We start from the raw sequence: 144,179 nt of genomic DNA on the forward strand, positions 1-144,179 counted from the left end.
CCTGCTGAGCAGAGAGCCCGATGCGGGACTCGATCCCAGGACCCTGAGATCATGACCTGAGCCGAAGGCAGCAGCTTAAACCACTGAGCCACCCAGGCGCCCCTAATGTCCCTTTTTAAAATTAGATTGTCGGGGCGCCTGGGTGGCTCAGTGGTTTGGGCTGCTGCCTTCAGCTCAGGTCATGATCTCAGGGTCCTGTGATCGAGTCCCGCATCGGGCTCTCTGCTTGGCAGGGAGCCTGCTTCCTCCTCTCTCTCTCTCTCTGCCTGCCTCTCTCCCTGCTTGTGATCTCTATCTGTCAAATAAATAAATAAAATCTTTAAAAAAAAAATAAAATAAAATAAAATTAGATTGTCACGGGGATGCCTGGGTGGCTCAGTTGGTTTAGTGACTGCCTTTGGCTCAGGTCATGATCCCAGGGTCTTTGGATCGAGCTCCTTATTGGTCTCCCTGCTCAGCGCAGAGCCTGCTTCTCCCTCTGCCCCTGCTCATGCGCTTGCTTGCTCGCTCTCAAATAAATAAAATCTTTTTAAAAAACAAAAATAAAATTATTTTAAAAATAAGATTGTCGTACTTAAAGGCTTAAAGTTACACAATGTGATAACATACTTACTGAACAACAAGGTTGTACAGTAAGTGGTCATATATCCCAGTTTGCCTGGAACAGTTCTGGTTTCTGTTGTCCAGGTATAATTATTAGTACCCTCCTTGAATTCCCATTCTCCTGGTTTTGAGGATGAATTATATGGCTATCCTAAGTATAACAAAAAGTAATTCAAGTGAAGATTTTCTGTATTTGTTTCCTGAGATACAAACTCATCCTAAAGAACACATTTTAGGGGCGCCTGGGTGGCTCAGTGGATTAAGCCGCTGCCTTCGGCTCGGGTCATGATCTCGGGGTCCTGGGATCGAGCCCCGCATTGGGCTCTCTGCTCTGCGGGGAGCCTGCTTCCTCCTCTCTCTCTCTGCCTGCCTCTCTGCCTACTTGTGATCGCTCTCTCTGTCAAATAAATAAAAATCTTAGAAAAAAAAAAAACACATTTTAGCATAGAGGTTAACCTTTGACTCACGTGTCATTTAGGCTGCCACTTACACTGCATCTTATAATGGTGAAGAAAAACATCCAACTCACTTGATTGTAGCCACGTCGTCTTCAGCAAATCCCAAAAGCGTGAAGAGCACACATTCTAGTTCTAGAATAGGAAGCCATGCCTTTTTTAGGCTAGAAAAGATGGATAGAGAAGGAGTAATGGGAATACTCCTTTTCTGGGCCTCTCTCCAAGGGTTTCTAGAACCTCATGGCCTCAAACATGTCCCCCCCCCACCCCCCTGCCATGTCCTGAAAGCAGTTTCTCTTAAAGCTTCAAGTTTGTTTGTTTTGTTGTTGTTGTTGTTGTTGTTGTTGTTGTTGTTGAACTTAGTCTTCTCACACACTGAATAGCACTGAAAATTATGTCCAATTTTGGGGGTCTTTCAGCTGCTGCGTACAAACATCACCAGATCTGTGGTAAAACTGCATTACATTTCTCCAGCCCTGGACTGACATGAGTGTTTCTGATTCACAGTAATGGTGGGAAGAAGCAGACAGTGAAATTTTTTCAAAGGGGGTCCATTAGTGGCAGGGAATAAACGATGAAACCTCGTCAAACCACGTCAGAAATAATCTGCCGGCTGGTGTATTGGTTTTCACTTTTTTGGTGTTGGAGACACATTTCTGAACACCGGACCTTGCAGCTCTCCCGTAAAGAGTGAATGCTTCAGAGGTCAGCACACTAATATTCCCCCAGTATTCCTGCTGGAGTAGAACATCTGCAGCCACGACCAAGTTCTCTCGCACGTTCTCTCACATAGTTTCACAGCAAAGTTCTTGCATGTCAGAAACAATTTTTCTTGCTGCTGGCTTCACGGTACACACCCTCTTTCCCCTGCAGTTGGAATCCCGCTCTTCAACTTCTACAACGGCGCTCAGCCTGTCTTCTGACAGCCACTGCCATAAAAGTACGGGTCCCCAACTGCGGCCCAAATTAATTCTGCACATTGACCACAATTTGCTGACACATTGGTTCTCAGCACACTGTCACACTGCTGTGGTCATGAAGTTAGAAACAGCTCACCGAAAACATCAGTGTGACTAGGATGTGAAACCTCAAAATACCAGTATCCATTCGCTGCTAGCACCTTCTATGACAAAGCACCTGGGAATCACGTCTGACTTACCCGGCCAAAACACAGTGCTCTCAGACACCCACACTCTTTGTACATTGAAAAGCATGTTGGGGGGTTGGGAGAGGGATGCTGCTGGGGAGGCGGTGCATGGGAGACTTGGTACAATGTGATACTACTGTACTGAGTGGGGCGATGGCTATACATGAGCATTCTGTTTAACTCCAAAGACATGTAATACCCTCTTGTATGTGTAATTTACATGCTTTTTTTAAAAAGTATAGGGGCCTAATAAAAGTATAGGTGCATCCAATCTTGAAAGGAACCCCGGTTTCACCTAGAGTCTTCCTGAGAAAGGTAGACAGGCCTAACTTCAGTGGTAGCTGATTCCCCAGGCATGTAGCAGCGGTGTGGAGCTCTGCCTAGAGTCAATGTTCTTCCTTTATGCTAACAACTGAATATTTCAATTGCTTTAGGAAACAGATGGTGTCATTAAGGACACAAAAACATAAAGGGTCTGCCCAGTGATCCACTCAGTCTAGTGTCCAGCGTGACAATGGAACCAAGAGACGTTTTGTGAGAGAGCACAATGGGTACATAAACCTAGTGTGCCACAGCCAGCCCTGGACAAATAGAAGCAATGGTAAAACAGGCGAGTACATCAGGCATTGTGTGGGCCTAGCACAACGAGAATCACAGAGTAATTAGAGCCCCCAAAACACAGGAGATAATAGGGATGACATGTTCCACAGTGATAATTAGTGTAGCTGGAGAAAAATGAGGACAATCATACTGAGAGCAAAGACTGAGGCAGCGCATTGCCTGGTAAAGAGCCCAGGTTCTGGAACCCGACCAGCTGTATTTAAATACTCTCTCCACCACTTACTAGATACATCACATCGGGAGAGTTACATAACCTTCTGGTGCCTCCATATCTTCAGCTATAAATGCAGAAAACAGTAGTTCCCAACCTCCCGGGGTTTTGAGAATTAAATGAAGTAATCCAGGTAAAGCATTTAGTGCTTGACATCATAAGCACTCAACCAGTGGGAGCTTAGCATGGGACCTGGAAAGCATTTTCCTAGGTTTGGGGCCTACAAGGATGTTGCCATCTAGTAGAAGAAAGAAAAGTAAATGAACCATTTCCATCCAGTGTGATGTTGCTGAAGCAGAAGGCACAGATTCCTCTGACATACCCAGTGAGCTCAGGCGGTTGAACGGCTACCATGTCCTGAGCACTAACCATGTGCGATCTGGTCTTCAAAGGGCTTTAATCACATTATCTCCTTAAGTCCTCACACCAACTTCCAAGCCAGGGTAAAAGCCAGCTCTGTCCAGTGTAGAGCTAGGTTCCTTCCACTTCATGATGCAGGTCTTCGTGAGTGTGTCAAGGAAACTTGCACTGCAGAATAATAATCCTGTCTCAAGAGAAAGCACAAGAGGGAGACTGTCCTCACCTCCAGCCACTTCACCCGCGGCCATATTTGCTGGGGTGTGCGAGTGAGTTTCAGGGCAAGAGGAGCAGCAGGCCAGGATGCTGGGGAGGAACTGATCGAAGTAGGTCAAGTGTAACTGGTACCTCCAAGGAGCCATGTTCCCAGCATTCCAGAGAATGTCCCCACACTGAAACAGCTTTCCTTGCATTTGTCCTAGTGACATCAGCAGCATAACGGCAAACACGACTGGCTTCATGCCTGCCCACAACTACACTGTTCCTTAATGCTGGACTTGGGGAGAACACACAAGCTATTGAGGCAGAGTCTCAAGCCCCTGGAAACTCTGAACACTTCATGCTTAAAAGGAAAACTATTACTTTTCTGCGGCTCCTTTGCTCCAGATTACATGAGAGACTTAGCCTTTGTACACTGATGTCAACCACTACTCTGATCAGGGAGTCGATAGGAGAGGCACTCCTTGGAATGAGTATCTAAGAAGAATCTTAGGAGAATCCAAGCCTTGGACAAAGGGAATTGAGAAGCCTTTGACCAAGAACAAAGGAAAACAGAACAGCCCTAAGTTAACTGCAAAACATACCAGCACCTAGATCGTTTTCAATCATTGAACCGGACTTATTAACCACTTACCCTCTGCCATGTCCAGTAATTCAAGAGAGGGCTCGTGGAAACAATTTCTGCCTTCATTCAGCTCACAACCTGGTGGGAGAGACAATCATTAAATAATGTTAACTTGCTTGAGATAAGTGACGGGGAAAAAAGTATGATTTAGTAGGTAAGAGTCGAGTAGAGCTCAGCAGAGGAAACCCTTGAGCTGCAACGTGAAGGATGAGCAGGATTCAGGCAGGCGATAAATCAGGAGAGGGGTGCCAGGAAGAGAACCCAAGAGCAGTAATCCAAGAAGGCAACCCTTGTGTGGAGGAAGGGAGGGAGGGGCCAGCAGTGGGGGGGTCTCTACCTGCCCGTTGATGGTGTTGAGGCAGAGGATGTGAAATGGAGCAAAATAGGGAAGGAGACCTATGATCGGCTCTACGTTTCCTCTGTGCTGCCTACTAAATGAAGCAAACTATCTTCCCCATGATAAATGCTCCAATAAACTCAGTTTCAAGTCTTAAGAATCCCTTGACCATCCAGGATAATCACACCATGAGATCCTCTACATAGAGATCTGGGGTCCCTGAAGTCCCATGAGGCATATTTTTCCAGCCTGGTGGAAGAGGAAGTCTCGTTTTTTATAATCTTAGTATCTTTCAAAGCCCCTGCCTATGCCAAAGCCCCACGCTATAAGCCATTTGTGAAAGAATATTGTTATCACTGTGCTGATTGGGGGAAGGGAAATCATCCCTGGATTTATTCCAAAGGGAAAATTAGAGAAATGCTTGATTGAATAATTTGGTCAGCTCATATCCCCAAGTAACTGCCATTTCCTTAACATGCTTTTTTTTTTTTTTTAAGATTTTTATGTATTTATTTGACAGAGATAGACTCAGCGAGAGAGGGAACACAAGCAGGGAGAGAGGGAAAGGGAGAAACAGGCCTCCCACCGAGCAGAGAGCCCGATGCAGAGAGCCCAATGCAGGGCTGGATCCCAAACTCTGGAATCATGACAGGAGCCGAAGGCAGATGCTTAACAACTAAGCCACCCAGGCGCCCCACTTTATGCTTCTTGTCATAGTTTTCTTTCTAATCCAGAAAAACAGAGTGGTGTTTGTTTGTTTGTTTGTTTGTTTTTAAGATTTTATTTATTTATTTGACAGAGAGATCACAAGTAGGCAGAGAGGCAGGCAGAGAGAGGAGGAAGCAGGCTCCCGGACAAGCAGAGAGCCCGATGCGGGGCTTGATCCCAGGACCCTGAAATCATGACCTGAGCCAAAGGCAGAGGCTTTAACCCACTGAGCCACCCAGGCGCCCCCAAACAGAATGTTTATAGAGGACACAAGGTAATTTCAGACCAGCTGCTTGGCCTACACCTGCTGTAGTAAGTATCTACATTTTCCAGCTTCTTTAAGGCCTTGCATAGATCAATTCCCAAGGCAGCATTTCCCAAGATCTGTATTTATGGCATTGTATGCTTTAAACACATATGTGTATATTGCATGTTAATTACCTCAACAAAAAAGCTAAAAAGATCAGAGAATAGGGTTTTCTGAAGTAAATGGAATACCTATTTCAAGAATAATATACATTATTGTCGAATGTTTTTATATGCCAAACTCTGTACCAGGGGCGCCTGGGTGGCTCAGTGGATTGGGCCGCTGCCTTCGGCTCAGGTCATGATCTCAGGGTTCTGGGATTGAGTCCCGCATCGGGCTCTCTGCTCTGCAGGGAGCCTGCTTCCTCCTCTCTCTCTGCCTGCCTCTCTGCCTACTTGTGATCTCTCTCTCTGTCAAATAAATAAATAAAATCTTAAAAAAAAAAAAAGAGTTATTACTTCCTTTTGTCTTCCCAATAACCTAATGAAGGAGGAACTATTATTTCCATTAAGTCACTCATGCAAATCACACAAACCAGGGAGATGATAAGCCACAATTCAAACCCTGAACCATTTGACTTCACCACCCACAATCATAACCACCACTTTACCAGGTTTGAGGAGGCCCCCAAGGAATGTGCAGGGCGGTGGAGAGATAGACATCCTCCTCCAACCTACAGTAAATGAGGGAGAGAGGGGGAAATTTGGTGAAGAGGAAACTAATGTCTTGCTACCTTCCAAACTAGACCTTTGACCCAGTGGCTAGGTTCTGGATGCAGAGACCTGGTGCTTCTATCAGGCCACTGGACAAGGGAAGTGTTGGGGAAGGATAGGACGCCTGTGTAGACTGAAGGCGATTAGACCATGCACACTCGGTTCAGGCGGCCCCACCAGTCAGGGCTCCTCCAGTTTCTGCCCGGGGTTAAAGACAAGCAGAAGCAACTGAACAGACATTGCCTTGTCCCATTGCAGGAGTTCCGAGAGAGGTTGATAATGGAAAGTTCTAAGGTTTAGAACCTTGGATGAGTCCTCTCATTGCTCAGTATTTCCACTTTCTCATCTCTAAGGTTGGGAAGTTGAACCAGGTGTCGCTGTGGTTCCCTCTGTGTCTCACATGCTTTGTCCTGGCCTGTCTTTATGATTTTCCCAAAGAGCCTGAAAGCTCTGATGGACATCCATGAAGTGTCTAGTGGGGTGACTTGACGTCTCTCAGCAGCTCTGCTAAACCAATGTCCTAAGATTATAAAACATCATTAACTAAAAAGGAAAATCATTAACTTTGGGTCCCTTTATATTCATAACTACTTTTCGCATTATAGAAGTAAAAGAGATTAATTATAGACATTCTAGAAAATACAGACTATGAGGAAAGAGTTAACACAACAGGTCTGGTTGCTCTTTACCCATCTTTGAGGGACCCATGATTAACCCTTGGCAGCCCTTAGAGTGTCCTTTATGTTAGTGGTTGATGGGTTTGTTACATACGCCTGGACCAATGGATCATACCACATGTCCTCCTCAGGTTCCTTCGCACAGACTTCAAGATCAACAACCTACACCTAGGTTCATTGCTAGGGTTGAGTTTGGTTGCCATAGTTGGTTGCATACACAGCAGGATCTACCTATGCGACCCCATAAGAGCCCCCCATAAAAGCCTTGAACTCTGAGAGAAATGGGCTTCCCCAGGCAGATATTCTACACATGTCCTCAAAGTTAATGGTGAGAGAAAGAGTACTCCTATATGGCCTCAGAAAAGGAGTATTTGGACCAGGAAAGACATTGGAAGTCTGTGTTGAATGTCTATGGACCCCACACGTGCGTATTGTTTTCCTGCTACTTTTGCTCTGTATCCTTTGCTGTAATAAATCTCAGTGAGTATATAACCTGCTATTGAATCCTGTGGGTCCTTCTGGTGAATCACTGAATAACACACAGACAAATATAAATATATATATATATAAATATATGACAATATATATAAATTAACCAAATCCTTGGACCTGGAGATAACACTTTGCTAACTTTAAAAACAAGGTTTTGACCAACCAAATCATCTCACAGAAGTCCCTCTAAATTGTGAGAAGGCAAACAAAACTGCTAATTAAATCAATGCATTGGGGGTGCCTGGATGGCTTAGTCAATTAAGTGACTGCCTTTTCAGGTCATGATCCTGGGGTCCTGGGATCGAGCTCTGTATCAGGCTCTGTGCTCAGTGGGGAGCCTGCTTCCCTCTCTCTCTCTGCCCTTCTTCCAGCTCATGCTCTCTCTCTCTCTCACTCGCTTGCTCACTCTCTGTGCCTCATATAAATACAATCTTTTTAAAAAGTACTTAAAAATAATAAATTGGTAAATTGTATCATGGAGTGAAGACTGAATTTTATGGAAGGCCCAGGTTTGGACTTAGAATAAGTGTAATTTTTTTTTTAAGATTTTATTTATTTATTTGACAGAGAGAGAGATCACAAGTATGCAGAGAGGCAGGCAGAGAGAGAGGGGGAAGCAGGCTCCATGCTGAGATCCCAATGTGGGGCTCGATCCCAGGACCCTGAGATTGTAACCTGAGCCAAAGGCAGAGGCTTAACTCACTGAGCCATCCAGGCACCCCCAACTTTTAATCTTAATTGGGTTCCTATGGGAAGAGATAGGACACCTTATAAGAAATGACTTTATAATATCATCCAGGAACAGGCAGTGAAAAGCAGAGACTGCCTATGCATGAGGGTCTGGGGGAACCAAGGGTGGGGAAGTGAGTGAAACTAGCTGCCCTTCCATGTACCCCTCATCCTATAAGTCACCTTTCTTTGACAATTTCCTTCTATGACCTTAATAATAACAATTAAAAATAATTACTAACATTTATTTAATACTTACTGTGAGCCGGGGTGCCTGGGTGGCTCAGTGGGTTAAAGCCTCTGCTCAGGTCATGATCCCAGAGTCCTGGGATCGAGCCCCACATCGGGCTCTCTGCTCCGCAGGGAGCCTGCTTCCTCCCTCTCTCTCTCTGCCTGCCTCTCTGCCTAGTTGTGATTTCTCTCTGTCAAATAAATAAAAAATATTAAAAAAAAAATACTGTGAGCCAATCACTATTCTAAGCACGTGCTTTCTCTTAATCTTCACAACGGCCTATCCAATAAGTGTTATTATTTCCTCCTTTATACAAATGAAGATACCAATGGTAAGTATAATTAAGGAGCGAGTTTATGAAACTAGTAAATGAGATGGTACTGGGACTTGACCCTGAACTCCGAAGGTCAACTGCTATACTTCATGTCCTCTTATATTTGCGCAAACAAGATGTCAGTGATACAAATGGGTTTTGGAGTTATATTTTGCATTAGGTTTCCCAAGGAAAAACAAAACCAACAGGATACACACACACAGATTTATTTTAAGGAATTGGCTCGCACGATTGTGGGGGCTGACAAGTCTGGAATTTGCAGAGCAGGCTGGTAAGCTAGAAATTCAGGGAAGAGTTGATATTGCAGTCTTGTATTCAAAATCTGAAGGCTGGGAACTCAGCCAGGTTTCTATTTTGCAGTCTTGAAGCAGAATTTTTTTTTTCTTCAGGAAACCTCAGGTTTTGCTTTTAAGGATAACCACCCGCATTATGAAAAGTAGAAAAGTTTACCGATTTAAATGTTAATCACACATTCAATGTAACTGTCACAATTTTGATTTTTCTCTTTTGAAGAAGAAAGGGAAGGTGGATCCCCAAATGTGATTTGCTCAAGACTGACCCCAGGATGAGCCAGTTGCCTCCCAAGCACCAGACCCACGAGTTGGCAATTCCCTTAGCCATAGCCATGCAAGTGTGACATTGGCCAGAAGAGGGCACTGCCTTCTACTTGTGTAACCATCTGCAAGGGAACCAGTAGGATGGAAAAAAATGTTGACACTACTTTCAACTAATTACAGTTTTTACAGCCCTGATGTAGCTTATTTAGCAGTCTTTGGTAGAATGAATACCTGTGAGCTTTTAGTTGTACTATGAGACCAAAGAACCTCATTGACAATACACCCACTTTACGTTCAATAATGCAGGAAGGGGCGCCTGGGTGGCTCTGTGGGTTAAAGCCTCTACCTTCGGCTCAGGCTCTCTGCTCAGCGGGGAGCCTGCTTCCTCCTCTCTCTCTCTCTCTCTCTCTGCCTACTTGCGATCTCTCTCTCTGTCAAATAAATAAATAAAATCTTTAAAAAAAAAATAATGCAGGAAGACATGGAAAGATTGTGTCCTTTGGCCTTCCTGGTGCATTATAACTGGTCCAGTCAGGGAGAGCCAAACCAGTTTTTCCCAGAGTAGGCCAACTCAGTCTGATGCAGAAGGAAGGAAAAAGCTGGGGCATTTGGCGCCTGAGAGAAAGACGGCGGGGTTGGGGAGGGAAGGGGGAAGGACCCCTGGGGCTCCAGGCCCCTGAAGAATCTTCTAGCAAAAAACAGGGGCTGGATTTGGAAGCTACTTCCTGTGTCTCGGTTTGAGAGAATAATAGCACAGACCCCTTTGGCAATACAGCTCTGTCCAGCTGAGCAGTTAATCTAATCTCTGGATTCTGAATGGGGAATGGAAATCCACATAAGTATAGTTATTCTTTAGTTCTCATTAATAATTAAAAATCTCCCTTCCCTGCTTCCATTTTAATGACAGCTTCCATTTGTGCAGCTTGAAGTTTTGCGGAGGGCTTTTCCAGCCCACAGCAAATACTAGAGCAGGTTCTAATTATTTCCTATTTACAGCTGAGGAAACACAGAGGGTAAAGGCTTTGCACTGGCTCCCCCGTGGTCCCAGCCTGGGAGGAGACCAGGAACCTGGCGCCTGATCTTAGCTGCGTGCTTTGTCCCCTATCAAAAATACATTCCGAACTCTCACCTACTGCTATTTCCGGGGGCCATGACAGCTGAATGCCCGCACACGCTGTAAGCCAGGATTCCACCTGCAGGACCGTGTGCAACCGAAATGCATGCACACGGACACCAACAGAAGGTGCAAAACTACTCCCACTAGCATAGTTCGAAGCTGCTGAAGCAGAAGACAACCCTGAGTCCCATCGACATAGAATGGATAAAAAACCGTAGCATATTAGCAAAATAAGTCAATCGGAGAAAGACAACTATCATATCATCTCCCTGATATGAGGAAGTTGAGAGGCAACGTGGGAGGTTTGGAGGGGGTAGGAAAAGAATAAATGAAACAAGATGGGTTCGGGAGGGAGACAAACCATAAGTAACTCTTAATCTCACAAAACTGAGGGTTGCTGGGGGAGTGGGGGTAAGGAGAGGTTGGTGGGGTTATGGACATTGGGGAGGGTATGTGCTATGGTGAGTGCTGTGAAGTGTGTAAACCTGGCGATTCACAGACCTGTACCCCTGGGGCTAACAACACACTATATGTTAATAAAAATAAAATAAAAAAACTGTGGCATATCTCTATCATGGAATACCATATAGTAATGAGAATAAGTAATAAGTAATAGTAATAAGAACAAGATCTACACAAAACGTGAGTAAATTTCACAAGTGTATATAAAGGTCTGCCTGTGCTCTCTCTCTCTGACTAATAAATAAAATCTTAAAAACCAGGCAAAAACATAAAGTGTTGAAAGTCAGGTTACCTCAAAGGACTAGTTACTGGGGGGTCAGGGGACAGGGGTCCTCTAGGGGCCTCTAACATTTTACTTTTCGACCTCGTCATGGTTACTAGGGTAACATAGGTGTGTTCACTTGGCAAAAATTCACCAGGCTGGGCATCTACAGTGCATGCACTTTTCTGTATCTGTTACACTTCAAGAAAAATAAATTTAAAGTCCGGATTTGTCTAAGTAGATCACTTTTCCATGAGCAAACTTTAGTACTGCCCCAATGTAGCCTATCCCTGATTACAGATTTGTTTGCTGCTCTAACAGTGACCACATCACCATTTCCCAAAGGGTTTCCGAAGCCCTGTGAGAGCAGGTCAACAGCTGCCTTTGCATTTCTACACGCAGGAATGCATTTCAGGAGAGAAACTCGTCCCCTGCCTCCAAGACTACGAACATGTATTCTTTCCACATGTCCAGAAAGTAAGGAAGAAGGAAACATCCAAGCAGGATAAGCCAAACACAGAAAACATCTCATCCGAATGAAAAAGCGCCCTTGTCTGTCCCTTTTTTTAATTTTATTTTTTTTATGGGATATGCTTCACAAATGTGTGCGTCGTCCTTGCGCAGGGGACACACTAATCTCTGCACCGTTCCAGTTTTTTAAATATATGTGCTGCCAAAACAAGCCTGCCTGTCCCATTCTTTAACACTGGCACTACTTTCCAGGAAAAACAAGAACCCTAACCCCTGTATCCCAGAGGTGCAGATGGCACCTCTAAACACGAGGGCACGGGGCAGCAAAACAGCGCTGCTCAAAACCCCATGGCAGGCCCTGGTGGGCCGATAAATGGAACCAGATTTCCTGTTTCGCAGGGCGCTGTCTGCTTCTCATTAGCCCTTACTGCTTCCTGCAGGACGATGTTGCTTGAAAATCTTAAAGGACAAGAGTACAACAACATATTAGATCAAGGGTTGGCAATGTCTCTCCACGAGCCAAGGACACTTGGTTCGGGGTTACACACACACACACGCAAGCATGCACACTCACACCACACGTCCTCAGTCCCTCTGCTGCTTCGGAGAGCTTCTACCAGCGCTGTAGCTCTTGGATCTTCTACCCCACTGCTGACTCATTGCTGTTTCAGTCCCACACTCTATCCCAGGGGCGAAAGACTGAGAATCTTGAAAAACATTCTAAGAGTGCCTGGGTGGCGCAGTCATTAAACGTCGGCCTTGGTTCAGGTCACCATCTGGGTCCTGGGATCGAGCCCCACATGGGGCTGTCTGATCAGGGGGGAGCCTGCTTCTCCCTCTTCCTCTGCCCGCCACTCCCCCTGCTTGTGCTCACACTCTCTCTCTTTCTGTCAAATAAGGAAAGGAAGGGAGGGAGGGAAGGAGGGGAAAAAGAAAGAAAACCATTCTGATAGATAACCACGTTCATACTTCCCCCAACCAGATTGTGTTTGAAGGATCTGGCCCTCTTTCTTTCTTCCCAGTGGCTTGGAGGGACACCAGCTATGCTTTTTATTCCCTTCCATGATATGGTGGGGTTATCAGAATTCTGGAGGTTGGTCCAGACGCATGCTGCGGACACACCCGCAGAACAACACGGCAAGAGCAGAAGCCGCGACTGAACCAGGGCGGTGTTCTTCCAGGGTCTCAATGAGTCCCAGAGGTAGCAGAGATACTCGGGGTGTGCATCCTTGGAGCCCAACACCAGCACTTTTCTGGCTGTGACGAGACTCAAAGCCACATAGATGACACAAAGACATATATACAAAGGAGCTAATCGTGGCACAGTTGTTATAGAGAAAAATGAAAGGCAACTGAAGCAACCAGCAACAAAATGTGTTCAATCATATGATAGCGTCACATACCATGGAGTACCATGCAGCCATGGAAAAGAAGGCTGATGTATATTAACTAACAGAAGGTGGTCTACACTTTAAAGTTAAACGATAAAGGCAGGTTGGGGAAAACTACATATACCATAATTCCATTTATGTATTTTTAAAATCCTGTGTGCTTGCACACAGACTCACACCTGCTACAAAAAAGACCTAGAAAGAGACACCAAACTATTCTCAAGTTACCTCTGGGGAAGAGAATGGAAATCGGGACGTAAGGGAGAACTTTCCAATTTAGCCATATTCATTTCTGTATTACGGTTTATGGTTAAAATAGCCCTTTTGTATTTAGAAAAGCGACCCGAGCGTCTGGGTGGCTCAGCCGATTAAGTGACTCTTGATTTTGGCTCAGCTAATTATCTCAGGGCTGTGAGATGGAGTTCCGAGTCAGGCTCTGTGCTGGGCATGGCCCCTGCTTAAGGATTCTCTCTCTTCCTCTGTCCCACCCCTCTCCACGCTCTCCCTCTCTCTCAGTTAATTAATTAATTTTAAAAATAAAAAAGCAATTTGAAAAATCAAGACCTTGGGGAAACTGGAGGCGGTACATTTGATGGGGGTGGTCAGCACAGACAGAGGCTTCTGTGACTCAGGCCCAAGGGCAGGGAAGTAGATTCTCTGAGAGTTGAGGGAGAGGATCCTCGTTCCCGAGGGTGCAGAACAGTTCCTTTTTTTGTCCTGTTCTCCCTCTTTGGGATCATGTGCTCTTGGTTGCCGTTGGGTCACTGCCAACCCTCGGCAGCCAGAGGAGTCAGGCCCCTCCCTAGGAAGAGCCAGGGAAGATGACTTGAGCCTACTGGGCCCAAGGCCTTGGAAAGGAACCTCCTCTTTACCTTGGTACCCATTCCTGGGTTTTTGTATCAAAGGATCTCCAGAGGCTGAGGAAAAGGGGCCACAGCACTTGGTAACTTTCAGTCCAGCCTGCTATCCCTCTGCACCCAGTCTCCACCTTAGGATTGCCAGGGGAGCTTTGAAAAAATATAAGCCTCAAGTATAGATATATACATTGAAATAGAAAATAAATGTTTTGGGGCGCCTGGGTGGCTCAGTGGATTAAGCCGCTGCCTTCGGCTCAGGTCATGATCTCAGGGTCCTGGGATCGAGCCCCGCATCGGGCTCTCTGTTCTGCGGGGAGCCTGCTTCCTCTTCTCTCTCTGCCTGCCTCTCTGCCTACTTGTGATCTCTCTCTCTGTCAAATAAATAAATAAAAAAAAAAAAAAGAAAGAAAATAAATGTTTTGTTGCGTTAGCAAATGACCAATGTTGGATAAAATAGAAAATTTCATCCATTTTGGAAGGAGTGTAAATTGGTTAAGAGCCTTTTGAAGAGCAGTTAGACAATATTAAGAGTCTAAAATACTTTCATATTACTGTGTCCAGTAATAAAACTTCTGGAAATTTCTCCAGGTGAAAAAGCAAAATGCCTCAAATAAGGAAAATTCCTGTGAAGAATGCTCTCATTATGTCTCCTTTTGTAATAGCTAAAAATCAGAAACAAACTAAATGTTCAACAAATGGCAGATGAATGGTTAAATAGGAGTACTCCTTGAAACACTTTGTGACAGTTGAAACTGTAATGAAAATTTGTAATAATAGGTTAAAATGCACTAATGATGAATTTGTAACATTTCTTCGGACAAAAGTACTTGCGTACCTACACAAAAGTTCATTCCAGCATAAAGAAGAGACACGTCCAGGCCTCATCCCAGTCTAATTGAATCAGAAGATCACGGGGTGGGAACTGCACATGAAAATGTGTTGTTTCCCCAGATGATTCTAACTGAAGTCAAGGTTGAGAGAGCACCGTTGGCCTTGGGTCCAAATGAGACTTCCTGGTTGAGGTGCGGCCCAGTCCAGCTCATCTGGATGGTACTAAATAAATGACTTGTGCTTTCCTGGCCTTTTCCCTGACTAGAGACACCAGTGGGCCAGGTAGTAACCCCAGTAGGAGGCTAATCATAAATTTGAGATCATGGCCAAATAGCTCTACATCTTACCACAATCGGCGCCACGTAGGCTCATTAAGATGGTTGAAATAGCCTGGGTAAGAGGCAAGCAAGGGCTTGAACTGGGTCAGAACAGCAGTGGGAGGCAGAGGAGAGATGCATTGTACACAGCTGGGCACCTGAACAAATAGGGCAGGCTCAAGAGTGGAAGCCAAACCCCAGAACATATGTGTCCTGTCAAGGAGGGGCTCCAGGCCTCCAGGGTCCCTGGTTGCAGGCCTGTTGCTGTCAACCTCTACCGTCCTGCTGGCAGCAATAAAAGTTTAGAAGGTTTGCTTCCAGGAGATTTGGTGTCTATTAGGCTCCTTAGAAGAAGGTGCTACAGCCCATTTGCTGCCGGGCTAGAGTAAACAAATGAAAATCGAATGGGAGAGAACAAACAGCTCGGGAGAACAGCTCAGGAAACCAGGCAGCAGCAAGGTGCATCAGCAGAATATAATGAACCCGTTATGGCCTGACATTCCGAGACCCTCAGGGGAAGAGTAACATGGTGATGTGGCATGATCGGCGGGGCACCGAAGAGTCCCCTGCTCATAAAGGTCCCCCTCTGGCTCTCTGGTGCCTGTGATTCCACTGTCAGGGGAGTGCCACTTGGGTTATTGAGCATGGCCCATTCATTGCTGCCCTCTTCTAAAACACAGACTCCTGAAAGGAATAACACTTTGCCCCAACAACCATGTAGTGCGATCGGTTCATGATTTACTCCGTCAATCTGAGTACCTACTTTGTGCTTGGAATTGCGGTAGGAACTGGGATACTAGGGAGGGATGACCTCATGAAAGTGACTAAGAAGTTTAACTCAAAAGTATCTACTAAACACCTCCTGTCACATGGCAAGGAGTTGGCGCTGAGATGGGAGGAAAATGGAAAAATGCACAACCTTGTCACCTCTCTCAAGGAGCCCTTACTTAGCCTTGCGGCAGGGGGAGGGGGGATTAGGAGCGGTTTGTGGGGGGGGGGGCGCACGGGGATCCAAGCACACAAAAGGCAGAACAAGCAACTGCTTATTAAACCACTGATATAATCAAGGGCCAACATGAAGAGTGGAGCAAAGAGCCTTCCTGTCAAAGAGTCTTTTCAGAAGTTTTCATGACTGAACCACACTACCTCTTTTCATTATGGAGCCTAGAAAAGAAGCTATTATAACCCCATTGTTTTCTAAATATCAGCGTGGGTGTGACTTCCTGGTTCTGAGACCTCACCTTAATTTCTACCCTCTACACCCTATAGGTCTGGCTAGGCTGGGTACTACTGAAAGGGAGTTATTCATTAAGCATTGACAGGATGCATAGGGACCCACTCACCTTCTCTGCCTGTGCCCCACCCACTTTGGCCATTTGGCACATCTTGGTGGTGGGCTGAGTGATTCCACATGTACTAAACACCCACAAGATACATGGTTTCTGTTATCATAGTCATGCTCACAAGGTACCCTTGGAAGAAAAGCCTCACCAGCTTCTGGCTCTCACTGTCACAGGGAACGGAGGATTGTGACAGACACCCAAGTGGGGTACGGAAGCAAGATTTGGAAACAGAAGAACAGTCGGTTAAGCATCCGACTCTTTTTTCTTTAAGATTTTATTTATTGATTTGTTTATTTGACAGAGAGAAAGCAAGCCTCTATGTGTATCTATTTTGCTTGTATATGTAATATTACCTAATTCTGTCTGCTAAGAGGGCCCAGAAGCAGTGACACACCAGTAGGAATAAGCGTATGTAGCACACAGATCTTGGTTTCTAAACACCATTGCCCACGAAAAGAATCAGGGATTCTTTTTTTTTTTTTTTAATTTTATTTATTAATTTTGACAGACAGAGAGAGATCACAAGTAGGCAGAGAGGCAGGCAGAGAGAGTGAGAGGGAAGCAGGCTCCCTTCAGTGCAGAGAGCCCGACGTGGGACTCGATCCCAGGACCCTGAGATCATGACCTGAGCCGAAGGCAGCGGCTTAAACCACTGAGCCACCCAGGCGCCCCAGAATCAGGGATTCTTGAGAAATGGCTTATTCTGCAGGAATAAGTAGGAAAAGTAGAGGATAAGGCTGGAACATCTTATTTTGCTAGAAGGTAAGGAAATGCACCAAGAATCATGAAAATATTTTGAAAAGACTCAGAAGCCAGCTTGAGGGGGCTCCACTCAGTAATCTGGAACAATCTGAACATCAAAATAAGTAATATTTACGATGAAGTATACCCTGATAGAATAAGAATCATATTGTTATAGATAGAGGGATGATAGGGGATAAGAATGAAGGGAAAACTCTTCATTACGGTAGAATGCCAAAATGAGAGACATAGAAAATCATCAATGGATGATAATTACACAAACAAAAAGAAAGAAGAAAGGGGGAAAAAATGGAATAATATTAGGGATGCCTGGCTGACTCAGTTGGTAAAGCATGTGACCCTTGATCTCAGCGTTGTGAGTTCAAGCCCCATGATGGGCATGGAGCCTACGTATAAATAAATAAATTAATTTAAAAATAGGGTATGCAATTGCACTACTAGATACTTACCTAAGGTTTACAAAAATACTAATTTGAGAGGCACCCGGTTGGCTCAATTTGCTTGAGCATCCAACTCATACTTTTGGGTCAGGTCAGGTCATGGGTTGTGGGATGGAGCCCTGAGTTGGATTCCAAGCTCAACAGGGAGTCTGCTTGACAATTCTGTCCCTCTGCTCCACCCCTTCCCCCACCCCCACACACACTCTCTCAAAATAAATAAATATTTTATTTTATTTAAAGATTTTATTTAGGGGCACCTGGGTGGCTCAGTGGATTAAGCCGCTGCCTTCGGCTCAGGTCATGATCTCAGGGTCCTGGGATCGAGCCCCGCATCGGGCTCTCTGCTCTGCAGGGAGCCTGCTTCCTCCTCTCTCTCTGCCTGCCTCTCTGCCTACTTGTGATCTCTCTCTCTGTCAAATAAATAAATAAAATCTTTAAAAAAAAAGATTAAAGATTTTATTTATTTATTTGACAGACAGAGATCACAATTAGAGAGGCAGGCAGAGAGAGAGGGGGAAGCAGGATCCCTGCTGAGCAGAGAGCCCGATGCGGGACTCGATCCCAGGACCCTAGGATCTTGACCTGAGCCGAAGGCAGAGGCTTTAACCCACTGAGCCACCCAGGCACCCCAAAATAAATAAATATTTAAAAACATACGAATTCACAGAGATACATGCATCCTGATGTTCACAGCAGCATTATCTACAATAGCCAAATTATGGAAGAGCCCACATGCTCATCTGATGAATGGATAAAGAAGATGTGATCATGGAATTTTAGCAATAAAAAAGAATGAAATCTTGTCATTTGCAACAACATGGATGGGGCTAGAGTGTATTACGCTAAATGAAATCAGTCAGAGAAAGACAAGTACCATATGATTTCACTCATATGTGGAATTTAAGAAACAGAATAATCAAAGGGAAAAAAAGAGGTAAGCCAAGAAACAGACTCTTAACGATAGAGAACAGACTGATGGTCACCAGGGGATGGGTGAAACAGGTGATGGGGATTAAAGAGTGCATGTGTGATGATGAGAACCAGGTGGTGTAGGAATCACTAGATTGTACACCTGAAATCAAAATAACACTGTATGTTAACTAACTGGAATTTAAATAAAGACTTTAAAAATAGGTTAATTACAGAGATGTAAAGTATGCTCCCCTCCCCCCATTACTTATTGAAAGGTTAAAATAATAACTTCACAGTATCAGGTACCACTATGTCAAGTCATGAGACCTAACATCACTATATCGGTACAAACCAATATCCCACATCACGTGCCCTCAATTAGGATGCTTGGAGGAGGACCTATCAACTCTGCATAACCTGAGTCTGATCATGAGGAAGCATGTGACAAACCAAATTGAAAGACGTTCTACAAAATAACTGGCCTGTACTATTTATTTATTTAAAGATTTTATTTATTTGACAGAGAGAGAGATCACAAGTAGGCAGAGAGGCAGGCAGAGAGAGAGGGAGGAAGCAGGCTCCCTGCTGAGCAGAGACCGATGTGGGGCTAGATCCCAGGACCCTGGGATCATGACCTGAGCCGAAGGCAGAGGCTTTAACCCACTGAGCCACTCAGGCACCCCTGGCCTATACTTCAAAATGTTTGGATCGGGGCGCCTCTGCTCAGCAGGGAGACTGCTTCCTCTCTCTCTGCCTGCCTCTCCACCTACTTGTGATCTCTGTCTGTCAAATGAATAAATAAAATCTTTTAAAAAAATAAAAAATAAATGTTTGGGTCAAGAAACACAAAGAAAGGCTGAAGAAATGTCCTACAATATGGGAAAATAAATAGACCCGACAACTAAGGGCTGTGCATGATCTTGAATTTGACCCTGGGCTGGGGGGATGGGGAAAAAAAGAGGAAGGACGTTTTGGGAGCAATTAATGAAAGAGATGGTAGTATGGTATTAATGCTTCACTGCCTGATCGTGTAACTATACTGTGGTTATTAAGAGAATGCCTTTCTGGAAAATGCATATCAGAACAAGGAGGGGCACTACCTCTCCATCTTACACACAAGAGGAGAGTGGGAGAGAGAGAGAGAAGAGTACAGCAAATAAGGCAAAAATGCAAACAAAAAAATCAAAGGTTGTAAAAGTTCCTTGTGTTGTTCTTGTAATTAATTGAAATCGTATCAAAATAAAAAGATCCTCCCGCAAACAAACTCTGTATGGGTGTGGTCCGCAGCCAGGAGCCCTGTGCTTCCTGCTGCGGCCCGAGCCAGTCCCAGGTAGAGCCATTCCAGGGCGTGCTGGAGGGGAGGGGTAGTCAGGCTACAGGGTCGGCTTAGTTCGCTGGAACAAGTATTATGGAAATGCAGTCATCGACTAGACCACAAACAGGGTACAGTTCCGGGTAGGGCCACCCCGTCCTTACAGCAGAGAGGCCCTACAGCTGTTTTGCGTCAGATGAGTCATAGATAACATGGAACGGAAAAGAATCATTGGCAAAAGTGTGAACCATACTCAGATTTCATTTCATAAAAAGAATTGTTAAGTCTTCTGCTTTTGTTATAACTCATCAAGAACTAGAAAGGTATTTGCATTTTTGTACGGAGGCCTGAATTTTAAAAATCTGGTAAAAGAGTTTAAAGTTCAGAGATTTAAAGTAAAATCACTTAAGGTTTTCCCATTTAGTAAGAGTAATAATTGTGATGAGGGAGCAGGAGGCTGGCTGAGGACAAAGCAAAAGCTGGCACCTTGCACCCCCTCTCCATCCGCTCCCCTCGGTAATATGTGTAGCATTCCTCAGGCACCCCTGACCACCATAAAGGAGAAACAAATAGTTCCCCTTGGTTTACAAATGTCCTAGAGATCTACAAACAAAGAAGTTACCTTGTGCTACTGATAATTTCCAGAGGCAAATAACTCAGTTCCTCAAGCCCTAAGGTCGCCCTCCCCTCCTGAAGGAGGCTGCGGTAGAAGGAAATGTAAATATAGTTAAATCTCTTCTGAACCTATATCTCACTAACAAACGCTTGATAGCAGAAATCTGACATTCCACCAGGAATCTCCCAACTATCTCAATGTTAATAGCTTGCCAAAAGACAACAGTGATCAAGCCGTATAAGACCTCCGGGTATCCCCGAAGACCTCCAGGATACTCCCGGCACCCTATAGGCCCTCTTTAGCATATGAAAACTCCATTGAAACCTCCCTTCCCCTCACCTTTCCCCATCCACAGGGTACTTAACCTGCCATCCCTCACAACCCGGGGCAGCAGCTCTTTCTGCCCATGGGTCCTGTCCCTGTGCTTTAATAAACCACCATTTTGCACCAAAGATGTCTCAAGAATTCTTTCTTGGTCATCGACTCCAGACCTCAGTCCACCGAACCTCACCTAGGTTCTAGAACTTCATCAATTAAAGTGTCAACTTTCCCGAAGCAAGTCCTGTCCGAAGAGAAGCATACATTTAAAACGTAATACATTTGTATCTCTTCTACATGGCCATTATTCAATGCTTGGCCTTTTGCCATGGCTCTAGAGCATAGCGATTTTTCTGTCATTTCTTTTTTTGGTCAAAGATTCTAAGAATCTCTGAATTGTTAATTATAGGATTTCCTCTGGTTTGTCCCCCGGAAGCTTAACAGTCAGATCCCCCCCTCCCCCGCCGCCCCCGGCAAATTGAATGCCCACAAATCAAGACCAATTCTCTGAAAGGAAGACAGAGACCTACGTGGGTATAAACTGCCTTTTCTCGAAGTAACAGGTAGCCACTCTGCCTGCTTCCTTCAAAACTGATCCCACTAAGTTCTTTCTAACCTCTAGTTTATACGTCCTGGGCTGTGCCTAGGAAAGGCCAAGAGCGACAGCAGTTTTGGGGAGTGGAACAAACCAGAATTCACCTTCCCTTTCCCTCTGCCTACCTGTGGGCGGTGTTTCTCACTCCTCTCCTCGCTCACTCGAGGCAGCTGGGGGGCAGCACCGGGCCAACATTAGAGGAGGCATTGCCCACTCCCCCACCCCCGCGCCAGGAAGGCCTGGAAAACACCAGTCATTAGAGCTAGGCTGAGTCATCAGGGTGTGGAGGCTGTTGGGCCACATTCTTGTAACATAACAAGCAAACAGTGCAGGCGGAGAACATCCAGACTGTGGTCTGTAAAACTTTTTCAAGGCCGGTTCACAAAGGCCGCTCCATGAGCGTGAAATAAAAGGGGAGCAAAACCACGGCCCCAGACTCAGGCCGGTTAGAACTCCACAAGGTCAGGTTAGCCCATGGCCTGTGCGGACAGCAGAGGAAGAGGCCTCTTCCGGGGCCCGAAGGCCGTGGCAGACGGTTGCCTCAACCCCAAGCAAGTCTCTTCCAAGCCTCTGGTCTCTGTTAGGTCCCCCGATAATGGGTCCGTGATTAAAGGAACGAGACTGATATCAAGCAAAAGTCAAGCAAAGCTTTAGTCCGCACCAAGGATCAAGAATCAAACTGAAGATTCGGGGCCGCGCCGCTTACAGAGAGGGCGACCTCTCTCTTCTTCACAGACTAGCTTTTAAGGGCAAAGGCCATGCAGTTGGGCCTGGCCACACACAGGTGGCCAATGAAATTGTAACACAGAGAAAGCTGCATAGTCATGTTAGGTCACACACAAGTGACCAACTGAATTATAATTTACCCTAGTAGATATTTGAATCAGCCTATCACCTTGGTCAGAATTGGCACACAAAAGGTGCCCCAAAGGGGCGGGGCCCATATTCCTTGGTAACCAGGAAGACGGTATGCATCCTCCCTCTCTGATCGGATGTCTCCACCTGGCCTGACCCACCCTTGTATTTGGGCTTTGTTACCTGGAACTGGTTTCCGGGACTTGCTTTTTAAGTAAGTCACCTGGGGGAAGGTGGGGGAGCAGGGACAGTTTAAGGGTTAAACAACAAGGTTTTTGTTTAATGGATAGATGGAAGCGCTCTGGCTAAAAAAGATCCTTACAGTCTCCAGGTTTAACTGCTCCTGGTCTTGAACTCCTAGCTGGATAGAATTTACCGAAGCAGAACGTAGCCCTTCATACTCCTGAGAACCCAGGCAGAGAGGAGGCTCTCTTTGTCTTTGAGACTGAGATCTGTTTGCAGAGCTCTAGCACTGGACGAGGCAGACCCATCCTATTAGGGGTCAACAGCAGCTGAGAGGCAGGTGTCCTGGACCAGGGAGGATCCCCACTGACAAGCGGAGGCAGACCTAACTTAGTCTCCTAGGGCTCAAACCAGTTCTTTGCTGCAGTGGGTCTGAATGTACCCACCTGACCTGGAGACCAAACTAAATGGTCAGCCTGATGAGTAAATGGTTCTGATAGACCAAAGGGTGGGAGTCGGAAAGAAGCGAAGAACGCCCAGACTAAGGCACCGGTGTGATGGCCACACCCCCCTGCTACATGCCCAAGCAGACATCTTAGACCTGACATTTACACAAGCTATGAGAAGTTTGTTTTCACTCTTACCGTCAAAGTATGGGGAGACAGACGCTTTCTGCCTTTTTGCCTCTGTGTATTTTTCTCCTGCTTCCTAAGCTGTGCTGGGGAGAGACAGTAAAGAAAGGGAAGGAGAAACCCATGAAGATGAGAGAAAGGCCCCCCCATCCAGAACAGAAGCCTTTGTTCTGCTCCTGCACCAGGTGGGCGAGGGCCTAGGCTGGCTGGTCAGCCCCTCCACTTGTGTTACAGGTTTCTGTCTGAGGGGCCTATGTACGATCTCGCAAATGTATCATCGACAGCAAGGAGGGCCATGTGTGGTTGTGGACAGACAGATGCAAGTCCATCTTTGCCTCTGGAAAAACAAATTAAGAGGCACGCCTTTCTAAAGGCAATCAGAAGGGAACACCTGGGTGGCTCAGTCGGTTAAAGGCAATCAGACTGCCTCTTTGTCCAGTGTATTTTACTGCATTATGGGATACAGAAGAGACGAGAACTAGCATTTGTTGGGAGCTGGCTAAGTGTGCTGGACACTTCAGTTATGTTCTCACTTATTGCCACAACAGCTCAGAGGCAGGTGACATTAGACCCATTTTACAGATGAGGAAACTGGGGATGCGTATTCGATTGCGTACTAGTCACCAGACCTTCGGCAACTGGCAGAATTAGGATCTGAACCCAGGTTGGTATGTACAAAGACCCGTGTGCTTTCCACAGGACTGTGTCTACTGTTCTTTGTCATCTCTGGTCAGCCAGGCTTCTTAAATCTTCCACGGTTTGTCAGTGATTGTAAGGTCATGATTTAACTTCCATCTTTTAAATATATTTGATTCGAATTTTATTTTTATTTTTTTAAAGATTTTATTTATTTATTTGACAGAGAAATCACAAGAGAGGCAGGCAGAGAGAGAGGAAGGGAAACTGAGCAGAGAGCCCGATGCGGGACTTGATCCCATGACCCTTAGATCATGACCCGAGCTGAAGGCAGTGGCTTAACCCACTGAGCCACCCAGGCGCCCCAATTCGAATTTTATTTTTAAAATAGAGTTGACCTCTGAACAAGATGGGTTTGAGCTGTGCAGGTCCACTTACTCACAGGTGTTTTGTTTGTTTTTTTTTTCCAATAAATACAGTACAGTACTGTAAATGTATTTTCTCTTCCTTATGATTTCAATGACATTTTCTTTTCTCTAGCATAGTTTATGGTAAGAATACAGTAGGTAATACATAGAACACGCTAAATATGTGTTCATTGTTGATATGATCAGTAAGGCTTCTGGTCAACAGCAGGCTATTAGTAGTTCAGTTTTTTGGAGTCAAAACTTATAGGCAGATTTTCAACTGCCCATGGGCTCAGTGACTGTAACCACAGTGTTGTTCAAAGGTCAACTGTATACATGGATTTCATTTTTAAAATGCATTTAAACTATTTTTTAAACTATAATTAAGAACACAAACAGGGGCGCCTGGGTGGCACTGTTGCTTAAGTGCTGGCTCTTGATTTTGGCTCAAGTCATGATGTCAGGGTCATGAGATCAAGCCCCGCTTCTGTCTCTGTGCTCAGCTGAAAGTCAGCTTGGGATTCTTTCACTCCTTCTCTTGCTGCCCCTCCCCCTGCTTGCAAGTGCAGCTCTCTTTCAAATAAATAAATAAATCTAAAGAGAAAAAAAGGTTAAAAAGCAAACACACAAACATACGCAGGGCACCTGAAAGAGTCCGTAGAACATGGGACTCTTGATCTCAGGGTTGTGAGTTCAAACCCCACCTTGGATGTAGAGCCTACTTAAAAACAAAAAACGTATGTTAGCTTGTTACCAAATTATAACACATAGCACAATAGAAATGCAAGCACATAAATTTCTGACAGATTTTTGAGCCAGGTCCTCCCTCCTTTTCTCTCTCTTTTGGCTAACAGAGATTTGAAGTATAATTTAACCTACAGTACAATGCACAATTCTTAAGTGTACAGTACCTGAATTTTCACACATAAGTACTCCTTACGACCCTACCCATATCAAGGTTTACATAATGTCCAGCATTCCGGAAAGTTTTTCTGTGTCCTTTTCAAGTCATGAGCCACCCTGCCACCCATCACTAATCCAACTCTATTACTAGTTAGTCATAGGACACTGATTGGGAAGGTTATGGGCGTGCACTGGCCTTTCATGTCTGTTCCAAGAATGCAATGCTCAGTCAACTGTCCCACGAGGCTCAGAAGCCTCTATCTGGTCCGGGTTAGGTCTCAGTGGGCTTTTATAAGTGAATGCATATCCTGCTACGTGAGTTAACCGCTTATAAAAAGCGTTGGGTATTTCATGTCTGACTTTCATATCTAGGACAAGAAATTCAACAGTCTTGAAGATTTTATTTAAAAATTTAAAACTGGGGCGCCTGGGTGGCTCAGTGGGTTAAGCCGCTGCCTTCAGCTCGGGTCATGATCTCAGGGTCCTGGGATCGAGTCCCACATCGGGCTCTCTGTTCAGTGGAGAGCCTGCTTCCCTTCCTCTCTCTCTGCCTGCCTCTCTTGTGATTTCTCTCTGTCAAATAAATAAATAAAATCTTTAAAAAAAAAATTAAAACTGTTCTGGTATTCCTTTCTCAAATTTTGAATCTGTTTATACAATAGAGTACAAAGCAAGCTGATTAAAAAATATATATATATGTATGTGTGTGTGTATTTATATACATAAATATATACTGATTTACTCTTTGCAACTAAAATGATATAGAGAAGTAAATTAAATGGCAAGCTTGATTTCAAGATTGCAATGGTTATAACTACGTTAATTATTTTAAATTTTGGTATTCATTGAAATAGTAGTTTTCCCTCATGTATTAACTTTATATGTGAATGCTAAATAAATTTTAACTTAAAATGTATACAAACAGGGATGCCTGTCTGGCTCAGCTGGTAGAACATGATCTCTGTGTGGTCAGTTCGAACCCCACGTTGGGTCGGAGCCTGCTTAAAAAAATAAAATAGGGGCACCTAGGTGGCTCCGTGGGTTAAGCCTGTGCTTTCGACTCAGGCCATGGTCTCGGGGTCCTGGGATCGAGCCCAGCATTGGGCTCTCTGCCCAGCAGGGAGCCTGCTTCCCCCTCTCTCTTTGCCTCCCTGCCTACTTGTGATCTCTCTCTCTCTGTCAAATAAATAATAAAATCTTTAAAAAAATAGAATAAAGTGAAATCTTTAAAAAATGTATACAAAAATAATTTTTAAAAATGTATACAAATAAAGTATTTTATAAATAGCTTAAAATTAGAGTTCATGTAAGATTGTCTGAAGAAGTTATACTCATAAAATGTTTGCAACCCACATGCTAGGACATAATTTGTCTGGGCACAGAGAGTTGGCTCTTTAAGTAGCAAAATTATTTTTTTCCTGCCATGCAATTTACTTCAGGCTTACATCCTTCTGGACTGCCTTGTTTTCTTCCTCTCCAGTTGGAAGCACTTTATTTGTGGAAGCAATGGAAACAGAGTAGTTAATACTCCCACCTCCTTTCCCAGGAGAGCCCCACCTGTGCCCTTCCTTTGTAAAACTGGTTTTAGAAAGCTCCTCTTTTCGGTGTGTGCGTGTGTGTGTGTGTGTGTGTGTGTGTGTGTGTGTGAATATCTATATTATTAACAGCATTGGGGATCATCATTCTTGCTCCCAGTGGATAAAAATTACCTTTCTATTGTTAAAAAGACCATTTTCAAAAATCGTTTCCTGAAAAAAGTAGGCAGGCGTGGGTGTGAGGGCAGTGAGTCATCCGAAGGCAGCTTAGAGAGAACACGGGGTTGTGGGTGTGAGCTGGGGAAGCCTTGCTTAATCTTCACAGGACTCACATCCACGAGCTGAATAGGATATCGGGTCCTTCCAGCCTTAGAAAATGACCTAGTGAGAGGCCCACACCCCGTGAAACAGGAGGGTGGTCAGCTGGGGGCTGTTGGAGGTATAGTTGGAAAATAAACAGGTCCTAGGAACACTCGACTGCTAGAAGAGGGAGGTCCAGACAGTCACTTGGACTGTCTGAAATTGGGCTTAAGGCAGGACCAAGCTTACTCTTCGGTTGGGTAACACACACCACAGGCACCGTGCACGGGAAGAGGACCTGGTCCGTGCAAAATAGGGCAACTCTAGTTGTCATGGGTGTCTGAGAGGAATCCCTGGGCTAAAACCTGAGCTAGTTTCAAGCAAAGCAGAGCAACAGGGCAGAGCAAAAGGCAACAAAGACCCCCTAACCTGAGTAAAGTCTGAGATGTTTCTGGAAGGGGCTGCATAGTCCACAACCAGAAGAGGGCAAGCCAATCCTGCCTCAGTCTAAAATTGGAGATTATGACTCTAGCATCCAACCCTGAGGCAGTGGATGAGTAGGAGGATGATTTTCTAGATAAAACCTAGACCAACAAGTCCCACCAAAGCTTCTAAGAAGGAATTAGGAGATGCAGGAACAAGAGGTGCCTGGTCCTACTTGCACAAAAGTATGACATCATACAGCAACTTACTCTAAGTTTCACTGTCGTTAACTGCCTGTCATTTGCTAACTTTCTTATCTTCTATTTCTCAGTAATTAGCAGTACACTGCAGTGATTAAGAGTGGTCAAGAGGGGCGCCTGGATGGCTCAGTGGATTAAGCTGCTGCCTTCGGCTCGGGTCGTGATCTCAGGGTCTTGGGATCGAGCCCCACATCGGGCTCTCTGCTCTGCAGGGAGCCTGTTTCCTCCTCTCTCTCTGCCTTCCTCTCTGCCTACTTGTGATCTCTCTCTCTGTCAAATAAATAAATAAAAATCTAAAAAAAAAAAAAAAAGAGTGGTCAAGAAATCAGACTGCCTGACTTTCATATCACAGCTTTTCCACTTATTAATTGTGTGCACTTGGTTTTTAAGTGTCCCCAAGTTTCTACTTCTTTATCTGTAATGTTGGAATCATGACAGGACGAATTCATGAGGTAAATATGATTATATGAAATCACACATGTAAAGCCCTTGGCACAAGATGAGGATTCAATAGATGTTTGCCTGTAGTGATGGTGAGGGTAGAAATAATAGCAACAGGAGGAATAATAATAATGACAAACCAAATAGCAGTCGTGACTCATCTCAGGGATAGGAGAGTAGAAGAGTGGGAGGGTGGTACCCTGCAAGCTTGAGTGCCAGAAAATGTGACAGGAAGTGGTTTCCACTGTGGTTAACCTCTGGGCTTCTCATCATGCAAGTCGGTTCCCTTAAACCTGCCAACAGCCCTAAAAGTCCTCCCCTCCTTCAGGTCTTTGCACCAGAACCATCTCAGTGGATTCTTCCTCTTGTTGCAACCCTGACTGATCCAGAAGCCGAGGGTGGTTGTGTGTCTTTCCATCTATCTTTCGTGTTGGTCCTCAAATCAGTCCCCTCACCCAACTTACCCCTTTGGCTGTGGGCACCAGCATTTTCCCAAACAACTGAGTATGACTTTCAGTCAACCCAGACTGGTTTCCCCCCACCTTTGAGCCCCCACAATCCTAGTTCTCACATCCTGACACTCTTTTTTTTTTTAAAGATTTATTTATTTATTTATTTGACAGACAGAGATCACAAGTAGACAGAGAGGCAGGCAAAGAGAGAGGAAGGGAAGCAGGCTCCCCGCTGAGCAGAGAGCCGGATGTGGGGCTGGATCCCAGGACCCTGGGATCATGACCTGAGCCGAAGGCAGAGGCTTTAACCCACTAAGCCACCCAGGCGCCCCCTGACACTCTGAACCCACAAAATCTTTCATGCTTTCCCCTCCTTTCCCTTATTTAGATCCTTCTTACTGCCCACTTGGACTATGACAAAAGCATTCCAACCAGATTCTCAGACTCCAGGCTCCTCCCATATACCCGTAATTCAGCCGATGATTTGCCACCAGATAAATCTTCCTAAAACTGCATCTTTCAAACTTTTTTGGCCGTGACAAACAAGAAGAAATATATTTTACTTCACAACCCAGTAGACACATACAAAACTTGCAAAGCAATACTGCGCTCTGACATTTTTTAAATTTATGACCCAAGAGATTGACTTTCTGACCCACTAATGGGTCATCACCCACAATTTGAAAACACTGCCCCAAACAGTTCTAATTATGTCATTACCCCAATGAAAGCTTTCGGGAGTCCCCATCATTGGCTGAATTTACTATAAGTTTTAACCTGGCATTAGAGGATTCTACAGGATGACCCCAATTTTTCTGTCTAAACATCTCTTGCCCTACCTCCATTTATGTCACTTAACCTTTCTGGGCCTTGATGGCCTAATATACAGAATGGAAACAAAAATATTTCCTCAGCCTGAAGGCCGGGGGTAGACCAGATGATCTCTTTAGTACTCTCTAAGAGCTGTGAGTCTGGGACGGTAAGTGCCCAGTGTCCAGTAACCAGACATGTCTCCTCTCTGGTCTCCACTCTTCCACCTCGGGACATGTCTTTGTTTGTGTTGTTCCCTTCGATCATCTTTCTCCATCTCCCTTTGTCTTCCTATGCTGAAATCGCATCAAAGTTCAGCAAGAGCAAAGGTCGCAAGAAGGAAAGGCCAGAACATACTCAAGGAATGCAATGAGTCCACTAAGGGTGGAGCCACCAGAGCTGGTATGTTACACACTGGTGGGAAGAAAGATGAAACTGAAGAGTGGGCTAGGCTAGGTCATGCCAAGCTGAGACCCTTAGACTGAGGTTTTTTGTTTATTTGTTGAGATTTCATTTTTTATTTAAATTCAATTAATTAACATATGGTGTATTATTAGTGTAAGAGATAGAGTTCAGTGATTCATCAGTCTTTTATAACACCCAGTGTATTCACTGGGGTAATGACACAACGTGCCCTCCTTAAACTCTGTCACCCAGTTACCCCATCCCCCATCAGGCTGAGGTTTTATCTGAATTTAGAAGCCATGGGAGTCGTTAATGGTTTCAGAGCAGGTGTGACATGATCAAAGGTAAGGTTTAAGAAGCCTTGATCTGCCTGGAGCTCGAGACATCAGAGGTTATTTCAACAGTAAAACGGATATAGCCCGGATGTATTAGGATAGGCCGAGTGGTATCAGGACAGGCTAGACCAGGGATGGAACTGAGAAATCCAGGCAGGCAGCATTTAGGAGGCTCAGCTTTGGCCACAGGTAAGCATCCTGCTCACCAGCAGAGGCAACGCAAGAGTGTCGAGGTATAAGGAGCAGACTGAGCAAAGGGCCAAGAAGGTGCCAGGCTTCTGCTGGCTCTGGACACAGCCAGGCACTGGGACTCCGGAGCAGGTGGCCAGTCCTCGAGAGGGCTGGTGACAGCAAAGCTTCTGGCTTCTGACCTTTACTCAGGTCCTGTATGTGACAGTGTCTGTGTCAGACACCTTCACACGCTGGTCTACATGACTCCAAAGCCTCTGAGGACAAGAAGTCAATTCTTTCTCCTCCTGGGACCTAGCACAGTGCTCACACAGGTCTAGGTAAATATTTGTTGGGTTGAATTAAAGAGGGATTATCCTTCCTGTCACCTCCCAAGAAATCACTGCTTGCTTGTCTCTCTTCACACTGTTTAACTGAATGCTTGTATACCAAAGCTCTGTGGCTGATTGTATCCATACCCTGAACTCATTAACCTCCGTGTTCTTCTAGATGAAAGGTTGGAGGTACAGCTTCAATGCCTGCTGGTGTGTGAGTGGCCGAGGGAGAAATGAGCGTCACTGTTGTCTTTCATCCCAAAGGCCCTGGGGATGGTGAGAGCTCGGCTCGATGACGAAATATGCGCTATAAACCCTCATTAGATGTGTTTCTCCTCACACAGCAGGGGAAACCGGCACTATTATTATTTCTCTTTTCATGTGCTCTCTTCCAGATATACCATAAATTCTTGGTCTCCCCACCACCCAAGGTGCTCAGTAGGTGGGTGGACACTCAAGGAGCCACCGACGTTGGGAGAAAGCTGAGTCTCATGCCGCTGGGATCCTTGTGGACCCCACTGTCATTCTGGCAGCCCCAGCAGGGATGGGAGGAGCTGCCTATGGTCAACACACTCCTGGGGGCGGACCGAGGATGTCTGACTGCCAGGAGAATGGTGTAGAACGGTCTCTCTTGGTAAACTCTCCATAAGCCCGTGCTATTCAGAACAGATGGCTCCTAATTATTCAGTCCACACTTATTAAAAGCCCCTTTGCTAGCAGGAAAACAGAGGGAAGGCAGATCAATCCCACTTTTGAGGCTCCTGGTGTACTAAAAAAAAATGTGCACGTGGCTAACCAAGATTTTATTTTATTTTATTTATTTTTTAATTATTTTCATTAATTGTTTTATTAACATACAATGTATTATTTCCCTGTATTACAGGTCTGTGAATCGTCAGGCTTACACAGTTCACAGCACTCACCATATCACATACCCTCTCCAATGTCCATCACCCAACCACCCTCTCCATACCCCCCCACCCCCCCAGCAACCCCCAGTAATCAAGATTTTTAAATCGTAGCCTATTTTAATGTTCATGCTTTTATTTTTTTTTAAAGATTTTTATTTATTTATTTGACAGAGATCACAAGTAGGCAGAGAGGCAGGCAGAGAGAGAGGAAGGGAAGCAGGCTCCCTGCTGAGCAGAGAGCCCCATGCAGGGCTCCATCCCAGGACCCTGAGATCATGACCTGAGCCGAAGGCAGAGGCTTTAACCCACTGAGCCACCCAGGCGCCCAATGTTCATGCTTTTAAAATTAAAATTATATATATAATGAAGGGTGCCTGGGTGGCTCAGTCCATTAAGTGTCTGCTTTGGATCAGATTATGATCCCAGAGTCCCAGAATGGAGCTCCATTTCAGGCTCACTGGGGAGTCTGCCTCTCCCTCTCCCTCTGCCTCTCCCCCTGCTCATTCTCTCTCTCTTGCTCACCATCACATCAATAAAATCTAAAGAAATAAAAATTTAAAAACATAAAATAAAATAAAATTATACAATGAACATTGTCTTTTTCCCTCCTGAAAGTACAACTTCGTGTCTGAATTCATAACCTCATTTGTAGATAGCACAAAAGGCCAAATGTAAGGCTTTTTATGAATATGGGACCTGGATCTCTTGCTCCCCCAATCCTACCCTTGAGTGCCCTCTGTGTCCTCTACCAGTCCTTAATGTGCAAAGCACTGAACTGCAGGTCCTTATGGCTTTGAGTAAAGCCACACTACCCACTGCTTCCATTCAACGGCAGAGGCTCCCTCTGAAATCAAGACTGGAGCTTTGATCTCCCCAAGGGGCTACAACCAGCTTTAAGACTCCATACTTGTCTGAAGCAAGTCTCCTGGGTGGTGAGAGCCTCTACTGCCAACTCAGCCAATAAACTGCTTCTTGGCTCGAGTCCCTTCTATGATTTCCCCACATGCACTAAAATTGTGAGAACGCCCTATTTCTAAATGCTTGGACATGCTTACCTGTAGTAGCAGGAAAGGAAGGGAATTCCCCAGAGAGGTTCTTTGTCTTGGGCACAAAATAAACGACTCTAAACGCACTGAGCCAGGAATAGGAGGTTCCCTGATGTCCAAACACAGAAGCACATGATTTGATTTCCGCTGTGATAATATGGGGACCTGCCAGTGCCCTCTTTTAAAAAACAGCCAGAGACCTACTCCAAAACATTAACGCATCTGCTGTACAGGATATCAGCTTTAGGGAACCATAGTCACAGGACCCATTTCTTTGGTGGACTCTGCTTCTTCAGCGTTGGGTGGACTGAAGCTGGAGGCCTCTGCGAGGTCAGCTGATCTATGAGTCAGAACTTTGTTGGATTTTCCTTACTCAACCTTTCCTATGAAGAATTTCACACCTGTTTCAAGAGCATAAAGGACTTAGCACTCAACCATACAATCCCCACAAGGAACAGGGTTCCATCGCTTCTTAAAGAGGTAAATCTGAGGCCTTAGGGCCTTTTTTGTGTCCTTGAGATGCAGCTGATTCCTGCCCCAGAGTCCACTGACACTTGAAATACAAAGAGGTGGTGAGGAACGGGGAGTGACGCAGTTAGAGAGAGCGGGTCTAAAAAACTCAGTAGCCTGGGAATTATGTGTAAAAGTGCTTACCCTTCAGAAGAAGCAGATCAGCAGATAAGAAAGAGCCGAAGGAATAACATAGAATGTATATTATCATGAAAGGAATTAAAAATATTTCTTCATATCAATCTCATCTTAATTATAAAGAGGCACAAATATGATGATGTTGCTGCCACTATTGTGTTTTTTGGCAAACAGCTATGTAATTTTGTTTCCTCACAGGCTATGGCAAAGGGAAAACATTAAAAAAAATTTTTTTTTTCATCTCAAGGGGAAAGAAAAGACATCAGTAGAAAGAACACTTTTTGACCAGACCTGATGACACTTAAACGCTGTAAGACGTAGTGCACCTCTAAAGCGTATATATTCTAGAAAGATTCTGCCGACCAGATAAATGCTAGAAAACAGAGGTGGTTATTTTGCATTTATCTTCGGTGTTCTTGAAAGAAGAGAAAATTATAAAGGAAGTACCACCTCAATCACTAATTATTGACCTTCAGAAGTCTTCGTACAACTTTTTTTTTTTTAATTTATTTATTTTGACAGAGAGAGATCACAAGTAGATAGAGAGGCAGGCAGAGAGAGAGAGAGAGGGAAGCAGGCTCCCTGCTGAGCAGAGAGCCCGATGCGGGACTCGATCCAAGGACCCCAAGATCATGACCTGAGCCGAAGGCAGCGGCTTAACCCACTGAGCCACCCAGGCGCCCCCTTCGTACAACTTTTAATGTGTATTTCTAATAATAGAAATAATGACTATTGCCTTCCCTCTCTCTCTTTGCCTTGAGAGTGAAAATTCTGGTAGAGCTTTTCTATGAATTCTGGTGAATTCATTTATCACCAATTAAAAATGATTTCCTCCATCCCCTACCATTAAGAACATTAGCCCTAGTGACTCCTTCGTTCACGACAAAGAAGCAGCGAAGTCAGCCATTCATTCACTTTGTTCACTGCGTATTTATTCAGTGCCTGGTGTTTTACTGCGCACCATGGATAAAACAGTGACCAAAAAAGAACCTTGGACTCGTCGTATGAATCACGCCAATAAACGTAAAATTACACTCTGTGATAAGTGTCTGTTCTTTCCAAGAACTCCTCCTTGTTCTTAATTCATCTCTTTTTGCTTCTGTGCATACCTGCTGCCTCCCCTCCCTGACTTCGATCTCCTGTTCACCTGATCCTTCCTGCCCATCAGGAATGTCAGCAATGCCCTAGGGTTTACTCTCTGAACCCTGCCTCCAAACCCTTAACAGAATAGTTTTATATTCCTCTCACATTCTTTTCAGAAACCAAACCGCATAAGTTGGTTCCCACCCACCCCATAGTATCAAAAATGCTCTCTCAAGATTGGTGACAAGGATCTCCCCATTACCGAGTCCTCACTGCAACCTTCATCACTGCTCTTGACCTCTCCGCTGGGTCTAACATCCCTGACAGCTTCCATCTGCTACTGTTCTTCCCTATCAGACAGTGCTGTCTTCTTTCTCCTCATGGTGCTGAGGGACAGGCATTCCAGGGGGGTTGTCCTTCGCCCTCCTCCATTCTGTCTATTCTGAGAGACGTTGTTCCCTTTCCACATCTCAGTGATACTCCTTCTAATCCAGAGTTCTAGTTTCGTCTCTCTGGAGCTCGGACCCAAATTTCCACCTCAAGCTTTACATGCGAATGCCCTGTCGAATTTGGGTCTGAGTATCTGCAAAACAAAGCTCATGGTTTCCCCCCTTCCAACCGGTTCTCCTTTGTTCTCTATCAGAATCAATAACCTCACTTTCTAGTCAGGCACCCAAGTCAGAAGCCTCCAAGTTATCTGTGACCAGCCTCTTTCCCTCATTCAGGCATTCCATCTGCTATTAAGTCCTATTAGAGTTCATGCCTGAAGTGTCTGTCCCAACAAGGGACAGCAAATAGCTTTTATCTCTTGCCCTGACTCTGGTCAATTAGTGGTTGCAGTTACTATGTGAAGAGAACTGTGTTGAGAAGGATTCTGAGGCAGCATCTGACCTCACCAAGAAAAAGTACTGTGCTTGGTTACCAGTTTTGCTTCAGGGGCTGGTACGCATGCCAGTATTTTCCAACCAGCTGTTCAGCTCTAAGGCTTCTTTGGTGAACAGATGGAGAGAACCTCTTTGCACTCCCATGGCCGCTGCTCTGAGTATCACGATCAACTCTTATGCCCCTGTGTTTCCTTCCTGCCTCTCTTTTCTCCAATTCATCATTCATCCAGCCTGTGCTTTATTCCCCGAAAGCAAAGATCTACCCAATCATGTCTGCTTCCTTTTTTAAATTTTTATTTATTTTTTTTTTTTAAAGATTTTATTTATTTATTTGACAGACAGAGATCACAAGTAGGCAGAGAGGCAGGCAGAGAGAGGGGGGAAGCAGGCTCCCTGCAGAGCAGAGAGCCCATGCGGGGTTTGATCCCAGGGCCCTGGGATCATGACCTGAGCAGAAGGCAAAGGCTTTAACCCACTGAGCCACCCAGGAGCCCCAATTTTTATTTTTTTATTTAAATTTTAAAATTAACATATAATGTTTTATTAGCCCGAGTACAGGTCTGTGAATCCCCAGGTTTACACACTTCATAGCATTCACCATAGCACATGCCCTCCCCAATGTCCATAACCTGCTTTTTAAATTTTTTTATAGACTTTATTCATTTATTTGACACACACACACACACACACACACACACACACATACACACACACACAGAGAGACAGCAGAGGGAGAGCAGGGAGCTGAGCAGGGAGCTGAGCAGGGAGCCCAATGCAGGACTCTATCCCGGGACCCCGGGACCATGACCTGAGCCAAAGGCAGACACTTAACTAACTGAGCCACCCAGGCACCCCTAGTCATATCTGTTTAAAAAGGCTCCCGCATGCTAGGAAAAAGCATATGACACTAAAGGATATTCAGAATCTGACTACAGCCCACCCGCCACACGTCCTGCGGGCTCTCACAGGACACAGAAGAGCATCATGGTTCACAGAGCAACTCAAGGCTTCACTACCTGGTTTCAAACCCCCAACTCTGCCACTTGCTAGCTGTGTGACCCTCAGCAAGTTATCTGACTCTCTGAGCCTCAGTTTCCTCATCAACAAAATGAGGAAAATCATCATACCTAGCTCACAGATTTGTCGTGAGGATTAAATGAGTTAGAGTATAGCAAATGCCTGGGGAGGAGCTCCTGGCCAGTGGTACCCCCACGTCTGTGTTGCTACCACGTCAGCACACTCAGCCCTCGGTGGCTCTGGTTAGGCTGTTTCCATGGCCCTGCCCCACCTTTCTGCCTCCCAAGAAGGACGACTTTTTTTTCCGTCCTCCCATAGCATGTGTCCTATTCCTCCACTCCAGCGGTTACCACACTGCACTATAGTGAGTTGTTTATGTATGTGGGTGTCTGACCCAACGGTCGGGAGTTCCCTGAGGGCAGAGAGCATGTCTTGCCTTTGTGTGTTCTGCGGTAGACATGTTATGCCTGGGTGAATGATGTCCTGACGAGCCATCTGGCAGCAGAGGCAGGATGAGTAGTGGGTAGTGATAATGGTTATAGTTGAAAGTGTTGTTTATCTGTGAGGGAAATAATAAGTAACAGTTCTTCCCCCAGAATACTATTCCAGTGGGAGGTTACTTTTTCTTGCTCTTACACTAGTCCGTCACCAGAAATCAGTCCTTCAGCTCCGACTTTTCTTTGTCCCCAGGAAGGGCTTTTATTAACTTCAACACTATAATGTCCATTCTCATCTCTATAACCTTGAACCTCACTTTTCATGACCTAATTCCTACCCCACCTCCAATTTGATGCTAGATCTAGAACAACCAAATAGAAGCTTCCTATTTAATTGTAACACCTTTGACATTTACTCTGGATGGGACCATGGGCAAGTAGCTCTGAGTGTCCCAAGATCGTCATTATCATTGCAGCTAACGATAATAAGGAATTTGGAGAGCTTTGACTGACAACTTGGATTAGAAAGAATTAGCCCTCTTTTGAAAAACACCTACCACCATTTGCTGCCTCATGCTCTGGGCATGGCTTAGAATGGGCTTTGGAGGGCAATACACATTTATAGTAAACTGCCAGCCCTAAGCACATGCCTCTTAGCTTCTCTTCAAGGCTCATGACCTTGATTCTGCCCCTGTGCACTCTGAGCACATGGCATGCCCTTCAAAAGTTCCGAGAGGGGAAAAGTCCTCCTTCACATTCTCCTATTTTCTGCACAAACCAGATCTCCCCTTCATTCCACAGAGATATTTATGGTTGCGGACTTGTAGATGCATTGAAGATATACACAGCTTGGTGCCAATGTACAGATCTGGAAGGATCACTGCAAGAGCCTGTCGGTCCTGCTCTGCCCCGCCCTGCCACAACCCAGAGATGCCCGTAGTTCCGTTTGCACTGAGAGCTCTGTGGCTCCAGGGGGGCGATGCTTATCAGTAGGGTACGATGTACTTTCCCGTGGGCCTCCTCACATCTTCTTTTTTTTTTTTTTAAGATTTTATTTATTTATTTATTTGACAGACAGAGATCACAAGTAGTCAGAGAGACAGGCAGAGAGAGAGAGAGGAGGAAGCAGGCTCCCCGCTGAGCAGAGAGCCCGATGCGGGGCTCGATCCCAGGACCCTGGGATCATGGACCTGAGATCATGACCTGAGCCGAAGGCAGAGGCTTTAACCCACTGAGCCACCCAGGTGCCCCTCCTCACATCTTCTTTCCCCAACCTAGCAGATGGGCAAGTTGGGAGGTCACAGGCGGAGTGTTTCGACTGTTTCAGTTTTAGTAAAGGCCAGGGGAAATCTATATAAAGAGAGCAATGTATTTTTTTCTTTTTTGGTGAAAGAAAGTATAATTTGGGTGGAGTGGGGGGAGAGAAGAGGAAAGAATCTGCCGAGGGATAGGCAGGAAGCAGAATACAGCAGAAGGGAGGCCAGCACTCCCGGGGATTTGTTAGGAGTGAAGACCAGAAAACTGTGGATCCCAGCAAGCCTGAGCTGACAGCGGACGGGCTGCCTTGCAGAGAGAATGCAGCCCAAGGTCAAGGTCCCAGAGAAGATCTCCCGGCAGCAGAGCGTGTCCCATGCCCCTGGGTGGGCCGTGTGAGATTCCGTGGGGCAGATTCTGGGAACAGGAGTCAAAGGGCAGTAGCTCAGGTGACATCAGGGAAAAGCCAGTTTTCCTCAGTAATTCTAGAGCTACACACCTGGAGGGCCCAGCCTTCCCCAGTCAAGCAGACTCCAGGTAGGCCGCTGAGGGCCTGTGTTCTGTGTTAGGGGGTCACTTGGTGGCAAGGGACAGAAACCAGTTCCAGCAAGCCTGAGAAGAGAAAAAAACGGATTTTAAAAAGCCAGGGGGCGCAGGGCTGGTGGTGGCAAGGGTGACACATACGATCCAAATGCAGAAGGCCTGGAAGCAGGAGTTTAAATACTTCAGATCTCGCCACGTGTCTTGTCTCACAGCCACGCATACCAAGTGACTGATGGTCTCTCAGGGGCCCGAATCCCAGCTCCCAGGTGAGAGAATCCCAGTGCTCAGCTTGTTTTAATAGTTCGCTGCTGATTCTGAGGTGAGGGGTCATGAGGGGCTAACACAGCTGCCGGGAGCCACGCTGTGAGGGAGGCAGGCAAGGAGAGGGCTTCTGGGGCAGGAGACGCCCAGTACATGTCTGTTCTGGCGCTTGTCTCTGTTGCCACTCTCAGTGACATTCAACCTACTCTCCCCTCTTTCCTCACATCTTTTTTTTTTTTTTTAAAGAAAAGATTTATTTATTTATTTGACAGAGAGAGAGAGCAGGGTAGAGAGAGTCTTAAGCAGACTGTGCGCTGAGTGCAGAACTCAACACAGGACTCGTTCTCACGACCCCAAGATCACAATGTGAGCCAAAACCAAGGGTCCCCTTTCCTTACATCTTTTCACGGCCGCCCTCGGCCCAGTCATTATTTAGGTCTTAGCTTAAATACAACCTCCTTGGAAGAATGTTCCCTGACCACACTAGCTAAAGTAACAACTGTCCCCTCTCCACTCCTTCCCTTTCTCTCTCCATTGTAGGCTAACCTGTGTCCCCCCCAAATGCCCTATGTTGAAGTCCTAACCCTCAGTACCTCAGACCAACTGTATTTGGAGGTAAGGGCTTTAACATTTAAGTTAAAATGAGGTCATTAAGGTGGGCCCTAATCCAATATGAGTGGTGTCCTTATAAGAAGAGGAAATCTGGATGAAGACACGACCCGAGGAAAGACCATGTGAGGACACAGGAAGGAGACAGCTGTCTGGAAGCCAAGAAGTCTTCTTTCCTCAGAAGAAACCAAATCTGCTGACAACCTGATCTTAGACCTCCAGCCTCTAAAACTGTGAGAAGATGAGTCTGTTGTTTGAGCCTCCCCGTCCTGGAGAGATGCCTCTTCTAGGGTGCTTGCTTTTGTATCATGGTCCTAAAATCTCTGCATCTGTAGAAATCAGCCAGCCTATTGCCTGAGGATTAATACTGGGCTTGTCCCGTATTTCAAACTGCACAGTGATCTGTAAGTAGAAGGTACTCAATAATATTTTTAATGATTTTATTAGATTGCTTTTTACACTCATCTTAGAAGGGTTCATGTAGGCTTCAGGTTGGATACTAACGAGCCCTTTTTACCACATATGTAGAAATTATAAATTCCCGGACACACCCTGATCACAGCAAAATCCTTTTGTTAGCTTTAAGGGGCATAAAACTGGCACCAAAATGGGGTGCATGGGAACGTGTGAGTAAGGAAGTAAAGCCAAAATATGTCTGATCCTACGATTAGGGGTAAGCCCGCTGATTAGGGGTAAGCCCGCTAAGTAGCAAGGGCATGAAATTTATCAATCTCTAAAATGACTCAAGATTACCAGAAAGAAAGGCAAGCGGATGACTCATCCCTCGTCTCCATAACAACCCATTTGGCTACCCCTTTTTCTTAGTACCAGCGGCTAACCCCTTAAGGGAAGCGATTCCTTACCGCCAGTCCATGTGGCCTCATGACTCAAAGTCTTAAGATTGAAGTGCTTACTCATTTTTTTTTTAAGATTTTATTTATTTATTTGACAGAGATCCCAAGTAGGCAGAGAGGCAGGCAGAGAGAGAGGGGGAAGCAGGGACCCTGGGATCATGACCTGAGGCAGAGGCTTTAACCCACTGAGCCACCCAGGTGCCTGTTTACTCATTTTCTTAAGAGACAAGGACCATTCCTGTGGGTAACTCCTTTTAAATATACATAGGTTAGTCATTTACTATGGGTGACCCATTCAAGTAAATTCGTTGCCAGGTTCCCTCATTAGAGAAGAGATTGTATTTTCATAATTAATTCCTACCCACACGGTGATTCATCCCCAGCACAGAGCAAGCCTAGAGGAGACAACAATGCAAGATCAGTGCCAGCCACTGAAGCACTCTGGATTCATCCTAGAGGACACCGAGACACTGTCTCAACGCCACCAAGTGAGCCCTTCATTTGGACATTTTCCTCCGCTGGTGAAAAACTGGATGAAATAATTTATCTGTACACAAGTTATTAATTAGTTGGTTATTTTAGGGAGGGCAGGAATTATTCAGGAGTCAGATTACACCTGGTTTTCTCCCTAGTTTACATCAACCAGTCCCTGCAAAGATTCTCTGGTTGGTGTTTTTCTAGATGAGTTGCTGAAGTCATGACTTCTGGATTCTCTTCTCGGTCATGGAGAGTGTAGATAAGTAAATCACTTTCCCTGACAGTAAAAATGAGACAATAATAGTTCTCTACTTCTTCCAAGAAAAAGATAAGAGGAAGTTAAAAGGACAGTATACATAATTTGAATTTCCTTTGCAAAATGTATTACAGTAACCCTTCAAATACAAAGGAAACTGGTAACTGCTTCCTAGTGAAGTTGTTTTGAGAATGGGTCTCTTTATCCCAACTAAGTGGTCAGTCCTTAATCAGTTCTCTGGGGAATAGATAAAATTTATTTTTGTATGTTACAAACGTAGTCATCTATTAGTTGAATTTTTCACTCTTAATTTTTTCAAATCATTTTAAAGGAACATTAAATGCTGAACTAGAGGGAATAGCATTGAAAGTGATAAAATAAGGCAGCCAGAGAATTTTCTCTATAACCCACACTATGAATTTATTTACTTAGCAACACTGAGGGCCTACTATGTGCCACTTGGATCCATCAGTGAATCACAAAGCAAACAGCGAGTAACACTGCAGTCAGGAAGGGGAAGACAGGCACAGAGAACCAACTGTAAACAGTAGACATAAGAAATAAGCAAATTGCGTAGCATGCTGGAAATTGATAAATACAATAAAAAAAGAAAAATTAGGGTAGGGTAAAGGGGGGATCAACAGCATGAGGAACTGGGGAAAGTTCGATTTGCAATTTTAAATAGGGTGATACAATAGTAGACTCCAGGATAAGGTGACATTTGAGCAAAGACCTGAAGAAAGTGAGAGGGTTAGTTAGTAAATAATGAGCGAAGAGAATTCCAGACATAAAGGCACCACCTGTGCAAGGATGCAAAACTGGAGTGAGTCTTGAGATCAAGGACCAAGAGCCAGGGGGCCCTTGTGGCCAGAGTTGGGTAAGTGAAGGAGAGAGTCCTAGGAGGGACAGTCCATGTTAAACTCCAAATTTAAATGTTGCTTCCACCAGTTTTCTTCGTAGCAATATAACTTTATATACATCACATATCCATTGATCTCGGACATTATAGAATCCCAAATAGCCCACATTATGAGGCTTCTTGTGTCACTTTATATGATTTCTAAGTTCATAAGAACACGGCAACCCACCATGAATGCTACTTTTAAAAGTTTTAAAAACATTTACTTAAAACATTCAAGAATATCTTATTTTTATATATAAATTATATACATATAATTTATATATTATATTATAAATAATATAATAAATGATATATATTGTTTATATGGCTATAATCTATATATTATATATAATATTTTATTTGTTTATATAAATATAAATATTTTATATTATTCATTTTATATTACTATATTTATTTTATATTTACATAACTATAAAATATGAAATATTATATTCCATATTATTTATTATATTGTTCTAAATAAATATAAAATTTATTTATATTATAAAATATAAATATTTTATTTATTTATAAATATAATATATAATTATATATATCTAAAATATAGAACTCTAGAGTTATTTATAGATGGATGCCTATACCATATATCTAAATATATTTATATATCTGTATCTCTGTTCTTTTTTGGAAAATGTAATTCGACTTTCCATTCATTTTCACCCTTCAATCACATTGTATTCATGAGCTTATACCACAAGACCATATTTCCGATTTTCTCTTTTGGTTCACCGAGAGAAATCGTTGCCCAAAACAGAACATGCGTGGTTGTATCATCAAATTTCATCACAGCCACCAGCTGGCCAGTTCCGTCCAGGCCTCCTTTGTCCTGCTGGGGCTATTTATGAGCTCCTGGCAGTCCTTACCTGAGCAGCCTCTCCAGCGCTCTGTTCTGCTAACAAAGCTGGTGTTGCAGCCCCTTCAGCGGCAGTATCTGCTCCAGCCCTTGAGAAACGTCTGTTACCTCCTTGAGGGAACTCCCAGGGCCACTGCTAGTGGTTCTCCCTAGTGAGGACCTTCATGTCTGTCCCGGAAATCTGTTCTGGAAATCTGCAAAGAGCCCCGGGGTATACGGAGAAGGGGAAGAATAGTGACCTCACACCGAGGACCCTTCCTTGTCATTTGGACCTTGATGCAGCTTCTCTCAAAGTTTTCACAAAGACAGTCCCATTCTCTCCTCTCTGGGGCTCCAACCCAGCAAAAGAGGCTGGACTGAGATTAGTTCCAACATCGTCTCCCGAGTCCTTTATCCTTATTCCATTCTTTAGCACAAAATCCCTTCTCCTCTAGCCAAAAATTCAAAAGGTCCAAGACATAGATCAAGCATATACAAAGCCTTCCTCACATATACTACTAGCCAGACACAGAACCCGGTATGAGATAGGAAAACGGTTCCTTAGAATTAAAACATGAATTCACAGAGCAACTTTGTTCCTTTGTTGTCTCCGAGACAATTTTACCTTGTGGTCAATTATTCTTTCCATTTCTGAATGACCCCTTCCAACTTCAAGATCTCTCAGCTTTTGATGACCCATTCTTGGTAGTGTTTTTATTCTTCTTTTCACAACTCTTTCCCTCCCAGCCTCCCTCCACCCTTCTCTTTTGTCTTTCCTTTCCCTTTCCTTCCTCTCTTCCTTCTTCGCTCCCACCCTTCTTCCCTCCCTCCTTCCCTTCTTCCTTCTTTCCTTCCTCCCTTCTTCTCTTTCTTTTCCTCCCTCCTTCCCTCCCTCCCTCCCTTTCCCTCAGTCTATTGAATGGCAAATATCCCATTTCCAAACACTTATTTCTCAGACCCTGACATACTTTCCACTTGTTCTATGTTGTGATCTTGGTCATATCTAAAGCACTCTGTGCCTCAACTTTCTCATTTTTTTTTTAAGATTTTATTGATTTATTTGACAGAGAGAGACAGTGAGAGAGGGAGCAAAGGTGGGGGGAGGGGCTGGAGACAGAGAAGCAGGCCTCCCATTGAGCAGGGAGCCGGATGCTAGAACTTGATCCCAGGTCACTGGAATCATGACCTGAGCCAAAGGCAGACGCTTAATGACTGAGCCACTCAGGCACCCCCAGCTTTCTCATCTTTAAAATGGGGATAAAAATTGCCAAAAAAGAAACTGAATTAGTAATCAATAATCCCCAAAATCAGCAATCAGTAATCCCAATAAACAAAAGTCCAGGACCAGATGGTTTCACAGATGAATTCTACCAAACATTTAGAGAAGAGTTAATACTGGAGCTCCAGGCTAGTTCAATCAAGAGAGCATGTACTTCCTAATCAGAGTCGTGAGTTCAAGTTCCATGTGGGATATAGAGCCTACTTAATTAAAAAAAGGAATTAAGGGGTGCCTGGGTGGCTCAGTGAGTTAAAGCCTCTGCCTTCAGCTCAGATCATGATCCCAGGGTCCTGGGATCGAGCTCCGCATCAGGCTCTCTGCTCAGCAGGGAGCCTGCTTCCTCCTCTCTCTCTCTGCCTGCCTCTCTGTCTACTTGTGATCTCTGTCTGTCAAATAAATAAATAAAATCTTTATTTAAAAAAAGGAATTAATACCTATTCTTTTTAAACTATTGCAAAAAATTTAGAAAAGGAGGGAAAACTTCAATATTCATTCTATGAGGCCAGCATTACCCTGATACCAAAACCAAATAAAGACACCACAAAAAAGAGTACTACAAGCCAATATCCCTGGTGAATATAGATGCAAAAATTCTCAACAAAATACTGCAAACCAAATCCAACAATATATTAAAAAACTCATTTACCACAATTAAGTGGGATTTATTTCTGGGTTACAAGGGAGGTTCAACATTCGTGAATCAGTCAGTGTAATAGGTCACATCAATAAAAGAAAGGAGAAGAGCCATCTGATCATTTCAAAGCATTTCACAAAGTATAACATCCATTCATGATAAAAAATCCTCAACAATGTAGGTTTAGGGGGAACATATCTCAACATAATAAAGGCTATATATGAAAAACCCACAGCTAACATCATCCTCAATGGGGAAAAACTGAGAGCCTTTCCCCTAAGTTCAGGAGTAAGACAAGGATGTCCGCTGTCACCACTTTTATTCAACATAGTACTGGAAGTCCTAGCCACCGCAATCAGACAAGAAAAAGAAATAAAAGGCATCCAAATCAGTAAGGAAGAAGTAAAACTTTCACTATTTGCAGAACATGATACCATATATAGAAAATCTGAAAGACTCCATCAAAAAACTGTTAGAGCTGATAAACGAATTCGGTAAAGTCACAAGATACAAAATCTATACCAATAATGAAGCAAAAAAAAAGAGATATTAAGAAAACAATCCTATTTACAATTGCACCAAAAATAATAAGGTATCTACGAAGAAACCTAATCAAAGAGCTGAAAGACCTCTACTCTGAAAACCCAGAAAAGAACTCACAATTATATAGTCAATTAATCTTTGACAAAGCAGGAACATTTCTGAATTCTGAATATCCAATGGGAAAAAGAGTATACCTTCAACAAATGATGTTGGGAAAACTGGACAGCAAGACGCAAAATAATGAAGCTGGATCACTTTCTTATACCATATACCAAAATGAACTCAAAATGGATTAAAGACCTAAATGTGAGACCTTAAACCATAAAATTCCTAGAAGAGAATCTAGGCAATAACTTATCTGAATCTGCCATAGCAACTTCTTTCTAGATATGTCTTCTGAGGAAATGGAAACAAAAGCAAAAATAAACTACTGGGACTACATCAAAATAAAAACCTTCTGCACAGCCAAAGAAACAATCAGCAAAACTAAAAGGCAACCTATAGAATGGGAGAAGATATTTGCAAATGATGTATCTGATAAAGGGTTAGTATGCAAAATACATAAAGAACTTACAAAACTTAATGCCTCCAAAACAATCCAATTAAAAATGGGCAGAAGACATGAATAGACATTTTTTTCAAAGAGGACATATGGATGGCTAATAGACAAATGAAAATATCATCAGGCAAACGCAAATCAAAACTACAGTGTGATAGTATCTCAAACATGTCAGAATGGCTGAAATCAAAAACACAAGAAACAAAGGTGTTGGTGAGGATATGGAGAAAAAGGAACTCTCTTGCTCTGTTGGTGGGAATGCAAATGGTGTGGCCACTCTAGGAGGCCACTGTAGTTGGAGGTTCCTCAAAAAGTTAAGAACAGAACTACCCTGTGATCCAGCAATCACACTACTGGGTATTTTCCCAAAGAATACAAAAATATTAATTCAAAGAGATACATGCACCCCAATGTTTATAACAGCATTATTTATAATAGCCAAGATACAGAAGCAGCCCAAGTATCCACTGATTGATGAATGGATAAAGAAGATGTGGTATATATACACACAGTGGAATATTTGTCAGTCATAAAAAGCATGAAATCTTGCCATTTCCAATGACATGGATGGAACTAGACAGTATAATGCTAAGTGAAATAAGTAAGCCAAACATCATATGACAAATACCATACGAATTTCACTCATACATGGAATTTAAGAAACAGAACAAATGAACAAAGGGGGAAAAAAAAAGAGACAAACCAAGAAACACACTCTAACTACAGAGAACAAAATGATGATTACCAGAGAGGAGGCTGGTGGGGGAAAGGGTGAAATTAAGGGTGGTGATTAAGAAGCGCATTTGTTGCGGGGTGCCTGGGTGGCTCAGTGGGTTAAAGCCTCTGCCTTTCGCTCAGGTCATGATCCCACAGTCCTGGGATCGAGCCCCGCATCGGGCTCTCTGCTTGGCAGGGAGCCTGTTTCCTCCTCTCTCTCTCTGCCTGTCTCTCTCCCTACTTGTGATCTCTGTCTGTCAAATAAATAAATAAAATCTTTTTAAAAAAACAAAAAAAAGAAGTGCATTTGTTGTGATGAACATTAGGTGATTTTAAAAAACTTGGAAAAATTAGAAATAAATAAATAAATAAATAAAATGGGTGTACGTATATGGGGGCTTGCCCATGTATGGGCATGTATGTACTAACATAGTACAAGGCCCATAAGTGTTCAATGAATATTAGATCTTATTATTTCTAACATTATTTTTTGATATACATATATGTTATGAAATGATTACCATAGTAAAATTAGTTAACACATTCATCAACTCACACATTACCATTTCTTTCGTATGTGGTGAGAACATTCAAGACTACTCTTTTAGCAACTGTCAAATATATGACATAGTAGTATTACTAATAGTCATCACACCGTACATTGGGTTCCCAGAATTTATTCATCTTATAATCGAAAGTTTTTACCCTTTGACCAACATCTCCCCATTTTTTCTCATATCTCCAGGCCCTGGCAACCATCATTCTACTCTGTTTCTACGAGTTCTTTTAGGTTCCATATGGTATTTTTCCTTCTCTGCTTGACTTATTTCACTTAGCATAATATCCATGTTATTGCAAATGGCAGGATTTCCTTCTTTCTCACTGTCTGGATATTCCTGTGTGTGTGTGTGTGTGTGTGTGTGTGTGTGTGTGTGTGTGCGTGACATTTTTTAATACATTCATCCATCAACAGACACTTAGGTTGTTTCCATGTCTTGGCTATTGTGAACAATGCTACAACAAACATGGGGATGCAGATATCTCAAGATAGTGATTTCATGTCCTTTGGATATACACCAAGAAGCAGGATTGCCAAGTCATATGGTAGTTCTATTTTTAATTTCTTGAGGAAACCTCCATATCGTTTTCCATAATGGCTATACTGCTTACATTCTCACCAGCAGTACACAAAGAGTTCCCTTGTTCACATCCTTGCCAACACTTATCTCTTGTCTTTTTGATACAGCTATTCTAACGGTGTGAAGTGATATCTCATTGTGGTTTGAATTTGCATTTCCCTGATGATTACTGATATTGAATGCCTTTTCATGTACCTGTAGATCCTATGTCTTTGGGAACATGTCTATTCAGAGCCTTTGCCCATTCTTTAAATAGGACTATTTGGGTTTTTTCTGTTATTGACTTCTGTGAGTTCCTTATATATTTTTGAGATTAACCTCTTATCAAATACATAGTTCACATATTATCTTCATTTTGTAGGTTGTTTTTTCATTTGTTAATTATTTCTTTTGCTACACAGCTTTTTAGTTTGATGTCGTCTCACTTGTTTGTTTTTGCCTTTGTTGCTTGTACTTTGGAGTCATATCCGAAAAATCATTGCCAAGACCAATGTCAAGGAACTTACCCCTGTTTTCTTCTAGGAGTTTTATGTTTTTGAGGTCTTACAATCAAGCCTTTAATCCATCACGAGTTAACTTGTGTGAGTAGATATCTGTACTTAAAAAAAAATCCATCTTGGAGGTTCTTAATCATTTCACTTAGTTATAAACCCTTGAAATGATACTAACAAGTACCTTCTCTCTTGCAAGAATCACTATTTGTTATAAGAACCTTTTTTTTTTTTTTAAGATTTTATTTATTTATTTGACAGAGATCACAAGTAGTCAGAGAGGTAGGCAGAGAGAGAGGGGGGGAGCAAGCTCCCTGCTGAGCAGAGAGCCTGATGTGGGGCTGGATCCCAGGAACTTGAGTTCATGACCCAGGACCCTGAGATCATGACCCAGGACCCTGAGATCATGACCTGAGCCGAAGGCAGAGGCTTTAACCCACTGAGCCACCCAGGTATCCCTGTTATAAGAACCTTTTTTAGAGTGGTAGCTTTATCCTATTCCTGTCTTTACCAAAGTCAGTTTTGTGTTTAACTGTTCCCTCCTTCATCCGGACTCTCCCCAGTCTTTGAGAAAACAGCTAGGCTTTCTAGGAAAGGATTCATTATTTCGTTCATTCCTTCACGAAACAAATCTTTCCCGAGAACTTACTACACACCCAACGCTAGGTAAGATGCTGAGGACGCACTGCGGAGCAGACAGACAAGAACAATTTCGGGCTCTCGGCGTGAGGTGGGTCCCCACGTCGCAGTTCAGAAAAGCAATGAATGCAAGGTCAAGAGCAGGGCGGCATCTGTGTCCCCCAGCACCTCCGAAAACTTGGCAGGGCCCTCCCAGTGACACAGTCACTGTCACTTCTTGGGAAGGCTTTGATACTGAGAGAGGATGTAGGTAAAATAAATGCAGAAAGGACGAGAGAGTCTGCAATTCAGGCATAAAATAAGCAAACTCGGTTAAAACAAGCAAGCAAGCAAGCCAAAAACTCTTGAGAGAAGCAACTCTGAAAGCTTCGCAGACGCTCCCCATCCCGGTCTGAGGAGTCACCAGGTGAATCTGGAGAGAGCGGTGGACGTGGACCCACTCCAGGTGGCGGCTGGCCGCGGGACACCCCCTGCAGGCTGCGGGGCTGGGCCCCGAGCATCCCACCTGCCGCTCTCCAGACCCGGAGCTTCCCCGCTGCGCCTAGAACTGCGCCGTGTGGTGCGCGGTGGGGCGGGGGACGCCGGGGCGAGGCCGGGCTGGGCTGGAGCTGCTGCCCCGCCTCGGGAGAGGCGGGCCGGGCCGAGCCTATTTGAGGCGCGGAGCCACCGCCCGGTCTGGGATCGCAGCACCTCACCAGATACCGCCCCCGCAGCAAGCAAGCGAGCGAGCGCCGAGGCGTCGGGTGAGTGGCGGGGGCGCGGGCCGCGGAGGGAGCTCGCGGGCCACGGGTCCCCGCTAGGTGGAAGCCCGCGCGGGGGCGGGAGAGGCGAGGGGTCGCGTGCGCAGCCGGGGGAGCGGTCCTGGGCAAGGGCCCGTAGTCTTGACTCCCGGAGAGGGCGCAGTGTGAGACTCAGGGGAAGTTAGTCGCGCTTTCCCGAGACTCACGCACTCATCGTGGGGCGGACGGTGAGCAGCGCGGGGCACCCTCCGCGGCGACCGGCGGCCTCGGCCACGGCGTCCCGGCCTCGGCCACGGCGTCCCGCCCTCCAGCGGGTTGGGGGCGGGGAGTCGCACGCTCTGCCAGACCCGCGGCCCGCCCCTGTTTGGGATTAGGAAGCGGGTCCTCCATTCCTGGACGCGGGGGGCTGCAGAGGGACTCTGGAGGCGGCTCCTGCGCCCCTTGACTGGGCTGCACGTCCGCTGCATCCGGGTGCGGGGGGCGCAAGAGCTCTTCTACGAGGCCCTGCGGGACAGGGGCTGCAGCCGCTCTCTGGGTGCTGATCCCACGGAAAATGGTGATGCCCCAGGGCCTGAGTGGGCATGTGTCTGGCTTGGCGAGCAGTGCACATCCTAAACTTTTGCAAATCAGTGACTCATCCCTGCCCAGATTGGCTAATTTGGGCATTATCCCAGATCTGTGCTGAGGCCGTGTAGGGTGTGGCGGAATGTTGGTCCGACTGTGCAGAGCCCCAGCGGGGGACGCTAGGAGGTGTCCGCTTTGGGGGGTAGGAGCTGAACGTCAGAGAGGGACACATAGGGTGAGGCTGTGACTTCGGCTTCAGGCTCTCCCCTGCAAGTTACTGATTCCTATTCCAGATATTGTGGAATCTTTGTAAAGCGACTCCCGGGAGTTGGGTTGCTGGACAGATCGTTGAACCACAGTGACCCAGTCTGTTTCTGGGATCCTGGGAAAGGAATGGAAGACAGCTCATGTGTGATCGGTGGGAGATGGGAACTGCTTCCTAACTTCATGACATTTGGGGGTTACACTTAGAATCAGCACCTACTCCATGTTTTGGGGTAAAGTCTGATGATGGTCTTAGAATGTTTTGAGCTTCAAAGTGCTAGAAGGATGCCTCACCAGGTACTTAAGTAGCAGAAGAGGGGAAACACTGTCTAAGAGATTGACCACCAAAGCTAGTTTTTTGGAGGGGTCCTTAATTAGTGATGTTTCCCTGTGCTACAAAATGCATCAGTGCTTTACTATAAAGACTTTACTTATTGCTAGTGAGGTCAAAAGGCCAGTGTTGGCCTCCCCTATAGTTTAGGTACCTACTTTCCTGGAACCTCATCAGCTAGACTCTGCATCTTAACTGTAGCAGAGACCTACGTTCATGTGTTATAACCTGAACATCTCATGTTGTCCCTAAATACAGTTGGCCTGTAAGCTTAATGTATCTGAGACTCATGGTTAACTAATCTAAAACATAGCCTCCCTTTCCTATGATGGTTTGGGAAACAGGCTCCAGCTGAGGACAGCTGGGTTAGCATTTGGTGTCTAGTGCCTGAACTGGTTTTTCTGATAAAATTCGGAGTGGTAAGCCTGCCGGAGAAGGGCCTGTTGTAAACTTCCAATTTGCTGCTGACTAAGTATCATGTGTTCACTCTTGACTGATGTTCAGCTTTTCCATAGTGGGAAAACAATCAGTAACTGAGAGGCACAAAGTAACTTTACCTTCCTTGATGCTGAGGAATTACGATAAGAAGGAAATCCTAGTAAAGGACCAGTTTCCTTTATTCCAACTCAGCATCACCGAATTTGACTCTGGAAAGACTTGTTTCAGCAAGGGCAGAAAGTAGACTGGCTCTCCTGGGTTCTTTGCAGAGGAGTGTGGGCAGTGCCTTGGGTTCTGAGGAAATGCATTTATGATCTACTCCTCTTTCAGCTTGTGTAAAGGTCAGGGCCCTTTGTGAGCAGAAATTACAGAAGTGCTCCCAGGAACCCCAGCTACTGGACTAATTGCTAGGTGGACCACAGTACAGTAGATAGCCACTCTTTATTAGAGGGAAAACTACAATTAACAGGCAATTAAAAAGGTCTGCATTCTGACTCACATTTAAATTCTTTATTCCAAAGCAACACTGAACTACTTCTTGTAGGTTTTTCCAAATGTAAAGACTCAGGTAGTTTCTCAATTTTTTTGTTTTGTTTTAATATAGTGTTCTTTTCTGGCGCTTCTAAATTCTCTGATTCTGGGAATGGCAGGATGGTGTTCACATATCTGTAGTATCTGTAGGGTGAGAAGGCTTTTTTTACATTTGACGGTGTCTCTATATAAACTGTTCATCTGAAAGGAAAGAAAGAAAGAGAAAGAAAGAAAGAGAGAGAGAGAAGGAGGGAGGGAGGGAGGGAAGAGGGAAATTTTCCAGGCAAGGAAGAAAGATATTTATCCAAATAGACTTTTTTTAAAGTTCTAAGGTTGCTAACCTTGATTTCAAAAAAGTATCGGTTATAATCTTTTCTCGAAAAAGAGAACTGATGTTAAAGAATGAACATATCAAAATAGTGCATACCTAATTTTTGGAGAAGTACACTTTATTGGTTTAAATGTGGTTATAATTAGCAAAGTGACTGTGTAAAATGGCATCTTTGTATTCAATACTGTGTGTATTGAAGGTTGCTGAATGAGTCAGCAAGTTAGTTTTCTGACAAAAACATGATCTCTTTTTTTAATTTCAACATGTTATGTAGTTCTGAATGAATAAGTCGGAGAATTAATTTCTGAGTGAAGTAATTAAAACTTGTAAAGGACTGTACTTTAAGATTTCAAAGAGTGAGGTTTTACATTTAGTGTAAAATGAGTCTGTGTCAAGAGTGAGGATGCTTGGACCCTGGTTGTTGACCTGCCATGAACAGAATGACTTTGGGCCACCATATTAGCTCTCTGAATCTTACCTCTAGAATGGGAATCCTTACCTCTGGAATGAGAATATTAGCTTTCCCCTGAAAATCTCTTAAGATCATTATCAGAAAGAGAATAGGAAAAGTATGGGAAAGTGCTTCATAAATGGAAATGTACCACATGAATGCAGGGTGTCATTATTCTAATTGGCTTGTTTAGTGTGTCACAACATGATTCATTTTTTTTTTTTTTTTTTAAGATTTATCCACTTGACAGACAAAGATCACAAGTAGGCAGAGAGGCAGGCAGAGAGAGAGGAGGAAGCAGGCTCCCAGCCAAGCAGAGAGCCCGACGCGGGGCTCGATCCCAGGACCCCGGGACCACGACCCGAGCTGAAGGCAGAGGCTCCAACCAGCCGAGCCACCCAGGCGCCCCTCACAACATGATTCAAACTATCACCCGAGGCTTTATATGAAACACCATGGAAAGAAAGTGAAATCTGCTTTGCTTCTCAAGTTGTTTTGGTTGGAGCTGAAAATAAGCTGAATATGTTTGAGCAGAGACTTGAAGAAGAAATGTTACATTTTGGAGATGCTGTCCTCAATTTCTAGTCATAATCCACCTTTAAACACCTCTTAGTTTGATTGGAGTTTTGTTAATACAACACCTTATTAGGCCCATGGTACAGATTTAGCTAGTTCTAACTACTGAAACTAACTTTTTAGTTTTTATTGACCTGTGTATCTATACTTCTGTAGGGATAAACATGCCGGTCAGCCTAGACAAGTGTTTCTCAACCAGGCACACTTTTGCCCTCTCCCCGCATCCCCCAGGATATGTGGCAATGTCTGAAGACATTTTTGGTTGTCAGAGTTGAGAAGTGGGGTATTGTGTTGCTCACATCTTTTTTTTTTTTTTAAGATTTTATTTATTTATTTGACAGAGAGAGACAGCAAGAGAGTGAACACAAGCAGGGGGAGAGGGAGAGGGAGAAGCCGGCTTCCCGCTGAGCAGGGGGCCTGATGTGGGGCTGGATCCCAGGACCCTGGGATCATGACCCGAGCTGAAGGCAGATGCCCAATGACTGCGCCCCCCAGGTGCCCATGCTCCAGGCGTCTTGTGTATTGAAACTGTGGATGCTGCCCTGCACAAGATAGCTTCAGCTCCCACGAAGGATCCAACCTGAAATGTCAGTGATGCTGAGGCTGGGAAAGAGCCTTTACAGAATAGGAATATTTAAGACAAAACACTTATAAAGTTATGTCTGGGTCTTTGGTATGTTGTGCAGGACTGGAAGAAGTTTGTGTAATCAAAGGATTTCTGCCCACCTTGAAGTTCAAGATTGTTTCATACTGGCCTTCCAAATGAGAGGCTTTGTTTTCTTAAGAAATGCCCTTTCTAGGGGCACCTGGGTGGCTGTTAGTTAAGCTTCTGCCTTCGGCTCAGGTCATGTTCCCAGGGTCCTGGGATCATGCCCCTCGTAGGGCTCCCTGCTCAGCGGGGAGTCAGCTTCTCCCTCTCCCTCTGCAACCCCCATTCTTGCTCTCTCTCTATTTCTCAATTGCTCTCTTTCTCAAATAAATAAATAAAAATCTCAAAAAAAAAAAAAAAAAAAAAAGATCTGGGGCACCTGGCTGGCTCAGTTGGTAGAACAAGTAACTCTCCATCTTGGGGTTGTGAGTTTGAGCCCCATGTGAGGGTGTAGAAATTACTTAAACATAAGATCTTAAAGAAAGAAAGAAAGATCCTTTCTTTTCCTTTTCTGTGACAATGCTTCTCTCAAGTTCCTCCTGCCGTGGCAGCACACTTTTCTAAGCGGCAGAAGCCTTTTGGGGAAGGAAGCAGAAGCAAAGGAGCACCTGACTTTTAAAAGATCACATGCTCTAGGAGACCCAGGAATGGAAGCCCTGGGAGAGTAACTGTGACTTCTCAGTCAAATTGTCAGCAGTTTCCCGCGCTGGAAGATGGATGTGGTGATACCCTAAACTTCCAAATACGTTTGAGAATACCCAGATTTAAAGAGATGTGCAAAAAACAAAACAAAAAGCCTTAATACAAGGTAATACTTAACTGTAGTATAAATAACAGCAGAGTATGATAAAGCCTGATATGTATAAATGGAGGACTTTAAGTCCTAAGAGGAGTTCTATTTTTTTTTTTTTAAAGATTTATTTATTTGACAGAGAGAAATCACAAGAGAGGCAGGCAGAGAGAGAGGAAGGGAAGCAGGCTCTCCGCTGAGCAGAGAGCCCGATGTGGGACTCGATCCCAGGACCCCGAGATCATGACCTGAGCTGAAGGCAGCGGCTTAACCCACTGAGCCACCCAGGCGCCCCAGAGTTCTATTTTTTTTTTAACTGAAAAGTTTAATATTTTAGATTTTTAGGACCTATCAATTAGGATCCCTTGGAGGTAATATCATTTCTTTTTTTTTTTTTTTTAAGATTTTATCTATTTATCTGATAGAGTTCACAAGTAGGCAGAGAGAGAGGGGAAGCAGGCTCCCCGCTGAGCAGAGAGCCCGATGCGGGCCTCGATCCCAGGAGCCCTCGATCCCAGGAGCCGGGGATCATGACCTGAGCCAAAGGCAGAGGCTTTAACCCACTGAGCCACCCAGGTGCCCTGGTAATATCATTTCTCAAAATAATTAAGTAAATATCATAAGTGGGCAACTCAAGGGAAAAGAGATTCTGATCGTTTTCAGATCCAGGTCACTTTGGCTATAGGACAAGTGATCCTGACCCAAGAAAACTCACCCAGGCCTCAGGAGTCCAAAGATGCCCTCTTCCCCTCACTGCCAGAGCATGTGCAGTGGGAGAGGCGTAAAACAGCCTAAATGGTTAAAGACTTGGCATAGGGAGAGGAGCAGGAGAAAGCAGGAATGATGTGTCAAGGCTACCCCTTGAGTCAGCTTTGGGCAAACCAACTCTCTTTGGTAGCATCCTACCCAAAAATATTTCCCTCTGCATTGCCTGACTCCTCTTCTTTCCTCTGCTCTCCTCTCCTCTCTTTTCTCTTTCCCTTTCACCTTTCTCCGTTCCTTCCCTTCCCTTTCCTTTCCTCCTCTCCTCTCCTCTCCCAACTTCTCCCCTCCCCTCTCCTCCCCTCCCCTCTCTTCCCCTTCCCTCCTCCCTTCTCTTCTTTTCTTTTTTCCCTAGTTTGTTAGACTGTCATAGTTTTGTTTGGAGCAACAAATATCTTTTAAAAAAGAAAAAGGGAGCATCTTGTACCCGTCTTTCTTCTTTTTTGCTCCACACCTGGATCTCACCTCTCCTTTAAGGCTTAGCTCAAACACCACCACCATCTCTTCCCCTCTTAAAAGTAATAGTTCTAGTTGTGACTCCCTGTTTCACAGTCTGGCTCACAGTGTCGATCTCTTGTGATCCCTACTGGCCCGTGAGCCCTTTGAGCATACAGATCCCGGCCTGTCCTTCTTCCAACCCAGGCAAGAGCCCATAGAGTGCCTGGCCCAGAGCAGGGATAAATACGTGCAAGCAAGGGAATAAATAATTGGCAGCAAATGCATCTAGGGACATTGGTTTTCAAGTCTCCGTAGGAATCAATCAACGCTGCTTTCCTGCTAAAACCCAGAAGAGGGCATGGGGGTTGATTCTGTGAACAGGAGGGGAGGGGAAGTGATAGGAAGAGATTTCTTTGTAAGAGGTGGTGGAAAAAGCGCCCAGGAAGGAAGGTGAGGAGGACCACAGATGAACCAGGACTGTTTGTGTCTTTACCAAAGAAAGGGGCAGAATATTGTCTTCCTTGTTCTTCTCTCTCCTGGGTTGTATGGCCTGTTACTTCCAGGATTCAGAACACAAGCTAGTATGATTAGAGTTTAAAATAAGGAGTGAAGTTGGGCTTGGCGATCTAGCTGGAGTGCATCCCTGCTCGAGATTCCTTTGTGGTTCCACACTCCTGTTTAGGTGTACTTGGGGAGTAGACTGGCTTGGTTAGAAGAATGCCTGTAGATCATCTAGAACTGCCCAATGAACTATTTGTGATGTTATCTTTGTATGGAAAGTGGTGAAATCTTCTAAGATCAAATGATAACCTATCTTTTTTTCTCCCCTTTCAGGAAAATGGCAGACAGTTTTTCAGTAAGTGTTTTATGTCTGTTTTCTTACCATGATACACATTCCGTGTAGGTTGGGGGTTTCTTCTTTGCCGCCAGACACGCCCTTCTCATTCTCTCACCCTGCAGCTTCCTCTGGCTGTAACTGACCAATGAGGACTTGTTAGCTGACGCCTTCTTTTTCCAGCAGCAGGTTCAGGGAGAGAGCCAAGAAGATAGAGGCCTAGGACTCACTAACAGTAAGCCTGGGACAGAGACTGGGACAGAGACAGGGGGATTCCATGGGCAGGAGCTGAGAAATAATACGAGCAAAGGGAATCCTGGTGCCGCCTGAGCATCCTGATTTCTGGATTGTTCTCTCATGTCAGTGAGAGAGGATGTCCTTTAACACAGGGGAAGGCTAGTTCCTGACTTCGGCAAATTGAAAGGCAGCCCTCCCTGATCTGAGATGATGGGAAGCAAGAATAAAGGGAGACAGGGGATGCAACAGCTGTCCAGACACCCCATGAGGCAGAAAGGAGCAGGGAGCTACCCCGGCTTCTCCCTTCTTCCCACTCTTTAATATCCTGCCAATGCTGCCCCTTAGCCAGACTCATCTGGAAGCCTGGAAACCACTGTCTGCAAGGGTGAGAACCTCTGTGATCAGCACAAGGCAAGGAGAAGGAGGGATTTGACTGGTATATTGCCATCTTGGGAATATGGCAGGACTGACCCTTTGCTGTCAAACATGGAGCTCCTGGAACTATGGGAACTCAGGCCCATCACCCTGACCACCTACTGTAGGGTATTTTTCATCTGAACCATGTAGTTGCTCGACTGTGATGAGCCGTGATTAAAGAAACACAGATAAGGCATGTATAGGCCTATATCAGAAACCACTGTGCGTGGCTGTGTACCTGTTGGGGCTGCCAGGGACAGGCTTGTGGTTCTGCTAGAGATTAGAAATGGGACTGGAAGCCCTTTGGGGGCCACTAAGACGGGGACCACACCTTCCAGAGATCCTTTTCTGGAATGGTCTTGTGAAACCAGGATGGAGACTTCTTAAGTCATCCTTATTCTTTGCAAGGAAAAGTCAATGCCATTGGATAGTCATATTAACTTTACCATGTAGTTAATATATTGACCCCATATAGCCCAGAAAAAATAGCAATCATTAAAATTATAACCCATCAATGAAGTGCATTCTTGATGGGAAGACAATTCATGTTGAGAACTGTGAATTGCTTTGCTTTCCATTTTCTATATGGCTCTCTTCCTATACAGGCAGTAATCAATCTGGAACCCCACTTAATTAATGGCATGATCTGGCCTTTAAGAAAAACTTTGAAATTTTACAATAGTTTTAGATTTACAGAAAAATTACAAAGATAGTATGAAGAGTTCCCGTATTCCCTACGCCCACTTTCTTCTATTATTAATGTCTTACATTAGCATGATACATTTGTTACCATTAATAAACCAGTACTGATACATTACTACTAAAAAAAAGAATAAAATGATGAAGCATACATAATCCCAAAGTCCAATTTTAGTCTTAGAAACTGCAAACTATTTAATAGGTGGAAAATTTTTATTGATATGAATTTCATACCCTTACCATATATGTCACTCTACTTCTTAGATCACATATTCCTATTTTCCCGAAAATTCTGTTTTTGTGAATATATTCATCCTATAATTGTTGATGTCTTTCTTTCTAGCTTAATGATGCTTTATCTGGGTCTGGAAACCCAAACCCTCAAGGATGGCCTGGTCAATGGGGAAACCAGCCTGCTGGAGCAGGGGGCTATCCAGGGGCCTCCTATCCTGGTGCCTACCCTGGACAAGCTCCTCCTGGCAGTTATCCTGGACAGGCCCCTCCTGGCGGCTACCCTGGACAGGCCCCTCCTGGCGGCTATCCTGGACAGGCCCCTCCTGGCGGCTACCCTGGACAGGCCCCTCCTGGCGGCTACCCTGGACAGGCCCCTCCTGGCGGCTACCCTGGACAGGCACCTCCAGGAGCGTACCCTGGCCCAACAGCTCCTGCTTATCCTGGACCACCAGCATCAGGAGCCCACCCTGGGCAACCAAGTGGGCCCGGGGCCTACCCGCCTCCTGGACAGCCAAGTGCTCCTGGAGCCCAGCCCGCTGCTGGCGCCTTTGGCATCCCTGCTGGACCACTGGTAAGATGGAAGTAGGCACTTCACAGACTTGACTGTGATCAGGACAAACCTAATGAAGAGCCAGCACAGTGCTGTCTGCAGCCCTGGTGCCATTACTTCGCTGTGCTCTGGCTGGGAGCTGGCTCTGGGCACCAACCTGCAAAGGGCTTCAGAGAGATCTGAAGCTTTAAACTCGCAGGTTAGAGCCCCTCTGCCAGGACCATTGAGGACTATTGAGTTTAGGATGTGTACTGTTAGTACAGAGAGAAGTCAGTGTATCTTTTGAAGACATCTCCATAAAGCAGCTTTAATATAAATGAAGTTAAGATTGAAGAAATGGGGGAACAGGGGCGCCTGGGTGGCTCAGTGGATTAAGCCGCTGCCTTCGGCTCAGATCATGATCTCAGGGTCCTGGGATCGAGCCCCGCATCGGGCTCTCTGCTCCGCGGGGAGCCTGCTTCCTCCTCTCTCTCTGCCTGCCTCTCTGCCTACTTGTGATCTCCTCTCTGTCAAATAAATAAATAAAATCTTAAAAAAAAAAAAAAAGAAATGGGGGAACATTTTGGTTACTATTATTAATAAACACCGAGTACATAGTTCACGCCAGCCAAGTGCTCCTCCATGGATGATTTCAGTTACCCCTATATCTGCCCCATAAGATACTGTTACTGTCCCTACTCTATACATGAGGAAAAGGGGACAATAGAGAGTTATACAGGTTGTCTGGGGTCATAGAGGGAATGTGTAGGGAAACCAAGGTAATGTGGTTTTGAAAAACCTAAAGATAATTTAGTGATCTAAGGATTGAATTTTCATTTATATTAAAACCCATTTTAGTAAGTGAATTCTAAGTGTAAGACCTAACCCTGTGGTGACTCTAGACACATCTCAGACACCAATCCTTCTCTTCCAGATGTGAGTCTAGTCAGGAGATTATATACAGATGTGGGGAAAGCGTTCAGTAGCCGCGTGGGATCAGAACCTTCCAGGAGCCTATGGACGTTGGCACAGGAGGTGTCTGACTTGCTTTTAGGTTAGCTTGGAAGAGAGTGCAGAGAAGGTGCCGGAAGCGTGGGCAGCATTGGGCAGGCAGTAGTCGACCACAGTTAGTCATTTGTAGACAGTTGGGGACGTGGAGGTTGTGGCAAGGGAGAGGCAGATGCGAGAGGAAGAACCCCAGGAACTAGTGGTTACGGCTCAGTCAGGGATAATGGGGTTTTCGAGGCTCGACAATTAGAGAACCAGCCACGGGTCAGCCCAGACCAGGAATTCAGGAAGGAGACCTGATGTGTGGGGTTTGGGGGTGGGGGGTGAGGAAGAAGAGACAGTTCCAGTTCACACCTGTTGGATTTGAGGCGTCTGTGGGAAATTCAGATAGGAGGAGGTATGGGGCCCAAGAGAAAAGACCTGGGTGGTGGTTGTACCCAGGGGGAAGGAATTACGAAGGGAAGAGAGAAGAGGCCAAAGGGGTTTGTGGGAATATTTACAGCACCCTGCACCTAGATGGTTAATGCATTTTTGTGGAAGAATTAGAGAATGTATTAAATGAAAAGTGTTCATTCCACAAATATTTAATATCAGACCCCTCTGTTGATGCTATGTAAGTAGAACTCACAAGAATTCACGAGTCCCCGGATGGGACACAACGCCCGCCCTCAGGGAGTAAATGACTGTGATGAGTATGTTACGTGATCAGGCTCTTAAGAGTGGCACAAAGTTGTAAAACTAAAATCGATATAATTATATCTCAATAAAATAATCTTAAAAAAAGAAGAGTAGCACAAAAATGTTAATTTTCTTGATTGCAAGATTTAGTTTAAGCCTTTGTGAAAAATAGTCCAAGTGAATTATTTGTAGATTGGGATGTCGTTAGTAATGAGAGATATAGTGCTCCAAAAGGGAATATGGTGTATCTTTGGCACCAATTAACTGATGGCTTTATTCTTTAATTTAGTTATTTTATCTTTTAAGAATTATTTATTTGAGAGAGAGTGAGAGAGAGCAGAGGCAGGGGGAGGGGCAGAGACAGAGAGAAGCAGACTTTTTGCTGAGCAGGGAGCCGATGTGGGACTGGATCCCAGGACCCCAAGATCATGACCTGAGCTGAAGACAGATGCTTAACCAACTGAGCCACCCAGGCATCACCCCCCTGCCCTAATGGCTTTATTCTTTTTTTTTTTTTTTTTTTAAGATTTTATTTATTTATTTGACGGAGAGGGAGACACCAAGAGAGGGAATACAAGCAGGGGGTGTGGGAGAGGGAGAAGCAGGCTTCCCGCTGAGCAGGGAACCCAGTGTGGGGCTTGATGCTAGAACCCTGGGATCATGACCTGAGCCGAAGACAGACCCTTAACAACTGAGCCACCCAGGCGCCCCTGGATGGCTTTTTTCTGTTTATGTTTTTTTTTTTTTTTAAAGATTTTATTTATTTATTTGATAGAGATCACAAGTAGGCAGAGAGGCAGGCAGAGAGAGGAGGAGGAAGCAGGCTCCCTGCGGAGCAGAGAGCCCGATGCAGGGCTCGATCCCAGGACCCTGAGATCATGACCTGAGCCGAAGGCAGCGGCTTAATCCACTGAGCCACCCCGGCGCCCCATTTTTTTTTTTTTAAGGTTTTATTTATTTATTTGACACAGAGAGAAAGATCACAAGTAGACAGACAGGCAGAGAGAGCAGGAGAAACGGGCTCCCTGCTAAGCAGGGGGTTCAATCCAACATGGGGTTCGATCCTAGGACCCTGAGACCATGACCTGAGCTGACGCCAGAGGCTTAACCCTCTGAGCCACAAGTGCCCCAGGATGGCTTTATTCTTGAGTGTTACCTGTGCATGTAGGAATTCTTATCCCTTCAGGCTTAGGGTAGGGTGACTGGAGAGTCTGGAAAAACGGCTTAAATTAGGGTTATGTGTTAGTCACATTAGCATCGTATTTTTCTTTCTTTCCCTGAGAAGACGTGACTCTTTATTGATACTTGCATATTTTTTGTTGCCAGACTGTACCTTATGACCTGCCCTTGCCCGGAGGAGTCATGCCTCGCATGCTGATTACAATTCTGGGCACAACGAAGCCCAATGCAAACAGGTAAGAACAGTATTAGCAACTCTAACGTATTTGTCAATTGTTTTCTGAATAAAGGGTCATCTATTTTGAATTGTAATAAAAGTTTTAGATCTGTGCATTGAGAATTCTATACCATAGAATGGGATTATCCCATAAATCAGTGTGTGTTCCCCCCAAGGGACAAAGTGTCCCTCATTAAATCTTGCTTTTCTCCCAGAACCACAATGAAACATTTCTACTTTTTTTTTTTTTTTAAGATTTTATTTATTTATTTGACAGAGATCACAAGTAGACAGAGAGGCAGGCAGAGAGAGAGAGGAAGAGAAGCAGGCTCTCCACTGAGCCGAGAGCCCAATGCGGGGCTCGATCCCAGGATGCTGGGATCATGACCTGAGCCGAAGGCAGAGGCTTTAACCCACTGAGCCACCCAGGTGCCCCTCTACTTTTTTTTTTTTTTTTAGATTTTATTTATTTATTTGAAAGAGAGAGCATGAGCACAAGTAGGGGGAGAGGCAGAGGGAGAAGGAGAAGCAGGCTCCCTATTGAGAAGCGAGACCTATGTGGGATTCAATCCCAGCACCCTAGGATCATGACCTGATCTGAAGGCAGATGCTTAACCCACTGAGCCACCCAGGCACCTTGAAACAGTTCTGCTTTGTGAGGACAAAGAGAAAGAGCAGACAGCCCATACAGAAAAACCTAGGTTCTTCCTGGCAGTGAGAACCTTAGAGTTCAAGGGACGGACAGCCTTTGAAATGTGATGTTGGTCATCCCTCCACCTCTGAGCCGTATCTTGTCTAAAAAACCAGGCATGCACTTTATGCTTAGATGCCCATCAAAAATTAGGGTCAGAAACCTCAAGATCGCACTGGACGTCGTTTTGAGTTGATCTGAGAGCTTGCACATTGTACCACTCTGTTTGCACAGATCACCCTGCAGTCGTGCAGTCACAGTACGGTCTCAGATCTGGTGAGCTTGACTGCCACGTCCACCTTCCTACAGGGCACACCGGCTGGGTCACAGATTCCTCTGGTGTTAGCCAGGTCTACGGATGTTATGTGGTGGGATGGGGGAACTCCGGTCTTCTGAGTAGACACAATTTATGCAAAGATTTGAAAAGATCCTGCAAGTTAAAGACTTCCTCAAAAGAAGTCAACCTTTGCCATGGGAACTGGTTGGATGGAGGAGAGCGAGGATGGAGTTAGCCTCTGAGCTAATTTAGGACAATCCGTGCTGATTTATGGTTGCCTTGTTATCACCACTGGTTATATTCCATGTAATACAAGCAGGTTTGAGATATATTGAAGACATCCAGTATGCCTGTCTCCGAGGTTAGTGGTACCATTAAAGCTCCTGCAGCCATAAAGTAATCTGTGTTTCTGGGGTTTATAAACAGTGCACAAAAGGTACCAATTCAAGCTATGCACACAGGTTTCCAAGAATCCATAAACAATACCCGTGAGTGTCTGTCACCTTGCTCCTGGTGGATCAATGGGAAACCCCCTTTGCTTTTACCAGGAAATGGACTCAGCCTCTGACGTAATATTTTACATCCAGCTAGCCCATTCAGGCGCACCTCCAGCGAGCCTTCTCTGCTTCTGTGTGGTAGCCAGTAGCCTAAGCCCCCGCTTCTTGCACACAGCCTCTACAGCTTCTCTAAACACAGTGCTTACCTGCACAATAAAGCGTGTCTCACAGCCAATTATGAAATGTATATATCCCCTGCCTATGTCCATATCCATTTTCCTTCCCAAATAATGCAGAACCCAGCACACCCGATCCTGGGCACCCCGCACTCACAGTTTGTGAGTGTCTGCTCTCCTCCCCCAGCCACGGTCACACAGGACCACACTGGTATGTTTGCCTCATTGAGGGTTTTTGCACTAGAAACTTTAGCTCCAGTAACGCTAGAGGTGTAGACAGACAGAGACTGTGGCAGAGTAAAACTCATTTTGGTGGAAATGGCTAAGATAAGATGGTAATAAACTGAAAAAAATGGTTGCTTGGTTCTGCAAAATCTATGTGAGGAATTACCTGAGAAAAAGAATGCTTAAGGCGGTAGAGATGGCAAGATCTTCCTTTTCCCTGCAGAGAAAATATAGCTGTTGGATTTTTTAGTCAAATACCAATGCTATTGCCATCTGACTATATGGGTCCTCTCCCTGGGCATTCAGTTATTGGAAGATACATTTGTGTTTGTTTGTGTCCTCTACTGGGTAAGTGCAAATGCCCAAGGAATCATTGTTAATAGGTCTAGAGTGTAGACCTTACTTTTATTATATGTGCTGCCAAAGCGAGCACAGTAGACCTTACTTTTAAAAGAGAGCCCCGGCTGATTCTGATGTTGGGGCCCATGGAGCACATTTAGAGAAGCTGAGGGATAGGATTAATATGTTAACAGTCCGAGGCCTTGTGTTTGCATTAACATCCAAGGAGAAGGAACAAGGTCAAAAAGTCAAGCCAGCCCTTCCATTAATTTCACCTCACATTTGGGAATGTTTATCACATTTATCACCATGACTTTACAACTTAGCAGCAGGACACTGTACCTGATGTTATCTCATTCTTGTTATCTTAGGACTAGGTTTTGGTTAACTATAAGGAAGTCAGGTATTTGTTGGCTTCTGTTTTTCGTGACTGGCTTGCCTTTAATAGGTATTAAAAGTAACTTGGGGCGCCTGGGTGGCTCAGCGGGTTAAGGCCTCTGCCTTCGGCTCAGGTCATGATCCCAGGGTCCTGGGATCGAGCCCCGCATCGGGCTCTCTGCTTGGCTGGGAGCCTGCTTCCTCCTCTCTCTCTCTCTGCCTGCCTTTCTGCCTACTTGCCTACTTGTGATCTCTATCTGTCAAATAAATAAATCTTAAAAAAAAAAAAAAAAAAAAGTAACTTGCAGGGCAGGAAAGAGGTAAGCATTATTATTCGCCATGTACAGCATAAAATGCCCTCAAAGTGCCCCAGGTTTCTGTAAGGAACCCTTGACCAGTTTTCATAGTAGAGGCAGAAAAGAGGGAATGACAGCTGAATGGAATCATGTGACCAAAGACAAGGAGGCAAAAAAAAAAAATGTAACATGTAGTGCCTTGCTTATTTTCAGATACTACAAGAATACATCAACCGCTAGGCCTCGTATACTTTCCAGGTTGAAGCCATACTCTGGTTTGTTTGCTTCCATTTGAAAATGTTCCTGTATTTATTAAATAAAATCAGATAAAATGTTCTGCACTTGATATGGATACCCGAAGTTGAATCATTTTACTAACTCTGGTCTTTGGTTTAAAATAGATTTGCTTTAGATTTCAAGAGAGGGAATGACGTTGCTTTCCACTTTAACCCACGCTTCAATGAGGACAACAAGAGAGTCATTGTTTGCAATACAAAGCTGGATAACATCTGGGGAAAGGAAGAAAGACAGGCGATTTTCCCATTCGAAAGTGGTAAACCATTCAAAGTAAGTTATTGCTACCATTATATATTGATCATGCACATTTCTCAGGGAAGAATCACTCCACCACCACAACGTCCTTGAGTTGAATTTATCAGCTATCCTGAGACACCTAACTGGCACATCTGCTCCCCATCCCGGGGGACCAGGCTTAACAGGACTGGCACATTCCCCAGCTCCATTCCCGCCCTTCACCATTGTCCCTGTTATCAGACCTTTGAGTTTAAGCTTTTCTGGAAATGAGAAAAATAGCATCTTTAATAAAGAAGGCAGAAGGGGGCACCTATGTGGATCACTCTTGATCACAAGACTTGATCTCAGGGTCATGAGTTCCAGGCCCATGTTGGGCTCCAAGCTGGGTGTAGAGTGTACTTAAAAAAGGAAGAAAAGGGCAGAAGGTCTCAGTGGTATAGTTGGGCTGAGACTTAGTACCTTAATACAACATCGTTGGCATGGCAATCAAAGCTAATTTTTTTAAATTCTAAAATAAAGATGTCTTATGAAAAAATTTTTTTATAGATTTTCAAATTAAAAAGACTTCCATCTTGTCCCATTTCTCCCAACCTCACAAAGTCTGCAACTTGGTTAATATCTTTCCAGTATTTTCTATGACATACAGCACTGTTTGTTTTAAAAACTTATTAAGGAATCTCTACCCCTGAACTCATGACCCCAAGATCAAGAGTCACATGCTCTACCAACTGTCCCAACACACTTTTTATTTTTAAGCACTTCTTTAACAAATACTCGTCCACACTGTTGGGTTAGGTTGACAGTAGAGTGGGCAAGGAAACTACTAAACTGTAAGCTCCTCAAGGGCAGAGACTTACAGGGACCAGATTCTATATTTGGTGGACATCTTCTCATATTAGAACATTGTTACTTCATAGTATTTCATTGTTTAGATATGTGCTAATTCTGTGAGTGTCCTATGGACGATAATTTGGAGTATGGAAATAATTCCAAACAAATAAAACCTGAAATGTTTATTTTGCTAAAATATTATAATAATGGTCCTTAGAAAGCTTTGCTTCCTAGAACAAGAATTTTATTCCAAGAATGTACATATTTTCTGAAAGATTTTATTTGAGACAGAGAAGCACAAGAGGTGGGTGGGGGTAGGGGCAGAGGGAGAGGGGGAAGCAGGCTCCCTGCTCAGCAGGCAGCCCCATGCTGGATTCGATCCCAGGGCCCTAAGACCATAACCAGAGCTGAAGGCAGACGCCTAACGGACTGAGCCACCCAGGCGCCCCTCAAGAATGTTTAAAATTTAAGAATATTTAAAATTTAGATAAGATATTGCCAAAGTGCTGTTACCAAAAGGCTGTAAGGATAAACCTGTTCACTACTTAACTGTCGGAAGAGTGTTTCTCCTATTCTGGCCCACACTGGTTATTACCAATCTTAGTAACATTTGCCACTCTTAGAGAATTCCTTCTTTAGTATTCTATTTACATTTTATTTACTGAAGTACAGTCGACACAGGATGTTACATTAGCTTCCAGTGTACAACAGTGACCATCATCTCTCTTTGTTACGCTGTGCTTAATCTGTCACTGTCCAGCACTATTACAATACCACTGACTATATTCCCTATGCTGTGCCTTTTACCCCATGACTTATTCGTCCCATAACTGGAAGCCTATACCTCCTTCCACTCTCCTCCAACGATTTTGTCCATCCCTGTACCCTGCCCCTTCCCTCTGGAAACCATCAGTTTGTTCTTTGTATTTATGGGTCTGTTTCTGCTTTTTGTTCATTTGTTTCTTCCTTTGATTTTTTTAGATTCCACATTAAGTGAAATCATGGAATTTGTCTTTCTCTTTCTGATTTATTTCATTTAGCATAACATCCTGTAGGTCTATCCATGTTGTTGCAAGTGGTAAGATCCCGTTTTTTTGTTTTTTTTTTTAATATTTATTTATTTGACAGGTCACAAGTAGGCAGAGGGACAGGCAGAGAGAGAGGGAGAAACAGGCTCCCCACTGAGCAGAGAGCCCGATGCGGGGCTCGATCCCAGGACCCTGAGACCATGACCTGAGCCGAAGGCAGAGGCTTAAACCACTGAGCCACCCAGGCGCCCCAAGATCCCGTTTTTTTATGGCTGAGTAATATTCCACTGCACATATATATGGTATATGTATATAGACCACATCTTCTTTACCCATTCATCTATGGATCCACACTTGCACTGCTTCCATATCTTGGTTATTATAAATAATGCTGCAGTAAACATAGGGGTGCATAATGTTCTCAAACTAGTGTTTTCATTCTCTTTGGGTACATACCCAGTATTGGAATTACTGGATCATGTAGTATTTCTATCTTTAATGTTTTGAGGAACCTCCATACTGTTCTCCAAAGTGGTTGCACCAGTTTACATTCCCAAGAGTGCATGAATGTTCCTTTTTCTTCACATCTTCGCCAGTACTTGATATGGTTATATTTTTACTTTTAGGGGTTAGCCATACAAAAACTTTGTTTTTGTGGAGACATTATTAATCTTTACTTTTGTAGCTTCAACTTATCTTTATTACTCATTATCATCTTTTTTTCCATTTTATTTTGCTTGGATCTTTGAATAATCTGTGGAGTCTATTTTTGCTGCAAACTTACTTTTTTTTGTTTTTATTATTTGAGAGAGAGAGCAAGAGAGCACAAGCAGGGGCTAGGGGCGTAGGAGAGGGAGAAGCAGGCGCCCCACTGAGCAGGGAGCCTGATGTGGGGCTTGATCCTAGGACCCTGGGATCATGACCTGAGCTGAAGGCAGATGCTTAACCGAGTGAGCCACACAGGCGCCCCCCAGGGTTCCTTTCTTGGACTTCAGTCAGTTCCATGGATGATTATAAAGATGAAATGTGGGACATTCTCAGCTCAGGCCAGATTGGTTTTGAAATTAAGAGCATTTCTAACAGTTTTGTGTATGTGCCATTTCAGATACAAGTGCTGGTTGAATCTGACCACTTCAAGGTTGCGGTCAATGATGCTCACTTGTTGCAGTACAATCATCGGATGAAAAATCTCCAGGAAATCAGCAAACTGGGAATTTCTGGTGACATAGATCTCACCAGTGCTTCACACGTTATGATATAATCTTAAAGGGGAAGATTTTAAAAAGAAGAAATTGAATATAAACCCTTACACATTGAAACTTCATGTTTCCTGATTGAAAATTTTCACTTTTATTCCTTCATCCTTGTAAATCTTCAATTTAATAAACATTCTAAGAGTTTCTTGTCTTTATATGTCATTTAATTGGGGGCAATTTATTCTTGACGATGCACAATGGATTCAGTGTAAAAGGAATATGTAGCAATATTAATTCTGCATTAAAATCTCCCAGAGTTTTCTATACTTACAAAAGTATTTTTGAAGAAAATACTATTTTAACCTCTATCTTTCAGAGTTTCATTAAAAACCAGAAGATACTACAAGGAAATCATTCTCCCATTTTCTTATTTAAGGAAGTATACATTCAGGAAGCACAAAGAAAAAGTGTAGCGGTTGATGACCCACAGGCAGTTACTGTTAACATTCTGGCATACTTCTTTTTGCTCCTCTTAACTATTTTTTCTCTTTAGACTATATTTAGCTATTTTCAAATCCATATTTGATACCAATATGAGACAATCTTGGTATAGGTTCTCTTGGTTTTTATGAAATCTCCGTATTTGTAGAGGAAAATTAAGTCCTTAATTAGATGTATCATCAGCTTAAAAAAATTTAATAGTTCCCATTGTCAACCTTCTTAAGCATGCGTTTCTGTACTTCCTCATTACCAGCAGACCCAAGGATTCATACAATTTTAAAACTAAGAGGTGGTCATAGCACTTTATAAAAGAATCAAAATATTGTTTGGTCTATTTATTGTTTCTGGAACACCATCTTCTCAGATACTTTTATTGTCACAAGCTGGGTTCCCTGGAGGCAGAGATTAGAACCCAAGAGGCTTATGGAGGAGAATCTTGAGATCAACAACTGAAGGACAAGAAGGCACACAATCGGACAGAGGGAGGTTTGGTTATCGATGCCTCAGCCTACCCTACAGGGGTTCTGAAGCTGGATGAGATGATCCTTTGGAGCTGTCAAGAGGGGGAACAGTCCTTTATCTATTCAGTTCAATCAGTCAACGAATACAGGCCAGCTGAGAAACAGTATGGTGTGAGAAGTGGCTGTCTTCAGAAAGCCGTCTAATAGTACTTCTAACAATTAAAGGAAAAAGTATTTCAGTCCTAAAGAGGGATACGAGCAGCATATCACAGTTTATTTGTTAATTCCTTACTCTGATATTCTCATCTTGACTCTATGATTAAGTGGAAAAACATAAGCTATAGAAAAAAGGGAAGCTGTTCCACATAAAATTACTTAAATCCTGAGCCTTGGTTCCTTTGTCTATAAAATAGTGGTATAATACACCTTGTGTAGGGTTACTGTGATCGTTGAATAAATGTTCACAAATGTTCATAAATGTTCACAAAGGGGTTGTCATATAGGAGGTCCTCAACAAATGAAAATTCTTTTTTCAAAAAAAAAAAAAATCCCCCCCCCCATTTTTGGAAAGGCATTTGTTCTACCAAAGCAATATTTTTTCCAAGTATCTTCGAAGATTTTTCTAATATCTCGTAATTCTAGAGTCCAATAGCCTAAGAACACACTATCTAGTTGTAGGGTACAGTAATGGCTGCTTACCCATCCATTCCCTGTTTCCTAATAGTCATGGTTTTATTCAAGTGTAATCTTACATAAAATAAGGAATCCAGATTAAAGACAATCCCAAATGGATTGTCAAAATATCCCCAATATTCTCAAGGAACACTATCATGCCTAAAACACTTTAACACCAAATATTAAAACATTTTATGACACTATAGAAAATGATTGAGTAGACGTGAACACAAATACATACTCTAAAAATTTTAATACACTAAAAATATATGTGACCCCAAAAGGACCCAGCCACAGAGAAGCCGATACTAAGGATGACAGAAGGAACTGAACATAATTTTGGACCTTGAAACCATCGTTGAGCTAGTGATTGTAAAGCACCAGGAATCACCCTGGCAACTTGTAAAAATAATAAACTTCCTGTTATTAAGCCATTGTGACTTCACTTTATTATTATTATTATCTTTTTTGAAGATTTTATTTATTTATTTGACAGAGAGAGATCACAAGTAGGCAGAGAGGCAGGCAGAGAGAGTGAGAGGGAAGCAGGCTCCCTGCCGAGCAGAGAGCCCAATGTGGGACTCGATCCCAGGACCCTGAGATCATGACCTGAGCCGAAGGCAGCGGCTTAAACCACTGAGCCACCCAGGCGCCCGTGACTTCACTTTATTATTACTAAATAGCCAAAAGTTCTCTGAACAAGTCTATGGTACATCTTACTAAACCCACCAAAAAATCATGTTTACTGACATTGTTTTTATTCTCATCTGCTTTGTCCTTGAGGGCAAATGTTATGTTATTATTTTGTTGCATATTGCCTTATATAGACTCTGAGTTGGGTTACTTTGCACCAACTTCTTTTGCATGCTCTTATGCTTGGGCCCTTAGAAAAGCCTAACTTTTATGTATGTTTCTTTGTTCTGCATGTCTTCCTTGAATTATTCATTAATGGGCTGTTAGAGCTGCTTTTATCTTTTCCTAAGACTAGGCACTCTTGCATTCTTTTTTTTTTTAAAGATTTTGTTTATTTATTTGACAGAGATCACAAGTAGCCAGAGAGGCAGGCGGAGGTGGGTGGGGGCGTGGGGTGCGGGGGTTGGGGGGTGAGGGTAGGGTGGGGGAAGTAGGCTCCCTGCTGAGCAGAGAGGCCAATGCGGGGCTCGATCCCAGGACCCTGAGACCATGACCTGAGCCGAAGACAGAGGCTTAACCCAGAGCCACCCAGGTGCCCCAAGACTAGGCATTCTGAGAACATTCTTCTAAGCCAGCCCCTCACATAGCCTGACTGCTCATATGGGCTCGATAATAAATACTCTCTTTCCCACAAGCTTAACATACCTTTCCCTAACAACAAAAGTGGATGTGTTTTCTTTTCCTTTTGAAAACCCCTAATCTTACACATTTATAAGCTGCTGCTTGTTTGGTGAATGCCACCAGCCCTAACTCATTTAGAGGTAGAAATAACTGGACCCAGGTCTGGTTATAAGCTTTAGCTACTATGAGTATTCCCGGTACTGTTATGGCCCTGTCTTCTATAATCTTAAAATTAAGAGTTTTATAAAAGAGAAAATAGTTCAAACACATTAAGTGATTGATACAATTCTTTTCAAGGGAAGAAGGCATTTCCTCCTAAAACTGTCAGGTATATTAAGGGGAAAATGAAAAGAAAAAGGCAAAGATTTCATGGGTCCCTCTAATAGTTTAACCGTTTGAAACTGCAGAATAGGGGCACCTGGGTGGCTCAGTGGGTTAAGCCGCTGCCTTCGGCTCAGGTCATGATCTCAAGGTCCTGGGATCGAGTCCCGCATTGGGCTCTCTGCTCGGCAGGGGGCCTGCTTCCCCCCCCTCTCTGCCTGCCTCTCTGCCTACTGTGATCTCTGTCTGTCAAATAAATAAATAAAATCTTTAAAAAAAAAAGAAACTGCAGAATATAAACAACTTCAGATTCCAGAAAGCTCATTTAAAGCATCTCACTATCCTCTGAAAAATGCAATACGCAAAGCTGTTCAACATCAACAAATTTAAGAGTCCAAGCTAAGAATAAAGTATAAGATTCAAACATTTCTGTCAAAGTTTAATACTATATTTTGATTAAACTGAAGAATGTATAAGTGCTGAGTAAGTACACTTAGCTTTAATTAAGCTTATACATTTTAAACAAGAGAGGCGAGGTAAAGTACATTTTTTATTCTGCATAGTTAATGTACAAAATATCCCCACTTCCCTTGAGAAACACTATCATAGCTAAAACACACTCTGATGAACACTGAATATTAAAATGTTTTATGACACTATAAATTGACTAGAAGTGAACACAAATACATACTCTTCAATTTTTAATATGCTAATAATACATCACATTGATAGTATGAAGAAAAATATTTGGATTTATTTTTAAATTCAAAATTCTTCCGGTTGTTCATCATGGAGGGGTCTTAGAGGTGAAAACGTAATCAAGTTACCACCAAAGGAAATGTGTCTGGCATGATCTTGATGTCTCCTCTCCACCTGAGTGAATGTATCACTGAAGTTTAGGCCCGGCTAGAGAATAAATTCAGAGAAGTCACTAAATCAAGGGTTTCACCAATTAAGCCTTCAACCTTGCAAGTTAATAGCAGGTTAATTAATAACATGAATAATATTTTGGTATATAGTAATAAAACCATGAATAGCACAATGATTTTGCTACTTACCAGTGGATTTAATTTCAAAGATATACATATTTTTTTAATTGAAAAGTTATGCTAGGTACACATGCCTTAAGATGACTAGTAATATGTAAATGGACTTCAGCATTATATGTAGGATAAATAAAATTAAGACCATATCTTAAGCCATTTACACAGACCACAAATCCCAATCCATATAACTGCACCTCATAGGCTTTTTACTAATGTGATCCTACTAGGATCCTTTTCTTTGTTCCCCCTCAAGCCCTATTTCAGGTTCAAGTGATGCTACAGAAGCAAGAAATAATTTGGGTCTCAACTAGACAAGCAGACCTACGGAAAATAAGATTGAAAAGTCCAAGGTCTAATATATATGAAAGTGGAAAAGAATTCATAGGGAGACTAAATTATAAAGCACCACGACTTATCAACTAGATAACATAAGATAACTGAAATACTTTTATTATTTTATTTTATTTTTTTTTAAGATTTTATTTATTTATTTGAGAGACAGAGATCACAAGTAAGCAGAGAGGCAGGCAGAGAGAGAGAGAGGAGGAAGCAGGCTCCCCGCCGAGCAGAGAGCCCAATACGGGGCTCGATCCCAGGACCCTGAGACCATGACCTGAGCCGAAGGCAGAGGCTTAACCCACTGAGCCACCCAGGCGCCCCTGAAACGCTTTTAATCATAATATTAGTATAACACAAAATGTGATACAGTACATTCCAAATTTATTTGTAATATCCTATATTATCAGAACCAAGCATTCAGAGTTCAGATCTGAGAACAGGATTAAATCAAGTTTACATCAATTGGCCTGATGCTGAAATCCTGACTCTAAGATCAAGAAAGCAGACTACAGGTCACTACAGGTCCACACTGACACACTTCATTCTGCTCCTGAGACACAGGGCAGCCCAGAAGCCTGCATGAAAAGAAGGCATCTTTGGAAATAATGAAAGCCAACATATAGGGAGGTCCTTAATTAAGGAGTTGGTGGCTTAAGGAAGCCAAGTATTTGCAGGCTTTACAAGGTTAACAAAAACTACTGCTTTTATCCTACATTTGCCTCAATGAACTTTTTATATTCTGAGATCAGAGATTAGAAACCAAGGCCATTTCCTGACCCATTTTAGCAACTGGCCCTGGAAAATTTCAAGGTAAGGCTACAAACCAGGGTGGTCAACCTGGCTACACATTAGAATCATCTGATAAAGGTCCTACACCAGATTGAAATAAAAATATCTGGGGGTAGGGCTGAAACCACTGCTGTAAATAGTAGGCGAGAGCGCACTATTTTATTCATGCCACAGTGCCAGAGGAATTTACAGATAATAAGGGAAATAGATTCCTAAATTACAATGGTTCTTAGGAATATAATATATTCATATCATATTCCTAATAAGAGATTGTGTGCTTGTGCACCTACATCTATATACAAATTAATATCGGAGAGAGGAGAGCTTTTCCAGGAAGTCTTCACAGAAGGGCTAAGGTTTCAACTAGATGTAGAGGCAAGAGGTCACCAAAAATAAAGGCTGGGGAGCCTCTAAATAAAATAGTAGAATAGATATATATATATATAGAGAGAGAGAGAGAGAGAGACAGAGACAGACATCTCTATAGAGATATAGATATATAAATCTATATCTCTAAAAGAATTAAAATGGAAATAACCCGTGATGACTGACGGTAGGATAGACATTATCTTCCTAAATGTACGTTTCTAAAGACAGAAATCTTGTCTTATTTTTTTTCTTACATCACTTAGAGATACCTAGCATAATTCAAGCTATGATTAGATATTTAAGTATTCAAGCAATATGTCACAACAAATTTGATACATAAATTATATAGGGAAATAAATCTTCAGAATGTGGTATTAAAACATGCTACATTTTAACATTTATAAACAATGACATTTTTTCCCATTTTGAGAAAAATGAGTAACAAATGGATTTCATAGTAAATGAAACAGTAACATGTAAATCTGAAACCAACTCTGTACACAAACTGAAAATTAAGTAATACCATTTTATAAAACAAATCTAGACTATAAAGCAATTTTTCAAATTAAGTTGGAAAACTTACCGAATCAAGAAGATGGCATTCAGTAGTAAGACTTTTAATATCAAATACTGAAAAAAACAACAACAAAAACCCCAATTTTTAACTTTTTAAAGAATATCCTTGCAGTCAGGTGTTGTTAGAAATGGACAAAAATGATGAAAAGTTCCATACATTAAGTGCTAAGATAAAAATCTAGGTCATCTTATGTTACAGCATTCTTTTATAATTTTTTTTAAGAGTTTAAAAATTTATTTATTTTTGCAAGAAAGAGAGAGAGGGGGCACGAGCAGGGGTGGGGGCAGGAGAAACAGGCTCCCGCTGAGCAGAGAGCCTGATGTGGAACTTGATCTCAGGACCCTGGGATCTCAGGACTTGAGCCAAAGGCAGACACTTAACCAACTGAGCCATCCAGGTGGCCATGCTATAGCATTTTGAAAAATGTACTTAAATTTTTTATTAAAATTCTCATTCTTAAATTCAGTATAAAAAGAGTCTTCTATAAACAAATCCCATGCTTGTAATATTAAAGGTACCACTGAGCATCCAGGTTGGTGAATATATAGAAATCTGGGAGAATGGTGCATTTGGAAGGCATGGAAGCTCTGTACCCTTTCCCCATACTTTGCCCTATGCATCTCTTTCACATGGTTATTCCTGAGTTACATCCTTTTATAACGAACAGGTAATATACTAAGTTTGAAAGAAAAAAAGATAAGATACCCAAGAACACAGCTGGAGTACATTAAATGTCTGGTCAAGGTTACATTTATTTTGCCTTAGGCCCCAGCCAGAACAGCACCACTGAGTAGCAGATGAAAACAGTAGGTGAAACTATCACACATTATATTATAACAAATGTCTAAGAGCCATTTCCTATTGCGGAACAATCACAACAAAGTGATTAAACTGATAGGAAAAGGCATTATGAAAGAAAAATAGGGCATTTTAAAGGAAGTTTTGAGGATGTGTGTCGACAAGGAGGTAAACTAAAAAAATAAAACTTTGGGGAATTTCTGAGTCTTCACAATGAAAAATCCAGGTTGGTCTAACGTAGAACGCTCCTTATTTCCAACGTGGATTATTAGCCACTGTTTTTAATAAGTACACTCCCAAAGGTCTAAGTGTACAGTGGGACGCTACGACATGTACCAATTCTTATAAAGTGTTTCTTGTCAATGCCCAATTTTTCAACCTTTACTGTTAGAAACTGGTTCCCAGTAGTCACAATAATCTATGTATTAGTCCAAATTCATTTATTTAACAAAGCCTCATCTAAATATATTTAAAAGAGCTCACCTGACTGAGAAATTTTAGTCTTCTCTTCCTGTAAGATGTCATTTTGTGATGGTATATTTTTTTCAGGGCTGCTCATCAAAACATCCTGTGCTGTAACTGAAGAATGTAGCTCCATCCCTTCTACACCATCTGGAATTTCTTCCTTTTTATTAGTGTTAATATCATCTGCCACTTCACTAGCAAGTAGAGGCAAATTCATTCTTTCACTGGGTAAACAATCCGTCTCAAAGTTTATCTTGTTTGCATCCTGGAAGTAAAAGAGGTTTCTACATTTAATTACCAAAAATTAGAAAAAATAAAAAAAGGTCTTGTTGCTATTAAAAATAAAAACAGTAGAGCAGTCTGAACACAGGCTAAAGAACACTGTAAGTCCTACTATCTTCCTTCTTGAACAATTAATTCAAAGAATATTATGACAATGGTATGACTGAAGGAAGCTTCTCAGCAAGTGTCTACGATTTTCCAGTTTTGTGACTGGTAAACATTTTTTTGTGAAGGGCAAGATGCAAAATATTTTAGGCTTTGTAAACCACAGAATCTCTGCCACAACTACTCAACTCTACCATTGTATTGCAAAAGCAGCCAGATAGAATATGTAAGTATGGCTGTGTTAGAATAAAATCTTATTAAAAAAAAAAATCTTGATGTGAGTTAACACAAAATGGGACTATACTTTCAAACGAGACAAAGGCCTTTAAAACAAGATGTATCATTTGAATGACTGGTTTAGATTTCTGATGGAAATTCTGGGAGTTGCTTATGGAGTTACTATATATAATGACATAAACTGCGATCTATATACTGAATTGGGACTTACACAATTTACTTCAATTAAATCTTGTAATCCAGGACGCTGAGCTTCTTCTATGCTATTCCTAAAAAAGAAAAAAAAAGCAGATAATCAGATAATTAAACATACTGCTATCTTTTTTACTTATGTTTTGATATTATCCTTTCTGGGTCAAAGATGGAGCCTGGTCCAAAGAAGTTAGTTTGGGACTGCAGCTCCAGCGGGATGGCCACACAGACTGGATGCACTCCTCCCCAGAAAGCTCACAGCCTGTCAGCATGCTGCTCAGTCCACCGGCAGTCTTTTGAATCTCACCAAATCCAGAGCTACATACATACTAGGGAAAGGCTAGAATAAAGCCAACTCCTGGGGATCAAAGCAACAAGTCAGTTATTGTGTAGCTGGAGTTGACTACATTTACTTGTTAGTTAGAGCTTAATATATTCCAATCTCCAAGTTTGTAATTTGTATTTCATTAAAAATACCTGGGGTATTATGCTGAGCCAAATAAGTCAATCAGAGAAGACAATTATCATATGATCTCCCTGATATGAGGAATTTGAGAGGCAGAGTGGGGGGTTTGGGGGTAGGGAAGGAAAAAATGAAACAAGATGGGATCGGGAGGGAGACAAACCATAAGACTTAATCTCACAAAACAAATTGAGGGTTGCTAGGGGGAAGGAGGTATGGAGATGGTGGTTGCATTATGGTCATTGGGGAGGGTATGTGCTATGGTGAGTGCTGTGAAATGTGTAAGCCTGATGATTCACACACCTGTACCCCTGGGACAAATAATACATTATATGTTAATAAAAATAATTAAGAAAATACCTGTCTCAACCTCTTGAAAGTCATTTTTTTTTTTTTTTTTAATATGCTATTTTTCTAGTTTTCAACTCCACTTTGCCTTCACTGCACAAAGTTGTTTGTGTGTAAGGTGCTCTTTCAGGACTACTTTTGGGAATCAAGTAAAAAAAAATTTAAAGAATACTTGTAATATATTTTTTTTAAGATTTTATTTATTTATTTGACAGCATGAGAGAGCGAGAGAGGGAATACAAGCAGGGGGAGTGGGAGAGGGAGAAGCAGGCTTCCTGCTGAGTAGGGAGCCTGATGTGGGGCTCATCCCAGGACCCTGGGATCATAACCTGAGCTAAAGGTAGACGCTTAACTGACTGAGCCACCAGATACCCCTGTAATATCTTTTAAATACAATTATGGGGGGGCGCCTGGGTGGCTCAGTGGGTTAAAGTCTCTGCCTTCAGCTCAGGTCATGGTCTCAAAGTCCTTGGATCAAGCCCCGCATCAGAATCTGCTCAGCAGGGAGCCTGCTTCCCTTCCTCTCTCTCTCTCTCTCTCTGCCTGCCTCTCTGCCTGCTTGTGATCTTTGTCAAATAAATAAATAAAATCTTAAAAAAAAAATACAATTATGGGTCTTCTTAGCACAAGATAATAAACTAGAGGATATATATAAAGTAAAGGAACTTGCATTTAAGAAATGACAATAAATTGGTATTTTATGATCCACAGATTTCTAGAAAATCCAAAATATTTAATTCCAACAAAATATATACCTTATATAAATATATAATATATATATTTATTATATGTATAATATATATAACATAATTTTATTTATCTATAAATATATAAATAAATAAGTATACCTTGGTTCATATTAAAATATTAAAATTTGTTCCATAAAATATTTAAGAGCGGAAACTTTCATTTATTTCCTCTATTTCAATTCATAAGGTGTTCTTTTATTTTCTTGACAACCTTCTTTGCTATAATGACTGAGTATTCAATGCTATCCCATCTGCAGATTAATAATAAAACCATTAGGGGCGCCTGGGTGGCTCAGTGGGTTAAAGCCTCTGCTTTTGGCTCAGGTCATGATCTCAGGGTCCTGGGATCGAGCCCCAAGTCGGGCTCTCTGCTCAGCAGGGACCCTGCTTCCTCCTCTCTCTCTGCCTGCTTCTCTGCCTACTTGTGATCTCTGTCTGTCAAATAAATAAATAAAATCTTAAAAAAAAATAAGGCATCTTTAAAAAAATAATAATAATAACAATAATAAAACCAATAGCTCTCTCTTGGTTCCAGACTACAATTTTATTTTCTCCTTACCTTAAAGTATCTTTTTCCTAACAGATTTCTGGTACATTTATGGTCCTTGAACAAGGACTATATAGATCATTGTGATGTGTTTGTGCAGAGGTCATACTCTGCAGCAAAAAGAATAGAGGCAGCCTCCAGTTTGACCAATTATAAGCTGTATGTGGGTAAGTTACTAACTTTTCATATCTTTTCACTTGAAAAATGGGGATCTAGTATCTCACAGGGTTGGTTCCCCTCCCCCCAACAAGGTTGTTTTGCAGATGAAATGAGATAATAATGCCAATAACCTAGAACCGTGTCTAGTGTATAATTCTTCGGTACACATGAGCTCTCCCTTACTTATGTGAGATAGCAAACTCAAGGCACTTTCAGTAGAGGCTGGTACAAAAAGGCCTATCTCTCAAGGACCCTGCAGGGAAGTCCTGGGACTGGTGTTTCATAAATGATGAAGCTGAAGCTAAGGGAGTTAATTAAACTCCCAAAGTTTCACAATTCATATGCCACAGAACCGGTTTTGAGCTCAGAGCTGCCAAGCACCAGAGCTGTACTGTGTTTAGCACCAAACAACACTGCTTCTTTTCTTCTTAGTTCTGCAGAATTTACTCTGCATGCTTAAATATAACCAATAATCGATCTGAAATTGTAAGCCTTAGTTCCCTCACTTAGACAATAGAAGCATTTCTTACACGTTACAGAGTCATTGTGAAATCTAATTAAAAACATAGATCTTGCATATTTTACCAGGCTAACAATCTAAATTGATATTTAATGTCAGCATCTGTTATACTTTTTTTTTTTAATTTTTGTTTATTTATTTGACAGACAGAGATCACAAGTAGGCAGAGAGGCAGGCAGAGAGAGAGGGGGAAGCAGGCTCCTTGCTGAGCAGAGAGCCTGATGTGGGGCTCGATCCCAGGACCCTGAGATCATGACCTGAGCAGAAGGCAGAGGCTTTAACCCATTGAGCTACCCAGGCGCCCCTGTTATACTTTTTTTTAAAGACTTATTTACTTATTTTTAGAGAGAGAGTACGCGCACGCGCACATGTGCATGCGTGTGAGTGCTGGGGGATGGGCAGAGAGAATCGGCAAGCAGACTCCCTACTGAGCGCAGCGCTCAATCCCACCACCCCAGGGATCATGACCCAGACCTAAACCAAGAGCTGGGCAGTTAGCCAACTGAGCCACCCAGGCACCACAGCATCTGTTATACTCTTAACAATAACACATGAAAGAAATACCTGTTTTTAGGAATAGTTGAAAGCAAAGTCTCCTCATCGACATGCTCATTTTTGGTACCTCGAGGATCAGGATTCTGTGGTGACATAGTTTGTCTTAGATGATCCATCTCAGCCCTGCACTCAGTCACACCTTTGCTGACAGACTTAGGTGTCCTATGTCTTTGAGAAAGACGTTCAGAAGAGATAGAAAGTCCTAGAAGATGAGAGAAATCATCTCAATATCAAAAAGTCATTTTTCATTATACCAAAGAAGACAGTGCAAGTTCTTCCTATTACCCTACCAACTAGCCTCTTCCATAATGTTTTTTAAAGACAAATGCCTGGGACTTTCAGTTAAAGATAGTATTGAACACATACATTAGATTCTGTTTCCTCTTGACATCCCACTACTAGAAGCAGTAACAGAGATCATCTTAAAAGGCAGAATGTTACAAGGACAAAGAATGCCTCCCCTTTTATTACTCAGGAGCTTTTTATTTTTAAAAAAGATTTTATTTATTTATTTGAGAGACAGAGAGAGGGAGAGCGAGTGTGTGCTCACTAGTGGGGGTGGGGTGGGGCAGAGGGAGAAGCAGACAACTGCACATGGGGCTCAATCCCAGGACCCTGAGATTATGACCTGAGCTGAAGACAGACACTTAACTGATTGAACCACAAGGGAGATCTTACTCTGTTTTTTAAATTTGAAACACAATTTCAAGGACAAAGGGAACTAAAAAAAGAAACAATAACCAGAAAATTTTGGAAGTTGTAATGTTAGATGAGTGAGTGGGATATTATTTAGTAGACCCAAGAAAAGAAATTCCAAGCCACTAGTCACCAGTCAGGAAAGAGGAGAAATGACCCAATTTATACCACGGCATCCCTCAAAAGAATTGGTGGTCTCAAGTACATCTGGAAGCAGAGATGAAAAGCAAGCTAAAAACAGAAGATTGGTTCAAAGTCCAGTTTAAAGAAAGAACAAATGGAGCCCTTTCCTCATTCTGCACAGATAGGCAACTGTCATCATGCTCCCACACCCTCACCGCCCAAACCAGAAGACTAGAGAGGTTTACTTCCTGAAAAAGTGAAAGAAAAAGTATCTGGTTTAGGGGATACCAGGTAAGGTTAGGAGATTGGTACCATATGGAAAAAAGGGGATCACAAACAAACAGTTCAGATGCTTAGATTTTTCCCTCCCACCTGGCTCCTGAAAGGCAGACAGCCAGAATAATACCCTCTAGGCAGTAGACTGGAAGAATCTTTTCTGGGGAACCCGACTAGCCCATGAAAAAAGAATTAAACATAGTGATGTATAGATTCCTAGCACAATGGCTCAGCTAAATTACCCCACAGTAAAGCCCCGATTACCCACGTGCTACTGGACAGAGACCTATTCTTAATCATAAGCAGCCAATGAATGATCACCAGACTCCCAAGGAAATCCTCCAGTCCAAGAGATGGAAACAAAACCAAACAAATGAAAGTTTCTTGGAACAAATACTGACTGTACAGGGGAAAGAAAAACATAAAAGCTATCATTAACATCCTCAGAAAGGTAAGACAGTGCACTTAACAAACAAGTACTGAATGTTATAAAATGGGACATTCCAAGAATGAGAAAGAGGTCTTGGGAATTTAAACCATGAGAGCAAAACCAAAAACCGAAAACAACCATGAGAGCCAACATGAAAGCTGAGGAAATAAGGAAGTAAAAAACAAGTACAGGAAAAATTATAAAAATAGTCTATTTACCAGAAAAAAGATAAAATAGATGTTTCTAAAAAGAATGATCAGAGAGGAACAAGGAAAGTAAATTCAAGGAACAATTCACGCACACACACACAAACACACACAAAAGAACACAAAAAACACACTACACAATTCGAGAAAAAAAAAATCTACACAGTCGAACAACTCAAGACTCTGACAAAACCCTAAGAACTAAAAGTGGTTGGGACGCCTGGGTGGCTCAGTCAGTTAAGTGTCTGCCTTCACAGCTCAGGTCATGATCCCAACATCCTGGGATTGAGCCCCATATCCGGCTCCCTGCTTAGCAGGACGTCTGCTTCTCCCTCTGTCTGTCCCTCCCTGCTGCTTGTGCTCTCACACTTGCTCTCTCTCTGACAAATAAATAAAATCTTTTAAAAAAAAAAAAAAGAAAGAAAAAAGAAAACAAAAGAGAACTAACAGTGGCTGCCTCTAGGGAGTGACAAATGGGGTGAGGGGGGCTTCCTTCGGGGACTTTTGCTTTATAACAAACCTCATACAAACCATGTGCTCTGTAATGAGAACTTAGTTTTAACAAGATAGATTTCGGCCATAAACCTCAATCTCCCCAGTCGTAAATGCCAAGTCGGGTACATGAAATAACAGTGATGAGTTCCTTGGGAAGTTAGTGGCAGGGAGCCGTGTTACTAGTAGGAGGCAATTCCTGGGTTTGTTGCAAGTGCAGCTGCTTAGAGTAAAGAATCCAAATGAAACCACACCAGGTGTGATAGCTAAACTGACAGGAAGGTTATATATAATATACCTGAGGTGATAAATTTCCATTTTAATATAAATATTTGATAGCAGCTCAAGTTTATGTTCAGAAAATTTCCCCGTGGATACCGTTAGAAGGGAAAAAAATATCCCTTCAGCTGATGGTATCCGAAGAGGGCTTGGCCCCTTTTCTCCTTGAAAACAAACATCTAGCACTTAAAGCACTGATAGAAGTGTCTACCAAAACTTATGGAAGAGATTACTTCAGCTCTGACCTCTTATCACGTGGCTTTTAAATAATTTCCGTCTACATATATAAATTCAACCTAATAAAGACAGCCTATGAAAAATAGCTACTAAAAAATCATAAAGAAAAATCATAAGATCAGTTAGAAATCAGTTAGAAAATCATAAGAAGGAAGGTTTCCTGAAGTATTAAAAGCTGGTTTCACTCTGGAAAACAGCATGGAAGTTCCTCAAAAAGTTGAAAATAGAGCTACCGTACGACCCAGCAATTGCACTATTGGGTATTTACCCTAAAGATACAAAGGTAGTGATTCGAAGGGGCATGTGCACCCAAATGTTTATAGCAGCAATGTCCGCAACAGCCAAACTATGGAAAGAGCCTAGATGTCCATCCACAGATGAATGGATGAAGGAGATGTGGTGTATATATACAATGGAATACTATGCAGCCATCAAAAGAAATGAAATCTTGCCATTTGTGACGACGTGGATGGAACTAGAGGGTATTATGCTTAGCGAAATAAGTCAGTCGGAAAAAGACAACTATCATATGATCTTCCTGATATGAGGAAGTGGAGATGCAACGTGAGGGGTTTGGTGGGTAGGAAAAGAATAAATGAAACAAGATGGGATCGGGAGGGAGACAAACCATAAGAGACTCTTAATGTCACAAAACAAACTGAGGGTTGCCGGGGGGAGGTGGGTAGGGAGAGGGTGGTGGGGTTATGGACATTGGGGAGGGGATGTGCTATGGTTAGTGCTGTGAAGTGTGTAAACCTGGCGATTCACAGACCTGTACCCCTGGGGATAAAAATACATTATATGTTTATAAAAAAATTAAAAAATTTAAAAAAAAAGAGCTGGTTTCACTTGAATATTTTTAAAGTAGGAATTAGTACATTCACTGTTTCATAAAATCTGAGAAATTTTAAATACAAATGGAAACTAAACCAAACTTCCATTTTCCATAAGTTTCATTTTAAAGCACAGCTAAAGAAGGGTGAGGGTTTGATGCCTGAGATGCTTATAGCTTAAATTCTAACCCAACTGATTAACCTGAAGAAAATCACCTGACTTCTCATGCTTCCATCATGTCCCTTACCTCTTGGGATCCTGTGACCTACACAGGACCATGGGGTTAAGCAGTAATAACAGATGTGAAATCGCTTAGAAAATATAAGAGCCATTTTAGAAGACACAGCACATTTTATCTAATCATACACATCCAAACACGCCTTGCATGTGTGAATGACATGTAGTCTATTTTCCAGACTCAAAGAGACTCGGTGTGCCTTCATATGAAAACTATTTTCGACCTCTTACCTAAGCTCCCATCCACCCAAGTATTTCTCTCAACGAGTCTTAGCAGAAGAACTAACCTGAGAAGGATTTAACAGGACTTTCGATTCTGAAAAATCCAGCATCAAACACTATTTTATCAACTTCCTTTGGCATTACAGAGGACGCTGCCTCCACAGGGTCTTTCTGCTTTATCCTCTCTCTCATCGCATTTTTTATGGCAGCGAGGCGATTTCTAGCTGCAATTCTTCCACCATCGTCCTGTTTGGGCTTACTTGCTACCCCTGAGACAACTTTCTTCTGCAAAGAGAAATTATGTATTAAAGCTACTCGTTATCATCTTATAAGAAAAACAATTAAAACATACATAAAATATTAAACACAGTCATCATATGCTAAGCAGATTCCTTGTATGTGCTAACAATGCCAGAGACAAAAGGTAAAGGACAAAGCCACTGCCCTTGAGGAGTTCACAGCTTAAGGAAGGGCTAGATATAGATACTAAGAATAATAAATGTCAAGATACCGACAAAATCAGACGGCTATAAGAGAACACAAGGCTATCACCTAAGTCAATCCTCAGAGTCATCAAGAAAGGCTGACAGAAGTAGCCTCTGAGCTGGAATCACGGTGAGCCAGGCTACAAGATGGAATGAGGAAAGGACTGGGCACAGAGAACAGCATGGCTGCAAAGCCAGAAGCGAAAGAAAGTGCAGAGGAGGTAAAGTGGAAGGAGGTAAGCAACAGGTAGATTATAAAATCCCTTGCAGGTAACCATTTCAAGGAGCTACATTTACACAGAGGACATAGGAATAGAGCTAATCAATGATTTTTAATGAATAGAGTAACATCATCAGCTTTGTGATTCAGAAAGGCCATTCTGTCCATGGCCCAGAGAAGGGACTGGAGGGTTACAAACCAGTTAGGAAGGAGACTACTGTACTGATAATGAGAAAAGATGACAGTAGTAAGATTAAGGAGGAAAAATGGAAAAACACGAATGGCTTCAGGAGATATCTAAGAGGGCAAACTGAGAGGACTTGGCAATCTATTGGATGTGTGTGCGGTAGAGATGATGAAACAGAGAAAGGACTAAAGAAGATAGCCGGGTTTCTACCTTGGACATCTAGTGAGATGCCAATACTATTCTCTAAGACAGAGAAACAATGATGTGTGTGCAGATGACTTTAGTTTGGAACATACTGATTTTAAGGTACATGGAGTCGGGCTATATAGAGCTAGAGCTTAGCACTAAGTGTGGTTTAAAATACAGATTTGGGGGGCGCCTGGGTGGCTCAGTGGGTTAAAGCCTCTGCCTTCAGCTCAGGTCATGATCTCAGGGTCCTGCGATCGAGCCCCGCATCGGGCTCTCTGCTCAGCAGGGACCCTGCTTCCTCCAATCTCTCTGCCTGCCTCTCTGCCTACTTGTGATCTCTGTCTGTCAAATAAATAAATAAAATCTTAAAAAAAAATAAAATAAAATACAGATTTGGGATTCATCACAGGATGGGTAAGACTGTACAGGGAGAATGTGGAAGAAAAAAAATAGAGTTGAGGTAGGAATATGGATATCACAAACATGTAAGGGATAAATGGAAAACCAAACTGCAAACATGACTGAAGAATGGGCACAGAGGCAGGAGGAGAATCAGAATATAATCTCAAGAAGGAGGGAATCAACCACATTTAATCCTGCAGGGGGTTGGATTTTAAATGTAAGTATCTAATAATTCAGTGACTAGAGAGCCAATACCCTTGGTGATAACTGTTCTAGAGGCAGAGAGAGAGGTGAAGCTGAATTGCAGTGAGTTGGAGAGAGAAGTGAGAACCAACATAGTAGCAACAGAGTATAGACAGCTTTTTCTAGAAGATTGTCTGTGATTAGGAGTTGGGAATATCACAAGATGTTTTTTTCTTTAATGGAAATAAAGATAAATTCTAATCCAACTAATTTAGACCCTTAAACATGTCTAAAAACTGATGGGAAAGGAGAAAACAAGGCTAAATGATGAAATGAGAGATCAATGAAGAAGAGGTCAGAGGGAAGGGTATCAAAGTGTAGGTAATAGTTTTAGTTTATTTGTCCCATAATCTTAACAGCAGCCTGTGGAATAAAGCAAGAGGAGACAGAGACACCTGGTGATGAGGGACAGAATTACAAGGCTCTGACTGAATGTCATACTGACACAGACATTATCTGCAGCACTGTTGACATTCATGTTTCCAGCACCAGGTACTCAATAAGAAATACCCACAGTGGCTTCAAAATATTCCAGTTTTCTTCCCTGTTTCACAGATATGAAATCCATTCGTTTAATTTAGTCGCCTGTCAAGAGACTTCATTAGTAAAATGACACTGTAATAGGTTCTTTTAATATTCTACCACCTTAAACTCCTACGATAGGATTTAAAACAGATCTTATTTGGATTACATAATAATACCCAATTTAGAAACCTGATTCTAAACCAAAGGTCTTCTAGAATATAAAGAAAAACTGGCAACACGCAAAGTGGGTTGAGAAGCATCCATCTGCCCAAGAACATTTGAGTTCAAAACATTACTAGAAACAAAGAGACAAGAATGGAAATGTATCATGTTAACAAAGCAAATGTTACAGAAAATAAGAAAATTTACAAGATAAAGCGTAGGGAAGAAGATAGAAGTTCTAAAGAGCCATTTGTTCCTCTCCGCTATTTAAGAATTCTTTCATTTTGAAATAGATCACTCAAAAGACTACATAAAAGAGTGGTGGCACAGCCTACTGACTAAGAAACAGATTCTGGAACGAGAAAGTCTGGCCCTGAAACCCAGCTCCACCTTTGGCAAGTAATTTCGGGTTGTCAGGTTCCTCAGCTGTAAAATGGGGAACAGAACCCACTTTACAGGATCATTGTGATGATTAAATGAGTTTACACAAGTAAAATACACGGAACAGTACTTGGCGCAGACTACACATTATATGAATTATGTAGTACTACTATTATAATTACAACAAAATGGAGACGCACAGTTTGCAGTATAAAACAAACATGCAGATACCCACTGTTGGGTAACTTAGAAGCCCACTAGGTGTCCCAGTTCAATTACGGCCCCTCCCACCCTCCAGAAATAACACTAAACTTAGTGTTGACCATTTCCTTATTCTTTCTTCAAAGGCAATCAGGACATTGTAATTAATACATGGAACTTTATTTGAAAAAGATAAAAAATCTGAAGCTAAATGTTTTTAAAGCTTAAAAATAAAAATTTGTTAAAGTAGAAGAGTCTGGATGAGAAATTTGGATCTAAAACCACAAACTTACCCGAACAACTTTTTTGCTTATATTATTATTGTTCTGCCATCCAGATTCCTCAAGTTTGGTCAAATTGTTGAATTTTTGGTTTACATCTTCTATCTGTTAATAAATAAAGTACAAGTTTATCAGATTAAAGCTAACCACTGAAGCTTCAAAAAAAATTGAGAATGGACTTGGACTGGTGGCATATAATTTAAACTAAGTCATTCTCAATTTAGTATTCAAATCAAGAATTTTTTTTTTTTTTTTTTTAGGATTTTATTTATTCAATAGAGAGAGAGAACACAAGCAGGGGGAGTGGCAGGCAGAGGGAGAAGCAGGCTCCTGATGTGAGACTGATGCAAGACTCGATCCCAGGACCCTGGGATCATGACATGAGTCACTTAACCTACTGGGCCACCCAGGTGTCCCCCTAAAAAAGAATTCTTATGGTAAATTGCTGTTATTTTTGGTTTTACAAGCTTCCAATATCTACATAAAAAGGGTCAAATATGAAGAACCCTCCTAATTTATTTTTGACCATTAAATGCAGGAGATATTTTATGTTTTGTTTCCTAAATTATAAAAGGTGAACACAGAACACAATATTTCTTCTTCTTCTTCTTTTTTTTTAAATTTTTAAACACAATGTCTTTTGCAAATACTTTCTCTCAGTCTGTGGCTTGCCTTCTCATTCTCTTGACACAATGTCATTTTAAAAGATTCAAGCAACATATCCACTAGCAGAATGAGGATGTATACCCTAATCCTCCTGGTATGATCCTTATCTCTTCTAGTTATCTGAAGTGCCTTCTGTGTGTCACTTTAGGGAAGATCAGAACAAGCCTTCCCACATTCCAGTCAGGGCTTACATTAACCTCCATTGGGTCTAAAACACATAGCTCCGAGAGAGGTCACTGTGCAGACATAAACAAGATAGGGGGCCAAAGATGGCGTCAGTGATGTCAGTGTATGATCCTTATCCATCTGGTATTTCCAATCGCCTCCAAAGAGGTCACCACCGTCAACAGTTTAGCAAACATGCCCATATTCCCCTACTACGCATAAATACACATATGTATTCTCAGTTTCTCTCTTGAAAAAATGTAAGTTCCAAAAAGACTCAGGATTACACTTATGATCAACTGATGTTCAACGAATGTGTCAATTACTTCAATGAGGAAACGATAGTTTTTTCAACAACTGTGCTGGGGAAATTGAATATCCACAGAAAAAAGATGAATTTAGATTTTTACCTATATCATACACAAAAATGAACTCAAATGAATCAGATACCAAACTGTGGAACTAAAACTACAATACTTTTAGAAGAAAACATAGGAAAATCTGTTAGCTGACATTAGGCAGAAAGAGTTCTCAGATCTAGAGCCACCCAACTTAATTTGAAAAAAAAAAACCACAAATTTTATATAAAGGGTCAAGAATCAAAATAGCCTTGGATTTCTCAACAGCAACACTGAAACACTGAAAGCTGAGAGAAAATGCCCTCAAACCTCTGAGGGAAAATAACTTCCAACCCAGAGTTTTGTACCCAGGCAATCACGTGTGAGGGTGAAAAGGCAGTTTTTAGACACCCAAAGTCTCAAATTTTACCCTCATGTTCCTTTTCTTAGGAAACCAAGTGAGAACATATCACAAAAAATGAGGGAGTAAACCAAGAAGCGGGAGGTGGGACTGATCTCCAGATGGGGGCTATGGGAATGGGGCTGAGGTGAGTTGAGGTGTGCAGTTAGGAAGCTGTAGTTGAGGTTGGAGCAGGAGGACATAGGGCTCTGTGAGACTGGGCTCTGGGAAGCTGAACTAAATATAATACCTGACTTCTTTGCTTTTTAAATTGTGTCAAGGAGGTTTATACAGACTTTAGAGCTGAACTGTTGATAGACACAGAAAGACTAAACAAATGAAAAGCAAAAATGATTCAGTAGAGAAAAAAGGATGAAAACATAATAATGTCCATTTCTTACAGCCCAGATGTGAATTGTGTCTAGGAAGTCAGGATGATGGGTTGGTTTATGTCCAGTTTTTATATATTTACCAGTTTTCATAATAATGAGCTGGTTTGGGGCACCTCAATGGCTCAGTGGGTTAAAGCCTCTGCCTTCGGCTTGGGTCGTGATTGAGCCCCGCATCGGGCTCTCTGCTAAGCAGGGAGCCTGCTTCCCTTCCTCTCATTCTGCCTGCCTCTCTGTCTACTTGTGATCTCTCTCTGTCATATTAAAAAATAATAATAAGGGGCGCCTGGGTGGCTCAGTGGTTTAAAGCCTCTGCCTTCGGCTCAGGTCATGATCCCAGGGTCCTGGGATCGAGCCCCACATCAGGCTCCCTGCTCAGCAGGAAGCCTGCTTCTCCCTCTCCCACTCCTCTGCTTCTGTTCCCTCTCTCGCTGTGTCTCTCTCTGTCAAATAAATAAATAAAAAAAATCTTAAAAAAAAAAATAATAATAAAAAAAATAATGAGCTGGTTCATTACCATCCTTTAAAAGCAGCCAGTTATTTTGTGTTTTTTAGTGTTATATTAATTGATATATTTGAAGATTTTTGAGGTCTTCATATTGTTTATCATCTACTGATCATTTCCCAGCTTCGGCTGTTGGGAGCCTCTTCAAGTTAGCTCTGGGGGAACTTTTTTTTTCCTTTAAGAACTGTTTTGACGTTTAATCTAATATTATAAAATTTACCAGTTCTAAATGCACAGTTCAGTGATTTTCAGTAAATTGGCAGAGTTGTGCAACCATTGCCACAATCTAAATGTAGAACATTTTTAGCATAAAAGATCTTCTTTCTTATGTGCTGGTCAATCCCCATTCCCACTCCCAGCCCCAAACAAGTAACTCTTTGTGGATTTGCCTTTTCTGGACAGTTGATATTAAATACAATAATACAATATATAGTCTTTCGTATGCGGCTTCTTTCACTTAGCATGATGTTTTTGAGGTTTTTCCATGTTGTAACATGTATCTGTACTTCGTTGCTTTTCACTGCTAAGGAGCATTTCATTGTATAAATACATCACTCTCTAGTCACCAGTTGAGGGACACTTGGACTGTTTCTACTTTGGTGATGAATAATCTTCTGTGAATATCCACGCAGAAATCTTAGGGTGGACATTTGTTTTCATTCCTCATGGGGTAAATATCTAGATATTGCTGGGACATATAGTAAATTTACATTTAACTTTTTAAGAAACTGCCAAGCTATTTTCCAAAGTGATTATAACATTTTACTTTCCCATCAACAGCATATGAGTTTTCCTAGGATTCCGCATCCTCAGACATTAACTTCCTATTCCAACTTTCTATAGAATCTTATATTTCTGCTCCCATAGTTTTTAACTTCAAAGCATAATTTTTGTTGTTCTTGGAATGTTCTTTTTTAATAGCTGCTCTTATTCGGCAGAGGAAATGTCTGGTCTCTTTGAGAATACTAACATTTGCATTTAAAAGTTATTTTCTCCTTTATTATTCTCATTTCCTCCAACCAAAAAGCTTTCTTTCTGGGGTGCTTTAACTTGTTTTTTCCCCTCAGGTTTGAGGCTTTCCTCAAATATCTAATGATTATTGGCTACTGGTTCCTGAAATAGTATTTTGTATGTTAATCTCTAAGTTAAGGTCAAAAAGCTATAGAAAGTGTCATGTCCTCTCATAGTTTTCCTGATCTTCCTAGTGAGTCCCCCTCTCATACATTACATTAGAGTATGTACGTACATTAGAGTGCAGTTATATGTTGTGTCTGACTCTCTAATAAGTTACAAACTTCTCTGGGAGAGAGAATGTACCTGTTCGTCAACTCCTGGCACGATGCCTGGCACATAGTAAGAACTCAGTAATTGCTAGCTGATCTTAACTAGTAAAGACTAAATTTGTTCATTTTTCTCAAATATAGTCATTGAAGTCTATGCAACAGTTCAATATAATCTCAATTTCCAAACCTTTTGGAAATCACCCTGACAACATAGGAAAGAAGTGGACATCGTTATAACATTTAGACAGTACTGGGGTGCCCAGGTGGTTCAATTAGTTAGGAATCCAGCTCTTGGTTTCAGCTCAAGTCATGATCTCAGGGTTGTAAGATCGAGCCCCACGACAGGGTCCATGCTCAGTGAGGAGTCTGCTTAAATTCTCTCTCCCTCTACCCCTCCCACCACTTGTGCTCTTTCCTGCAATATAATCAATCAATCAATCTTTAAAATTTAGACAGTACTTTACAGTTTATAAAGATATTATCTAATACCTCATTTAATATTACAGGTACCTAAAATCAGCCCCAATTATCCCCATTTTATTTTTACTAACTCCATTTTCAAAAAGACCCACAGAGTTAATACACAGAAAATGCTTAACTACATACCTGAAAACTAACCATATCCCAAAATCCATCCAGATCTGTACAGGTAGTCTCCTTTTCACCTCGTTTATATTCACAATTGTCCACCAGTCCTTCAAACTGCTTGAACCTTTCTTTCATAAGGAGTCTTGTTTGCCCAACTGCTGTGCGAATGAGATCTTTAGCTAAAGGAAATATGAGGTTTTTGAAGTTAAAGGACAAAACTGGACCTTTATTGCCAGCCTACCAGCTGATAAGAAGACCTCAAAGTAAATAACCTCAGGCTTATAGAATCAAATTCTTACCTTCAGGCAAAACAAAAAATATCACTACAAAACTTTATTTTACAAATACTGAGCATTCACTATCTGTTTCAATTCCTGCTAAAAATTAGTAATATTCATTCTCATACATATTGTTGCACAATCAAGAGCACTCTCCTTGTATTTAATAAGAATTCAATCACAAACAACTCATCACACATCAGTATCTATGAAAGACTTCACACTGACAAAATACAAATGATTTTTTTTTCTAAACAGCTTCCCCAAATAAGTAAGATTAAGGAACTTTCCTGAAAATCTGTTCCATATTATTTTCATTTAGGTAATTTAGGTAATTTTCATTTAGAAAAATATTTATGTTTGATTAGACAATAACAGTTACAAATGCCACTCATAGTTATATCAATCGAATAATAGGTAAATGTCTAATTTTCAGGAATAACAATCAATATCCTAATTACTTAAATCTTTGAAATCGTGTACCATTTTAGCACAGAGATATTAGCAAACATATGTTGAGATATGAAAAATTCTTGCTGCTTTGAATAACAATGTAACCAGTTCAGCTGGATAACCCTAGATCTTTTTGGATAAATATAACCATATTTTAAAAACCAAAACTAAAACAAAAAAATATAAATGTTCCCTCACCATCATCTGGAATGTCCAGTTCAAGCTTCCTGTCCCACTCAAGGCAGTGCGAAGTTAATTTCTCAGTTTCTGACTGAAGAATATTTCTAAAATTATGACATACATTTCAGTTTTATTAAATGCTCCTTATATTAGTACCTAAGTATTCACATTCTGACACACGTAACATTAGGAAGGTTTAAAAGATAGTCATAATGTTAATTTTTCAGAGTTGATGCTGACTTTCTGAACTGTGATACATTAAAATCCACAAATCCAAGTTGATACACTCTGTCCCTCTTTCTACACCTAAAACGTACCCAAATGGTTAATGCCAAGAGCCACTTTTCATGCTAGTATTTCCAATTTCTTCCATTCTTATTTTTTAAAGACTTTATACAATCAGATGTTCCTTACTTTTCCTGTTATTGGTTCTTTGTTACTGTCCATGGAGCTAAGTCCAACCCAACTCTCAAGAGTAAGTTGAAGCTAAAAACTGTTAAGTATGAAATTACAATGATAGAGCCTTACTGATTCTCTATAATTATTAGGCTTTGCTTTCCACTCCAAAGGCAGTGGTTCTCAACGGGGGTCAATTTTGTCCTCTAGGACACATTTGACAGTGTCTAGAGGCATTTGTGTGTCATGAACTGGAGGAGCGCTACGGGCCAAGGATGTTACCAAACACCTACAACGCAGAAGATGGTCCCCACAACAATTATCTTGTCTAAGATGTCAACAGTGCCAAGGTTAAGAAACACTGGCCTAAGGTAAGCGTAATCTGTTTCTTTCTGAAAAGCATCCTCACAGGAGAAACTGAGGATAGTTTTTGTTTCCTAGAAGAAAACTTTAGCTGTTCATATCCAGTGGCATGACAGAGAATGACTTAATTTACAAGAAAAGAGAACTGGCTTAGATCTGACATTATTTAGTTGGGTAAATTGCTTATTATCTCAATGTCTCATAGTTGAAAACACAATGGACTAGCTAAATTGCTAAAATCCTTTATAATTCTAAAATTTTGTGCTCTAAAAATAATTGAAGTGGCTTTCAAACATATAAAAAGATATTCATAATTGAATAAATATTGAGACTATAGGCAAGATAATATTTCTTATCTACTTAATTGGCAAAGCTCAAGAAATTATTAACATTATATTGGAAAAGGTATGAGAATGTTCTTGCTATGTTCATTCAAGAATAATAGCATGGGGCACCTGGGTGGCTTAAGCAGTTAAGGGTCTGACTCTTGATTTCAGTTCAGGTCATGATCTTGGGGTTGTGAGATGAGCCCTGCATGAGGCTCCACGCTGTGCTGGAGCCTGCTTAAGATTCTCTTTCCCTATCCCTCTGCCCCTCGCTTGCATGCACACATGCTTGCTCTCAAAAAAAAAAAAAAAAAAAATAGCAACATATACATAAACATGTATGTGTGCATGCCTGCACGTGAACTATAATTTAGAAAATTTGAATGCTGACTGGATATTTTATGACATCAAGTAATTATGATGATTATGTTAACCACAATAAGTATTACAGTTATGTTAAAAGGAGTCTTTAACTTTGAAAAATACCGACAAAAATATTTATGGATGAAGTGATATGATTATCTGGGATATTTTTAAAATATCTTCAGTCAAAAGTATATGGGAATAAATATGAGACAAGGTTGACCATGAGTGATGGGGGTTCAGTGTACAAGTCCCTACACTTTCATATATGTTTAAAATTTTCCACAATAAAAAGCTTTAAAAAAATAGTGGCATTAAATCATTTCCTGTGTAATGTGGAATGTTGGGGCCTTTCTCCAAATGCAGTCTTCTGATTTGTTTCCAAGGTCTGTAGGTGACATGGTTGAGGTTTCCCAAAGAGGATGTTAATTTTCACTCTTCATAGTTGGAGAAAAGTAATCCTATCTCATGATTTGGTAGGCAAAAGAGCTTCCTACCATCTCCCACTATTCTTCTTTTATAAAATATTAACTTGGTTTTTTTTTTTTTTTTTTGCGGAGGGAGGGAAGTAGGAAAAGGTAGGAACTCCTCATACCTTGCTGAAGGGAATGTAAATTGAGGTCGTTACATATTTTCACATGAGAGAATTGGAAAATATACAAGGTTGTTCTTTGCAGCCCTGAGTATATTAGTAAAAGACCCGAACTCAATGTAAATAACCAGCAACAGCAATTTACTATTAAGTCAATTGTGGTTCCTCCACATAATTGGATACTATGTGGTCACTAAACACACACATACCCACACCCACAAACAAAACAACAACATGAAAAAGCTCTTTAAGAATTAAAATGGAATGTCTCCTACAATAAACATTAAATGAAAACAGAATAGTAAGCTATTATTTGTATAAAAAAAGGGAAAAAAAGTATGTTTGTCTCTCTATATATGTTACCTATCTCTGAAAGTTTTCACAAAGCATGAATAACACTTGCCTCCATGGAAGGTTTGAATTGCAGCGTTAGGAGACAGTTGAGAAAGGGCTTCTCACTTGTACCTTTTTCTACCTTTCAAATTAGAAAACACATGAAAGAAAATACTAGCTACTGAAAAAATATATTTTAAAAACCAAGTGAAAATCACCCAGAGTCTAATTTATCTATTACATCAAGGTTAAAGTAGTTTAATTTCGGTTTTAAATATCTACACATTAATACAGATTCTTCACTAGGAACACATGGACGAACCTGAAATATGGCACATCATGGTAGGACTGAGATACCTGATCTTCATTTATTTCAAGTGATGGGACTTCTTTTATTGTAAGGCCATTTGAATTTTTAGTAGTCTCATCTTTATTTAAGACATGTTCTACAAAGAAAACATGACAGATTTCAAAGAAGCATTTTTAAAATGACATTCCCTACAAAAGGCAAATTTTAAAAATCCTTCCATTCTTTTGTAGTTGAATTTTAACGTTTTATTTCTGCTTCAATGATTTCATTTAACAATCTCCTCTAAAAGGTCTCAATGATTTCATCTCTTCAAATTTACATTTATTTTCTCCTTTTTCTCAGTCTGCATTCCTAATCCCAGATGTCTTTCCCCATGTTTCCCATCTCTTCTAACCTTGTGGGGTTCGAAAACAAATCTCTGATAAATCCAGAAGGCAAGTAAACATTTAACTAAAATACCATACCTTTACTCCAAACTGTTAGAGAACCCAAAGGACACTGTAGTTTATCTGAATCTTGGTGTACTCTCCGCACAGAGTAAGTTTTACATTGTTGAGCCAAAATTTCTTTTGCCACTTCTTGAGTCTTATCGCTGAAAACAAGAGCAAAAATATACTTCTTGAAGCATGAATCCTATACATCTAATTGAAGGAGTTCAAAATTACATTGCTTTTTAAAAACCTGAAATAAAAATAGAAATGTATAGTGTTTTAAAGTTTGTTTATTTAATCTCTATACCCAGCGTGGGGCTTGAACTCATGACTCCACGATCAAGAGTTGCAGGCTCTTCTGACTGAGCCAGCCGGGTGCCCCAGAAGTATGGTCATTTTAAAAACAATATATCTGGGGGGCGCCTGGGTAGCTCAGTGGGTTAAAGCCTCTGCCTTCGGCTCAGGTCATGATCCCAGGGTCCTGGGATCGAGCCCCGCATCGGGTTCTCTGCTCGGCAGGGAGCCTGCTTCCTTCTCCCTCTCTGCCTACTTGTGATCTCTGTTAAATAAATAAATAAAATCTAAAAAAAAAAAAATATATATATATATGTGTGTATATATATATATATATGTGTATATATATATATATATATATATATATATATATATATCCATTCCAGAGCAGAAAAATTTAAACATCTATATAGTGGGGATGCCCATCTTTACTAATTGTAATGAGATCTAAAGATTTGAAGATCTCTTAGTGGAACAAACACTTAATACTCTCACTGCTGCTGAGCAGTTTCTAGTAAATTTGCCAACAGCCAGTCTGCAAAACAATCTTGCCTTTTAAAGATTCCAAGTGATCCCACTGTAAGCCCTGCCCCTCACTTTGCAAGTTAATCATTTTTGTCTTTATAGGTAATTTTTCTAAAGTAATTCTCAGCGAAAAACCACAAACAAAAGCCCATGTCTGAGCTACAGTATTATAGCAATTACTTCTTTCTAAAACTTTATTTCTAAGTGTTAAAATAGTCATTTATTAAAAGCAACAAAACACAAATTGTACTGTCAAAATAATGTTAATAACAATGCACAGGAAATAGCAAAACTGTCAAATAGATTATTGTAGCCTTCTGAAGAATTTTTTTAAAAACCAAATTTTCACTATTTACAAGTAAATAAACTAAATAAGAACTTTTAAAAAGCACAGGCTAAATCTAAGAAAAGCATTTGTTACCCATCTTTGCAAGAAATTCATTATTAACATTACATTCTTACACTTCTGTTTTTAAGGGGGTCCAGGTATAACTGGGTGTCAAGAAAGCATTGGCACTTCTGGGAGTCATAGGTGTTACTTGATAGGTCTTCAGGCCATCCAGTGGCTGAAACATAAAATCCTGAGGTGCAAAGGACTTCTTCCCTTTCATTTTTGCAGTGTTTGTCTTAGGTAAGTTCTCCATCTTTGGTAAGATTCCATCTGGATCCATTCTCTTTGTTGCACTGGTTTGTGAACCCAAAGTATTTTCTTCACTATTGACTTTGAAAGAAATGACCTAGTTGTGAGTAAACAGAATAGAGTGAGAATTCATCTTCTGGGGATATGGTTGACCAATTCTTACAGGACTGAAAATGTGGAAGCTGAGATATATGTCTCACAAACATAATTTAAAGAGACAAAAATAAACACAGTGAAATGAATACAAGGAATCATAAGACCAGCTGCAATAAACCATTACTATGATCCAGAAAGAGAGAGAACCAATCTTCATCATAGGCATAAGTAATGGGTTTTAGGTGTTACAACACATTAAAATATATGAAAACTAAGGTGGAAAAATTAACTCACCTAACAAATACAGACCTCTTTTTACTTAGATTATGCTGATAATTACAATAGTTTCAGAATCAGAAATCCATGTTTATTAGATGACTACTCTTATCAAGTACCAAATCCTTTTTGCAAATAATCTTGATTATAAATAACCTTGTCATATGAGCAAAATTATTTTTCAGTGTTACACAGTAAGATGAACCATATAAAATGTGAAGCATATCTTCTTTTTCAAGTCAATTTAATTGTTTTTTTTTCACTTGAGATATAATTAACATATATTACATTAGTTTTAAGTATATAACATGATTCAATTATTTGTATATATTGTGAAATGATCACCACAGTAAGTCTAGTTAATACCATACATAGTTATAGAGTTTTTTTCTTGTGATGAGAACCTTTAAGATCTACTCTCTTTGTAACTTTCAAATATACAATATGGAATTATTAACTACAGTCACTATGTAATATGTTACATCCCAGGACTTACTTATTTTGTAACTGGAAGTTTGTACCTTTTGACTTCCCCTCATCCATTTCATGTAGTCATTTAAACATAATTTTTAGAAGTTTCTGTGTTTCTGATTTTGGACAAGATATGAACGGGAACCAGAGTATTTCAACCTGGACAAGAATTTAAGGGTGACAATGTCCCTGCGGCCAACATGGCAGTGAAAGTAAAAACCTAGGTTAACCCTTATGGAGGAAACCAATCTTACAGGAAGAACTATGAGATCCAGCTGCTTGCTTAGGAAGGTTTATCCTAAACTGCCTTCCTTGGAGGAGCTAAATTTGATTCTTATGAGAATCTAGGCAGGTTTCTTATACTCCGGCAAAACTTTTATTTTTGGGGCTAAGGAATTATAACCTGGACCATAAGCCAAGAAATTGGGTCCTCAAATTGGTGGCTCTTTTTTGTAGATTCTACTAGGCTCTACGCTAGATGCTGTTGGAAATTTAGCTTATTTCATGGGACACCTGGATGGCTCAGTCTGCTAACCATCTGCTTTTAGCTCAGGTCATGATCCTAGGGTCCTGGGGACTCCTTGCTCAGCAGAGAGCCTGTTTTACCTTCAGCCTGCTGCTCCCCCGGCTTGTGCTCTCTAACAAATAAATAAATAAAGTCTTTAAAAAAAGAAATTTAGGTTATTTCATACTTTTTTTTTTTTTAAGATTTTATTTACTTATTTGAGAGGGAGACAGCACGAGCAGGAGGGGCAGTAGGAGAGAGGGAGAGAAAACATCTCAAACAGACTCCACACTGAGCATGGAACCTGACTCAGGGCTCAGTCCCAGGACCCTGAGATCATGACCTGAGCTGAAACCAAGAGTCAGATGCTTATCTGACTGTGCCACCCAGGTGCTCCAGATTGTTTCATTCTTAAAACTACTTTATGTAAAGTATTGCATGTTAGGGATGGGAAAACAAACTCATAACTTGCCCAAGGTTATCTAGCTAATTGGAAGCAGAGACAATATTCAAAGTCATGCCTAAATGAATCCAAAGTCAATATATTTCACCCTACTCCATCTTATCTCTCAGTGAATTTCTGTGTGAAGGTTTCTGTCAGCTGCGTTATTGTATTTCTCTATCTCCCGTTAACCAAATTATGCTTTCTCTAGCTATAAAGCTCTGAGGATATAATACTTGAAAGACAACAACAACAACAACAGTAAATCCTTTTGATGCTTCTTTATGGCTCAAGACGTTTTAACACACATTAACACACATGTAGCTTAATCCTCTTGAAACAGTTTGGTATGCTTAATTTCAACTTTATGAAAATAGCAATAAGATTTTCAAAGTATCTAGAAATAAACAGGTGTTTATATTTTACCTTGTCAGGTTTTGTTTCTATCTTTTTGGCAGGTCTTCCTTGATTTGGTGCCTTTCTTTCTGTTTCATTATCTACAATAAAAGTAAAATAAGACAACCATTTTGACTCGATAGAAAATGATGCTTTTAAAGTAGCAGGTAATTTGGAAAAGGAAAAAAGGCAACAAGAGGAATATATATCTTAAAGGATTTTTTGATAAAGAGTAATAAATGAGATAAAAACAGATGAAATCTCCTGCCAAGTATAGGTCATCTGTTTTCAAAACAAAACCAAGGTGCCAAGGTATTTTACCTTTTGCCTGACTACCAAATACCTATTTGTTACAGAAAATTAGGAAAATAAAGAAAAGCACAAAACCGCCACAAAATTAAAAAAGAAATAACCCAAGGGGCACCTGGGTGGCTCAGTGGGTTAAAGCCTCTGCCTTCGGCTCAGGTCATGATTTCAGGGTCCTGGGATCGATCCCCACATCGGGCTCTCTGCTCAGCAGGGAGTCTGCTTCTCCCCCACCCCCGCCTGCTGTTCTGCTCTGGAACTAGAATCTCCTATTTCCTTGCCTCTTATCCAGAGTTGTACATGATGATTTTTAAAACTGAACCCAAAAGCCTCAAAGACCAAACCATCCTAGAACAGTCACTGATCAAGAAATAGTTCTTACCATTGGTAGCTCTTGCAACTGGCTTTTCTGTTGTAGTAGAGGAGACTGTTCTGGCAATCTGCTTTGCTGCCTGAGTGGCTGATCGAGTCATTCTCATGGATGTGGTCATTATGGGCTGTGCGACTGTGAGAAAAAAATAACCAAATCAAATATTTGCTGTATTTATTAAATTACTGTTGTGGCAACATCAGAGTTTATTAAGATATATAATATAATAACTGCTAAATTCCTACCTTTTTTCTCTTTGTCCCACACTTTTCTTTCAGAAGTTTGTCTCTGACCAGGTCGGATTGTTCGAACATCACTCCCATTATTAATCTATTTAAAAGATTAGGTGCCATGTGATTTAATTGCATAATGAATCAAATTGCCACTTTTTTGGGGGGGGCAGTTTTCCAAGTCATTTTATTCATTCAACCATACAAAGACTCCCACACATCTCTGTTACCCTGACCTTCTTCCAAAGAGGAGTGGAATGAGAGAGAGAGAAGGACTGAGCAAACCCCATCCCCCCAGGGGTCACTTACAAAAGGGGGAAATGGGAGAGGAGGGAGACATCATAAAAATAGCAACGGATAAATGAGGGGCAACAGAACCACAAACACAACACAAGGCTGAGGCAGTGCCAGGGAGGGCGGTGTGTGACACAATGTTTAGCATACATCTCACAAGGGATGTCATGCAAAGATATTTTCAGTGAGTATTTCTTTAGCAGCCAAGATGGTTTTGTAACCATATTAATAATACGGATTTTGGTACTATTAACTCTAGCAAAGTAATCACCACACTTAAAATTGGTATTAGATTAAAAACTAATTTACTCTGAAAAGAAAAGTACAATTTGTCATCTTTGTAACTATTACTTACTAACTGTCAAATCTACCTTAGTCTGCTCCATTTGGTCTTTGGCCTTTGACCTTGTAATCCGTTCAGAAGATGGAACAGCCTTAAAACAGTCAAAGAAAATAAAGTTAAAAAAAATGAATTGGCAAAAGTTTAATTTCATGTCTCTTTTGAAATAAAGTTTCCATTTTAAAGTTAAATTTTATCCTTGATCATTCATGGCAAAAAGATGCCAACTTGAATTCCTATTTTTCCTGGTTCTGGCTTGGCTTAAAGTACATTTAAATTAGTAGCTTCAAAACTCATTTCTCAGAGCGCCTGGGTGGCTCAGTGGGTTAAGCCTCTGCTTTCGGCTCAGGTCATGCTCTCAGGGTCCTGGGATCGAGCCCCACATCGGGCTCTCTGCTCAGTAGGGAGCCTGCTTCTCCCCCTCTCCCTGCCTGCCTCTCTGCCTACTTGTGATCTCTCTCTCTGCCAAATAAATAAATAAAATCTTAAAATAAATAAATAAAATTTTTTGAAAAACTCATTTCTCAATGAGCTGAAAGAAATTTCAAGTCATATTTTCCAGGTATTTGAACCCTCATTAATATGATTCGCTGGATATATTCAGAAGGAGGTAGATGAACAGACTAGAGTATTAGGATCTCTTGTTTTCTGTTTAATGAAAAGATACTATATAGCTTACTCTCCCAGTTTTTACAGTTTGCCTTCAAGCCTCATGATTATGCATTTCTCCACTGTCAATAAGAAAATGGAGACTTGATCACAAAATGTGGAAAAAATCTAGCATGAGAAAGACTAATTAAAGAGTGGCAAGATATTTATCAACTCTGTAAAATTTCTATTTTTAAAAAAAGATTTTATTTATTTATTTAACAGAGAGAGAGATATCACAACCAGGCAGAGAGGCAGACAGAGAAAGGGGGAAGCAGGCTCCCCGCTGAGCAGAGAGCCCGATGTGGGGCTCGATCTCAGGACCCTGAGACCATGACCTGAGCCAAAGGCAGAAGCTTAACCCACTGAGCCACCCAGGCACCCCAACTCTGTAAAATTTCTTAGACATAATCAGATTTCTCTCTTAGATAAGAAGTCATTTTCTTCCCTAAATCTCAGGGAAAATCTAGTGCTAAAGAAATTAGGCCCTTCTCTAGATTGCAGGGCCACCAGAATTCAACAGTGGCCATCTAAATAAAAAAAAAAAATTATTGGTGAATCTTATAACTTAATACCATGATGGGTCTCTTGTTTCCAATACACACACTATAATATATATGTTTCCTTAAGTTTTTCATTTTATTTCCAGCATAGTTAACATACAGTGTTATATTAGTTTCAAGTATATAATATAGTGAATCAACAATTTCATATACCATTCCATGCTCATCATGACAAGTGTGTTCCTTAATCCCCATCACCTGTTTGACCCCCTCCCCTCACCCACCTCTCTTCTGGTTACTCTCAAGTTGTTCTTTAGAGGTAAGAGTCTGCTGCTTTGTTTGTCTCTCTTTCTCTCTCTTCCTTTGTCCATTTGCTTTCCCTTACATATATTTTTAACATTTTTAAATAGTTGTCTATAGTTTAGACCAATGACTGGTATCCTATCTTGAAAAGTCAGCTTAAATCTAATCCCATCTAGGTCTTCTTTGATGTTCCTCCAAACATAAATAATCTCTCCCTCCTCTGATCTATAGAATATATTTATCAATATCATCCTACCTAAACACTATTGTATTGATTTTGGGTCCCTTCCCCCTTATCCTAAGGTCATACACAGATAATAATCAAAGAATCAAAGATCATTTAAATAAATCAATGAGATGTGTAAAGCCCAGAAAATAGGCAGTATTCAATAGGTTTTTATGTTATTCAATTTGTATTTAAATCAGGAATGAGTACACAGTCTAAGATCTTTTATACGTTATCTTTAAAACAGCACATCACCAGCGACTACCTAAATTACAAATCCCACTGCCCTGGTTCAAATTTCATCCTTCCTGACTCACTGACCATTTCCTTTAGATCACCCCTCCCTCTGTGCTGGGTTTCAGTACTCCAGCCACTCAGATCAGTCCTCCTCAGTCAGTCACTGGAACCTGACTTCTGCCCACTCTTTTCCTATCTCAAAACCTATAAACTACATCAATAGACCTGATTTTCATCTTCTGAGTTACTATTATGTCATTCCCACCCCCCTACCAACCAGTCACACGAGTAAAGAGAGTTAGGAGAAGTGGTTATTCTAGTTATTTAATCTCTTAAAGAAAATTCCAGTTAAAAGAACTACTGCATCAAATATGGATAGTAAATTTACCTTTCTTGGCTCAGCTTTCATAGTCGTCTGGTTTGATAACAGAAAACAAGGCATATCAGGTCTATAAAGACCAACTTTAAATACTCCTCGTTTAGCTTTCTCTCTCTGCTCTTTCAATTTCTGAAGCTGCTTTTCTTCTTTATATTTTTGGAGCATTTGCTTTCGTTGATCACCTAGAAGAGTTTTCACTGACCCTAGGTAGAAAAAACCCACAGTATATAATACATTGCAGAAAAAAAGTTAAGCAAATGTCTAACTTTTAACTTCAACTGCTGTTAAGAAATGCTTTCAATGGGGCACCTGGGTGGCTCACTGGGTTGGGCCTCTGCCTTCGGCTCAGGTCATGATCCCAGGGTCCTGGGATCGAGCCCTGCATCGAGCTCTCTGCTCGGCGGGGAGCCTGCTTCCCCATCTCTGCCTGCCTCTCTGCCTACTTGTGATCTCTCTCTCTCTCTCTCTCAAATAAATAAATAATAAAAATTAAAAAAAAAAAAAAAAAAGAAATGCTTTCAGTAACTTTTGTTAATTCCTTAGCACTCAAACAAGTTATTTCAACCTCTATTCTTTTAAAATTTGTATTTCTTTTGCCTTTGTCTTTTCAAATGTTTATTAACTGCTTGCTACACAGTAAGCAATATTACTTCACTTTTGAATTAATGTGCTTTATGATAGCCGCCCTCCAAGCTGACCCCAGTGATTCTCACCTCCTGGTGATGATGCCTGCATGTCATCCCTTCACACACTCAACAGGACTGGCCTGGGTAACCAACAACATACAGTGAAATGATGGTTTTGACTCCCAAGACTAGTCATTATAGACACTGAAATGTTTGCCTTAGCCCCTCTTGGATCGTTTGCACTGGAGGAAGCCAATGGCCTTGTAGAATCTTAAGGGGACTTGAATGGCCCTATAGAGATGTCCACATGACAAAGTTCTAAGGTCTCCTGCCAAAAGCCAGCATCAACTTGCCAGTCATGGGAGTGAGTCATCTTGGAAGGAGATCACCCAGTCTGAGTCAAGCCTGCAAGATGCGTCCCCAGATGACATCTTGACCATGTCCTCCAGCACCACCCATTTAAAGCTGCACCCAAATTCCTGACCCACAGTAACTGTGTGAAATAATAAATGTTGAAATTTTTTTAAGCCACTAAGTGTTAGGTTAACGAATACCCAATATTAGGGCTACTTGTCAATTTCTTCAGCTCAACTTGGGTTTCCACCTATATACTGTTTGTTTTAACTGGTTTGGGAAGGAGAAGAGGCTATGTGCAAGACATGCTTGGGCAGTGTGAATAAGTAAGAACTTCTGCCCTTGAAGGGCTCACAGCACCCTGGAGAAATGAACAACTTCAGTCTGGTTTAGTATGAAACAAATAGGAGAATGCACACAATAGAGAATCAGAAAAAAACCTCCCTATGGGAAGACCAGGAAAGGCTCCTCAGAAAAGAGAATACCTGAAAAAGTTTCTGAAGAATGATTCTGTTTGCCTACTGGGTAAGGGTTAAAAATAATTCATGAAAATACCCCAACTAAGTAAATTTACTAAAAAATAAGCATGTATTTAAAATAGGTAGATTTTTTATGCCATGTAAATTACACCTCAATAACATTGTTTAAAAAAAAAGCCAGAACAGAACATGCAAAAGCACAGATGCTGAAACGGTTAAGCAACAAAACCTCTGGATTCTCAATTTCTCTAAATGTTCCCTTCATCTCTTGATCTGACTGAAACCTGGCTCTCCCTGAAGACATTCTCCCCAGCTGTCCTCTCACACGATTGACTGTTTTTTTCTCTCACACTGGTGCTATCACTGGGCCTAAAGAGGGGAGGTGTTCTCAGCAATGCTTCCCAGTGATTTCCTCCTTGTCACTAAAAGATCCCACCTTTACATTTCATGTCATCAGATCCCACTATCCAGTACCCCAGCTTGTCTTCTATAGGCTCTCCAAGTTTCCTCTCGTCCCTTGAAGGCTCTAGCTCCTAGCTCACTCTCACTCTCTGTCACTATCATAGTACAAATCTTTTTTTTTTTTTTTAAAGATTTTATTTATTTATTTGACAGAGAGAGAGATCACAAGTAGGCAGAGAGAGAGGAGGAAGCAGGCTCCCCACGGAGCAGAGAGCCTGACGCGGGGCTCGATCCCAGGACCCTGAGATCATGACCTGAGCCGAAGGCAGCAGCTTAATCCACTGAGCCACCCAGGTGCCCCTCATAGTACAAATCTTGATGACCCCTTCTAATACCCGGGCTTCTCAATTCTTAGGTTTTCTTTCCTCCAGTGATCACCCGATGGTCACATCCCTGCCAGTATTTCAATCTTTCTGATGCTGTAAAAGATAACACTTACACACCACACTGGAGCAAACAGAGAGATTTGCTTATGACCAAACACAACCAGCCAGAGAGAGATCACTGACCAATCCATGTCCCTTCCAGAAACATCAATATTTTGTCACACCTGTATTCATTTGTAACGCAATTGGCACCTTACTTCTCATGCTATGGTTCTATTGAAAAAAGTTAGTCAGTTGTCCCACAGAATGTCCTCACTGTATATTTGTTTGTCTGCTTTCTCATGTTTTTTACTCATTCCTCTTGCCTTCATGTTTTCTATAAACTGGAAATTATATCTAAAATTTTGATTAGACTCAAGTTTAACTTTTGGGGCAAGACTGTGTCCTGAGTGGTGCTGCCAAAAGCCTTGGAGTCATCCTGCTCTTCTTTATCAACTCTACATCCAATCCATTAGGAAATCTTATTGGTCCAACCTCCTAAGTCTATCCAGATTGCAACCACCTATCTTTAATGCTATTATTTTGATCAGCCATCATCAACTAAATTATTGTAATAGTCTCCTACTTGGGTTTTCCTAAGGCCATGCTTGCTACCCTACAATCTATTCACAACACAGCAGCCAAAGTGATGCTTCTAACACATAAATCAAATTTACATAAACACCTATTAATCCTTTAATAGCTTCTCATTTCATTCAGACTAAAAGCCAAAGTCCTTATGATGTCCCCTGAGGGCTCCACAGGGGTGGGAGTTACCCCTTATTCATTCTTCTCTAGCCATGCTTGCCTACTTGCTTTCTCTGGAACACACCAGGCTCACTCCCACTTCTAGTCCATAGCAAATGGAAAATAAACCAGATATTTTAATAGCATACTGAAAGGGTTAGACTTTGATTTGAGATTTTGGTCAAGGAATAGAGCATTTGAAGGGGCAAGAGAAGAGGCAAGGAGATGACTTAGGAGTCATAACATCTCTGGTTCCCAGACAAAAAATGTCTAGTTCCTCCTTGAAAAGCCATCCCCTATCATTCTATGACCCCATTTTCATTTCCTCCCAAATTCTAAGAGACGTTGTTCTTTACTTTCTCCCCTTCAACTACCAGTCCATTTCCTTGACCTTCAAATATGCATGGATCACCTCATCTCAAAAACAATATCCTTTAACACTTTTATCCAATTCTTTTCTCTCACTTTCCTTTAGAATCACAAGCATGAGAAATCCAGAAGAAATCTTTTTGCCCAACACTCTCATTTATAGAATTGACTTGAATATGTAGGGAGTCTTGTAAGTACCACATATTACAATGGTCCTAGAAATAATAAAATTGAAGTAGTGAACAGTTAAACAACTTAGCATCCCATTTCATTCTCTATAAAACTTTTTTTTTTTTTTTAAGATTTTATTTATTTGTCAGAGAGCGAGAGTATACACAAGCAGGCAGAGAGGCAGGCAGAGACAGAGGAGGAAGCAGGCTCCCCGCCGATCAAGGAGCCCGATGCGGGACTCGATCCCAGGACCCCAGGATCATGACCTGAGCCGAAGGCAGTGGCTTAGGCAACTGAGCCACCCAGGCGTCCCTCATTCTCTATAAAACTTCTTAAAAAAACTATCTCTGTCATTTACTCAGCACTTATCCCCGCTTTATTTCACTGCAATCCAACTCCTAATGCCCGCTATATAAAGCAACTAAATAGGGGTCCAGTGCTCCTGTTGGCAAAATTCGAAAGTCATTTCCCAGTTTTCTTCCTTCTTGTCTATAGCATCCCTTGCCTTCTAAGACACGCTACTTTTATTATTTTTATCTTTTGTTGAGGTCATTCCTTTCTTCTTTAATTGGTTTTTTTCCTTTCTAATGACTCCAAGTCCTTTTAGCAAATTGCAAGGGTAAATTCTTTGCTCTTCTGAGAAACCTTCCCATTGATAAGGTATCCTTATTTCATGGATTCTTCAATCAGTTCTATTTTTAATGCCCCTTATCAATTTCTCTTGTCAAGTCATCTTACCACGCTCCAAAAGTAAGAACTTTAGGATTCCTATTAGTCAATATAGATAATACAGTGTTATAATTCTCCATAGGTGAATGGTTTTAGCCTAGCCAGGGACTTGCACAGCCTTTACAAAACATTGTAACAAAGAGCATTTTTGAACAAAGAGCATTTAGTTGTAGAAAATACCAAGTTACCCAGAATGAGGTTTTAAAACTCCATGCTTCTGTTCAGGATTTTCTTAACCTCAGGTATTAAACCAAATCTTACTCACTCTTCAAAGCATTTAAAGTTACAATGGACCTTTACTTACTTGGCTTGACACATGCTTTTTCTGGAACAAGCTTTTGACATGTCTCATCTAATTCAAGAAGAATTCTTCTTTCCAAGGTTGGAATGTTGACATCTTTCAAACCAAAGTGTCTATTTCGTTCATATTCCTTATGCCTGTTTTCTTTTTGAGACAGTGATTTCCTATGAGCAATTCTGGTTCTAATCATGTCGATACTTAAATCCTTTCTGTGTCGACTGGCAAAATGTGATGAAGACATCCTATCAGAGGAAAAAAGAGACCAACTTCCATGGATTTTTATTATTTGAAAAATGAGATTTCAATCCAACTCCTGTCCTATCTCAGAGTCTTTGAAAATAAAAACATTAAAATACACACGCAAACACACACACACAAAAGGAATAAGTAGGTAATAGTAAAGAGAGGGAAGGAGATTATCAAAAGATATTTCTTATTTAGTTTTTTTTTTTAAGTTTTTTTATTTATTTGACAGAGATCACAAGTAGGCAGAGAGGCAGAGAGGAAGGGAAGCAGGCTCCCCGCTGAGCAGAGAGCCTGAAGCGGGGCTTGATCCCAGGACCCCAAGATCATGACCTGAGCTGAAGGCAGAGGCTTTAACCCACTGAGCCACCCAGGCGCCTCTTCTTACTTAGTTCTAAATAGGAACTTGCTTGACAGATGAAGGGAAGCCCAGGAAGCTATGGTCCAGAATATAAACAGGAGGCATTAGGAAGTTAAAAAAAAGTTATAAGCACACTATATTCTTCAACAAGAATAACTAAGAAAGTCTGCCAGAAAATTCCAGATAAAAGAAAAATCTGCAAAAGAAATGCAACAAATTAAAATGTTACATGATTTAAAGCAATCAATGGAGTCTAAAAATAAGAATGCATATGACAGCCCCGCGTTGGGCTCTCTGCTCCATGGGGAGCCTGCTTCCTCCTCTCTCTGCCTGCCTCTCTGCCTGCTTGTGATTTCTCTCTGTCAAATAAATAAAATATTTAAAAAAAAAAAAAAGAATGCATATGACCTGAATGCCAATAAGATTCTTCTTCAAGGGGCGCCTGGGTGGCTCAGTGGGTTAAAGCCTCTGCCTTCAGCTCAGGTCATGATCCCAGGATCCTGGGATCGAGCCCCGCATCGGGCTCTCTGCTTGGCAGGGAGCCTGCTTCCTCCCCTCTCTCTGTCTGCCTCTCTGCCTGCTTGTCATCTCTGTCAAATAAATAAATAAAATCTTAAAAAAAAATTCTTCTTCAAGTGCCACGGGGCAGTGACAAGGGACTGTGGTTTTGTTTTCTTTCTTTCTTAAACTAAACTCTACACCCAACCTGGGCCTCGAATTCTCTACAGGGAGGTGAAGAGTCCCACATTCTACCAACTGGGCCAGCAGGGACCCAAGGACTGTGTTTTTCAAGAATCCTCCTCTACTATTTGATTTGTCACTTCCTGCTAAGTACGAATTTACTAAATATTAAAGAAAAAATAAAACTTATGATTGGTTATTTTAAAATACAGCATAGCATTATACACCGCAGAGAAAGGAAGGAGAGGGAGAAAGAACGAACACTAAAGGGATATTTAATAATCACTTAAACCCTAAAAGATAGTATTACAGATAGTATACAGATAATATACAGATGAGGTAAATTAACTGCTCCCGTTAGCACAGCTAAAGGGTGATGGAGCTGGCATCCCAGGTCAGGCAGCCTGGCTTTTCGCATACATCTAAGCTCTGTTCTTTGACTTCCTGGAGTTTCTTCGAGCTTGAAAATCTAGAAATACCTTGGTCTTGCTTGCCTAGAAGTTCTCAGCCGGCGTGTTTTCAGTTTTCACAGGATCTGAGAAGAGCTACTGGAATTTAAGGTTGGGGCCAACAGTACTTAGCAGTACCTACTAAATACTGCCCCGCCCCAAGGGCTAATTACGCCCCGGTGGCGAAACGCTGACTACTACCACACAGTTCAGGGCAACAAATATTTACTCTCCTGGAGGGCTGCGTCATCAACTACAGGAAGGACTTGTAACACAGTCCTAGAGGAGACTCCCCTAAGCTGCGCGTCTAGCCCACCGTCTTGGTCCTCCGAGACTTCCAGACCTTCTACAAAGTGGGTCCGCTCCCTCCCGCCAGCTCCCCAGCATCCACTTACCTGAGACAGCTTCTGGAGTAAAACCTCAACTCAACTAAAAGTAAGGGAACCTTTGGGTCTGAAGGACACTACCGCCTCAGAAGCAGGAACAGAGGTCCGTAATCCAGAGCTCCGCAAAATTCAAACTTCCCGCATCGAGCCTCTGATTGGAGGGGTTTTAACCAACACTTCCGGGGAAATGCCCGCCTCTTCCCTTCGAAGAGGCTTGCGATTGGTTTGCTCCTGGCGATATTTGAATTGATTGAAAGGTGAACGGACGGTTCAAAGGATGGGTGTGAGTGGAATGAATGGGCGGGTCTGCAATTGATGAGAGGCGGAGCAATGGGGTTTTGGCGCCTGGTCCCACGTAACTGCGGTATGAGCCACCTGTACTCCCAGGATCCCCAGTGTCCGAGAAAGGAGCTTGGCTTCCGGAGGAGAGGCGCTTAGAGTTTCCAGGGCTTTTTTTTTTTTTTTTTTTTTAAAGATTTTATTTATTTATCTGTCAGAGAGAGAGAGATCACAAGTAGGCAGAGAGGCAGGCAGAGAGAGAGGAGAAAACAGGCTCCCAGCGGAGCAGAAAGCCCGATGTGGGGCTCGATCCCAGGACCCTGAGATCATGACCTGAGCCGAAGGCAGCGGCTTAATCCACTGAGCCACCCAGGCGCCCCTCCAGGGCTTTTTAAATTCCCTATTTAGTCACAAAAATCAGAGAGTTTATCGGACTGTTTTTCCTCAACCTTTCAAAGGAAGGACTTAAGCCATCAAATTTCTCCTTTTATTGTGTAGCGTCAGCTTTTCAAGGGTGCCAGTTTTTGTTTTGTTTTTAAGTATGCTCCATGCCCAGGGGAGCCCAACTTGGGGCTTGAGCCCTGGACCTGAGACCAAGACTTGTGCTTGTGAGATAAAGAATTGGATGCTTAAGGACTGAGGCACCCAGGCACCCCGCCGGTCTTTTTTTTTCCCCTCCATTTTTTTTAAATTGAAGTAAAATTCAAATAGAGTAAAAAACGGGTTTTTTTAAGTGTATATTTGATGAATTTTACTAAATATATAGTGCTGTGTAACCACCACCCAAGAGTTCCTTCAAGCCCCTTTCCAATCGCCCACCTTTTAGACAACCACTCCTCTGATGTCTATCATAAAAATAAAGGTGGTAGGTTTTCTTTCACATCCTCCCTCTTTCATGTTTTCGAGATCCATCCCTATTGTGAGTGAATCAACATTTAGTTGTTTCGATTATCAAAAGGAATTCCATTGTATATAATTGACCCTTAAACAATATGAACTGCATGGGTCCATTTGTTTGTTGTTTTTTTAAAAATATAATACAGTACTGTAAATGTATTATCTCTTCCTTATAATCTTCTAACATTTTCTCTAGCTTACTTTCTTGTAAGAATACAGTATATAGTACCTATACAAAATATGTTAATGAACTGTTTATGTTATTGGTAAGTCTTCCTATCAATTAGTAAAGTTCTGGCAGAGTCAAAAGTTATACTGATTTTCTGCTGTGAGGGGGTTCATACCCCTAACCCCGTGTAGTTTAAGGATCAACTCTACTTTGCTTACCCATTCACCTACCGATGGATGGTTAGATCGTTCCAGTTTTTGGTTATTATTAATGAAGTTGCTATAAACATTCTTGTACAAGTCTTTTTGTGGGCACGTTTTATTTCTCTTGGGGAAATATAGGTGTGGAATTTCTGGTCCTTGTAGGTAAGCTTAATTTTATAAGAAATTGACAAGACGTTTTCCAAAATGGTCAGACCATTTTACCCTCCCACTTGTGATATATAAGAGCCCCAGTTGTTCTATATGCTTGCTAACATTTGGAGTCATCACTCTAATTTTAACTCCTCTAGTGGAGGATAGTGTAAGAAAGGGAGGCAGGGAAAATGCTCCCCCACCCCCCTCACCCCCAAGAGGAAACTACCCCTAAAAGGATCTTACACCACCCTGGAAAAAGCCCTCCACACTTTCCCACGTGAACTACTACCTAATAGATGTGTGCATGAACAAAAACCTGATTGGGTGACAGGAGCATGGAGAGTTAATCATATTTAAACAGTCTCTCAACATTCTCATAAAAACCCCTAGACTTAGAAACTCCAGTGGCAACCCTTTTGGGTCCCCTCCCTCTTAGGGAGCTTTGTTTTTTTGTTTTTTAAATATTTTATTTATATATGGGACAGAGAGAAAGATCACAAGTAGGCAGAAAGTCAGGCAGAGAGGGGAAGCAGGCTCCCTGCTGAGGAGAGAGCCCACTGTGGGCTTGATCCCAGGACCCGGAGACCATGGCCTGAGACAAAGGCAGAGGCTTAACCCACTGAGCCACCCAGGTGCCCTGCTCTTGGGGAGCTTTGTACTATCACTCAATAAACTTTGCTTTGCGGCCCACTACTCTGTTTGATCTACCTCTTCATTCCTCAAAGCAGCATGACCAAGAGCCATGGGCACTAAAGGAAAAGAAATCCTGAAATACCTCTCATAGATGTGAAATGGTATTGAGTTTTAATTTTGTAGTTTCCCAATTTCTAATGATGGTGACCATCTTTTCATGTACTTATTAACCATTTTTATATCTTGTGAAATATTTCTTCAGTTCTCTGGCCTGTTTTTAAAATTGGGGGTTATCTTTTTAAATTTGGTTGTCTTTAAAGTATTCATTTGTAGTAGTTGTATTTCTTCTGAGTGCAAATCCTTTGTCATATATATATGTATTTTGAATATATTCTTCCAGGCTGTTGATTGACTTTTTTAAAATAATAAACTTTTAGGATGATTTCAGATTAACAGAAAAATTATAAAAATGATAGAGTTCCTGTAAGTCCCACATCCATTTTCCCATTACAGTTTCTCAGAACTTTCCTTGTTTTTTGTAAACTTGACAATTTTGAGGAGTACTAATCAGATATTTTGTAGAATGCCCCTCAGTTGGAATATGTCTAATGTTTCCCCCATGATTAAGCTGTTTGGGGTTTTTGGAAGGAAGACCATAGAGCTGAAGCATCATCCCCATTGTATCACATCGAGTATGTAATATCAGCATGACTTATCACTGTTAATGTTAAGCTTGATCACTTTTTTGAGGTAGTGTTTGTCAGAATTCTCTACTGAAAAATTACTAATTTTCCCCCTTTCCAGACTGTTCCCTTTGGAAGGAAATAACTATGGACAGCCTACTCTTAAGGAATAGGAGGTTATGTCCCATCTTCTGAAGGACAAACATTTTAAACATAAGCTATTTGGAATGGTTTGCATGGGAGGTTTTCCTCCTCTCTGTTATTTATTTATTTAATCACTTCTGTCAGGACCCATGGATATTTATTTCAAGATTTATTTATTTATTTTAGAGAGAGAGAGCATAGTGGGAGGGGCAGAGGAAGAGAGAGTGAATCTTAAGCTAGCTCCATACTCAGCACAGAGCCCTACACGGGGCTTGATCTCATGACCCTGAGATCATGACCTGAACTGAAACCAAGAGTCAAACACTTAACTGGCTGTGCCGCCCTGGCACCCCATGGATATTATTTTATACTTTGGGTCATACTCTAACACTACTTTATTTTTTTGCTCAAATTTTTCTAACGTTGGCCATTGGTCGCTTTTTCAGTTTGTTTCTCTGTCACTTTAATATATCTTCATGATTGAAGGACTTTTTTTGTTGTTTTTTGGTTTTGTTTTGTTTATTTCAGTAATTCCTTACTTTCTGACTCTGCAGGATTCTCTGGGCATACCTTACATTTTTACTGCCCCACTACTAGGTCCAGTCATTTCTCTAAGGAGCCTTGATTCCTTTTATTGGAGAATGGTACTAGAAACCAAGTTCTGGATATGAGATGGGCTTCTTGCTACTGGATAGTCTCTCCGGTGACAGAAGGGAGAGATATACCTGTTTCTATGCTAAGGTATGCATATTTGTATCTATAAATATTTCAATACAAAACCACCTGTATCTATATTAAATTAATCATGAGGGGCGCCTGGGTGGCTCAGTGGGTTAAGCCGCTGCCTTTGGCTCAGGTCATAATCCCAGGGTCCTGGGATCTAGCTCCGTGTTGGACTCTCTGCTCGGCGGGGAGCCTGCTTCCCTTCCTCTCTCTCTCTCTCTGCCTGCCTCTCTGCCTACTTGTGATCTCTGTCAAATAAATAAAAAAATCTTTAAAAAAAATCATGAATTCGTGCTGATGTCTCCAATTGTAATCCACTACCACATAGATCATTCTAGTTTTCTCCCTTTGCTTATCTGTAATCTCCCACTCTAAGAACAGAAAACATGGAAAACCAGCTCTGTTGGTTGCCTTTTCATTTTATTCATAGCATCATTAGTAGATAAAATGTTTTCAGTTTGATGGGTCTAATTTATCAATGTTTTCTTTTATCTTAGTGCTTTGTTTATTTAAGAAATACTTGCCTACCACAAGGTCATGAAGTTATTCTCCTGTTTTCTTCTAGAAATTTAGTAGTTTGAGCTCTTATATTTAGGTCTGTGATCCATCTCAAATTAATTTGCGTGTGGTATCTCTAATCTTTTCTCACTGATATCAAAGGTCCAGCACTACATATAAATGAAATCTGTAAGTATGGCCATTCAGGTGATTTTTCTTAGTTAACTAAAACTGTAGTACTTTAGTGTATTAAGAAATATAAAACAGGGGCGCTTGGGTGGCTCAGTGGGTTAAAGCCTCTGCCTTCAGCTCAGATCATTATCCCAGGGTGCTGGGATTGAGCCCCACACCGGGCTCTTTGCTTAGCGGGGAACCTGCTTCTCCCTCCTGCCTGCCTCTCTGCCTACTTGTGATCCCTGTCAAATAAATAAATAAAATCTTTAAAATATATATATATATATATATATATATATATATATATATAAAACAAAGCATGGTATATGGGAAGGACACAACATTCCATGTTCAATCCATTTAGCAACAAGGATGAGATTGGCAACTTTGGTGAGAATAATCTCACTTGAATAATGGTGGCAGAAATCATAGTGGAATGAACTAAAGCTTCACTAGGAATTACTGAAACACAGGCAGAGAGTGTAAGTAAGAAATAATGTTTTATTGATGGAAAGGACTTTGAGGACTAATGACTTGTGTTAGATCCCACAGCTATTTAAGTGGCAGATCCACGACTCAGACCAAGGTATTTTTATTTTCCTAGCTGAAAATAGGCTCGTTTTAATGTTAATTTGAGAATGAAAAAGCACATGGGCTTTGGAGTCAAATAAATGCAGTTTAAAATTGCACCTTTAGGGGCACCTTGGTGGTGCAGTCAGTTAAGCCTCTGACTCGTGGTTTCATTATCAGGTTGTGATCTCAGGTTCTTGAGATTAAGCCCTGCATCAGACTCTGGGCTCAGCGTGGAGCCTGCCTAAGATTCTCTCTCCTTCTATCTCTGCCCCTCACCTCCCACCCCTACTGGCTCCCGCGGGCACACTCTCTTTCCTTCTCAGATAAATAAATATATATATTTTGAAAATTGCAGCTTCACATTGGGAAAGTTCCCCAACTCTCCATGTCCTTATCCACCTCTTAGGAATGTTGGGAAGATTAAATAAAATAATTAGTTGCAGTTCTGTTTCCTACCAAGATGCTGACCAAGTAAAATTGCTGCCTCCTTCTTCCAAGATGAACTTCAAAGGAGCTACTGAGGGGGAAAATGCCAAGTTACCTAGTAAACACCCAAATACCAAGGAAAGAGGAAATTCTGGGGCAATGTGGCTGTTCTGAACGGGTGTTTGGGAAGATGGATATGGCTTGGGGCAGGAGTGGAGAATAAAATAGGAAATTGTAAAAATTTGGCTTTCACGTCTCTGGTACCATTCTCTTGGGACAACTGTGCCTGTTCCTATATAGCAGCAGCTGAGAGCTCCAGGAGATATAGAAAGGAATATAAAAATAGGTGTTTGGGGGCGCCTGAGTGGCTCGGTCGATTAAGTGTCTGTCTTCAGCTCAGGTCATGATCTCAGGGTCTGGGATCAAGTCCCGCATCGGGATCCCTGCTTAGTGGGGAGTCTGCTTCTCCCTCTCCCTCTGCCTGCCACTCCCCCTGCTTGTGCTCTCTCTCTCTCAAATAAATAAATTAAAAAAAAAAGATTTTGAAAATGAACAAACACATTAGTAATGTTTGTTGTTGTTTAAAAACTGCTAAGACCAGAAGAAAAAGGACATACATTCACAATAACCTAGAAAGAAAGTCTCCAGATAATATCAAGATAAGGAAGGTGAAAGTAAAGAGAAAGCAAGGGATACGATGGTGTACTCAAATTCTCATCTGATAAGGGGCTTTTGCATATAGTACTTTTTTAAAAGTAGGAAATAGAAAATGCGGGAGAAACTGAAATTAGAGATTAAGATGATAGAAAATTTTATAAATATATCAACAAGTACAGGAAGTGTAAGTGGAATAAATCTCTAATCAGAAGATATATTGGATTTTAAAAATCCAGGTATGTTGCTATTTATAAGACATATGCCCAAAGCACAGACATGAAGTGAAAAATAAAGGGATGGTATAAATTATGGCAGGCATATACTAGCCAAAAAGAAAGCTGATACATTGTTAGGGATGAAGAGAATCACAGTGTCATGATGAAAGTTTCTATTCATCAAGGTAGAGTAATTTGAGACATGTATACATCTGATAAAATAGACTCAGAATGGATGAGCAAAAATGTATAGAACTACAGAAAAAAAAAAAACAAAAAACGGTAAGTCCACTTGATTGTCCGTGATTCAGCACACCTCTGTCACTACTGATAGGCCGAACAGACAGAATATTAGCAAGGATACATGAAGGGTCTGATCAAAACAATTCACAGACTTGACCAGAAGAACAAGGACCAATCAGAGAATCCAGCTTTCTCAAGCACACGTGGAACAGCTACAAATGATCACACAGCAGACCATGAAGAAACGTCAACAAACTTCAATGAATAGATTCCAATGAAGTTAGATATTAAGACCAAAATGATAAACTAAGAAATTCCTGTTAAATACACAAACAAAAAATCTTCAATAAATTAAAAAAAAGAAATTCCTGTTAAAAAACTCTTGCTTTAGGGGCACCTGGGTGGCTCAGCGGGTAAGGCCTCTGCTTTCGGCTCAGGTCATGATCCCAGGGTCCTGGGATCGAGTCCCGCATCAGGACTCTCTGCTCAGCAGGGAGCCTGCTTCCCTCTCTCTCTCTGCCTGCCTCTCTGTCTACTTGTGATCTCTGTCTGTTAAAAAAATAAATAAAATCTTTAAAAAAATTAAAATAGGTAAAATGTTAGTAAGATGGATCCAAAAAAGAGACACAAATAATATCATGAATGAAAATATACAAAGGGGATTATATCAGTTATCTACTGCTGTGCAACAAACTATCCTAACGTTTGTAGCATCAAACAATATCCATTTTACTTGTTCTTGTTTCAGTGGTTCGTGAATTTGGGCAGATATCAGTGGGACAGCTCACCTCTGCTTCATGTCTATGGTCTCATCTGTATTTCTTTCTTTCTTTTTTTTTTCCAGCTGTATTTCTTAAATGTTTTCCTTTGCACAGATCTAAGGGTAGAGAAGTGTTGGTGGTATCTCCAGTGGCCTGAGGCAGCAGCCCAGCGTGGTCCATCTCATTCTAAAGTTAGTCAAACTTATGTTTTTTCTTAAAAATCATATTCATGTATTTTTCTCCATAAAATGTGAATTCTATATGAATTTATTTTAATATTAAAGTGTTATGTTATTCTCAAAATTTTTAGCAAATGTAGATACCCCGGGAGGAAGTCCTGTAATTTCCTGTGATGAGATATAGGAGATGATTATCTTTGGGCAAATGACACCTGAACCTTCATGGTTCTGAAGCTTTGTCTTCCCATATACAAACCATGGGAGTGATCATGTCTACTTACATACACACTTGATAGAGTTGTGTTTAAGATGAAATGGAAATAATACATGTGAAAATGTTCTGAAAACTGTAAAGCTCTGTATAGATAAAATCTGCTGTTGTTAAAGTATTTTTTGATTGGCGAGAGAAAGCAAGAAAGACAAGGATGATTAGAAATAACATAGTCTGTATACACTATTTTCCCAAAATTACTAATTATGTTCTGATATAGGATCTTTGGGAGATATGTGGGGTTTTTTTTTTAGAGATTTATTTATTTATTTTGAGAGAGAACAGGGATGGGGGATGGACAAAGGGAGAGGGAGAGAATCTCTAGCAGTCTCTCTGCTGAGCATGGAGCCCATCAGGAGGCTCAGTCTCATGACCCTGAGACCATTACCTGAGCTGAAATCAAGAGTCAGTTGCTTAACTGCCTGAGCCACCCAGGAGCCCCAGGAGATAATATGTTTTCTAAGAGTTGATTGTCTGGGGGTAATTGTTCCTCTTAACAAATTCATAAATCACGCCAGTAGTTTCAACAAATAAGACAGGGATAGAAGGAAATAGAGCGTCTAGAACAAAAGGAGTTGGTGGATTTCTATGCAATTTTATTTATCTATGTTATATTTAAGCATTTCTGGGTGAAACTACATACTGAAATTGGCAAAGATAGCATAGGTCTTTTAGTTGAGATTTTTACCATCAGTGGGACACCATCTTTCCGAAAGAAATATATTTAGTAAGTACAAGTCTGCAAATTTTTGTCTGTTCTATAGATTTTAACTGTGCAACATTTATGATACATTCTAACTCAGAATAATGATGACCTAAAATCAGAATGATAACTCTGTATTAAAAATTAATGAATCAGCAATTCTTATAATTGTAGCAACCCTGAAATAAAAGACTGTTAAGAAAAAGGCTGTGGAAAAGAGGTCAGAGTATCACTTAAAAATATATCAAAATTAGGGGCGCCTGGGTGGCTCAGTGGGTTAAGCCGCTGCCTTCGGCTCAGGTCATGATCTCAGCGTCCTGGGATCGAGTCCCGCATCTGGCTCTCTGCGCAGCAGAGAGCCTGCTTCCCTTCCTCTCTCTCTGCCTGCCTCTCTTGTGATTTCTCTCTGTCAAATAAATAAATAAAATCTTAAAAATATATATATATATATCAAAATTCCATTATTATGTATTTTAGGGCAAATGAAGACACATATGTAGAAGAAAGAATGCTGTAATTGATGATGTTCTTCTATGTGGCAGGGAAATTATGCCAAAATCATATTTATAACAATGAATTCAAGGGTATAGATTTTTACATAGCTGTGACACTGTAAATTAAGATAATCCTTCTGTTTATTTATTTATTTATTTTTAAGGTTTTATTTATATGACAGAGAGACACAGCAAGAGAGGGAACACCAGCAGGGGGAGTGGGAGAGAGAGAAACAGGCTTTCCACCCAGGAGGGACCCTGATGCAGGGCTGGATCCCAGGACCCTGAGACCATGAACTGAGCCCAAGGCAGACCCTTAATGACTAAGCCAGCCAGGCGCCCTTATAATCCTTTTAGAAAGCACTTGGGCAGAACGTGTTGAGAGCCATAAAAACTCAAGAGCCTTTTGACCCAAAATGCCATACCTGATGATTTGTCATAAAATCATATGCTTGAAGAGGTTCACCAATTTCCAGACAATGAAAAACTGGAAGCAATTTAAATGTTAACCCTGGGAGAATGGTTTGGTAAACAGTCTAATCTGTTTGATGGCATATTATGCAATCACTAAAAACATTAACAATGAAAGCCAAGTTTCAGCATAGAAAAATGCATATAACAGTGTTAGTGGGAAATGAAATAGACTATGCTTATTCACTGTTGAAAAATTTTGTTATAGCAAAATTATAATAGCCATGTTACAGAGGAGCTACAGAAAACTTTTTTCTTTCCTCTTTTCTTCAAAATGTCCAATAGAAAGGCACCATTACTTTACGATTACTCATGTGTTAAATTCTTCTCACAAAGTCAATCTTAAGAGAGATCACAGCGACTGTAAATTTTAGACAGGGTCAACGGTTATTTGGAGGCTTGGCGATGATAAGATCTCAATGTATTGATACAGTTTGGGGAGTGGAACATTTTGCTCCTTCTACTTCAATTGCAAAGCCATTTTTAATACTCTGAAGGAATATTAATTGAATGGTAAAGAGTAGCAATGTAGGGGTGTTGACAACACGGACTCCATTTTTGTCCCTCCATCTTGTTCATGCCCTGAAATGACCTCACTCAGGGCTATGTGTTCCAGGCCCCCTGAGGTTAATGTCAGCCCCAACTGCAATGCCCGAAGCCTTATTCTCTGACCCTCCCTAAACTGGTGCACAGAAGGCGCCACTTTAGATTTCGAGTAGAGATCTCAGGGTTCTCAGATGGTGCCACTTTAGAACTACCCTGTGACCTCACCACCACGCCCTGGGGATTAAGGTCAGGACTGGGCAGAGAATAGGGCAGAGGAGAGCTGAGTGGTGCTTGGATCATTTGTCTACTGGATTTCCCTCCTGTCTGTAAGTTTCCCTGGATGAAAGTTTCTAAACAGTACGGAGCGGCTTGCATCATTTTTCTGTCTCAAAGTACTTTCTCAGTTTGGTGGATACACCACCTTCTAACAGGGAAGAAGATGGCGGGGAGGAGCTCGATGACCTACAATTAACCAAATACAAATTAGTATTAATTTGTATTTATTTATTTGCCTTTAAAAAATCTGTTATAGAAGCCACCAAATGTAGATAAATGGTTACCTAACTTTTAAATCTTTTTATAGAAGTTCAATATTCATTGAGCTGTAAGAACTATTTAAGCACTGGAGACATCATAAATGAGTAAGATACAGTTCTTGCCCTCGAATCGTTCTTCCAATGGTGACCTTATAAATAAATACCTCATATCAAATCCAGAGAAGCTATGGAGATCCCAGTCAGCACTAATCACCTTTTTAAGCTAAGCAATCACTTAATCACCTAACAGCAACTGCTTAGTGAAGGTCTGCTATTAATGACTAAACTAAAATTAGTGAGATTTTAATTACTTTATTATTTAGGTATTATTTTAATGCATACTAGTAACCTCTGAACATTGTGCTATTTTCAGTCTTTTAAATCATAGTAATTCTTTTATATTATATTATTATTATTTATTTAAGTAGCCTTCACTCTCAGCTCAGAGTCCAACATGGGGCCCAAACTCACGACCCTGAGATCATGACCTGAGCTGAGATCAAAAGTCAGATGCTCAACTGACTGAGCCACCAAAGGGCCCCTAGTAATTCTTTAATATTTTATAGTAAACATTTTTCTTTAATGAATACTCTCTCAATTAGATACTGGTGAACTGTCCTCCATGAAAATCTCAAAACCATTTTTCCAAGAAGAAGATTCTGTTGCTACCGTGAGCAATAGCTTTATCAATGAGGCCTTAAAAAAAAAAAAGATATGGGAAAGTACTGTTAAAATAATGAAAAGTTTTTTTAAAAAGCAGAATCCAAAACTATATAGTTTTAATCCAGTTTTGGAAAGTAAAATATCTATAATTATAGTGGCAGGCACTGTTTTGAAAGAGTTTTACCCATTTAGTCCTCACAAGAACCTTAGGAGGTAGCTAGGGTTAGGAAACTGAGCTACAGACAGGTAAGTGATGCACCTTAAAGTTACCTGCCCCCGGTCACTCAGAGAAAGTGGACAAAGGGAAAAGGAAAGTCAGAATTCCAATAATTCTTAGATCTAGAGAGTATAATAAGAGGTTAGTTCTCATTTCCTATTTTGGTTACATATTTTCCTAATTTTTCTACAATGAACCTAAATTGTTTGGTAATCATAAAATTGTTTAAAAATAAAATATTCAAGTTTTATGGTCAATAAAATTGCTCAGTAAAATAGCAAATGGAGTGCTGTAAGCCAAGGCACTGCAATCATTTCAATGAGCATGCAAAGAGCATTTTTGTTTTTAAGAGAGTGAGCAAACATGAGAGTGGGGGCACATTGTGTGGGGAGGGGCAGTGGGAAGAGAGAAAGAGAGAGAGAAGAGAAAATTTTAAGCAGGCTCCAAGCCCAGTGCAGAGCCTGTTTCAGGATCCATGTCATGACCCTGAGATCATGACTTGAGCCAAAACCAAGAGTCAGTCACTAAACTGTTGGAGTCAAGTGCCCTGCAAAGAAAATTTGTATTGACTCTGATTACATTTTCTTATGGTTTAAGTGTGGAAATGAAATGTCAGAATGTTCCCTACAGTGACTGTAAAAATCCTTAGGCTTGCATTTTGAGTCTATTGCCTGGTGCACACATACTATATACAATGTAACTTTATACAAAACTTCTTCAGGATAAATCTAATACATATTAATCGAATTCTGACTTAAAGAAACAGAGCATTGCAGACTCAGCAGGACTGCTACTAGCTGGTTTTTGACTCCAAATCTCCTTGAAAGCCACACTGCTGAACCATGTTAAAGGGATAGCACTTCTCCATGCCTTGATTACTTGACTATAGATTTGAATCCACACCTCTGACCTCAATGTTTATGCTCTTTCTAGAATACCAGGCTGCCTCTCAAAATGATCTTACCAGTGTTTCTCTTTGGTTTCTTGTATTCTGAAAACAAAAGATGTTCATGCAATATTGAAGCAAATATCAGAATATACCTCAGAAAACCTGCTGATTAAAATGATTTACCAATGTTTTATAATTAGCCAAGGACAGAACTGAAACATGAATGTGGGTATACTTTTCCCCCATTAAGTCATCATGAGTTACACACATGCCTGATCTCTGAGGCCCTATCCGCACAGATGGAAGTAGATAGGAGGGCTGCCCATAGTCTGGCAAAACTCTTCAGTGCTGATTCGAGGCACTTCTAATCATTTCTGTCCCAAAGAACCTAAAGTATCTCTTACTTGTAGTGACATCTAATTTCAGGAAGAGCTTTGAAAAACTTCATAATTCCTTTATGCTCTTAGGGACACACTTGGAAGAAGTAAGAGATACTGCTCCTGATTAACAACGATGAGGGAATCCCTGCAAAGGGGAGAACACAGGGCTGATCAGGAGCCCTGAGATGAAATTTAAGGTGACCGAGCCCACCCTGCAGCAGAAGAGAAAAACTGGAATCCAAGAAAATTAAGTTCCTTTAGTGTGGTAGAGAATTTGTGGATACAAAAAAGAGGGACTAGTGTGGGGTCTCCTGATTGGATGGGGGCCACCAAATGTAGGGCAAACCTAGGTCTGGAGCTACTCCATTCCAACATGATGGAGTGGAGGCCAGCAGCACAGAAGGAGAAAGAATTCACCCAAGGCAGAACAAAAGGAGATAGAAGTTTGTTGAAAATACCTTAAGGAAGCAGCAGGCAGGATAGCAAAGTTGACACTGTCAAGAGGTGGTGGTGGGGGGAAGGTTAGGAGGTAGGGGAACCTATGGAATTTTCCTTTTTTGCTACCTGTGTCTGGTGTAAGTAGCCCATTGGTCAACTAGGACTGACCCCCTAATGGGCCTGTTTGGATTCAGCCCAGTGGTCACTGCAGGGGGGCGGGTGGGGGTGGGGGTGGGAGGCATGGCTTCTACTTTATTCAGGCCTCCGTTGTTCAAGTTCGTTGCATAAAGAGGCCTCTACAAGTAGGAGGAAAAAAGAACTAAGGATAATGGTGAATCTGTAAAATCTGCTTTTGTTAGTTATTGTCAAGGGCTTGGTGATGAGAAAACATATTCTCTAAAAGCATACATACACCTGAGCTGTCCAAAGTGGTTGCCACCAACCACATGTGGCTATTGAGCTCCTGAAATGTACCTACGGTGACTAAGGACAAAATTTTTTAATTTTACTTAATCTCCAGTAGTTTAAATTTGATTCAGTTGTTGGGAAGCTTTTAGGTATATTTGTAACAACCTGGGTAGGTGGATATACTTTGCAACTCTAGATTTTATGGCCTCTAAATACAGATCAAGCTTTCCCATGAAAATCTAAAGTCCAAATTGAGATCCACTGTACTGGATTTGGGAGCCATGGTACAAAAAAAGTAAAATATCTAATATAATATTTCTTTATATTTTGTGTTGAAATATTTTGGATAAATTATGGATATATTGAGTTAAAACCCATTACTAAAATGAATTTCACCTGTTTCTTTTTAAATGTGGCTATTAAAAAACTTTAAATCACCCATGTGGCTTGCATGACCTCTCTGTTGGGAAATGCTGTCATCGTTATGAGAAACATTGCCATTTGAAATATCAGTGACAATGAATGTCTCATTCCTACTCAGAAGATCTGAGCCCTGTGGGTTACTTTAATACAGGGAAACAGGGGCGCCTGGGTGGCTCAGCGGGTTAAAGCCTCTGCCTTCAGCTCAGGTCATGATCTCAGGGTCCTGGGATCGAGCCCCGCATCGGGCTCTCTGCTTGGCGGGGAGCCTGCTTCCTCCTCTCTCTCTCTCTCTCTCTGCCTGCCTCTCTGCCTGCTTGTGGTCTCTGTCTGTCAAATAAATGAATCTTAAAAAAAAAAAAAAAAAAACAGGGAAACAGAATCCATTTCCAACCAAGAGCTTCAGATAAGAGGTTCTTCAACTGCAGTTTCCAAGGTAACAGGTAATCAGAGTAAAATATTCCTAGGAGAACTTCTAAAATGTTGCCAATGGAAGGCCAAGGCCATGTAAACAATGTTTCTCCTCTGGCTCTACAGACCCTGTCCTTTGGAATGATTACTGACTTCCCCCCTGCCCCCCTTTATCAGTGATACACGTCGTCCTGCTCTGTTCCTGTTGTCTCCAGAACAAAAACTGCAGAGAAAACTCAGTTGCTAAACTGCTCCTGCTTCATGACATCACCAGTTCAGAGCCGATCCCCACTTGTCCCAGGCCCTTTTCAGAATCCTTCGGCACAGGCTCCAACTTTGAGGTAAGTCCCTTCCAAGTCTCTGATGCTCAGACATCCAGGGTCCCAGAGAGGCCTTATGCTCTCTCTCTTGCAGCAGCAGGTAAGTAACCCCAACTTCAACTACGAGTGTGTTCCTGGTGGTCTTCATCTGATGGACTTCATCTAGGGACATCTGAAAATGAAGTCTTGAAAACTTGAAATTGGATTACCAAAAAGGAGCAAGAGGAATTATTCATTGATTCCAGAAAAATTGGAAATGTAAAGAGTGGAAAGCAGTTGGAGAGTCTAACCAACCTGGGTTCTAGGCCGGGAGCTACTCAATTTCTATTCTCAGACTTCGTTAAACATCAAAACATCTATTTCAGGGGTGCCTGGGGGCTCAGTCGGTTAAGCATCTGCCTTCAGCTCATGTCATGATCCCAGGGTCCCGGGATTGAGTCCTGCATCAGTCTCCCTGTTTAGTGGGGAGTCTGCTTCTCCCTCTGACTCTCCCTCCCCCCGTTCATGCTCTCTCTCTTGCTCTCTCAAATAAATAAATGATCTTTTTAAAAAATCTATTTCATAAGGTGGTAAGAATTTAAGGAAACACCCTACTTAAATTGCAGCTGGCACAGTGAACACTTTAAAATGGTAATTACCGGGGTGCCTGGGTGGCTCAGTGGGTTAAAGCCACTGCCTTCGCCTCGGGTCATGATTCTGGGGTCCTGGGATCGAGTCCCGCGTCGGGCTCTCTGCTCAGCAGGGAGCCTGCTTTCTCCTCTCTCTCTCTGCCTGCTGCTCTGCCTGCTTGTGATCTCTGTCTGTCAAATAAATAAAATATTAAAAAAAAATGGTAATTACCACTAGCTGCCCACAAAGGGAAAAGTTAGCAGGAGGATAGAATCCTGTGGGCATTTCTGTGTTCTCTGGACCAGCCCGGTTTCTGGCAAAGCAGGAAATAGGGGGTGGAGAAGGGTGAATGGAACTTAATTCATTAATTAATCAATTTTCCTGAGTAGTTAAAGCTAAAGGAAGGTAAAAGGAGCTCTAAATTTTCCTTTGGATCAAAAGATGAAGGAATTGCAGATAAAAGATTCTCCTTTTCAGAAATTTGTTCTGCTTTTGCGTGTTTTATTTTTCGTTTTTAAAGATTCATTTATTTGAGATAAATGAGAGAGAGAGAGAGCGAAAGAGAGCACGTGCACCAGCAGGGGGAAGGGATGGAGGGAGTGGGAAGGAGAATCCTCAAGCAGACGCCCCAGTGATGCAAGGTTCACGCATAGGACCCGGTATTAGGATCTGAGCCGAAATCAAGAGTTGGATGCTCTACCAACTGAGCTACCCAGGTGCCCCTGTTTTCCTATGTTTTAAAGATGCTTTTATTTTATATGCCTAATAAACTTTGAATGTTTAGTGGATCCAGAGTCCCTGTAAACCAAGCCTGGGATTAACAGGCTACCGCAACGAGAATAGGATAGTAGTAAAAAGAGTGGGCTTTGGCCTCATAGAGACATGGGTTTAAATTCCAGTCCTGCCACTTTTTTAATCCATAGGTTCAAGGCTACATATGGCCTTAGTCAAGAAATTTACTTCTTCCTCAGCTTCCCTTTGATAACAATACTTTCCTCATGGAATTTTAAGATAGATTAAAGTACCTGACAAATATAATAACAATATCCTTGGATCTACCAACAGAAACTATGTGCATATCTGATTAAAATATTGAGAAATGAAGAGCAAAGAGATAGTGTTATCAAAAGTTAGTGAAAATGGGGGCACCTGGGTGGCTCAGTGGGTTAAAGCCTCTGCCTTCAGGTCGGGTCATGGTCTCTGGGTCCTGGGATCAAGCCCTGCATATGCTCTCTGCTCAGTGGGGAGCCTGTTTCCCTCTCTGCCTACTTGTGATCTCTGTCTGTCAAATAGATAAATAAAATCTAAAAAAAAAAAGTGAAAATGGCAAAATTTACTGTTAATTGGTGACAACTATAAACTGGTAGCGCTTTCTAGAAAACACTCATTGAAGCTGTTTCCCAATCAGTCTCACTTGTGGTAAAGTGGGTAAGATTTTCCTCAATCCACAGCACTGTAAATTTTGGAGCAGCATCTCCCCCCAACCCCCTAAGTCCATTTTGAAATTTAAAGAAAGTCAAACTCATTCAGATGTCTTTTCTCCTCCACTTATGGCTGCTTTCTTTCACCAATCATTAAAGGCTGTTGATTCTTCCCTCAGAACTGGTCTTAGAAAACAGAGCAGAAATGCAAAAAATGTTGATTGACATTTTTATTATGCAGATGTTCTATATAAAGTGACAAGAGTTCATTTTTTATGCTGCTGTGAACTCATTTCAAAGTGATTGAAAACCCTTCTCAAATTTTCTATAAAATTTAAGCACACACCTGCAAAATTATCTGTGAAAATATATAAATACAGAGTTGACAGATTGCAATTATTTAAAAGTTACACATATATTTTGACAAATCCTGGGTGGAACTGTGCAATGTGGTAAGATTGGGTGGAGCTTTCTTGTATTTTAATTCCTACCTGTATTGTATTAATACTTTTTGTACAATAAATTGTAGCTTAAAAATTCCTGCAAATAGTTCAATCTAATTATATGTCCCTAAAGAACTAATTTAATGTTAAAATCTTCAGTTATTTAAAAAAAAAATGTCCAAAGAAACCCACATCTTTCTTTCTTTTTTTTTTTTTTAATATTTTATTTATTTGACAGAGAGAAATCACAACTAGGCAGAGAGGCAGGCAGAGAGAGAGGAGGAAGCAGGCTCCCCGTGGAGCAGAGAGCCCGATGTGGGGCTCGATCCCAGGACCCTGAGATCATGACCTGAGCCAAAGGCAGAAGCTTTAACCCACTGAGCCACCCAGGCGCCCCCACATCTTTCTTTAAAAGAAAATGCTTGCTGAAAAATATATTATATTTTATATATGTTATATATTACAAATTAATCATTCTCTTCTTGTTAGCTAGCTATTTTTCATTTCCCTATTATACATCACCTTTCTTTCATTTTTTTTTAAGATTTTATTTTTATTTATTTGACAGACAGAGATCACAAGTAGGCAGAGCAGCAGGCAGAGAGAGAGGAGGAACCAGGTTCCCCACCAAGCAGAGAGCCTGATGCGGGGCTCGATCCCAGGATGCTGGGATCGTGACCTAAGCCAAAAGCAGAGGCTTTAACCCACTGAGCCACCTAGGCACCCCATACATAACCTTTCAATTCATACCTCTTAAAATGTCAAGTGTTGTTCAAGCTTTTCTTTTAGATCTCAACATTTTTTTCTTTATTTGCCTAGTCTTTACAATGGGAGAAAGAGCGACATAATTTTTTAAAACTATTTTTAAAAACTGAAGGAAGTAAAAATATCTGTTAAAGCAAAATGTATACATTTACCTCACCATCTGTCATTTCCCACTAGTGGCACCTCGTTCTTTTTTATTTTTATTTATTTATTTATTATTTTTTTAAATTTTCTTTTTCTTTTTTATTTTTTTAAAGATTTTATTCATTTTGTGGGGGGAAGGGGCAGAGGGACAGAATCTCAAGCAGACTCCTAGCTGACCGTGGAGCCTGACACAGAGCTCAGCCCAGGGCTCAATGAGGGGCTTGATCTCCCAACTCTGAGATCATGACCTGAGCTGAAACCAAGAGTCAGAGGTAAGCCTCTGACCAACGGAGCCACCTAGGTGGGCCCACTGCTACCTCCTTCTGAGAGTGATCTCTTTCAGTGTGAAAGGGATCTTTAAAAAAAGAAGAAAAAAAGATTTATTTATTTATTTATTTATTTGAGAAAGTGAGAGAGAGTGCAGGGGAGAGGGAGGGACAGAGGAAGAAGAAGAGAGAGAATCTTTAGCAGACTCCCTCAGAGTCCTGCATGGGGCTCAATCCTGACCCCAGTTGAAATCAAGAGTTGGACTCGCTTAACCGACTCAGCCACCCAGGCGACCCAGTTTCTGATTATTTCTTAGGAGAGAATCCCAGATGGGGGGAGGATTACTAAGTAACAAGGGCTTCAAGAATTTGGAAATTACAGAAACATTAAAGAAATTGTTTGTGACTAGATAAAAAATTTAAATACTATCTATGTAAAGCGAGAAACATTTGTGCAAAAGAAGACAAAGTCAAAGGGAAAAGCAATGGAGTGGCAAAATGGTTGTAATTACTACGTTAGATGGAAGTTTGTGATCTAAAAGGGAACTGATGGGGGTGCCCGGGGTGGCTCAGTGGGTTAAAGCCTCTGCCTTCGGCTCGGGTCATGATCTCGGGTCATGATCTTAGGGTCCTGGGATCGAGCCGGGCATCGGGCTCTCTGCTCAGCAGGGAGCCTGCTTCCTCCTCTCTCTTTCTGCCTGCCTCTCTGCCTACTTGTGATCTCTGTCTGTCAAATAAGTAAATAAGATCTATAAATTAAATATAAATAAAAATTAAAAAAATAAAAGGGAACTGATGATAAATTTCTCTGGACAATAACTAGCATCACTTGGGTAAGTAAATATTTTTTAAAAAATGAGAGCTAGGAATAAAGGAATTTGCCCAGTTCCTGAAGGAATTTCTACTCTGATGCCTGTGCTAAGTCCAAGTTCTTAGTGACTCAGTATATACTTTCTCATACTCAGGACCGATGTGTATGTGTTATACATACACGTGAGATTTCATGACTAAATATATAATGTAATTTATATTGATCAAGAGTATAGATAGGAGCTGTGGTTTAATTTAACAATGCTGGAATAAATAGATTATTAGAAATGGTTTTACTGGATGATTTTTTTGTGACTCTGATAATGAAATGTTTGGATGATTTCTTCTTTTGAGAGACTGTGTACTCATTAATACTGCTTTGTTCTCTTGTAATTTTTATTATTAGTGTTTTTCCTTCCAGTTGTTTCCCAAGTGTTTCTTTTTGGGTAAACGATCTGTGCATCCATATAAAAACAAGATTTGTTTTATAGTGTGGATTACGTTTAGCAAGTGTTTATAATATGAGAAGGAATTAACTAGCGAATTTTTAAAATAAAGGCCTAGTGTCCATAAGCAAATTTTAATGTGTGAGCTCTTTATTAAATACATCATAAATATTAGTGAGACAGTGTATTTAAAATAGCTTCATGTCTTTATTTTTAATTAATCTGGGTTTGTTTTTTTTTTGTTAGAAAAGAATTGCATGCACATAATAAAGAAGTTAGAATAAAAAAACTTAATGAAAAAAAAGTCTCTCTCCTCTCCCTAACTCTACCCTCTCCCTCAGAGTCCCTCATTCATTTCCCAGGAATCACTCTTGTTAATAGCTTCTGCTTTTAGTTTATCATATTTCACGTCTTATCAAATCTACATAGGATCTATCGATATTCTGTTATGAAAGATTAATTTGTCATGAACCAACTACCATTCTACCTCTGGATTTTATTGCTTATATTTTCATATTCCTAAATGTTTTCTAGTGGTTGCCTGATTTACTTATTTATTTTAATAACACATTTAAATGTTTAATTCTGGATTTCTCAAGTTTAATGTGCCTTGAAGACCCATAATGAAAAATGAGAATATTACCCATCTTTCTACTGCTATCTACCTCCTAATTTTTCTTAGGTATATTAATGTGCCTGAGTAATATTGTATACTATTAATTAATATTTTCTCTCTTCCATTTCTCCATTCAAGCAAGCGAAGGGCTCTGCATTCTATCCCTTCAGGGGAGACTTTGGACAGGAAGGAAAGAATTAACTTGTAAAATTTTCCCTGGCTTTTGTTTTCCTTAAGCCTAAACTCACTGAGTTGCATTGGAGTTGGAGAAAGGGAGTGTGATGCCTTACAGAAGCAGGAGGTGGGGAGAGGCTTCTTCTGGAGATTTCATGAGGGTGGTGGTGAGAAGCCGTGTGAGACTCAAACTTTGCTGCATGGTGGAGCCCTGTGGAGGGGGGCAAGCTCAGAAGAGAGCCGTGTCAGGTATCTGGGAAAGGAAGCACACTGGCAAAAGTTCCCAACCTCAGCTAGGACTCCTGTATCACATGTGGGACCCCAAAGGAGCAGAGATCTGCTGCAATGGAAACAACCATTTGTTGAGGCTCTCAGTGACCTGAGCACAGATTACTGATGACTGGAGGCCCCCTTTCTCTCTGACGTTTTGGTAACTGTGTGCTTTGGGACCCAAGGAGGAAATCCCAATAATGTTTGTGTTTATGTTTCCCATCAAGTAGGTCTTGGAAGGGAGGCAGAGAAGGGGACTATTCCCCAGAGGCAGACATTAAATTGAAGAGTAGAAGATAAAGTGATATTTCTTACATACTTGAATTTGTTGGCTGAGGTTTATATCCAGCCACATAATTTTTAAATTGCCAAGGTTTATGACCTCCACATCCTACTCTGTAATAGAAATCTCCTATACTTTGGGTGTTGTTTGATACCCCAAAGTGAAGCCAATAAACAGCATGTATGATATTATAATTACATAAGTATTATTTACTATAAAGCAAATATTATGATTGGACTAATTTAGAAAGAAACCAAATCCCATGACATTAAAAATTTGTTGCTTAAATGTGCCTGGTAACCCAGTTGGTTAAGCATCTGCCTTTGGCTCCAGTTATGATTTCATGGTCCTGGGATCAAGCTCCTTGCTCAGCAGAGAATCTGCTACTCCCTCTGCCTCTGCCCCCTCACTCTTGCTTGCTTTCTCTCTCTCAAGTAAATAAATAAATCTTTAAAAAAATTTGCTGCTTAAATCTTTCCTTTATTTTTTCCCGATTCTATTTAGTTGTCCCCATTATTGTATAACCTGATGACTTGGGTTCCTATTTCTGTGCTGAAGGGCTTCCTGTAGTAATTTTTTTCAAGTAGGGAGTATGAATGGTAAATGTTTTATTCCCAGATGTCTTTATTTTGTCCTCATGCTTAATTAGCAATAAGGCTAAGTTTAAAAAAAAAACAAAACTCCCTTTGGACCTTTGAAGTCATTACTCTACTTTCTTCTATATTCTTAGTTTTTATCCACTGGCTTTAATAGATTAAGGGAAGTGAATTGAAGTCTGTATCTTCTAGTGTTTCTATTTTTTACTTGTATCTTCTATAGTTTTTTGCCTTATGACTATTGATGCTATGTTATTTGGTGCATATATTTTGTATTTTCCTTGTGAATTCTGCGTTTAATATTTTCTTTCCTGCCTTTAGTATTATAAAGTATCTTGTTTAATGCTTTTTTGGTACAAATTCTTTTTTTTTTTTTAAGATTTTATTTGTCAGAGAGAGAAAGAGAGGGAGATCACAAGCAGGGGGAGCAGCCAGCAGAGGAAGAAGCAGGTGCCCTACTGAGCAAGGAGCCCATAGCAAGACTCGATCCTAGGACCCTGGGATCATGACCAGAGCTGAAGGCAGACGCTTAACCGACTGAGTCACCCAGGTGTTCTGGCACAAATTCTTAAGTTACTACAAGTCTGGCTTTGATTTTTCTCTCAGGCGCCAATAGTCTCACCAGGAAACATCTTGAATAAACGACACTGAGAGTTGTTCTACAGCCAACTTTTCTCTTTGAATTTGCAGATACTGACCCTGGATCTTGTCTGAGGCTTTTTAGAAAGAATGTGGTTGGCCTATGGTATCCTGAGATGAAATTTCTTCTTTATTGATTTTTTTCAGGAAATTCAAACCCATTTGCTTTCTATTTTCTAAGTAGTTCTCAAACTTTCTGGTATACTGATGATACTACTCTAATTGTTTTCTACTGATCAGGTTTTGTGCTTTTAAAATGATCTGTCTTTGGAATTTCAGTGGGATGTGGGAGGGGCAGGAAGAATCATGTGTCACAGTTTATACTTTGATCTGAAATCTTTCCTGTAACAGAATCTTAATCTCCACATTTATTGGAATAAAACACTTTTTAGTGCCCATCCATTTTCTTCTTCCCTCTCTTATTCTTCAACCTTCATTTGCATGCTGAAATTATTTAATCATTTAATTTATCATCTGTACACTTTTCCTTAATATTTATTAAAAATTTCAGTGCTGGAATTCTGTTTTTTCCCCCATCCTGAGTATTTAAAACACTAGAAAGACCTTTTCGAATGATGGATATCTAGCAAGCATTCAAAAATTTCAGTGTACATTTTAAGATGTTAGTGTTAGTACCCATGATAGAATGGTATAATTTCAAAGGAAATTATAGCAACTTGTAGTCAGAATATAGTACAATAATAAAAAAAATCACTAAGTTCAAGGGCTTGAATACATTACTTGCATATAATTTATTCTTTTTTTTTTTAAAGATTTTATTTATTTGACAGAGAGAGAGAGACAGCAAGAGAGGGAACACAAGCAGGGGTTGTGGGAATGGGAGTGGGAGAGGGAGAGGCAGGCTTTCCTCCAAGCAGAGAGCCCAATGTGGGGCTGGATCCCAGGACCCTCGGGTCATAACCTGAGCCAAAGGCAGACACTTAACGACTGAGCCACCTAGGTGCCCTATTCTTTTTTTTTTTTTTTTTTTAAATAACACTTTTATTTCCCCCAGAAACAAGCTTCTCATGACAAGAAGTCCTTACTCTCTAGATCACAATTTCCCAGTGGTGCTTGAGGGGACCCAGGCTGTGTGTGATTAAGTGTTAAAATGAGTGATACCCAAAATGAGGGCTCTTGGGATTCAGAGACAATGGTGCAGTGGATTCTATGGGAGAACGCAGGGTCCAGAGCCTTTGGCTGGACCTTACAAGGGAAAAGACACAGAGGGGCAGAAGGAAGACAAAAAGAGTACACAGGTCACATGAGGGTAGCGAGGTGAGAAATTCTAAGGGTGTTGTTTTTTTTTTAAAGATTTTATTTATTTATTTGACAGAGAGAGAGATCACAAGAAAGTAGAGAGGCAGGAAGGGAAGCAGGCTCCTGCTGAGCAGAGAGTCCAATGCGGGGCTCAATCGCAGGACCCTGGGATCATGACCTGAGCTGAAGGCAGAGAGAGGCTTTAACCCACTGAGCCACCCAGGTGCCCCTCTAAGGTTTTAAGTTCAGGAGAATCAGTAGAACATCATTACCCAAGTCCAGCCATGGCATCTGTATAATGATACAGGCACTCCTCTGAGATAGTGAAGGCTCCATTCCAGGCCGTAGTCACTTCGCTTTATGGAAATTGGCAAGAGGCAGAGCACAAGAGTCAGGCCTGACATGGGTCAGCAGGAACAGATCACACAGTCTGGCTGGAGATGGAAGACTCTGAGATCAGTCTCCCTCATGCCAGGACAGGGACCAACTCAGATCAGGCTCTTGTAAACAAGTGATCAGATCAGGCCAGCAAAATCCTCTGTAGATACACCCAGGGGCAAAGACGTCATGTCTTCCTCATCTTTGGATCCTAGTGTTAGGCTTTGAAGGACTGGGATGGGGGAGTCAGGGAGGAGGATTGTAATTTTATTCTTATCCTTTCTACACATTACTACCTTCAAGGCATTTCACAGCTAGTGGCTAAAAATATTTGTAGTAAGTCATTTTTTTCTTTATATGGTAAATATTCAAGCAGAAAGTTATATACTCAGTTTAGCTATAAATGATTTCATTATCTATATGATCATAAATCCTCCTTTTTGAAGATGAATCTTTTTTTTTTCTTTAATAGAAACATTAGCTCACCTACTTTAATGGTTGGCCTCATCAGAATCTGTGTAATTACTTTTCATTTTAGGAATCTAATTGCTTGATTCCTTGTTTAAGGGAATCAAATAGCAGTAGACAGACTCACCACATGGTGGCAGCCGAAAGTCCAGAAACCAACATCAGGCAGGCCTGTATTAGGCGTGTGTCCAAAAACTTAGGCAGACAGCCGCCTTGTGGGAATGTAAGACAGTCATATTAAAAGGCTGCTGGAAATGTTCTCTATCTTGATCTGGACAGTGGTTACATAGGTATATTCATATGTAGAAATTCATCAAACTGTATGTTTAAGATCAGTGCATTTTACTATATTTATACCTTAAATCAAAATTTAAGGGACCATTAATGACAACCATTTTAAAAATAGGTCATCTTCAACTTCGCCCTAGTGCTGAACACAGCAACGAATTTCAGAGGGGAGTACTCAGTATGAGAAATTTCCCTAACCAGTCTACGGCCATACCACCCTGAACGCGCCCGATCTCGTCTGATCTCAGAAGCTAAGCATGGTTGGGCCTGGTTAGTACTTGGATGGGAGAAATTTCCCTAACCAGTATAAAACTATTTTATGACAGTTATTTTAGCTTATTACAATAAATTTAAAGGATTCCATGATTGTTAATTTAAGTGAAAATTGCACCATTAAGAAAACAGCACAATGGATGGATAACTCATGGGCATAATCGTATTTTGAAACATTATCTAGCAAGGAGAATTAAGCACAGCTACATAGATAAATCTCACATGCACGGTGTTAGGTGAAAGAAATCACAAAGAGGGGCGCCTGGGTGGCTCAGTGGGTTAAATATCTGCCTTCGGCTCAGGTCATGATCTCAGGGCCCTGGGATCGAGTCCCACATGTCCTATGTTGGGTTCCCTGCTTAGTGGGGAGTCTGTTTCTCCCTCTCCCTGTGCTTGTGTTTTCTCTCTCAAATAAATAAGATAAAATCTTAAAAGAAGTCACAAAGATAACAGATACATACATTTTTATACAAAGTTCAAAAACAGTCCAAATATATTGTTTATTGATGCATACAAAGGTAGAAAATCTAAAGAAACACTAGAGACTGATAATAAAAGGGATAATGGTTTCCTTGAGGGGCAGGAGGAGGAAGCCATCAGAGAAGAACAGAGATGACTTCTAAGGTACTGGCATTGTTCTGTTCTATTTCTTTCTTTCTTTCTTTTTCTTTTTTTTTTAAGATTTTATTTATTTGGCAGACAGGGATCACAAGTAGGCAGAGAGAGAGAGGGGAGGAAGCAGGCTCCCTGCGGAGCAGAGAGCCCAACGCTCCATTCCAGGACCCAGGGATCATGACCTGAGTGGAAGGCAGAGGCTTTAACCCACTGAGCCACCCAGGTGCCCCTCTGTTTTATTTCTTAACCTGGGTGATAGTTACACAGGAGTTTACTTTGTAATTGCTCTTTAAATGTAATGTAAAAGAGGCAGATTAAAAAGTGAAAATCGAGCTATCAGTTATTTTATTCTCCAGGAATTCCAGTGGTTTACCCTTTGGCAAACTAAAGTAGTCACCGGCACCTGGTATTACGCGTAGGGTTGCCAGATTTAACAAATAAAAGCAAGAAACCATAGCAAATAAAAATATAGAATGTTTCGTTTGTGAGTTTCTGATAATGAATGACTTTCAGTGTAAGTATATCCCCACGGGGTATTTGGTCCCATGCAATATCTGGGACATACTTATACTGAAAAATAATTCATTGTTTATCTGAAATTACATGTAACTGAGTGTCCTGTATTTTGTCTGGCAACCCTAATTATGTGGCCAGTTGCTCAGGCAGAAGCAGTTCTGTTACTGGAGTATCCAGAGGAGGGTCAAAGGAAGAGGAGGAAGAAGTCTTTTTTATTCTTTTGATGAATTAATTTTAATTTTTTTTTATTTTTTGGAAGAAGTATGAAAATAAACTAGTCTGACCCTAAACCCCTGTTTGAAGAACAGAGTAATTAAATGTGCTGAGTTTACCCATTATTGCAGGAGTTTAGGAATAATGAATCCACATGACGTATTGCATAATTTCTATTAACAAAAAACAGCATCAGCAAATGTTTAAAAGAGGCATCAGTGTTTCCCCTAAAACTTGTGTATCTCTCACCGCATCAGTCCTTCTGATCACTTTAGATAAAGATACTGTGAAAGACACCTGATAACGCTCATTCTGTGGCTAATGTTTTTCTAGTTAGTAGCCAATGATTTGGAGTGAATTTGATAGGCAGGTTGCTTAGTTTTGTTTTTATTCTACAAATATTCTGACAACTTACCATGGGCCAGGAAACCATCTTAGACTCGAAGAAGAGAATAATGAATGACACAGACATAGTCCCTTCCTGTGAAGCTCAAAGTCTAGGCCGTAGGGGATGATAGATGATAGATAGATAGATAGATTGATAGATAGATAATGTGCACTTGGTAAAAAGTTGCCCAGCAATAGTGGATATTTGCTGTTTGCTGCCCAGCATTCCTCTTTATTTGGGGAATTCAGCTAGACCCCCTCTGTATTATACGGTTTGGGTAGAATTGACCCCAAGCCAATTGCCAAAATGACAATACTTGAATCAAGGATGGGCATATAATCCAATTAGAATTGATGACCCCAGTATGTAGAAGCTTTTGGAAAAGAGAAGCATTCAGTTTTGCCTTTAGTTATGGTCACCATGTTGCTAATGTGAAGGGAGCCATCCAGATGACCAATGCATCAAGTATATATCCCCAGAGGGCACTATGCATGTGCAAAACAAAGTCAACAACAGAAAAGCATCTTGGTGAACTTGTGGAGCCCTGGTTCAAGACTCCCCTCCCCTCATCCTCTCTCTTAAACACACACACACACACACACACACACACACACACACACACACACACAGATTTTTCAGTTAAATTTAGCCAATAAATTCGTTCACTTCTCAGGGCAGTTTGACTTTCAGTTTTCTGTCATTTGTAGTATAGGGTCCCTAACTGATACAATGAAAGTTTGTTTCCTGCCTATTCCCAATCTCGGTTTCAACCCTTGAAGATAATTACTGTTACATTTCTTTCAGTTATTTGTTTGCAAATGTGTGTGTGGGTGCGTGTGCGCGTGCGTGCATAGTGACTATTGATGCAAATAGGATTGTATTGTACATGCAATTTTACCACTCGCTCTTTTTGGACTTAAGTTGTATTGTGGACCTCTTCATTTGCCAATGCATTATATTCTGTAAATTGGATGAATCATCATCAATTTAATCTGTCTTCAGTTGATGGAAATTTATATTTTTCCTCAAGTTTTTACTCTGCAGCGGTCCTTTATACATGCAGCTTTGTGCATTTATGCAACTATATCCAAAGGAAAAGTCCTGGAAATGAAATTATTCTTTCAAAGAGAATGTGCGTTTAAAAATTTGCCCCCCAGAATGATTACCACAATTCATACTCCTCTCAGAAATGCCTGAGAATGTTTCTTCTCATCATTGCTAACACAGTTTTGTCAAATTTAAGACATTTTGCCAATATAATAGTGAGATACAGTGTTGTTTTCTTGATCTGCATTTGCTTCATGAGTATACACACATGTCCATGTTCAGGCTCTTTTATAAATTTGTTAACTATTGTCTTATAAATTCCTCATTTCAAATCCTTTGCTGGTTTTTCTGGTGTTTTTTTTTTTTTTTCTCCTATTGGGTCATTTGTTTCACCTTATTGATATATCTTTAAATATTATGAAAATAGATACTTTTATCATACATATTTTAAATATTTTTTTCCAAATTTGTTCTTTATCCTTCAACTTTATTTCTTTTTTTTTAAAGTATAACTTTTTAAGCATACAGGAAATAGGAGAGAATTATATATTGAACACCTATATACCCACGATCCAGTTTTAAAAGGTTACCATTTTACAATATTTGTCTCACCTTTTTTCTGTTTTTTTTTTTTAATTTAATTTATTTGAGAGAGAGAGAGAGAGTGAGAACATGCAAGCAGGGGGAGAGGCAGAGGGAGAAGAGAGATGATTTTAAGCAGACTCCACACTGAGAGCAGAGCCCAAGGCTGGGCTCTACCTTGCCACTCTGAGATCATGAACTAAGCAGAAACCAAGAGTCAGATGCTTAAGTGACTGAAGTGTCCAGGTGCCCCACACCTTTTCTTCTTAAAAAAAAAAAAATGTTACAGGGATGCCTGCGTGGCTTAGTCGTTAAGCATCTGTCTTCAGCTCAGGTCATGATCCCAGGGTTCTGGGATCAAGTCCCCTAACAGGCTCAGCTCAGTGGGAAGCCTGCTTCTCCCTTTCCCTTTGCTCCTGCTTGTGTTCCCTCTCTTGTCGTCTCTCTCTGTGTCAAATAAATAAATAAAATCTTTTAAAAAAAGTTACAGATTAATTGCAGCTTCTTCTATACTCCCACTGATCCCATTCCTGTCCATCTTTCCCCAGAGGTAACAACTACCTTGAAGGTGATGTGCTTGTGTTTGGAGACTAGAAACCTGAAAACCCCCTCATATGCACCAAAGGTTTAAATATTTTCTTGTCTCTCAGAAAGAAAAATAAAAGACAGTAATAAAAAATGGACTGTTAACAGTTGTTCTCAACTAGGTCTTACCAGAATCTGCAGGCATATTTCTAAGAGATGTTAATTTCACATTATTGCAATAGGAAGGCTTGCAAAGTTCCCATGAGAAGCTGTTCACAAACTGTGCCAGCCTTCTGATTAATGTTGCTAATAAAGAACAGAGGAGAATCTGCCCATCAGACTTGCCTCAAATGAGGTCACTGCGTTTTTGACAGGATGTATTAATACTATAATTTATTTTTACTCCAGAAGAGGTTATTTTTAAAAAGGCCATCATACCTCTTTCTGCTCACTTTGGAGCAGACGTTAGTTGGGGTCAAAGACCTTGTGTCCGTTTCCATAACAAGTGAGCTTGTGGCAGTGGGTGTGTTCAGATCCCCTTGGACATATGAAAAACGAAGAAATTTCATAAGTAGAGTGATGAAATCAATGTGGTTATGCCTGAACATTGTTGCAGAAAGAAAAGACTGTTAAACATTCTTCGAATAATCTCTAGTCTTTTGATATTCTGAAACTTATATCTTCACTGTTAATTTTTAAAAGGACCCAAATTAAGCTTTGCCTAAACAAGGGAGTCACCTGTGATTTTGACAAGCCCCATAAACAGTATACTTTTATGGTTTTACATTTTTTTAAACAGATCTATATTTCTTTAGAAATTGTTTATAATTTTGTAAAATTGCAAAGTTTATATAAATTTCATGATACTGTGCATAGTATTCTGCAGTTCACCATAGTTGTTCCAGTGTGGCTTCCAAATTTATCCATGTTGATACATATAGATTGATTTTTTCATTTTAACTAGTGCATACTATTCCCTTTCATGAATGTGTCTCTCTATTTTAAAATTAACAAACATGTAGATTATGCACCTTTATTTCCTCTGGTAAAAATAATGCTGCATTGAACATATCTCCTTGCGCACATGTCTGAGAATTTCTCTAGTGTATCTAAGGGGGACATTGCTCAACTCTGAGTCCTGCATACCTTTTAACTGCATGTTGCCAAATTGCTCTTCAAAATGGTGTATCATACAAGTTAGACTTGGTGTATCATACAAGTTAGACTTTCCCCAGCAGTAAATGACTGTTCCTCGTAGGAGGATTCTCATATCCTTTCTGTCCCTGGTATTTTTGCTTTGGGTTTGTATGAATTTGAGTAATAGCATAATGTACCAAACTCTTGCCTTGTGGCCTCTGTGTGGGATGTGTGTGTTCTCATGTTTAGAGGGTGTTGGGGTTATGTTTAGTTGGGGCAGTGAATGGTTATTGCTGCTTACCTTGGAAACACAGTGATGCTGTCCATTTTGTTTCATGATGGTGAAGCTGAAACAGAAGAGCACTGATAGTCCAGTAACCCAGCAGTCCCGCAGCATGATTCTATCCAGATCGTGCCACACTTTGTCTTCTACATATGAAGAGGGGCTAACAGTAAAGTTATGTAAATTCAAAAAAATTGTGTTGGGGAAACCGTGCTGATCACTGTGTGTAATAGGCAGGTGTTTGTTCATTGAGAGGTTTTCCCTCACTGCACTGAACTGGATTATGTAACTGTAGTGTTAATAACTGTATCAGTCCAGGGGTGCCTGGGTGGCTCAGTGGGTTAAAGCCTCTGCCTTCAGCTCAGGTCATGATCCCAGGATCCTGGGATCGAGCCCCACATCAGGACTCCCCTTTCTACTCCCCCTGATTGTGTTCCCTCTCTCTCTGTCTCCATCAAACAAGTAAAGTCTTTAAAAATAAAAAAAAATAGAATACATTTAAAAAAAATAACTGTATCAGTACAGGGTGAATTCCAGGGTTAATGTTTCTCTTCCTCAATCTCCCTCGTCTTACTTCTGAATAGTATTCACCTTCCCTTCACCTTCTCTTCCTTATCAGATCAAATCTTAAAGTTTCAGGGAAGTCCTAGATATAACAAAGTTCAGGCTAAAAATTTTTTGCAGTCTAAGCTTATCCGTGGTATTAAACTTTCTTATACCATCCCAGCTAAAAATAAACAAAAACTCCAAACCAGTAGGATAACCAGATGTGACATCTGCTGAGCTGTCCTGTGTAAATAAGCAATAAATTACAGAGTGAACAAGGAATTTGGCAGGTGTGGTAAATCAGGAGTGGCTTTGTGACATAAACTGGTATTTTTACTTCTGGAACAATTGGAGGCATTTTCTTATTTTACATGTTCAATCTTTTTTTTTTATAAAACATATTATTTTCATAACAGTATAAAACCTAACAACAGTTTTTGATACTATCTCTGGGTGTGTGGGGATTTTTTTCTTTCACCATCTAAATGTCCCTAAATGGAAAATTCTTGCCTCAAGATGTATTCTTCCAATGACATGTGAAATTTTTTTTTGAAAAGAGCCCAGCTGCTTTAGGAAAGTTTAAATTCTATGTAAGCAAAATCATTTTTAAAATTTATTTTTATATTTTTTAACTTAAAAAAATTTTTTTAAAGATCTTATTTATTTATTTGAGAAAGAGAGAGTGAGAGAGGGGCGCCTGGGTGGCTCAGTGGGTTAAAGCCTCTGCCTTTCGCTCAGGTCATGATCCCAGGGTCTGGGATCGAGCTCCGCATCGGGCTCTCTGCTTGGCAGGGAGCCTGCTTCTCTCCCTACTTGTGATCTCTATCTGTCAAATAAATTAATAAAAATCTTTAAAAAAAAAAGAGAGAGAGAGTGAGAGAGAGCATGAGAGGGGAGATTGTCAGAGGGAGAAGTAGACTCCCCATGAGCTGGGACCCTGGTGCAGGACTCGATCTGGGACTCTGGGATCATGACCTGAGCTTAAGGCAATTGATTAACTAACTAAGCCACCCAGGCACCCCAACTTTTAAAAAATTTTTAAGTTATCTCTGTATCCAATGTGGGGCTTGAAGTCACAACCCTGAGATCCAGAGCTGCGTGCTCCACCAACTAAGCCAGCCAGGCACTCCTTGTTTTGTTTTTTTTAATATTTCACAATTTTTAGAGGGTGGGAAAGTCCTTAATCCCTTTTGGCCATATCTGAGGGGTTTTTAAAAATATTTTATTTATTTATTTGACAGAGAGAGAGAGAGCACAAGTAGGCAGAGCGGCAGGCGGAGGGAGAGGGAGAAGCAGGCTTTCTGCTGAGCAGGGAGCCCGACATGTGGCTTGATCCCACCACCCTAGGATCAGGACCCAAGCCAAAGGCAGCTGCCCCACACACCTGGGTTTTTAATGAGAGTTTAAGGAACTCAAATAAATCTTCACTCAAGACACATGGAAAGACATTCCTAGTTTACAAAACCTTCTCAGGCTCTTAGGGTGCGGTATTCATAATCTCTATTCTCTCCACAGCTAACGCCAAGGTACTCAGGTGACAACAATTGTGTTATAGTATCTCCCATTTATTATTACTTTAGGCTATTTAATTATTGGAGGCCACTGTTTCATAAGTCTGTACCTGCCATTCACCTACCATCTGACTCTGATTGCTGACTCCTACCTTCCATTTACGTCAGCTCTCAAGTGAAATGGGTAAACTCAGACTCAAAGAGGGAAACCGCTGTTGCTTTAGATGATAGAGAGGCTGGGTTTAGAGCAGCCGCTGGGGAAGCAGGCATTTGTTCTGACCAAGAAAGGCCAAAGTTCCTTAAGGCAACTACTGTCACAGCCTGGGAGTAACATTCCATGGGACACTTAGATTGGTTCAAGATTGACTTTAATAACTATTTTTTTTCAGACACCTGGGTGGCTCTGTGGGTTAAGCCTCTGCCTTCGGCTCTGCCTTCGGCCCAGAGTCCTGGGATCAAGCCCCACATCAGGCTCTCTGCTCAGCGGGCACCACCACCCCCAACCCCATACCCTGCCTCCTGCCTCTCTGCCTACTTATGATCTCTCTCTCTCATTCTCTCTCTGTCAAATAAATAAATAAAATCTTTTAAAAAAAAACAAACTTTTTTTCCTGAATGTTCAGACTCCATCATTATTAGCCCATTTTCTTTTGTCTCCTTTATTACATTCTTTTTTTTTTTTAAAGATGTTATTTATTGGGCGCCTGGGTGGCTCAGTGGGTTAAGCCGCTGCCTTCAGCTCAGGTCATGATCTCAGGGTCCTGGGATCGAGTCCCGCATCGGGCTCTCTGCTCGGCAGGGAGCCTGCTTCCCTCTCTCTCTCTCTCTCTGCCTACTTGTGATCTCTCTCTGTCAAATAAATAAATAAAATCTTAAAAAAAAAAGATGTTATTTATTTATTTGACAGACAGAGATCACAAGTAAGCAGAGAAGCAGGCAGAGAGAGGGAGGAGGAAGTAGGCTCCCTGCTGAGCAGAGAGCCTGATGTGGGGCTCGATCCCAGGACTCTGGGATCATGACCTGAGCCGAAGGCAGAGGCTTAACCCACTGAGCGACCCAAGCATCCCCCCCTTTATTACATTCTTACGGAATTAGTAAAAGATTTAAAAAATCTTTTTAGGGAAGATGAAGTTACCTATAATTATTCATTCAGTTGCTGAATGACTACTTCAAAGAATACTACTGGACAAGTACTGAAGCCTAGAGCAAAGATCTGGATTCAAAGAGTAACAACTGGTAGAGCAATGTTTCTTGTTTGTAGTTCCTACTAGATGCCAAGTAGCCAATTTATTAGCTTAAAAAAGTACTTCCTTGGATTGTAACTGTCAAGGGGTGAAAATGTTGGCTAGAAGCGTTGGCTGAGTGGTGTGCCTGCTGTGAACTCTTCTATGTATGAAACATAAGTGAATGATCCTATTATATCAAAAAGGCAAAAAGTCTTTTATGCAGTCACTAGTGATCAAAGGCAAAAATCAGGGCACCTTTGCAGCTCACTCAGTTGAGCATCTGCCTTCAGCTCGGGTGATGATTTCAGGATTCTGGGATCGAGTCCCGAGTTGGGCTCCTTGCTCATCGGGGCATCTGCTTCTCCCTCTGCCTCTGCCCCTGGGCTGTCTCTCTCTCTCTTGCTCATTCTCTCTCTCTCAAATAAAAAAAAAGAAGAATTTTAAAAAGACAAAAATCATTTAATGTGACAATATATGTATTAAAATACAAATTGAATTAATTACTTGTCCCTCTTTTGGATACTGCCCTGAGTAATATTTTTTAAAAATTTTAGATGCATAATAACTATATTTTGAAGGAAAAGTAGTATAACATAACCTTTTGAGTCCTGAGAAGAGTAGTCTCAGTCAATACATTTAATTCCTTAAGCTGCTTGTATTATCATCTTCAGTGGTATAAGAAAAAATTCTCTTTTCCACATCTGGAACTTACAAATCAATCTTTTTCAGTAGTATGTGTCTCTCTGTACTCACTAGGAGCTCCTAGCAGCTGGTGCTTGGTATTAATCTCTTCTAATTAGAGAAGCACATGCTATAAATTTATCATTCCGAATGAGAGCAAAATGTTTCATCAGTTTCTCTGATGCTTCTTGCTTTACTGCCCATTAAGCAGCGCCTGACGATTATGCAGCTTGTCATACAGGGTATGGGGTGATAGAATAACATGGGAATGGGAGGTTTATTGCTTTGATTTGAGTCTAGGCTTCTAACTAGCTGTGTAACTTCTGGCATGTTACCTAATCTCTCTGAGCCTCGGATTCTTCATCTGTAAATAGAATTATTCCAGTTACCTCACAAGACAGTTTCAAGGATTAGATGAGATAATACACAGGAAAGTGCCACAAAAATATCCTTTTTTTCTTTTAAGATTTATTTATTTATTGGGGCACC

The 144,179-nt window shown here is 41.3% G+C and overlaps 2 protein-coding genes and 1 long non-coding RNA gene across 3 annotated transcripts; 1 reads left to right on the forward strand and 2 right to left on the reverse strand.

The window, feature by feature from the left end:
• Positions 1 to 1,040: 1,040 nt before the first annotated feature.
• Positions 1,041 to 22,024, reverse strand: LOC123944230. Its single transcript, XR_006818760.1, has 3 exons — positions 21,456 to 22,024; positions 4,248 to 4,316; positions 1,041 to 3,581 (listed from the first exon to the last, which is right to left on the reverse strand). It is a non-coding gene; the product is annotated as an uncharacterized LOC123944230 (long non-coding RNA).
• A 27,025-nt stretch (positions 22,025 to 49,049) lies between these two features.
• On the forward strand, positions 49,050 to 68,012 carry LGALS3 (galectin 3). Its single transcript, XM_046010189.1, has 6 exons — positions 49,050 to 49,188; positions 56,145 to 56,166; positions 57,842 to 58,303; positions 61,274 to 61,362; positions 64,624 to 64,789; positions 67,721 to 68,012. The coding sequence occupies exons 2-6, from the start codon at positions 56,149 to 56,151 to the stop codon at positions 67,874 to 67,876; spliced, it is 891 nt and encodes a 296-aa protein (XP_045866145.1). The 5' UTR covers positions 49,050 to 49,188; positions 56,145 to 56,148; the 3' UTR covers positions 67,877 to 68,012.
• A 3,543-nt stretch (positions 68,013 to 71,555) lies between these two features.
• On the reverse strand, positions 71,556 to 109,633 carry DLGAP5 (DLG associated protein 5). The gene is made up of 19 exons (XM_046008967.1): positions 109,504 to 109,633; positions 107,378 to 107,616; positions 102,781 to 102,974; positions 100,507 to 100,569; positions 99,857 to 99,941; positions 99,624 to 99,746; positions 98,966 to 99,036; positions 96,572 to 96,846; positions 95,324 to 95,451; positions 94,872 to 94,995; positions 92,195 to 92,280; positions 91,284 to 91,444; positions 86,944 to 87,036; positions 83,721 to 83,940; positions 79,633 to 79,825; positions 76,302 to 76,359; positions 75,485 to 75,731; positions 74,210 to 74,256; positions 71,556 to 71,989 (listed from the first exon to the last, which is right to left on the reverse strand). The coding sequence occupies exons 2-19, from the start codon at positions 107,613 to 107,615 to the stop codon at positions 71,849 to 71,851; spliced, it is 2,547 nt and encodes an 848-aa protein (XP_045864923.1). The 5' UTR covers position 107,616; positions 109,504 to 109,633; the 3' UTR covers positions 71,556 to 71,848.
• Positions 109,634 to 144,179: the final 34,546 nt, after the last annotated feature.

Source organism: Meles meles, chromosome 6, assembly GCF_922984935.1.
Source record: "Meles meles chromosome 6, mMelMel3.1 paternal haplotype, whole genome shotgun sequence".
Taxonomy (NCBI): domain Eukaryota; kingdom Metazoa; phylum Chordata; class Mammalia; order Carnivora; family Mustelidae; genus Meles; species Meles meles.

Coding starts and splice junctions, on each gene's coding strand:
- LGALS3 (XM_046010189.1), top strand. Junction 58,304..61,273: donor GCATCCCTGCTGGACCACTG/GTAAGATGGAAG, acceptor TTTTGTTGCCAG/ACTGTACCTTATGACCTGCC. Junction 61,363..64,623: donor ACGAAGCCCAATGCAAACAG/GTAAGAACAGTA, acceptor GGTTTAAAATAG/ATTTGCTTTAGATTTCAAGA.
- DLGAP5 (XM_046008967.1), bottom strand. CDS start 107,615: ATGTCTTCATCACATTTTGCCAGTCGACACAGAAAGGATTTAAGTATC. Junction 102,975..107,377: donor AAAAGCATGTGTCAAGCCAA/GTAAGTAAAGGT, acceptor TTTTCTACCTAG/GGTCAGTGAAAACTCTTCTA. Junction 91,445..92,194: donor ACTGGACATTCCAGATGATG/GTGAGGGAACAT, acceptor TATTTCCTTTAG/CTAAAGATCTCATTCGCACA.